At 42.0% G+C, this 115,404-nt stretch overlaps 1 protein-coding gene and 3 long non-coding RNA genes across 5 annotated transcripts; 2 read left to right on the plus strand and 2 right to left on the minus strand.

Annotated features, from left to right (window-relative positions):
• Positions 1-26,982: 26,982 nt before the first annotated feature.
• LOC131699583 (uncharacterized) lies at positions 26,983-34,504 on the minus strand. 2 transcript variants are annotated; one of them, XR_009308198.1, is made up of 3 exons: positions 32,188-34,504; positions 30,209-31,789; positions 26,983-27,199 (listed from the first exon to the last, which is right to left on the minus strand). It is a non-coding gene; the product is annotated as an uncharacterized LOC131699583 (long non-coding RNA). The 2 variants fall into 2 exon arrangements; XR_009308197.1 differs by having other exon boundaries at positions 30,209-34,504.
• A 4,983-nt stretch (positions 34,505-39,487) lies between these two features.
• On the minus strand, positions 39,488-82,944 carry LOC117413108 (legumain-like). Its single transcript, XM_058996639.1, has 6 exons — positions 82,782-82,944; positions 69,555-69,697; positions 65,565-65,696; positions 65,234-65,404; positions 63,920-63,987; positions 39,488-40,246 (listed from the first exon to the last, which is right to left on the minus strand). The coding sequence occupies exons 3-6, from the start codon at positions 65,688-65,690 to the stop codon at positions 40,183-40,185; spliced, it is 429 nt and encodes a 142-aa protein (XP_058852622.1). The 5' UTR covers positions 65,691-65,696; positions 69,555-69,697; positions 82,782-82,944; the 3' UTR covers positions 39,488-40,182.
• A 1,276-nt stretch (positions 82,945-84,220) lies between these two features.
• LOC117413112 (uncharacterized) lies at positions 84,221-90,723 on the plus strand. Its single transcript, XR_004661132.2, has 3 exons — positions 84,221-84,454; positions 84,739-85,065; positions 90,370-90,723. It is a non-coding gene; the product is annotated as an uncharacterized LOC117413112 (long non-coding RNA).
• Positions 90,724-91,063: 340 nt separating this feature from the next.
• LOC131699694 (uncharacterized) lies at positions 91,064-93,426 on the plus strand. The gene is made up of 3 exons (XR_009308270.1): positions 91,064-91,115; positions 92,331-92,981; positions 93,117-93,426. It is a non-coding gene; the product is annotated as an uncharacterized LOC131699694 (long non-coding RNA).
• The last annotated feature ends 21,978 nt before the right edge of the window (positions 93,427-115,404 follow it).

Consider the following 115,404-nt stretch of genomic DNA (forward strand, 5'->3'; position numbering starts at 1 on the left):
CAATGGTATTAATTAAGTCTGAGCTGTATAACTAGAATGAAAATACTTTAATTAAAATAATAGTAATACAAATACTCAATAAATTGAAACGAAAAGTTACTTACATGGGTTTTAGGAAATGAAAAGATCCCTTGGCTGCCATGGTCTGATAAGTAGATAAAAATGGTATCATCACATCCACTGTGGTGATAAAGAAAAATATAATAATAATAATAATAATAATAATAATAATAATAATAATAATGTTTGCATTATTACAAAATAATTAAAGGAATAAACAAAAAGGCTGATTTTCAAAAACAAAACCAATCACACCAGCTTATCCTTCAAGACAAAAATCTGTATATATGATGAAAGCCAGGTCCTTACTGGAGAGATTAAGACGATATAATTCATCATTTATCTTATATATATATATATATATATATATATATATATATATATATATATATATATATATATATATATATATATATCCGAGCATTTTGTTGGCCTTCCTTATAGCTTCCCCACATTGTCTAGATGAAGACATTTCTGAGTCAACATAAACTCCTTGATCTTTTTCATAGATTCCATCTACAATTTCATTATCTCCCATATGGTATTTATAATGGACATTTGTATTGTCTGCATGCAGTACCTTATACTTTTCTATATTAAATGTAATTTGCCATGTGTCTGTTGTTTATTTAGCTGACGCCTTTATCCAAGGCGACTTACAAGGGTGTGTGAACTATGCATCAGCTACAGAGTCACTTACAACAACGTCGCACCCAAAAGACGGAGCACAAGGAGGTTGAGTCACTTGCTCAGGGTCACACAGTGAGTGAGTCAGTGAGTGAGCCAGGAACCTCCTGGTTACAAGCCCTTTTCTTTAACCACTGGACCACACAGCCTCCTTACCTCCACATACCTCCTTAGGTATACCCTATAATTCAAGGATTGTATTGATTTTATGTAAACACATATTTTACTGCAGGTGTGCCATACCCACCAGGAATGTACAGTATTTACACAATATGCATGATTATAAATTCAGTCAGATTTCCATTGGCTTCAGACAGACATGACTTACAAAGCATGCTGGGTTCCAGAATACTCAAGTTCCGGATTTATTTCAATAGGGATTGGTCAGGACCACAAAATGATGCCACTACAGAATGCCAGTATGTAGAGGGACTGGATTAGACAAGTCTTAATGTGCAGGTCCTACAATGCTTGAATGAATGTATTTTATACCACGTTAAATTGATACACCCCCTACAGTTGAATTTTTGTTTAATACCAACATTTATCCCAGAATTTAGATTTCATCTACCCCATAGTTAACTCTGACCAATACTTTAAGAGCAGTACAGATACCAGGACCAGAGGAAGCACAGCTGGGAATTAAGTGGAAATAGACTTTGATAGGGAAGGAGACAATTCTTCACACAGAGGGGTGAGGGTATGGAATGGGTTACCTAGTCATGTTGTTGAAGCAGAATAGATGGGCTAAATGGCCTCCTCTCGTTCGTAAGTGCATAATTAGTATGGTGCTAACTACAGGCACTTCACACAGCACTCCACTGAACTGAAATCGTTATAATAGCTACTTTTTAACATGTACTGTACGATTTTGCTTTGCTATATGGTTAACAGTAGTTTGTATATTTATTTTACTAGGTCATATGTACCAAATGTTTTTAATGTTAACATTCAATACCTTTAGTGCATACTTTAATGCAATGACTGACTTCAGAATTTTTAGCATAGCTCCTAAAATGAATAAAACACAACTTTAGAGTCCTGTGACAGAGACGATTGATTCTTGGTGTTAAATCTCCCTCCCGACCTGTGAGGGCGCTGTGTAAAGGGAACAGCGTGCCCTGGACTGGATGGCCAGATAATTCATTCCCAGGGTTAGATGGAAGTCGGCAATCTAGAAAGGGGCGGAGCTACGGTACACTAAATCATCGACCCGGAAGGGAAACAATGTGGCAGCCGCGGATAGGAGGAGCGGTTGCACTCGTTAGCCAAGGGGTAATGATTAATGGTACAAAAGGAGAAGAAGCAAAGTGATCTGTTCCTTTGTATGGTTAAAACCTGAACTGGAAGGAGAACCCATATTGTTATCATGAGTGTTTTGTTTGTTTTTGTCATGTCTAAAGAAGCACTTTGTTTGTTGTTATAGATAGCTAAACACAATCTGGAGCTGTCGCTAAAGGCCAGTAGTTACCTGGACAACACTGCACTATTGTTCACGATTCACTGTATTTGCACCATGAGCACTATAGCACTCACTGTGGACTTGTGATTGTGTTTGTGTTCCATGTGGGTGTTAAAGATCAGGATTAAAATGGAGCAACACACGCCGCTGTATTGCCTGTTGTCATTATTATTATTTACTGTCTTTTGTCATCAGACTTGGGATTGTACAAATAAAACAAATTATTGTACAACTTATTGATCACCGCAGCACCCCTGCACCTGCACACTGTTAACCACATTGCCACAAGCACCTCATTTAAATATCTGAGTAATTTGTTTCTGGTATGGTAACTTTATTTCCAAAAAATGTTAACTATGATTTTTTTTTACTTGGAAAGAACCAGGAAATTCTGTAAAACTCACAATCTCTTTCCTTTAAAGCAGGTGATAATGGGCAGCTCCACAATTCCAGAGGTACATTTCAAACACTTTAAGATGTTGGTAATCATTAGTATAATCATGAAGTGGCTTTTTACTTGGGCATAGTATGTCAATCAGTTAGGACTGTAATTCAGATAGAAGCAATTTGTCCACCTTTCTTGTTAAGGGAGAAATGCTCATAAAATACCATGGTGTTGGACGTATTCAGACTAACTTGACTTTTTCATTCACGCTCGGATAGTATCAAAGCATCTGTGATGTTTGAGGGCTGTTTTCCTTCCTGTACATTACAACTATTGTAGGCTATATTTACAACAATAAAAAAGGTACTGGTACGCTGTTGTAGTATCTTTGTCATCCTCCATCTTTATCATTTTTTTTGGCACAGGGCCAAAAATGTATAGCAAAAGCATTAAAAAAATGTGATGTAAGTTATTGGATTTATGTCTACAGTGACATTGTTTAAGGACATTGCAAAAGTAAACTTGCAAAAGTAAACTTCCAATATTGTTACAGGTGATTATTACACATCCAAATAAAGAAAACATTTCTTTACTTACCGAAAACATTTTAAAAATTATAAATAAACCAAAGGACTTTGAGAAAAAGTAGTCTATCCCGCTGCAGTCACTTTTCTCTGCTACATAATTGAGACATTGAGAAAGTTGTATTCTTTGTCACTGACTGTTTCATAAGAATATAAGAACATTTACGAACGAGAGGAGGCCATCCAGCCCACCTAAACTCAGCTGACTGATCTCAAACCTTAGTCAAGTTGGGTCTTAAAGGATCCAAGTGATTATGCCTCAACTATATGAGAAGGTATCCCATTCCATCCCCTCACCACTTTCTGTGTAAAGAAGTGACTCCTTCACACTGTCCTGGTTTCTGTACTGTGCTTAAAGTAATGGTTTGGGTTAACCATCTCAACTCCTTTGAAGATTTTAAAGACTTAAATCATGTCCCCCTTGTTTCTTCATTGTTCCAAGCTGAATAGATTTGCTTCGCTCAGCCTGTCTTCACAGTTCAGAGTACAACAAGTTTTAAATGCAGTAGAAAAAAAATAGACCTACCTCTCTATAACTTTTTTAGTTCCTGTCTTTGTGACAGCTGATTCATCTCCACGGAGTACTGCTAGAAAATTATCTGCAGACACGTCCTGAAAGATATTACAAATTAGAACTAGCAGGATGTTGTACACCTGCAGCAGCAGCAAAATAAATAAAAATAAAAATAAAAACTGACTGTAGCTAGGTAAGGGATAACACACGACAGGGCGTGGATTGTGTTGCATTAACATATGGCTGTAGTTGGGTGGCAGGCACGGAGTGAAGCTGAGTCAACCAACGAAGCTGTATGTTAATGAAACACAACGCAAAAGCCCTGGAGTGTGTTATCCTGCTTATAAAACAGATACAATAAAAAAATAAAAAATAAAACCTTTTTTTATTATTTCAACGTTTCCATTTATTGTAAAATGTTCTATTGAAAATGGAAAAGGTGACAAATTCATGAAATATCCACTAGGAGGAGCAGTAGAAAGTGTTTCCTCCTCTTTATCCTTGAGTTTTGTGGGAGGACCCACAGATGAAGATGTTGAAATATTGCTTCCAATACAACCTAAAAAACTGAACTCCACTGCTTTCAGTTTTGAGCCGAAGCAGACCAGTAGGTTCTTAAACTGGATTCTGATCTGTGGCCAGTAATCGACATTATTTCTCACGCCTCCAAGCCAGCTTTGTTCAGTAGATGCACAGCAGTGCTTCTAATGCTGTGGTCCGTATAGCGATGAGAGAGCGCTGCTTCCAGCGATAAGTGAGGCATCATTGAAGCCAGGTGATTTACTCCCATTGTTTTTGGAGTATACCAGATAGCTTCATCTGGGATTTTGGCGAGGGTGAAGGAAAAAACTGCCAGCATTAGGGGGCATTTTAACTCAAACTCATTAAAAGTCTTCAACAGCCAATCAGCGTGTAGAATCAGAACATTCTGTTTTATAAGTATGCAATAAGACGAGACAGGGTGTCCGTATACACCCAACATACGGATGCCTTGGGGCTTTGTGAGACTCGAGGCGAAGCCAAGGGCCTCCAACCCCAGAGAAGTTATGTCGAGATCATAAGATCATTTATCTCATGATCTTGTTTCATGAGATAATTTATCTCAGAATTTCAGTACAAGTTGTTTTGTCGAGATCACGAGATAAATTATAATAGCTAAAGTGCAGTGACTTGACAAACAAGAACATGACAGAGACAACTTGCTCTTAAGTGTACTGTCATTCTTGATATGTATTTTTGTATACAACTGTAAGTCGTCCTGGGTAAGGACGTCTGCTAAGAAATAAAATAAATAAATAATAATAATGTATTCAGTTATATTGTGATAAAGGCTTAACACAGCTGGAAACTGTTTCATGTCTGTTAGTAATTCATGGATACCACATCAGTGTACGCCATCTTAGACGTATGCTTGCAAGGCTTGGTCTTTTCAGACGCATATAATTGAGTAAACACCACCCAAGTCTTTGCCGTGTTGCTTGCACCTGTGTGCAGGTCAACAGTCAATGATCTTCTCGTGATGTCGAAAAAAACGGTAGTCATTACTTAGGTTTTCTCGAGATATTGAGATAAATGACCTAACATCACATAACAAACATAACGAAGATTTTTTATTTTCTTCCCCATGGCTTCAACTAGCTGGCATAGACTGTAATTGCATTATACATGCAAATAATTTAAAAAACACAGCTTAACACACACTGATGATAAACTAATTTGGGTGCAGCTTGATGTTGTTGGACAGTGGATTTTGCTTAGAAATAGTTGATGTTGTGCTTTAGTCTTTCTAACACTTTGAATTCACTGTCAATTTGGGGATGATGTCTTGTGTAAAGGCGTGATGTACTGTCGTTGAGGTTCGACTCTCAGGTGTTTACAGTGAACCAAGACATGGCATTAGGTATGTTAAATATCCCTTCTGGTAATGTCACCCTCCACTTCTTATAAAACCGTTATATACTTAGTTACAGCAATTACCCCCCCCCCCCCCCCCCCCGGGAATAGAGGGGGATTAAAAATAGAAGTGGTGAATCCTTTTTACCAGGGTTGGCAAGCAGATCCATTGTAAAAGTATATTGGTTGAGGCAGCAAACCAGTTGAATATCCAGGTAATGTCCATCTTTTTTTTTTTTTCCTTTGTAGCCAAAATGTTATGTTATTGATAAACTACTGATACAGCCTAGATCGTTGTGCCTATTTATGCTTTGAATTGATGTTAAAAGGTGTTGCATGGACTGTGATCCTTTACAAAAGAGAAACTATAGTCCTTAGAAAATAAGCTAACCATACACACTAGACACTACAAATTCAGTGAATACCCAGTTCAGACTGTTTTGTCAAAAATTAAATACCAGTTTTTTGCCTTTTTCTGTTTAGTTAAAGGCATAACTTTAAAACACCATGATCACAAGGGGGGGTTAGTGTCTCAAACCACTCAAACCCATCTTGCTACGGTCAAGAAATAAATTATATACAAAGTTAAATAGGAGTAGCCATTGTAAGAGAGGGTACAAATTTAATTCAGATATCCGCAAACTCTTTAACACCTCTCCCTTCCCCGCACCCCCCCTGCTCCAACCCCTACACCCACTGCATCCCCTACTAACTCACCCTCCTTCTCCACCTTCTCGCCCCTCTCAGACTTTGACCTCTCCTCCCTGCTCCAGGGTCACAAACCCACCACGTGTGCCCTGGACCCCCTCCCCACTCACCTCTTTCAAGCTGCTGCTCTTGCTCTACTTCCCTTCATCTCCTCCCTTCTCAACACCTCTCTCCTTTCTGGTCTCTTTCCCTCTGCCTTCAAACAAGCCTCTATCACTCCCCTCCTCAAGAAACCTACCTTTGACCCCACCTCCCTCCAGAGGTACCGTCCTGTCTCTCTCCTACCCTTCCTCTCCAAAACCCTCGAGTGGGCTGTACACCGCCAGCACTCTGCTTTCCTGTCCAACCACTCTCTGCTCGACCTCTCCAATCTGGCTTCCGCTCTGCACACTCCACTGAAACCGCCCTCCTGTCTGTCACCAACTCACTAAAGACTGCCCGAGCTGCCTCTCTCTCCTCTGTCCTAATTCTCCTCGACCTCTCTTCTGCCTTTGACACTGTCGATTACTCTATCCTACTATCCTCTCTCGCTGACCTGGGAATCTCTGGCACTGCTCTGGCCTGGTTCTCCTCCTACCTCTCCAACCGCACTTACCAGGTAACCTGGCGTGGAGCAACCTCCACACCTCGCCCTCTCTCAACAGGAGTCCCCCAAGGGTCAGTCTTAGGTCCTCTCCTGTTCTCTCTCTACACCCGCTCCCTGAGCCCCCTCATCGCATCCTATGGTTTCTCATACCATTTCTATGCTGATGATGCTCAGATTTTCCTCTCCTTCCCCACCTCTGACTCCACCATCCCCTTCAGTATCTCTACCTGTCTGTCTGCTATCTCCCCCTGGATGCACTCGCATCACCTCAAACTCAACCTCTCTAAATCTGACCTCCTTTTCTTTCCCTCCTCCTCCTCCCCCTCCTCTGATCTCTCTATCTCTGTTCCTCTGGAATCTATTACACTCTCTCCCTCTTCCTCTGCTAAGAACCTCAGAGTCACCCTGGGCCCCTGCCTCTCTTATTCCCAGCACATCTCCACTCTGGCACGCACTTGCCGATTCTTCCTGAGCAACATCCGAAGGCCTTGGTACTCTCCCGCCTAGACTACTGCAACTCCCTCCTGGCTGGCCTCCCTGCGTCCACCACCCGTCCGCTCCAGCTCATCCAGAACTCCGCTGCCCGCCTGGTGTTCTCTCTGCCTCGCTTCTCCCACGCAACTCCACTACTCCGCTCGCTCCACTGGCTCCCGATCACCGCTCGCATCCAGTTCAAGACTCTTGTACTAGCCTACAGATGCCTTGACCAGACTGCACCCAGCTACCTCCAGACCCTCATCTCTCCCTACACCCCCTCCCGACCTCTCCGCTCCTCCTGCACTAGAAGACTGGCTCTACCTCCTCTACGCTCCCCTGCCTCCAGAGCCCGCTCCTTCTCCACCCTCGCCCCGCAGTGGTGGAATGACCTTCCTACAGATGTCAGGACTGCCCAGTCCCTGACCACATTCCGGCACCTCCTCAAGACTCATCTCTTCAGAAAGCACTCCTCTGTTTTTCCCCTGAGACACTTATCGCCCTTCCTTAAATGCGCTTTACTTGCTCTTATCTGCCCCCTATTTTACTGTATTTAATCCTGTACTTCAGAGTACTGTAATCTGCCAAGTGTTTAATCTGTAGTATTTTGTATTTAATTATATCCTGATGTAACTATCACTGACACTGTTATCTGCTGTATTATTGAATCTTATTTTGTCACACTTGTACTTGCTTGAACCAAGTCATTGTATTTATCTTGCTCTTAATTGTATTATTACTTGTACTGTGATATTTGAATTGTATTTGCTTACGATTGTAAGTCGCCCTGGATAAGGGCGTCTGCTAAGAAATAAATAATAATAATAATAATAATAATAATAATAATAATAATAATTGTAGCTTACATCTCCAGTGTAATTCTTAGGAACTCCCTGGTAAACATTTTCCCCACGAGGTACATTAATGACAACACCTTTACAAGGATTGCTGTTGGGGAAAGAAAGTTTCAAAACATTAATTTATTAATACACCTAACTAAATTATTAGTTTATTAATTTACAGTATAAACAGAATTTTACCTGGCTTGATTTATGCTACGGAGAATTGAAAAATACTACTAATATAATACAATAATAATACAATTTAATCTTCAAGGCTTACAGTTTACAACTTAAACTGCCACATTCAGGTCCCTATCATAGAGGAAGATGTACATGTATTATTGTTATTATTATTACTGTTGTTGTTGTTAGACACAGTGGAAATGTTGAATCACACATTTGGTTGTCAGTAACTGTAGCAGTGTGGCAGGGTGAAAGCATGGGTGTGTGTGTGTGTGTGTCAGTGTCTGTGCGTGTGTGTGTGTGTGTGTGTGCGTGTGTGGAATATTCGGTTGGCAGGGAGGGGAGTAAATTTCTCCCTGTCAAAACACGTGGGAATGCGGCTGGAGCCGTCAGTATGAATACATGATTAAATGAGTATGCTAGCCACAGGTGTATGATCACAATCACATTCCGTGCTGTGATTACGTCCGTGTCCATGTCCGTGTCCGTGTCTGTGTCCGTGCCAGTGTCAGTGTCCGTGTCAGTGTTTGTGTTTGTTTAGTTGAGTTTTTGTGTTTGTTTGTTGAGTTTTTGTATAGCCTGTTATTTTGGCCCGTGTGTCGTTTTGTTTGTTTATGTGTTTTGTTCTGTTAATGTTTAGTGTTTCCTTATTTTTATTTGTTTATTAAATGTGCGCACCAGCGCTTAAACCTGCATGCTCTGCCTTCCTGGTCAAAACAGCCTTGCCAGTGACATCATCCTTGCCACAGTAACATAAGCATTGTATGTAAAAAAGGATTTTCCAAGGTTCCGTACCAAATTTCCTTGAGATGGACCAGAGAGCCAATGGACTAACGTTGACTAGGCTCGAACCACTACATCCCTTAATGTAACATTCTTTGAAATTACATTGATCTCCAGTTACTTCTGTATTGTATAATGCAAGCAGCAATGCACAATAGGGTTATAGATGCACAATATGTGCTTACATAAACATTGGAATTTACATGATAGTAGTGTTTTTCCTTGTGTTTTGTTTATGACAGCACAAAACCAAACCAGTTTTAACATTAACATTACTGTTTATAACTTCCACTAGCAATTATGAGAACTTTTGAATACTTACTCTTCATGATAGGCAATGTCGTCATACATCATAACCACTATCTGCTCATCTGGAATTCCATTTTTTCGTGCAATGTGATATGCATGGCAAACATCAGCCTATGGTAGAAGATTTAGTCAATTAATACGAATTAAAAATATAATCCCAGCCAGTGTTCTCCTCCATCAAAGGTAATGCTCCAACTTCTTTACCACGTTCAGTACTTTTACCTAATACAAATGAATTAAGGGATAACCTGGCCTGGGCCTAATGGTTAAGTCCGTTATACTAGTAGTAGTACAGTATTTATTTAATAATGCAGTTCATACTGGAATACAAACTGCTGCTTACATTTCTGTGTCGACTGCTATCCACAGAGCAGTTTGTGTCTCAATGTTATAATGTTATATGTAGCTTGTTTGTTTAACCTAACAAAGCTGTGGGTATACAGTTCACAAATCAAATCTGCAAAGGATGAGTGTCAATTAGGACCCAATTTGACCCATGCATTTACTGGAAAATAGAATGTTCCCTACAAGGAGTTGTTCTTTTGTGCAAGATCAGCGTGGGTTGTAGTGCACAGTGTTATAGCATTTACGATTCAGGAATAACCTTATTTGTGTTTGTTTATGTTTCTTAAATTGAAGGAACACAGATTAAGAACATCTGTCCGGATGAAATGATTGCTAAAATCATTGATTTTTATACTGGTCAGACATTGTATTGTGCTTTATGTTTTTATATAGCCTACACCTTATGCTAGAAAAATAATTATCAATATTTGTTCAAATAGTGTATTATAAACCTGGTGTATCATCTCAGCCAATCAGGTACCTACAGGTAGATGCGCTTTAAAGCTAACAGGAGTTTAGAATCTTGAAACTCGCTTTAAAAGACTACATATATTTCAAGCAGTCTAAGCAATCCAGTCCAAAATATTACTTAAAACACATTTTAAAAATGTCCTCGAGACACTTACATGTTGCCACTGTAAATTTTCAAGCAGGTGCTTATTATACTTATTTATTTGTTAAGTAGCTACCTGTAGAAGGCTATATTTCATTAGATATTTGGAAGATGTACTTATTTATTTCTGAGTCGTACAATAATATAGCATCCTATTTACCCACACGTTGTTCCAGCTGTGTCCGTTTAGTTACTTACCTGTTTCATGTCATTGTTTACATTCTGGTACAAGTGCTCTTTATCAAGAGACTTTGGAAGATGCCTATCTCATCTACTGCTTGTGGTGCAGTACATGGGTTTATGTCACATTTTTAATATTAAACTGACAATAATGTAAACAGATTGAAACATTATTAAATATTGAGCATACTTCTCCACAGCCACACGATATGTGTTTTCGAATTAAATGGCTTTTACACAAACATAAACGTATATATCCTCTAACACAGTGCTGACCAATACAGTACATCAAGTAATTCAGTCTATTTTTGTGGATCTCAAACTTTGGGCCCCATTATCCACCATCAATAAAGTCAACAGTAGCTTTAAGTAAATAATAATAATATATTTAAAATAAAACCAGAGGCAGAAGAAAAGCATCCATGCAAAATGGCACGGAGGCTCCACTACTTCACATCAGTAAACAGGCCTACATACTTCTTATTGTATTATGCAAGCACTATTCAAAACTATTTAGGTTTATGGTGGGTATTTTTGTTCATTAAAAAAAAAAAAATGTTCAGATTTGCCCAAAGATCTCCCAGAAATCACTCATATCCACACATGATTTAACACATAATTGCAGGTATAAATTGTTTCCCAACATGTTACATGTTGTTCACAATAAAAAAATCCGTTTGGGACACGACTACATTACAGAAGCTAATTGTAAAGGCAGTATTGAAAGAGTTCAATGAAATATATTATTCTCTTACCCAAGGTTTCTAATTCTTGTCTTGTTTCTGTTTTTGATCACAACATTTATTTAAAAAAAGTTTATATCTCAAATATTTTTCTTGTATATGTGCATTGTTCTTGTATTAAAAATTTCAAAGATGGCATTGTGCACATGTTGCTGTGAAACCCACCATTCAAACACGACACTCTAGTGACATCTTAGGCAAAGTTACACATATATACTATACAAATACGGACTGGAGTTGAGGTTCATGGTGGAAAGCAATTGTCCCAGAGGGGGATATAGTGTCCTCAAGGGAATTATATTGTCCAAAGTCTAAGGCTGAGGGCTGTATTGTCCCCTGGAGGACACTATATTGTAGGCACAATTGCCTGGAACTAATAACTATTTTTGATATAAGTACATAGCTGGACTAATCTTTTGGATTCACTCTAGAGCACACAGTATGCAGGGCAGCATGTGAACTATGGACTGGAGCACCCAACACAAAGGAGGGGGTAGTGAGCCTTTGACCAGTGGACTTTAACTGAACCTGACACAAAGGAGGGGGTAATGAGCCTTTGACCAGTGGACTTTAACTGAACCCGACACAAAGGAGGGGGTAGTGAGCTCTCTGACCAGTGGACTTTAGAAGGAAGTCATAATTAGATCATTTATTCATCCCATGTAGGGTGAGGCAATCCATTGTCCAAAACAATGGAAGACAGTTGTAGGGGTAATGTATCGGTCTTTACGTGAAAGTCCTATAACAACTGTTAACTTGCAGCAAGAACTTTGAATTCGTTTCCGATTTGGTTCCCGAATTGGTTTCTGTGTCTAACATGGCTTCATAAGAGAAGATAGCATTAAGCTTTATACCTCTTGACTGCAAGAAGATTCTGTACCCTGCAATAAATGAATGTCCAAGAAAGCTCTGTGTTCAGAACTCCTGCTGATAGGAAAAAGAGACATCTGCGAGTCTGTTTATCTACGCATCAAGAGAATCATTCCTGGCTCGGATACAAGCTTCTGTTTTCAGTCGTAACCACAGCATATTGAAACTTGTCTGTCTTTGTGGCGAAGGATCCAAGGAAAGAAGGAACACACGGGAGGTGTGTGAAACCCCAACTTGGGTTTGAAGATAAAGGAGCCCCAACTTGGGTCTGAAGATTTGTTGCAACAAAGTGAAAACTGAACTACAATAGAAGATTTATTCTACAGACTTTTTGGTCTTCATCAAGGAACCGTTGAGTATAAAATTCATTACCTTTCCCTTGTGGAATTAAAGTAATTAATGGTAATTGCAAACACATAAAAGTGTTTGTAAACATAAAATAGTTATCTTAATTTGCGCTTTTAATGCTCGTATGAAAAGCCTCAGAGTTTGAACCTTGCTAAAAAGTAACTAAGCTGCTTAACTCATATTTTCATATGAAGTGCTTGTTTGAAGGTATATTTGTGTAATTGATATTAAACAATTGTAGTCACAGCCTTAGCTGTGATATGTTATTAGAGGACTTAACCAAGGTTTGTTTGCATGTAAGTGATAGATGCATTGTGTTTAACTAGGGTTACACTGCCTGTAAGCGGTAGACGCAGGGAGACACTGTCTGTGTAATTCAGCTGGGGGTGACGTCATCACATGCTGACAGGTCCGCGCAGCCTGGACTGAGATTGAGACAGAAGAGTTAGTGCATTGTGTTAGAATGAAATGTGGAACCTATACTTAATCCTACACATAATTTACAATATATATATATATATATATATATATATATATATATATATATATATATATAATATAATAATAATATATATATATATATAACTTCTTGTGCTGTGCGCTTCTGTAAAATGTTTTCTTCTATGTTTATTTATCTACGTTGTTCAGTTGCTTTTGCTCATCTGATAATAAACCGACTTCTGTTGAAAAGTTAAAAAATGTATTGTTATCGTTTCAGTTTTATAAATGTGTCTGTTCAGATGTTTATTTATTTACATTTTCTTGTTTAGATTTGTAAATTAAATGTTCATATATATATATATATATATATATATATATATATATATATATATATATATATATATATATATATAATATTTAATATGCTTCGGTTATTCACATGTTTATGTAACATACTCAAAAAAATAACTAATTACATTCGACTGTTTTCCCTTTCGTTATACTATTTATAGTCATAAAGACTGCTACGGGGCTTCTAGGTATGAGTATATCTCCGGGTCTTCTAGTATTAAAGGCAGAGTGCTATATTGTCCAGAAGGGAAGAGTTGAGTTCTACAGGTGTTGTCTGAAGAGGTGTGTCTTGGGGATGCGCCGGAAGGTGGTCAGGGACAGGGCAGTCCTGACATCCGTAGGAAGGTCATTCTACCGCTGCGAGGCGAGGGTGGAGAAGAAGCGGGCTCGGGAGGCAGGGGAGTGTAGAGGAGGTACATCCAGTCTTCTAGTGCAGGAGGAGCGGAGAGGTCGGGAGGGGGTGTAGGGAGAGATGAGGGTCTGGAGGTAGCTGGGTGCAGTCTGGTCAAGGCATCTGTAGGCGAGTATAAGAGTCTTGAACTGGATGCGAGCGGTGATTGGGAGCCAGTGGAGTGAGCGGTGCAATTGAGTAGCGTGGGAGAAGCGAGGCAGAGAGAACACCAGGCGAGCAGCAGGGTTCTGGATGAGCTGGATTGGACAGGTGGCGGACGCAGGGAGGCCGGCCAGGAGGGAGTTGCAGTAGTCTAGGCGGGAGAGTACCAGGGCCTGGACGAGGAGCTGCATGGAGTAGTTGGTGAGGAACGGTCGGATTCTTCGTATATTGCTCAGGAAGAAACGGCAGGTGCGTGCTAGAGTGGAGATGTGCTGGGAGTAGGAGAGTCAGGGGTCCAGGGTTACACCAGGTTCTTGGCTGAGGAGGAGGGAGAGAATGTGATTCCAGAGGAATGGCGATAGAGGGATCAATGGAGGTGGAAGATGAGGAGGGGGATAAGAGGAGGTCACATTTAGAGAGTTTGAGGTGATGCGAGTGCATCCAGGAGGTGATAGCAGACAGACAGATAGAGATATGGGAAGGGATGGTGGGGTCAGAGGGGGGGAAGGAGAGGAAGGTCTGAGCATCATCAGCATAGAAATGGTATGAGAAACCATAGGATGCGATGAAGGGGCCCAGGGAGCGGGTGTAGAGAGAGAACAGGAGAGGACCCAAGACATTGAAGGAATCTGGCAGAGTGGGTGGGGTTGGAGAGATGGATATTGAAATCACCTAACAGGACAGTTGGGGTAGACAGAGAGGGGAGGGAGGAGATAGTAAAAGTCATGAGAAAGTGAGTGAGAGGTCCAGGGGGACAGTACAGTACAATTAGCAGGAGTTAACAGGGAGAGGTTAGTTGGACAGTGAAATTCATAGGTGTTAACAGAGAGAGAGAGGAGAGGTCAGAGGGGACAGAAAAGAGTAAGGAGTGAGAGAGGAGAAGACCAGTCCCACCTCCCCGTCCAGTGAGACGTGGAATATGGGACAGGACGTAGAGAGAGGACAGGGCAGCAGGAGTTACAGTGTTATCAGAAGAGAGCCAGGTTTCAATGAGAGCAAGGAATTTGAGAGAGAGGTGGGAGGTAAAGGTAGAGATGAAATAAGCTTTATTAGCAGAGGAGTGACAGTTCCAGAGAGAGTGCAGGAGGGGAGAGAGTGGGAGGGGGGGAGAGGCAGAGGGGTTAGGGGAGCAGCGGCGGAGAGAGGACAGAGGACGGGCGCGAGAGGACAGAATAACAAGAATGTGAGAGACAGTCATAGCAGGACAGGTGAGACAGATAGGTACAGTAGTAGTGGGAGCAGGAGCTGTGGGGGGGAGGGGTACAGACCTGTCTAGTAGTTGGCATCTTCCAGAGCGCTGTTAGGTTCGGATTTTCTCCAAGAGCCTATCCTCGTACTCTCACTTTGCAAGGGAACTGTTTAACAGCTGCTAAACTGTGCTAAAGACAATACTTAAGCAATACAATAGTTTCAATGCACTTCAATGGGATCACACAACTACAAAAAGCTGTGTGGAAACCAATCAAATTGCAAATCAACCTCTATTCAATTTAATCACACTCACAACAGTAGAGCACCTAATTAAAACACCACCTTAATAATGTTACTTAAATATAGCTAATGTAAAGAGTTGGAATGAGGCCTCTAGTAGCCACTGGGAGAGATTTGGAAAAGGTCCTCACTCTACCTGTCCTCGCTCTGACTGCCACAGCTCAGACTGCCCTTGGACGTGTGGCCCTTCAATGGCTGGCGCTTAGAACGGCTGGCATTCTAAGACACTGTCAATTTATACTGTCCTACAGGTCTAGAGCTGGTCCATTTTCCACGCTATCTAAATTCACTTCAATCAACCACAGCTCTGAATACTTTCGAAAATTAATTCCTTCAACCAGCTAATGTAGTTTCATCAGCAACAAGGATTCAATTGTACTTACCAAAATCATTATTTTCTGCCTGTCTACTGCAAACAGCTAAACACAATCCAAGCAGGTCGGTCGCTAAAGACAACAAAATCGCTATTTTCTCAAATGAGGGCGGGTGGACGATGCTCTGTTTGCCCTGTTCACCAGTGTCACAAGCATTTATTGTGCAGGGTGGGGGGTGCTGGTAGTTCTTTTTACCATTACCATACTAATGGTTCTGTGGCGTGGGATCTTGGGATTGGGGGGATGGACGAAGGGGTTTGGTGGCGACCTCTGGGGGGCGGGGGTGTTGAGAGGGATCTCGATGAAACCACTGCTGTGTTTTCTGGTGTAACCTGATTGACCTATTCCCAGTTGTTAGGATCTTGCATGACATTGTTTTTTTTCTCTGACCCTATGACAGAAAGGTGGTAAATTTCCCTCCCGACCTGTGAGGGCGCTAAGTAATGGGAACAGAGTACCTGGACTGCTTGGCCTGACACTTCGTTCCTAGAGTTAAAAGGAAGTCGGTCATTTAGAAAAGGGGCGGAGCTTCTTTACATTAACTCATCAACCCGGAAGGGAAATGATGTCGCAGTTGCGGATTGGAGAAGTGGCTGCAATCGTTTACCAAGGGGTCATGAGTGACGGTATAAGTAGGGGACGAAGTGATGTAATCTGTTCCTTCGTTTTAGTTAATGAAAAGTGAAAAGAACCTGGAAGGACCTGTGTGTTATGTATCCATATCGTGAGTGTTTGTTTGTTTGTCTCTGATTGTGTCTTGTTATTAGTAGACGGCTAACACGTTCCGGAGCTGTCGCCAAAGGCCAGCACTGAACCTGGAACAGCACTGCACTTGTATCACAAATAACTGTATTTGCACCATGAGCACTAATTCACTCACTAATGGAATTGTGTATGTGTTTTGTGTTTCGTGTGGGTGTATAAAGAACGGGACTGTTATTTCGGGACAAACCCGGGGATTACAAATTAAGTAATACACGCCGCTATATTACTTAGCATCATTTATTGTTTACTCTTTGTTTTGCCGTCAGGTACTGGACATACAAACCCATTAAACAACTTTGCACCTGGATTATAATTGTTTGTCTGTTCAATGATCACCTGCACCTGCACACTGTTAACCACTTTGCAACAGACCCATTATTTATTCTTTACTTTCTTGCAGATCGATCTCTGATTTCTGAATTTGTTTTTGATACTCATGACTCATTGTGGCAAAGTGGCTAGTGAAGGGGAACAGGTGTAGCGGTGATGCGATGCAGGAGTGACAGGCAGACAACAGTATCCAGTGAAAAGGTGCTTTATTTATAATCCAGGTCTGGCGACCGTCAAATAATAAATCCCCGGCTATACACACCAATGTGTAAAGCACGGGGATAACAAAAACAGGGCACAGTCCCGAACAAAAATGAACACACGGTCACCAGTCCTGGGTGAGTGCAGTCGTGCTGGTGCTGAGTGCAAACACAAGTATTTTTTGTGACGGTAGTGCAGTGGTGCTCCGGATTGTGCTAACCCTCGGCGACAGCTCCGGAGGTGTGCTTTAACTGTCTGGTGATGTAAAAACACAAACAATTACAACACAGACAAACACAACACAAAAACACGTAACACGTCTTTCTCTTTTTCTTTTTCTTTTATTATTGAGAGCTCCTCTCTCAGTCCTTCTCTCTACCGAGCTTTACCCGAACGAAGGAAAAGAACAGCGTTACCCTGGCCCCTATATGTAATCCCGCATGATATCTAGGTAAACGGTTGCAGCTGCCTTATTACTTTCAGCTGCCCCTCGTTTACCTGTCAAATCAATACGGTCTTACAACAGAGTCTCGCTTCTTTCCAGGCTGACCCACTTCCCGGTCCCGGAAACGAACTGTCAGGCCAGCCCTTCCAGATACTTCTCCTCCCGTTCTTTAGCGCCCTCACAGGTCGGGAGGAAGATTTATCACCAGAACTCATTGTATTTCTGTCACACTCATATAAAGGTGTTGTCTTGGAATGTGTGGGAGCTTAATTCTCCCAACAAACGGGTTTGCTGTCTTGATCTCTTGCGTAGAAAAAAAATAGATGTTGCCATGATGCAGGGGTCTCACCTTAAATAACAAGACGTTCCTAGATTTGCTAACAGATACTTTTACGTGGCCGCTTCCTCTTTTGCAGATAATAAAAGAAAGGGCTCGCTGATTTTATTACGTTGTAGTTTTCAGATCTCTATCTTGGGTACAGGGGGAGATGGGGAGGGACGAATAATAAAAAATTGCTTTTGTTTCAGTCTACGCCCCAACGATGTTTGATCCAGACTTTTTAAATTAATTGACTAAATTACTATTAGAGCTGTCTGACTTTAGTTTAATTATTGGTGCTGATATGAATTCTGTGATGCACTTGGCTCTTGATAGATCAAGAGTATGCAGACTTTGGCATCCTCCACACTGCAGAGTTTTACATATAATTTCAGTCTAGTTGATGCTTGGTGGGCTTTCAATCCATCAGTTAAGGAATTCACTTTTCTTTCAGCAAGACATAAATCCTTCTCTAGGATTGATTTCATTTTTGTATCAAAATCTCTCTTTTCCAAAATCCATAACGTTGATATTCTACCGATGACTGTGTCAGATCACAACGCTATGTACTGTAAGCTAGTACTTGATGACATTCGAGCCACACGATGGCGCATCAATACTACTTTATTACAGAACGAATCATTTTGTATTTCATTCCAATCTAATCTGGATGAGTTTCTTGATTTTAATCGTGCTTCAGTGAGTGATCCTCGTATCTTAAGGGATGCAATAAAGGGCTTTATTAGAGACTCATTGTTTGCCTGTAATCTCAATAATTACTGGTTGAGCAAAATTAAAGAGCTGGAAGCCAAATGAGCTCTTTTAGAATATGCTCTACAGAGCTCTTTTTCTGAAAGCATTACACTCGCATTCATAGGGCTAGAGCTGGGATACTGTTTGGGATAATCTATGCTGTGCTTCCAAAAACCCTAATCACCAGCTGATCCATTTTAATTTTATTCACAGAATATATCTAACCTCTCGGATACAATGTGTTTATCGATAAAACATAATAGTTTTTGTCATATTCAATAATATGAATGGCAAATGGCATTACAGCACCACTTACCATTAAATAAAATGTGAAATACAGTGTACACTTGTTAAATTTGACTAAGACTGGGAAATGATCAAGGCTAAAACAGCAATCGAGAAAAAAAGTATCCCTATAAGTTGGAGTTAAGTATTCGCTACAAAAAAAGGAATTTCCTATGAAAGCATGACTTAATAAACTACAGACACATACCTGATGCCTATAGTTATCCCAGCCTTTAGATCCTGCGGCAAGCAGTATCCACTGTTTGCTGCTTGATTGTCCCATTCTCGAAATTGCAGCCACAGCTTTCCAATCCAAATGTAATACACTGCAATACAAAGTAAATGCATTTCAATGTCACTTCCTGGGTTGTCCTGCCCTTGTATTACAGGGGTTGGGGAATTAAACCTGTGTTGATAATTAGCCATGTGTGGTAGTTGACCAGCAGTGTGTGGTGTCAGTGCAGGAAAGCAGGCAGGAGCAGAAGGGATTGGTGCAAACTCAAGGCTTTTCTTTATTAAGAACAAACAAATACTAAGATCAACACTAAGAACTTGTAAACTATTTACAAATAAAATAGTGAAAACAAAATAAAACCTATAGTAGGTTAGAAATGAACCACACCAAATACATATGAGGCTCAGCAAGGGCAATAAGCTGCTATCCACTTTACCTCTCTGAAAAGAGCTCAAGAACTGAGCAAAGGTGCCAGTAGATATACCTTAACCAAGTGAGGGGGGTATTCTATTAAACTATTAAACAATAAGAATAATAAAGAAACATTACATGTTTATATCAATCATAATTGATATAAGCAATTACATATAATAAATACATAAATCATAAACAAATATATGCATAATAGAAATAGTGCTTAAACAAGCAAACTATAACATTGAACAGATACTCAAGATGGCGGCTTTTGCATTTCCTCCCCAAGCAATGGAGTGACAGCCCTACCACACACAAACCTAACCCTAACTCTACCACACACAAACCTAACCCTACCACACACAAACCTAACCCTACCACACACAAACCTAACCCTAACCCTACCACACACAAACGTAACCCTACCACACACAAACCTAACCCTAACCCTACCACACACAAACCTAACCCTAACCCTACCACACACAAACCTAACCCTATCACACACAAACCTAACCCTACCACACACAAACCTAACCCTACCACACACAAACCTAACCCTAATCCTACCACACACAAACCTAACCCTACCACACACAAACCTAACCCTAACCCTACCACACACAAACCTAACCCTACCACACACAAACCTAACCCTAACCCTACCACACACAAACCTAACCCTAACCCTACCACACACAAACCTAACCCTATCACACACAAACCTAACCCTACCACACACAAACCTAACCCTAACCCTACCACATACAAACCTAACCCTAATCCTACCACACACAAACCTAACCCTAACACACACAAACCTAACCTTAACCCTACCACACACAAACCTAACCCTACCACACACAAACCTAACCCTACCACACACAAACCTAACCCTAACCCTACCACACACAAACCTAACACTAACCCTACCGCACACAAACCTAACCCTACCACACACAAACCTAACCCTAACCCTACCACACACAAACCTAACCTTACCAAACACAAACCTAACCCTAATCCTACCACACACAAACCTAACCCTAATCCTACCACACACAAACCTAACCCTAACCCTACCACACACAAACCTAACCCTAATCCTACCACACACAAACCTAACCCTAACCCTACCACACACAAACCTAACCCTACCACACACAAACCTATCCCTACCACACACAAACCTAACCCTACCACACACAAACCTAACCCTACTACACACAAACCTAACCCTAACCCTACCACACACAAACCTAACCCTAACCCTACCACACACAAACCTATCCCTACCACACACAAACCTATCCCTACCACACACAAACCTAACCCTACCACACACAAACCTAACCCTACCACACACAAACCTATCCCTACCACACAAAAACCTAAACCTACCACACAAACCTAACCCTATCCCTACCACACACAAACCTAACCCTACCACACACAAACCTAACCCTACTACACACAAACCTAACCCTAACCCTACCACACAGAAACCTAACCCTACCACACACAAACCTAACCCTAACCCTACCACACACAAACCTATCCCTACCACACACAAACCTATCCCTACCACACACAAACCTATCCCTACCACACACAAACCTAACCCTAACCCTACCACACACAAACCTATCCCTACCACACACAAACCTATCCCTACCACACACATACCTAACACTAACCCTACCACACTCAAACCTAACCCTACCACACACAAACCTATCCCTACCACACACAAACCTAAACCTACCACACACAAACCTAACCCTATCCCTACCACACACAAACCTAACCCTACCACACACAAACATAACCCTAATCCTACCACACACAAACCTAACCCTATCCCTACCACACACAAATCTAACCCTACCACACACAAACATAACCCTAATCCTACCACACACAAACCTAACCCTACTACACTCAAACCTAACCCTACCACACACAAACCTATCCCTACCACACACAAACCTAAACCTACCACACACAAACCTATCCCTACCACACACAAACCTAACCCTATCCCTACCACACACAAACCTAACCCTACCACACACAAACCTAACCCTACCACACACAAACCTAACCCTATCACACACAAACCTAACCCTAATCCTACCACACACAAACCTAACCCTACCACACACAAACCTAACCCTACCACACACAAACCTATCCCTACCACACACAAACCTATCCATACCACACACAAACCTAAGCCTATCCCTACCACACACAAAACTATCCCTACCACACACAAACCTAACCCTACCACACACAAACCTATCCCTACCACACACAAACCTAACCCTACCACACACAAACCTAACCCTACCACACACAAACCTATCCCTACCACACACAAACCTAACCCTAACCCTACCACACACAAACCTATCCCTACCACACACAAACCTAACCCTAACCCTACCACACACAAAACTATCCCTACCACACACAAACCTAACCCTACCACACAGAAACCTATCCCTACCACACACAAACCTAACCCTACCACACACAAACCTAACCCTACCACACACAAACCTATCCCTAACACACACAAATCTAACCCTATCCCTACCACACACAAAACTATCCCTACCACACACAAACCTAACCCTACCACACACAAACCTATCCCTACCACACACAAACCTAACCCTACCACACACAAACCTAACCCTAACCCTACCACACACAAACCTAACCCTACCACACACAAACCTAACCCTAACCCTACCACACACAAACCTATCCCTACCACACACAAACCTAACCCTAACCCTACCACACACAAACCTATCCCTACCACACACAAACCTAACCCTATCCCTACCACACACAAACCTAACCCTACCACACACAAACCTAACCCTAACCCTACCACACACAAACCTAACCCTAACCCTACCACACACAAACCTAACCCTAACCCTACCACACACAAACCTATCCCTACCACACACAAACCTAACCCTAACCCTACCACACACAAACCTAACCCTAACCCTACCACACACAAACCTATCCCTACCACACACAAACCTAAACCTAACCCTACCACACACAAACCTAACCCTACCACACACAAACCGAGCAAAATAAAAGGTTTAAATAAAACAAATCACAAACACAAAATATATAAAACACAGGTCAGGCTGGGCAGACTGCCTTCACTGTTCCTATGTGTTTTTTTAAGTTTTCTCTCTCTCTCTCTCTCTCTCTCTCTCTCTCTCTCTCTCTCCCGATTAGCAACAAATTAAATCACCTAATTAATTCAGGAGATGGCCACCTTCTGCACGAGTTTTCTAAATACTGTGTGGATGGGGCTTCCCATCCACGCTACTAAATAATAACAAACAAACGGCTACGCCGTCACTTCAGTAAACAAAACAATAACAAAATACGCGGCGCTTCGCCGTCATATAAATACACTAACTAAATCATAATGCAACAATAATAATAATAATAATAATAATAATAATAATAATAATAATAATAATAATCAAATTCAAAATAACACAGGGGCGGAGGGGGAAACCCTGTTCTAAAATAAACAAACCCTGTACAGGGCTGCTCGCCCTATTACAGGCATAAACTGACAGTTCCCAGCAGACAGGACATTATTTTAAATCTGCTGCTTGATGTTCATGACCGCCTTACAAAAGTAAATGTAACAGACTTTAATAAATGTAAGTTTGTGATTTGGAATCAAATAAAATGTAATCTGGTTAAATTTCAATTATAAGTCATTTCAGTCTTAATTATACTTTATCATTCATAATTGACAATTATATAATAAATAATAATATGAAGTTACAGAAATATGAAATTAACCACAACCATATATATATATATATATATATATATATATATATATATATATATATATATATTGCATTTAAACACAGATTAAAACATCATTTAAACTCTATTTGTTTTTTATTTTAGATTAATTATTTTTCTGATGCAAACCAAGTGTCCTGCAAAGCTTCTAAGGAAATGTCATTTTTTTGTTTTTGTCTACTTAAAAATCAATAAGGTGGCATCACGGAGGTACATTTCTTAAAGGTGAACTACTGTATCTTTTTTCTTATTTTTAACAGTCTACAGTTACTTTCTTAAACTTTTTCCTTGTCTAAATTTATTATTGTAATTTATTGAATTGTAGAAATTGTCTTCACCTCCGTAGTATATTAAATAATCCAAAACAATGTAATTATACGCCTCTCTGAAATATGATTTCTCTGAAAATAAATCTTTCAATGGTCTCTGAAATTAGGTTTTTTACAATTGGGTATCTTTCTTCACTGTCATCCAAGACATGAAAAGTCATCCCACTTTCCTTATCGTATACATGTAGCAATAACAATGTATATAATAATAATATAATACAAGCAACATATTTCATCTTACCTTCAGTACTTTACTGCTTCTAGAAGAAGAGTTGCATGAACTCAGCCAGGGAATTCAGCTATATAGCCTTTCATTCATTTTCACTTTCATATTTCTAGAAATGATCCTTTAGTAGGGAGTGGCTTCCTGGAACAGTAACTCCAGTAACTGCATTAAAAACCAGGCCATTTTTTTGCAGTTTCAAAATGTAAAATAATATGTATACATTGTTTTCTGTTCTGAACTATTACAAATGTTGTTTAGCAAAGTGCTAAGTGCTGATTCAGATTTGTGCCAGCTTAATGTGTCCCATTGGTCATGGGAATTTTAGCAAAAATGCCAAAAGGGTTCTTTTCTTTGTACTGTATTTTTATTCTTTTATTCAAAGCATTCTGCAGGATAGTTTTACAGTTCTTCTGTACCAATCTAAAATAACAGTGATTATAACTGTGCTTTCTACTGTACAGTATGTGGATGAAGGTGTTGCAAACGTCATTGAAAGACCCCTTTCAAAGAACGTAGTAGTCTGTGTAGTATTAACATTATTACCAAACCTTGAAAGAAAATGCATTAAACAATCTTGTTTCCTTTCCTTAATGTAATTTTGTGTGGTTGGTGATTGTAAGGGTTAGAGCTTCTGCCCCCTTGATGCTCAATAAAGGTTTTAACGAGCAGCTACTTTTTGTCTTTGCTTCGTCTTCCAGCTGGGAGCTGGAAGGCGGTGCTGCCAGGGAAGCCGACCAGGAGGCAAGCGCCGACCTTGGGCTGGAGCAGTTGATGGCTGAGATAGACAAGCTGCAGGTCAAGGTGGGGCAGCAGCTTGGCAACTGCCAGACAGAGGCAGCCCAGCAGTCGACGGGGGACGAACAGAGCCCATGCCGGGCACCCGCTCCAGCAGCCCAGGGAAGATGATGCCTGGACGGAGCACCCACTACTGCTGGCAGACAATGGTGGACAGCCACCAGTCGATCCATGGCAGACAGGCAGCATCATCAAGGCGGGTAGGTATGACTTCACCCTGGGAGGCTTACTTAGCAAAGTTCAACATAGTAGCAGGGGTGAATGGTGGCTTGCCTAAGGAACTGAAAGTGGGAGACTTAGCAGGAACTTTAGAAGGGCCTGCTCTTCAAATACTGCTAGATTTAGACACAGGACATCACAAAGACTTTTTGACAGAGAAAGAATGAATCTTGGTTATAAATCTCCCTGTGAGGGTGTTGTGCAAAGGGAGCAGTGCCCTGGACCGGATGGTCTGACAATTCATTCCAAGGGAGAGGTAGAAGTCAGCCATCTAGAAAGGAGCCGGAGCTATGGTACACCAAGTTATCGCCCCAGAAGGGAAGCGATGTGGCAGGCGCGGATTGGAGGAGTCTCCCTGGAGTAGGCCTTCGCTCATGCTGAGCGATTGAGGATGTGTTTGGGAAGGGAGAGGGCCCTAAGTCACTCACGACACCGGTACAGCTTCTTGCCCCCACGACCAGGCCATCTCAACGGGATGGGAGTGTGCGGATCTGGGAACTCATGGAAGTTCCAAGAAACGGGCTGTTTGTAATGGAGATGGGAACCTAATTCAAACACACCCGTGCTAAAATAAAAAGGGTCTGATGTGGGTGGTGTGACTCTTTGACTATATGTGGCAGTGTGCCCTGCCCCTGTGTGTGTTTTGTGTTTTATGTTGTATGTGGCATGTAAATGTTGTCTGTTATATGTGGATATAGTGGTGCATGGGATATAAATTGTGCTATGTAGCACAAGTGTTGTAATATGTATTTAGTCATGGGGATTGCACAATCACTTCATGTGCAGATAAAATGTGTATTAGTATGTGAGCACGGGAAGTGCACAGATTAGTTGACATGCTGGGATTCAAGTGAATAATTAATTAGCAATTGAATCCCGGCACAATTGTATCTATAGAGGCACGAAGCACTCACTCGGGGTTGTGTGTTCAGGGCGAAAGAACGGGAGAGAGTGAGGAGAATTAAACATAAACAACTGCTATGAGTGCTGGAGGGCCAGCATGATACTTGTTCGTATAGTGTTCATCCCTGTTTGTGAGTGTCTGTCTGTTTTTGCCACAGTGCGGTTTTGTTTTGTGTCAAGTGTTTTTCGTTTGTTCATCTGTTTTATTTTGTGTATTATTAAACAGCGCAGAAACGCATTCACCATATCAACTCGCAGTGCTGTGTTTGTCTTCCGGGTGTGACGTCACCGCTCAGAACACATTGCCACATTATATTAATGGTGATGGAGCCCAATGTGCTGCTAGGGATTGCTGCCAGTTTAGAGCAGTGGTGCACAAACTTTTTATATGGAGCCCCCTTTTCTTAGCATACATTACATTTAATGTAAATAGCATATATTTTCCAAGATTTAAACACAGAAAGTCCAGACTTAGCTAAATACATAAATGTTAACAAACACATTCTTAAAAGTTTTGAAATGTGTACTTTCAGATATAATGTATAAATATTGAAAACGCGTTTCACAAATTCAACATTTAAAATACGTCTTTACATCTTTTTTTTTAGCTGGCGAGTCAACATTTAGCTGACAAGTTAAATCTGGGTTTTGAGCAAATAAATCTGAATTTAAATATTTTTTTTTACACTTAGCGATTCAACATTTAGCTAACAGATAAGTCTGAAAAACATTATTGTTCAGCAATTAAAAGTGCAGTGCGAAAAATGACGGATTGGCAGGAGCACGTTTCGGAGGACGCGTGTTCCAACCGAGTCGGCAGGGGGGTTGTGAGCGGTGAGCAAAGGATATAGATAATAATTGGGGATACAAAATTGGTGAGAAAAACCGGGGTAAAAAATTGGCGATGACTAAATATATGAAAAAAAAAACAAAAAACAAACAGATGGAGTCAGCGAGTTTCGGACTGTCGGAAGACACTTGATATTCAGAACCCTTTGAAGAGGTCGCTTTATCTGTTACAGTCAGACAGTCGTCAAGCGCTCATGCCAAAAGGTTTGAATGGCAGTGTGACAGGATGCGAGTGACGTGGTGCAATAAATACAATGTCCAAACCAGATTCTCCTAAAATGTCCGTGATTTATTTAATAAAGTTTAAGAAACAAAATAACAAAAATAACAAAAGAAAAACACTTCTAATCCACGATCCTCCGTGCACGAAAACTGTGCTCTGTAATTCCAGGGATTGTGGTGAGTGGTTGGTGCCGTGCTCTGAGGGAAGTGCTCCGGGGATTGTGCTGGCTCAGTGGCTGCAGCCCCTCGCTCCTACTCCTCCGCTGTAAAGACAAACACAGACAGCATGTAACACAAAACAAAACGAGAACAGCTCCGACTGGTGGCTCATTTCTCTCAGCGCAAAAGCCCAGGTACTGACGTAGCTGCTTCCCCTTTGTACCCAGCAAACTCCTCCCTGCAGTCAGCGCGTCGCCATGGTTTCTCCAATAGAGGGCTGCCCCGCAGCTGACCGCAATGGAATCGTCCTGAGTACTTGCAGCTACGCACCCCTCCTAATATGGTCACCTTCCGGTTTCCACCTACCACCGAGGTGGCAGATCTAGGAGGCAGCATACCCTCACCTTTACACAGCACCCTTTCTAGTTGGGAGGGAGATTTACAGTATTGATCCTTTCTCTCTTTATCACAGGCAGCCACGAATTGATCTTTTGTTTTAGACTTTGATTGACAACAAGGCTAGTAATGAATAGAGTCAGTATTGTTTAAAATTGTTATAGAGTTAAACAAATATATTTTAAAAAAACGTTTCTGCACTATTAAATCTTGTTTAAAAATACAAGTAAGTTGTTTGTGGTAAAATTCAAATATACACACACACAAAATGTATTTATGATGGCAAATATTTGGACTTTTTTTTTGGTTACTCCGTTCCCGTGCCGAAACCATTCCTCACCCCAACCCCGGGTAAAATAAAATGATTTCTACGGTGTCCGAGAAGTGCAAAGAGGTAGTGAATCTACACAGAGATGCAGCTGCAACCAGGGGACTGAAACTGGGCCACATAAAAAAAGGCAAGAGCATTGTTTAGAAAGTTCAATTTTATGCCAGAAATGACATTAAATGAACTGCATATACATTGCCAGGGCTATTATGACTGTATTATTTTGTAAATACATCAAATAAAGATGTTGTGTCGTTTTTGCTTTTTATTTTTAAGCACCTTGATGGTATTGATGTATCTCTCCATTTCTTTTTGAAACAAAATCAAATGTAGTTTATGTTCTATTTGGTAGTGTTGATGTTCTGTTAACTTTTCAAAAATGTAAAACATGGACCTGGATATTATATAAATAATGTATAGCTGGTTCACTGTGTATCACCAGGGAGTAATACCTTATCTAGGTTTTGGGGACAGTGGAGCCTTGAGAGCGAACCTAGATATGCTGTTACCCCTGGTTATACACACTGAATCAGCTATTATTTTTTGTAATATATGATCAGAGTCTGACAAATATGCGCCTTGCGTTTCGTGGGAGAGCTACATTTTTCGGTCGGGGGAAGGGAGATGCAGATAGTAGGATGCAGCTCTGGGAGCAGGAAGAACTTGGAAAAAAACTGAGTTTGCCAATGATTGTGGCAATAATCATAACATTGTCCAAGGAGTGTGGTAAATTGAGAAACGCTGTGAAACTGCACCCTTATGGAAAAAACATATATATTTTAATATATGGTAGAAAAGTATGATCCTTATATTTTTCATATATAGAAATTGGCCCCTTTTTTATATATTTAAATATATATGGGTGTGGGTATTCACTGACACGGGAGACAGAAGTGTATTTGACAACACTGCACAGGTGCCCAGTTTTATTTATTACTTTTGGGGTTTTTTTCAAGTGCTTTAGTTTAGCCTGCAGAGGGCGCTGTTGTCCGTGGCCTGAATACCAGCGATGGTAGACAGGTCCACAGAAATACCTACAGGTAAACAAACCCGCTGACACACTCACAGGTGCTCTCAAATAATAATAACAAAAGGCAAAATCAAAAAGAGAAAATAAAACACAGTAATCAAAAACTACAAAGAAAAGGTGCTGCATTCGGCAGCGTTACCCCGACCGTCGCTACCCCCATGGCCCGGGTCCCTGTCCTACACTTTACCGCTCCCTCAGCCTGCTTTTTATGCACTTATAGGGTCTGCCCAATGTTTCCCCACTATCAATATTTTTTTTAATTTTCTTCTTTGGGTTTCTTTTTCCCACTGTTCTCGGTCCTGGAACAGAGCTTCCACTAGCTCGTTGTTTCGTCTTACAGGGCCAGCAATCCCCCCAAGGCCTGCCTCTCAGCCACTCAGAGAGAGTGAAAGCCCACACACCCTCTCTCCCACCTCTCTGTGTCACTGCCATGACTGACCAGCAATATTGCAAGGCTGCTGCCCTCCTCCTGCAGCACTATAAACGCACCAGAAGAGTCAGCACAGATCTCCCCCATGTTACAATGGAATATATTTAAAATATATTTTAGTCCATATATTTATTTTATATGTTGAAAATATATGGTACAACATATATTTTCATCAGTCTGTAATCCATATCCGACCCATCGGTGTGGAGGATGAATCTCTTGGTGAAATCTGGTGTGATGAGGGTGGGGGCCTGGCAGAGTGTCTGCTTGATAGTATCAAACGCCCCCTGACATTCTACTGACCATTTAATTGAATTTGGTGCGCTCTTTTTGGTGAGGTCTAAAGGAATTGAACACTGTGGCATACTGGGGGATGAATCTAAGGTAATAACAGGATAACCCCAGCAGAGACCTCACCTGAGCCTTGGTTTTGGGGATTGCCGCGTCCACCAAAGCCTGGACCTTGGTGACGACGGGTTTCACCCTTCCATTCCCCATTACAAATCCCAAATATTGTGTCTCTGTTTTGGCAAATGCATATTTTCTCAAATTAGCAGTCAGCCGGGCTACCCTTAGAGACTGAAGGACGGCCATGATCCTAGCCAAATGCTCTCATCAGGTGGAACTGTAAATAACCACATTGTCAATATACGCTGCCGCATATTAACGATATGGCTGTAAAACCTGGTCCATCAATCTCTGAAAGGCAGCGGGCGCACCATGAAGCCCAAACAGCATGGTTGTGAAATGGAACAGCCCTTCTGGTGTTGAAAATGCAGTTTTCTCTCTAGAACTGCTGGTTAAGGGGATCTGCCAGTATCCCTTCGTCAGAAGAGGTTGGTGCCATCCTTTTTGCCCACTATCATAATTGGACTGCATCACTCGCTCCTGGAAGGCTCAATCACCCCAAGTTCAAGCATCACCCATACCTCTTTGCTAATGCCACTACGTTGACTTTCTGGGATCCGGTAAGGTCTTTCTCATACTGTGACACCTGAGGGAGAGATAATGTCATATTCAACAAGGTTAGTTCTACCGGCAAGACAGAAATAACATCGCTGAACGCAGCTCTCATTGCTGATCTGGAAATAACTGTTCCCCCATCGAAATGTCTTTAGTGCTAGAGGTCTCTAGACCGGGACCTAAATCATCCTCTACTTCGCCTGATGTTATAAATAAGGCCTCCCTTGCCTGCCAGGGTTTTAAAAAATGTACACGATAAATTTCTCGTTCATTACGACGATCGGGCTGTCTAATTTCATAATTCACCTCTCCTATAGCCTGAATCACCTCATATGGCCCCTGCCATTTAGCACATAATTTCGATTCTGATGAAGGAAGAAGCATTACTTTTCCTAGTCGAAAGGTTTGAATTCTTGCGTTTTTATTGTAATGCTGCTGTTGTCGGTGCTGAGCCACTTTGAGATTGTCCTGGGCCAAACGACCAACCAAATCCTGGCGATCTCTCAGTAGGAGCACATGCTGCACTACATTTTTGGACGAGCCTTTGTGCTCTTCCCACCCCTCTCTCAACAGATCGAGGATGCCACGAGGCTGTCGGCCATACAAGAGCTCGAAGGGGAACCTTGTCAAACTCTGCGGCACCTCTCTCACTGCAAAAAGTAGGTAGGGGAGAAGCGATGCCCAATGCTTTTGCTCTTGGTTTACAAATCATCTCAGCATCTGCTTTAAGGTCTGATTGAAAAGCTCCACTAAACCATTTGTCTGTGGATGATAAACAGATGTCCTTATGGGATGTATTTTTAATATTTTGTACACTTGCTGTAACATGTTAGACAGAAACTTAGTTCCATGATCAGTCAGGATTTCCTTGGGGATCCCTACTCTCTCCATAATCTGCAATAATTCTTTGGCAATCGCAGCTGCACTAGTGGACCTCAATGGAACTGCTTCCAGGTAACGCATTGCATAATCTACCACCACTAATATACGTGTATACCCGGAATCAGAAGGTAGCAAAGGGCTTCATCACTTCATTATGAAGCCCTACCCAATAAAATCAAACCAATATCCGTTCCTTCATTTTATCAGATCCGAGGTGCCCCGCAAAAGGGATATCATGCGCCAGCGACCTCAAGCCGACAAAACGGGGGAACTATCAATTGTGTTACAGGCTGTCCTGTGCCTGTGGCTATGTTTACCCTATTCAATAATTGCCCCTTAATAATGAAGTGCGGAAATATTAGCGCCCCAACTCCTTCAACATCCCTACCTTCAATAGAACGGACCTGTCCTCAAGTGTGCACTAGTAAGGGGTCGTTGTGTTGGCCCCACACTATGTCCGTGCTTAAGTGCTACATGTCCGGTATATTGAGAGGGGCTGGAGTAGCATCTGCCCTAGATGGCCCAGTAACCTCGCCCTCTTGGTCTCACTGCGTTCCGACCCCCTTTGACTGGCATTTGTTACCATTGGAGCATTCTTCCACCAGACACCTCGTCTCATTAATGCTCCCTCCCATTTTCTGATCCGTCTCTATTTGTTTGTTTTTCTTGGATGAAAAAGGGGGGAAAACATTTCAGTTTGAAAGGGAAAAACATCACCAATTATTTTCTTCTTTCTTTTCTGCCACGTTTATGTGTGTGTGCGGTCGAGACTGACATTAATTTCACCAATTCATTATAGTTTGGCCAATCTCGGCCCAGAATTACTGGGTGTGGTAGCCTTTCTGCCACCCCAACTACTAGGTGACATTTTATCAGTCCTACCAATAAGTATACTTTGACCGTGGGGTATGTCGCTGTGTCTCCATGGATACAAGAGATAGCCACCTGACACACCACCTAAGAGAGTTGCCTTAATTAAGGTCTGCCCACACCCTGTGTCCATTAATGCGTGGGTTTTCACATTTCCCAAAATCACATTAACAATACAAGGCCCCTCGCTTACCCGCTTCTGATACCCAATTGCACGTCACCATGTCACACACCATCGCAGATGGGCATGACTTGGCTTGGTGTCCTGGCTGGTGGCATATAAAACAGGTAGGGGAAAATAAGGGATCAGAGGTTAACTATCTGTCCCGTTGCTGGTATGGCAACGGAGCAGGGGCAGCAACTCTACCCCAGCTGGGGGTCAACCTTGGCCTCCATTGAGGGGAGGTAAGGTTGCCCATTGGGGTCGGCAGTCTAGGAGGTCTCTGACCCAGTCCCGGTGATGGTGGAGCAGAGAGAAGAGGTGGTACTCGGCTGCTCCGTTGTGCTGGATTGGTGAGTAGGCTGGCCTGGGCAGAAACTAGGGAGTCCTTGAAATCTACAGCGAGTTTCACAGCCTCTTCTAGGTTGTCGGGGTTGTGGTGCCGTATCCACTCCTGTGTTTCAGCGCCAACCACATGGCAGAACTGCTCAACCACGATTGCCTCGCCCATTTCCATACTTGTTTTCTGGGTGGAGTTGAGCCAGTGCACCATGTGATCACACAACTTTTGTGCAACAACCCTGGGGTGTGTATCCGGGGACCTCTTGTACTCGTGAAGCCGTACTCTGTGTGTTTCCCCCGTGATGTTCAGGCGGCACAGAATGGCTTGCTTTACCAGGTCGTAGTGGGCAGCTTCGTCGTCCGTCATGGCCTGGTAGCCTCCTTGATCAGACAGGGTCCCAGCTGGCTTGCCCAGAATTCCTTGGGCCATTACGTGGTGGTAGCCAGCCGCTCAAAAGCGACCAGGTAAGCCTCTGGGTCATCCTCCACCATCATCTTTTGGCTGTGTGGTCCAGTGGTTAAAGAAACGGGCTTGTAACCAGGAGGTCCCCGGTTCAAATCCCACCTCAGCCACTGACTCATTGTGTGACCCTGAGCAAGTCACTTAACCTCCTTGTGCTCCGTCTTTCGGGTGAGACGTAATTGTAAGTGACTCTGCAGCTGATGCATAGTTCACACACCCTAGTCTCTGTAAGTTGCCTTCGATAAAGGCGTCTGCTAAATAAACAAATAATAATAATAATAATAATAATAATAATCTTTTGTGTCCTGGCCTTTGGGGCCATCATCACAGGGCCTGCTGGTGCAGTGAGCTGTATCGTCAGCCCGACCCTCTCAGCGCTGCAAGTGATGCGTGATCCATCCCTTTGTATCTTATTGCAAAGTGGTTAACAGTGTACAGGTGCAGGTAATGCAGTGATTAATGAACGGACAGACAATGATAATCCAGGTGCAATGATGGGCTTGTAACCAGGAGGTCCCCGGTTCAAATCCCACCTCAGCCACTGACTCATTGTGTGACCCTGAGCAAGTCACTTAACCTCCTTGTGCTCCGTCTTTCGGGTGAGACGTAATTGTAAGTGACTCTGCAGCTGATGCATAGTTCACACACCCTAGTCTCTGTAAGTCGCCTTGGATAAAGGCGTCTGCTAAATAAACAAATATAATAATAAATAATAATAATAATAATATTTTTACAATCCAATTGGTCTGATGACCCAAATACAGTGGTAAAGAATAAACAATGATAATGAGAAGCAATACAGCAGCGTGGACTGCTTTATTGTAATCCACAGGTTTGGTCCCGAATTAATAAACAGTCACATTTCCTAAACACCCACACGTAACACAAAACACAAACGCAAGCCCACAGTGAGTGCTAAAGTGCTCATGGTGCAATTACAGTTCTCCGTGACATAGTGTCTGGGTTTAGTGCTGGTCTTTGGCGACAGCTCCGGATTGTGTTAGCCGTCTAAATAACAAACAAGTACAATTTAGAAACGACAAACAAAACAAACAAAACCCTCATGGTTCACAACACAGGTCTCCTGTCGGTTTAGCTTTAACCATTACAAACAAACACTCCATCATGACCCCTTGGTTAATGAGTGCAACAGCTCCTCCAATCCATGGCTGCCACATCGTTTCCCTTCCGGGTCGATGATTTAGTGTACCAGAGCTCCGCCCCCTTTCTGGATGACCAACTTCAGCCTAACAATGGGAATGAATTGTCTGGCCATCCAGTCCAGGGCACTCTGTTCCCTTTACACAGCGCCGTCACAGGTTGGGAGGGACATGTATCGCCAAGAATCATTTTTTCTCTGTCACACACTTTTATCCCAAAGCCTATAGCCAGCATCTAACAAACCTGTCTTAACCCTTAGCGGTCCATTTATTCAGCGCGTCTCAGGCGCGTCAGGTCCAATTTATTTTCACACGCGCAGTTTATTTTAGATGCACTGTTTAAAAGTATTTTTTTCACAGTAAAACAGGTTTAAAAGGCACTGCATATCAACAGGACACTCAGTACTACATCTCCAGCCCTGCCCCGCCCCGCCCCTTGTTCGCTGTATTTTTCACATACCTTTTTGGAATTGGTTTAGCCCCCTTAGCAATATTGATTTCCATCTCTCTCTTGGCCTTTTCTAACTTCCTTTTTGACTTGTGTTTTCAGTTCCAAGTACTCTTTCAGTGTACTTTGTTTTTGGTCCCTTTTAAACGCTTTGTAAAGTGCCTTTTTTCGCTGAACATTTTTTTTAATTGACCTATTTTACCATTTTGGCCATTTTGTTTTAGATTTAGATTTGTCTACTTTTGGGAAGCAATTGTTTTGTGCCTCTAGTACAACATTTCTAAAAAACAGCCATCCTTTTTCTGTGGATGTTTTCTCTATTTTACTCCAGTCTACTTCTGTTAGTCTCTGTTTCATACCTTCATAGTTTGCTTTTCTAAAATTGTAAACCTAAGCATTTCATGAGGTTTTTAACTAGAGGTACCGGCGCTATGACTGCATGCCCAGAGGTTCCCCGGCACAAATTAAGCACTGCATGCACGCCCCTTACCTACCTAAGCTATAGTGGCGTGGCATAAGAACAAAAGAACATAAGAAAGTTTACAAACGAGAGGAGGCCATTCAGCCCATCTTGCTCGTTTGGTTGTTAGTAGCTTATTGATCCCAGAATCTCATCAAGCAGCTTCTTGAAGGATCCCAGGGTGTCAGCTTCAACATTACTGGGGAGTTGGTTCCAGACCCTCACAATTTTCTGTGTAAAAAAGTGCCTCCTATTTTCTGTTTTGAATGCCCCTTTATCTAATCTCCATTTGTGACCCCGGGTCCTTGTTTCTTTCTTCAGGTCAAAAAAGTCTCCTGGGTCGACATTGTCTATACCTTTTAGGATTTTGAATGTTTGAATCAGATCGCCGCGTAGTCTTCTTTGTTCAAGACTGAATAGATTCAATTCTTTTAGCCTGTCTGCATACGACATGCCTTTTAAACCCGGGATAATTCTGGTTGCTCTTCTTTGCACTCTTTCTAGAGCAGCAATATCCTTTTTGTAACAAGGTGACCAGAACTGAACACAATATTCTAGGTGAGGTCTTACTAATGCATTGTAAAGTTTTAACATTACTTCCCTTGATTTTAATTCAACACTTCTCACAATATATCCAAGCATCTTGTTGGCCTTTTTTTATAGCTTCCCCACATTGTCTAGATGAAGACATTTCTGAGTCAACATAAACTCCTAGGTCTTTTTCATAGTTCCCTTCTTCAATTTCAGTATCTCCCATATGATATTTATAATGCACATTTGTATTGCCTGCATGCAGTACCTTACACTTTTCTCTATTAAATGTCATTTGCCATGTGTCTGCCCAGTTCTGAATGCTGTCTACATCATTTTGAATGACCTTTGCTGCTGCAACAGTGTTTGCCACTCCTCCTATTTTTGTGTCATCTGCAAATTTAACAAGTTTGCTTACTATACCAGAATCTAAATCATTAATGTAGATTAGGAATAGCAGAGGACCTAATACTGATCCCTGTGGTACACCACTGGTTACCTCGCTCCATTTTGAGGTTTCTCCTCTAATCAGTACTTTCTGTTTTCTACATGTTAACCACTCCCTAATCCATGTGCATGCATTTCCTTGAATCCCTACTGCATTCAGTTTGAGAATTAATCTTTTATGCGGGACTTTGTCAAAAGCTTTCTGAAAGTCTAAATAAACCATGTCGTATGCTTTGCAATTATCCATTGTCAATGTTGCATCCTCAAAAAAGTCAAGCAGGTTAGTTCGACACGATCTCCCTTTCCTAAAACCATGCTGACTGTCTCCCAGGATATTGTTACTATATAGGTAATTTTCCATTTTAGATCTTATTATAGTTTCCATAAGTTTACATATAATTGAAGTCAGGCTTATTGGTCTGTAGTTACCTGGTTCGGTTTTATCTCCCTTTTTGTGGCTTGGTATTACGTTTGCTATTTTCCAGTCTGCCGGTACAACCCCTGTGTCAAGAGACTTTTGCATGATCTTGGTTAGCGGTTTGTAAATAACTTCTTTCATGTCTTTGAGTACTATTGGGAGGATCTCATCCGGCCCAGGGGATTTGTTTATTTTAAGAGCTCCTAGTCCCTTTAACACTTCTGCCTCTGTTATGCTAAAGTTATTTAAAATTGGATAGGAACAGGTTGACATGTGGGGCATGCTGTCTGTGTCCTCCTCTGTAAAATCCTGTGAAAAGTAATCATTTAATATATTTGCTTTTTTTTAATTCATCTATGATTTTGCCATTTGTGTCTCTTAGACATTTAACCTCCTCTTTGAATGTTCTCTTGCTGTTATAATATTGGAAAAACATCTTGGAATTGGTTTTAGCCCCCTTAGCAATATTGATTTCTATCTCTCTCATGGCCTTTCTAACTTCCTTTTTGACTTGTGTTTGCAGTTCCAAGTACTCTTTCTGTGTACTTGGTTTTTGGTCCCTTTTAAACGCTCTGTAAAATGCCTTTTTTCGCTGAATATTTTTTTTAATTGATCTATTAAACCATTTTGGCCATTTTTTTCAGATTTAGATTTGTCTACTTTTGGGATGTAATTGTTTTGCGCCTCTAGTACATTTTTAAAAAACAGCCATCCTTTTTCTGTGGATGTTTTCTCTATTTTACTCCAATCTACTGCTGTTAGTTGACTTTGAAACCACACTCACTATAGCGCTTCAGTGGCGGTATAGCCTTTCACACAAGCAATTATGATGGTTCTGTGGCGGTATAGGCGATTCACCCTTGCACTTGTTAGTAATTGTCTGTGTGATTTGTACCTGCACTGCACTCACCTGTATCCACTCACCACTTTGCCACACTTGGTTGTCAGAAGAGGGATGGATTACGCAGCACTGTCGGCACTGCTGGAGCAGCTGGACAGCAGATGGGAGGCTGAGGAGAGACGAGAGAGGAGAGGTACACAGCGATGATCCAGAGGGTCGGGCAGCGATACCGCCCACAGTATCAGTGGGACCTACCATGACAACGCCGCTCAATACAACCTGGTAAAGCTGGCCTTTCTCCGCCGTCTCAACATTATGGAGGAAACTCACCGGGTGAGGCTCAGGGAGTACAAGAGATCCCCGAATACACATCCCAGGGTGGTCGCGCAAAAACTCTGTGACCACATGTTACACTGGCTCAACCCTGCTCAGAAAAGAAGCGCCCAGATGGGCGAGACCATAGTGATTGAGCAGTTTTGCCATGTGGTCGGCGCCGAGACTCAAGCATGGATACGGTGCCACAACCCCGACATCCTGGAGCAGGCAGTGAAACTCGCTGAGGACTTCGAGGACTCTCTGGCATCAGCCCAGTCCAGGCTACTCACAGCTCCAACACCGCGGAGCATCTGAGCACCACCCCCTCTCTCTGCACCTCCACCCCCACCACCAGGACCGGCTCAACAACCTTCTATAGTGCCGGCCCCAATGGGCAACCTTGCCTCCCCTCCATGGAGACCAAGGTTGGCCCCCAGCTGGCTGACTTTTTCGACCTAAAAAAAGAAACAAGGACCAGGGGTCACAAATGGAGATTAGATAAAGGTGCATTCAAAACAGAAAATAGGAGGCACTTTTTTACGCAGAGAATTGTGAGAGTCTGGAACCAACTCCCCAGTAATGTTGTTGAAGCGGACACCCTGGGATCCTTCAAGAAGCTGCTTGATGAGATTCTGGGATCAATAAGCTACTAACAACCAAACGAGCAAGATGGGCCGAATGGCCTCCTCTCATTTGTAACCATTCTTATGTTCTTAAGTTCTTATGTCTGATGTGTATTGATTACACCTATAGAATGCACTAATTAGTCAAGTCGGTTGAGGGGTGTGTGTGTGTGTAATAAGCCTGTTAAGGGCTTCGAGGGGTTATGGGACATCATAGGCCTTGAAACCGTAGGTCGAGTGGCCTCTGATGTCCCAAAACAGGTCTGTGAAAGCAGACAACAGCAGAAGTATGTTGTTAAGCAAAAAAGTAAGGGGATTGCCAGACTACTGCTGTTGGCTATAATTCGTAAATGAATAAACCATGTTTCCAGTCACGTAAGCATGTTTGTAAGGGTATAAATACTTAGAGATGATTATCTGAGACACATCTAGACATCCAGCTCCTCTCCGACCATCGTGGAGGTTCGCCTTGGTGAGCTCCCAATATTACACGTACTATGGCCAACTATCTAAATATTGTTTTAAACTACTGACCACATTATACATGCCTAATGTTAATGTTTGCAAATGCATATAATCTTTGAAACTTAGTATTAATAAATGTTCATCTGTATTTAAGTTTTAATTATGAGTCATTCAAGTCTTAATTATACCTTATTTAATACCTAATTTAACCACACATTCCTTACAATATTTTCATTCCTTATTTTCATATGGTTAAAAACACAATGATTGTCAAAGTATATATTCGCCCACCAGTTGGTTCACGAGTATTTTTAGATTAATAATGTGATCGTTTTATTTATTGTGACATTTCGGTTTTGAGACCAGCTGCGTGTCAAATATTTTCCGGGGAATCAGGGTTTTAATTTTGTATTTTAAAGAGGAATCCAATAGTAATATGTGTCATTGTATACTAGCGATTTTAAGTAACTTTCTTTGTGTCCTTCTCGGTGCATTACCGTGAGTTTGCAACCCCTGGTTTAAATGCTGTGTTGCACACTTTATTTATAATGAAACAAATATACCAAAAATATATAAAATTCCTTCATAAACAGACATGTACACTTTGTATCTGAGCTATAAGAGGATGCCATATTGTCCTCTCCCCCTTGCAAGTGGATTGATTCATTGGTAAATTGGCCAACCAATCAGCCCAGTAGAACAGACCAGTAGAAATTATTGCTAACAACTGTTGTGTTATGCCTTGCATTTATGGTCAAATCCATCAAAAAGGGAGCAACTAAAATGAATGGGCTCTGTAAAGGATTCCAAAACACTTCAGTTTAACACAGGTTTGGGTTTTGTCCACACTTTTAATAATGATTTTCTGTTACACAAACATCTTAAGATAGATAATAACTCATACACAGTACACATTTCAAAAACTGCTAAACTATATTGTTTTCAAATCCATTGTAAGATCTTTTCTTCGATTTAACATACATTTGTTCAGCATCAGGGTGGGGATATTTATGATCACAGCAGTTAGATCATTGGAATAGAACATAAGAAAATTAACAAATGAGAATTCAGCCCATCTATGCTCTTTTTTTAACATGTCATATTTTTGCTAAACGTCTAAAGTGGTTCATACTTCGGCTATGCATCTCACATTGTTTGTGGATTTCATTGGTAAAGTCATCTATCAATCAAATGTGGTAGACAAGGCAGCTATTTCAATCAATGGAAACTGTAAATATTGAGAGTAGCCAATGGTTGAATTTACTATGGCATTCTGTTATGTAGGATTCTAATCCATCTCATTACAGCAAAACATGTACATGCATTGGCAATCAAGTGGACTGCATGCCAGCAAGTTTAACAACAACAAGGTGCAATGCATCCATTGTAGGGACAAACAATGTTCCATTTCACTCTGTACAAAGATCATTTCTATATTTAGATGTTCTTATAACCAAAGGAACATTACCTTTATTTGTATTTTTACATTCATTTAAGAGGCTATACATTCCACATTTAACATCCAGCAGCATCTTTTTTCTTCAGATTTTCACTTACGTCATCAATTGCTGTCTTGATGCTGTAGAATACAGTAATAATTCAAATTAGAACAAAATGCTACATAGAAAGCTGTAACATTTTACTGCAGTTTCCTTTAGAATATTTAGTACTGCGACAAGCATGGTATTTCCATGACCGGATATCCGTTCACAATTCAGTCAAGTATTTGAATATTCATACATTTGCAAAATGTTATCAAAGCCATTATATATCCCTGTATTCAAGTAAAAAAAGATCTCAGAAGTAACAGTAATAATAGCTTGTGAATGTCTTGTTTTACCCCACTGAATACACTTTAAAACAAAGTTTTCTTGTGTGTATTTCAGAAAGGAACAGGACATAAAAGGAGACATTTCAATTTCTTTTGTTATTCCGTGCATTGCCGTTTCTTTGCAGTAAACAATGGCCACAGACACAGTTTTTATAAAGTCATAACATCGTAACTGAGGTTTACGTATGCCTTTTTTTTAGCTGAACACGCAAAGAAAAACTGTCAAATTTAACTTCAGTAAAATACATGTAGAAAAACTGATTTTATACATGTTTCTCATTTGTATCGGACACAGACATGGATTTTTGCCTTCAAAGAAATGTTTGTTCAAATATTCGAATATTTGTCCCAGCACTATTTTTTTTTTTTTTTGGCTGAATGAAACCATATATCCGAAATGACCGAGATTCAAGGTAAATTATACGATTCATATTACATAGCAATAAAGCTACTTCAGGTTTTACTAAGTGCATTTCGGCTTGGGTTTATCTAAAATGTCTGATGCTGAGAAGTTAGTACGTGCCTTTGACTCTTCTAGACTTGATCATTGCAATGCTCTGCTTGCTGGTGTCTCTAAGAGGGTTCTTAACAGGCTGCAGTATGTTCAGAATTCGGCTGCTCGTGTTTTAACAAAATCCAAATCTTGTGAACATATTACTCCTGTTCTGGCATCCTTGCATTGGCTGCCTGTCAAGTTTAGGATTGATTTTATAATTTTGCTGTTGATAAAGCCTTAAATACATTGGTTCCATGCTATATTAAAGATTTAGTACACAACTATATTCTAAAATACATTGGTTCCATGCTCTATTAAAGATTTAGTACACAACTATATTCTTTTGTGAGATTTGCGGTCAATGGACTCTGGTCTTCTAAGTATTCCACAGACAAGGTTACATGCAATGGGTGATGCGGGGGGGGGGGGTTCTGCAGTTATGCACCAGCTGTGGAATGCTCTTCCTAAGGATATCAAGGACTCAGACTGTGATTATTTAAACATTTTGTCTTAAAACTTATTTATTTACACTTGCATTCCCCAATGTTTAAATTTTAAACTGCTATGTTTTTGTTTGCTATGTTTTTCAATTGTACAGTACTTTGGGATGCTTGTACATGAATGGCGCTATATAAAATAAAGATTATTATTATTAGGCTTCCAGGCCAGAATGGCCTCTTGTTGTTGTAAGGATTATTATTATTATTATTATTATTATTTTTCCTTCCACAAATGCCTATAACTTTCAAACAGCTGCACCAAAAAGCATGACATTTGGCACGGATGTAGAGAACTATGGGATGTTGTGCCATGGTCAATATGGCGGCCTTTGGTCACATGGTGTGGCTGCCATCTTCGATTTAATGAAAATTTTGGACAATATTCAGAAGTCTTCTTCTCATGAACGGTAAATAGTATAGTCATGTACATGATTGATTCTACTTAAGGAAAAATTGATCAGTCACATGGTGTGGTAGCTATGTTGGATTTTGCGTAAAACGCTAAAACGACAACTCCTCATGAACCCTTTGGCCGATTGACGTGAATCTTGGGTATACGTTATCTTTGTACTGTCCTCTTAAAAAGTTATTCAGGAAAAGTTCTTACATGAACAGACATGGCCGCTATGAGCCAATCAATATGGGTGACATGCAGGCATTACAGAACTGTACAAATACTGACACAAACAAGTATTAAAAAATTACTGTGATCTCGGGCTGTACAAAAATGTTCTGTAAACTGAGATTTTTTTTGTTTTTGAAATGCTGTTGTAGCTGAACAGAAGCCACTCGAAAAAAAAAACAAAAAAACGTAACCCTGGTTCCCTGAAAGAGAAGACGACCACCAAAGACATTACGTATGAGATATGCCTGCCCATTGGATAGGTATCGCTGAGCTCTCTATAACAGAGCTGCCAATAGGCCCCTTCCTGGGATGATGCACTCGGTCCCGCCCACCGAGGGGATAAAACTGCCATCCAAAGGAAGACATTTCTCCTTTTCCATCGAACCTGTGAGGGCGACTGATGCGACCTCACGGTGGGTGGTCGTCTTCTCTTTCAGGGAACCAGGGTTATGGAAGTAACCTAACGTTCCCTTTCAATTTGAAGACGACCACCAAAGACATTATGTATGGGATAATGTATACCAGAGCCGTCGCGAGGGAGAAGGAACGGCAGCATATGAGGGACGCACAAGCACTGTCTAACCCAGAGGTTAGCGGTGTGAACTTACACCCTCAAGGACCCTTGTGCCTACAGAAGGCAAAGCAGGGTCTATCACATTAAGACGGTAGAACCTGGAGAAGGTATGCGGCGTAGCCCAGCTAGCCGCAGTACAAATATCAGACATGGAGGAATCTCTGAAGAGGGCCCAAGATGTAACCAATCCTCTAGCGGAGTGTGCGGTTGTCACAAAGTGACATGCTAAACTGCTGCTGATGTTTTTTTTTAATATATACTGTATGTAGGTAATTATGGTTTGAATTATTGAATATGTGTGTTGTGTAATGAGTGCATTTCATTTTTTTTTCTTTACATATTGTTTTGTTTTATGTTGTAGCACAATGTACTCCGTGTGTTTCACTTGATTAATCCTTTGTTTATTTTCACATGCACAATTTGAGTTCAGCAGCAGCAGCAGCAGCATTGCCATTTGGTGCCAGTAGATTGATGCACACCGGCAGGATATCTACCTTATTAAGGACCCTATTAGAGGGAACGGCAGGAGTGAGAAAGGAGGAGGAAAGAGAAAGAAGGGAATCGGGACAGAGAAACAGGATATAATACGTAGACGGAAGGGTAGCCGGAACAAGGGAGAAGTAGAATGATAGGGAAGTAGATTGGGAGACAACAACAGACTACAACAGAGAGCGAGATAATAACAGAGTACAGACGAGGACAGCGGAGGGGAGTGAGAATTTGGACTGAATGCAGACAACTACAGGCCCGGTAGAAAGGGATGCTGGTAGAGTGTGTGGGTGGAGTTAGAGGAGCTAACGGAGCTCAGCAGGACACTGGATAATGCGCAGGGAGGAGCGGGCCTGCTTAAAACTACCTCTGTGATAATAAGCCAAGTATCACTTGGTTTTACTTGTTTGCTCTGTACTTTTTATTTGTAATTCAACTATTGTATCGCGTATTGTTGCTTTTATACGCTTAGTACTAGATGCACTGGGTGTTAGGATTGTCTTGAATATTACTCGTTTGGTGGTTCACTCTCGCACAATAAATGTTATGGGCCCAGTAGAGTTTTAAAATGTATTACTAGTGTCGTGGTGTCTCCTGATATTTCTTTTTTTATTTATTTATATATTTAATATTACTGTGTGGTTTTTATATTGCTTTGTATACGTGTTGGCTTAGTCTAATGATATTGTATTGTTTTTTTTTTTTACTTTATTGTGCTCGATAGTAAGTCGGGCCGCATTGTATTGTTCGGGTAGTATTATCTATTTAACTACCGGTCTCCCGGGTCTTATATGTGCTTTTCCTACAGTCGCTATGAGCTTCTCCCAGCTGCATACAGAGTGTCAGACGCTAACTTTCTCTTGAATCACTGAAACTAAGTACCAAGATTTCTACCAAGGCTAACTGGACCCAAGATTTGATTCTATTCGGAAGACCTGTTTACTTTGCGAGTGTAGTAATTAGAGCTGGGAGATACAGGGTTTTAGTTGGGTGTGTAACATTTGTATGGGTTGGGAATTAACTGGCTATATTGCCCTACTTGGTTTAAAGTTAAGGACAGTACTAAATTGTGGGAAGCAAGTGTCTGTGCATCCTGGCTGCCTGTGTATCCCAGACGGTGGCACTAAAGATTTGAATAATTTTAACCTAGCTCTGTGATGTGAACTTTCTTTGTTTCTTTTTTTTTTTTTTTTAAAGTGTGAAAGCCCTCCTATTTTATTTCTTGTTTTAACTGTAATAAACGTTTTAATCTCATTGGTTGGTCTGTGCATCCCTATTTTGGCTGGCGGTGGATCTTAGTGGTGTGGCTCCCCTACAGAGATAACGTTGAACCTGTGTAAGCCTATAGTAGGGTTATTCTACCTATGCCTAGAGGTAGCGAAGGTGTTTAATTAGTCAGTTTGTACGGGTGACTCCCATGCTGGCGTAGTCGGTCTACAATTGCACACGCACCTTGCTGTTGCAAACCCCCCCCCCCCCTCTCCTCGCCACATGGCTACCCTACCAGGTGGGGGCAAGCCAGCACTATTATATACAATCGAGAGTGTATCCACAATCCAATGTGATAGACGCTGCTTAGAGAGGGGCTGTCCTAGGGTCCATGTCCCGTGACAGACAAACAGCTGGTCAGATTGATGCAGAGCTCTTGTCCTATGCACGTAGCATCTCAATGCCCGCACTGGGCAGAGGAAATTCAATCTCATCCTCCGTTGAAGCAAACGGAGGTGGATGGAAGGACTCCAATTCCACAGACTGATTAATGTGGAAGGCTGTGATCACCTTGGGGAGGAAAGCAGGGTTGGTGCGCATAGACACCCTGCTGCCATCCTCCCAAATACGCATGCAGGAGCTGTGCACAGACAGTGCCTGCAGCTCACTAACCTGCTTAGTGGAGGTGATAGCCAAGAGGAAAGCTGTCTGCATAGACAGGTACTTCAGCTCTATGGAGTGTATGGGCTCAAACGGGGCCTTCGCGAGAGCCTCCAGTACAATATTAAGGCTCCATTCGGGAAGAACAGTCCTCCTAGGAGGGCGTAATCGCCAAGCGCCTTTAAGGAAATGGGTAGCTAAAAAATGCGCACCCGGAGACATTGAATCTACAAGGGCATGGCAAACAAAGATAGCTGCTAAATACACATTCAAGGTGGAAGGTTACCTACCAGTACCAAGCAGTTCTTGCAGAAACTATAAGATGACTGGCATAGGGCAAGATATGGGGTCATGGCTTCTAGCCAGACACCAACCCTGGAAATACCTCCACTTATAGGTGTACAAGGACCTGGTGGAGTCTGCCCTAGCACTCTAGAATGTACCCACAACCACATCCGATAGCCTTAGGGCTAACCAGCGGTCCCTTTCAGGGGCCAGACCCATAGCCGGAACCTGCCCGGTTCCGGGAGCCAAAGAGAGCCTTTTGGCAGGCTGAGGAGATCCATGCAAAGTGGAATCTCCCAAGGTTGGCCATGCAACAGCTGGCACAGGGTCGAAAACCAGACTCTCCTGGGCCACTTGGGGGCCACTAGGAGAACTGACGCTTTCTCTAACTGGACTTTTTTGAGAAAAGCTGGGAGCAGCGGTATAGGCGGGAAAGCGTACACAAAAACGCTTTGGGCCATTCGTGCGCTAGGGCGTCTATGCAGAGTGGACCGCCTAAGCGATGGAGGGAGTACCATAGGGGGTAATGCGTCGTCTCTGCTGAGGTGAAGCAATCGACCTGCGCCTTCCCGAACCGTTCCCAAATGCGCTCTACTATCTGAGGGTGGAGTCCCACTATGACGAATGCAGGCCACTCCTGGAGAGGAGGTCCGCTGCCCAGCTCACCGCACAGGGAAAGTGCATCGTCCGTAGGGATAGCAAGTTCCTCTGAGCCCATGTCAATAGCCTGAAGGCCATGCGATGCAACCCCGGGGACCGTAGGCCACCCTGGTGGTTGACATACGCCACCACTGCCGTGTTGTCCGTCTGGATCAACACATGCGTACCGCTCAGCACTGGGAGAAAGTGGTGGAGAGCAAAGGATACCACTTGCAGCTACAGCATGTGCAGGGATGTCCAGCGGTCCAGCCAGGATCCGCATACTCTTCTGGCTTCCCAGACCTCTCCCCAATCCAAGTTGGAGGTGTCTGTGGTCACCACTTGGCGATTCAACACTACTCCCATTTGCACACCTTCGCGCAGGTGAGAGGTCTTAGGGCTGCTGAGCACGCATGAGACGCAGTCAGCCAATGGTTTCTGTCGCGTTTGGCATTGAGGTGGAAGGCATTGAGCCATGCTTGTAGTGTGTGCATGCGAAGCAGACCCAGCTGAATGGCCGATATGCCTGCGGCCATCAGACCCAACAGTTTCTGGCACAATAGGAGGGTTAAAACAGGGAGAGGCAACCCTGGATAGCTGCAACTCTGTCGTCCAACAGATATTCGCGCATCATAATGGAGTCCAGCCGGAGCCCTAAGTACAAACTGCACTGCACCAGTGTTAGCCTCGCCAGATGCTCTGTCATGACTGTCGTGTGGGCCACTGCTCTCTCTCGTGACTGGGAACAGATCAACCAGTCGTCGAGATAGTTTATTACTCTGATCCCCTGCAGCCGCAGGGGAACCAGGATAGCGCCCACGCACTTTGAAAACGTACAAGGAGCTAGGGAGAGGTCGAACGGCAGCACAGCAAACTCGTAAACGCTTCCTTGAAAAGAGAAGCGGAGATAATTTCTGTGCTCTGGACAAATGGGAACGTGAAAGTACGTGTCCCGTAAGTCCACGGTGGTGAACCAGTCACCCGACCGGACGGACTGGAGAATGTGACGGTGCGTCAGTATTCTCCCTTCTTTTATGGTCCCAAGCGGAACTGAAGCCAGGAGTCTGAGGTGCAAGCTCGCCAGTACTGCAGCTGTTGTGCCGAAAAGGGGGTCTGAGGACATCAGCCTCCAGGGGCCCTGCTCGGGCTGCCAAGGCTGAGGCGGGGCAGTTTGGGGTGGCTGTTTAGGGTGCTGGCCCTGAAAACGCCTCCTGTGACGCTGGTGTGTGGACTGGCCACGTCATGCGTTCCCTCTGCATGTCGGTTGGGCCTGGTTGCTTGCTGCTGGTGTGCCCTGTAGGCGATGCCTTAGGTCACCCAGCGGAGCCGTGGGGACTGGAACTGTTGTAGTGACAGTCCGCGTCTGAGGAGCTTGCCAGCGGCTCGAACTGCCACACGCGGAGGCGCGGAGAGGGAGCAACGCGGCCACCTGTGTGTCCGGTGGGATCTGTGTAAGACCTCCTCTACGGTTGGCCCAAAGGTATGTCCTGGTCATACAGGCGCGTCAAACAGCGCAGCCTTATCTGCATCAGGAACTCTGGCTTGTGACAGCTACAGCTGTCTACGAGCCACGACCAAACTAGCCAGGCTCCGGCCAAGATCTTGCCCTTGGAGACTGGAGATCTGCAGCAGTGTGCTGGACAGGAGATGTAAGTCCGTGGCCGTCGGCTTGGGGAGCAGGCCCTCGCGCTGTACACAGTCCATGTAAGCAGTAAGCACACTCGCTATATTAGACAGGCAAGTTGCCTGCACCTCTGCTGCATATGCCCGCTTGAGATGCATTTCCGTCACCTTACATTGAGGGTTTGGGCACGCCGGATCTCTAGCCAACCCACCCACCCACCGGCAGGGCCTTAACTAGGGCCACGATGGTGGAGTCCAGGGGGGGAACCCCGCTAGGCCAAGCTTATCCACGCCTTCTAAGGAGGAAAGCAGTGCGGCCTGTTTTAGCACTCTAGAACCCGAGGCTGGATGTTCCCAGGAGGAGCGTACCTCCTCCAAGTCTGGGAAAGCCGGGAACTTCTGAGGGAGAGGAACCATCGCCTGCATCAGGAAAACGGACCAGCGTGGTTCTGCCTCGGGGGATGGATCCTTCTCCCCCTCTGTGGCATTACGAGGGCCGGGGCCCTCGTTGCCGGTAGAGGGGGGACGCCGAGGCGGTCGCTTTGGTTTTTGGGGGCCCTCTTTCGCCCCCCTGGGGACCCCCACCGTGAGGCCGGTACGTGTGCACTTGTGTGCACACGTGGGGAGGCGCGCCAGCGCCTTCCTCTTCCCCCTGAGGCTGCCGGAGGCTGTCCCCTGCCCTGCCACGGCGACGGGGAGCCCACCTCCGGCAGCGCTTCTCTCCTCGCCCTCTGTGGGGATGAGGTGCTTGGTTTTACGGGCGGCTTTGCCGCCCTGCCTCGCGGGGGGTGCCGTCGAGGGAGTCCCTTTCTCTGGGACTCCCCCTGACCCACCGCCAGATGGTGCGGCGGTGGGCTTCGTCTCCTCCCGCTTGGCCTCCCCGGTGGACCTGGCTGCCGCCTTCTTTTTGCGGCGGGCTACGGTGGTCCAATCGGCGGCCTTCTCCCTTCGCGCGCTTTCAAGAGGACCGGAGGGTCCGGCCACCTCGGGGGCTTTCTCTCCCTTTCCCCCCTCAGATGTTCCTGGGAGGGGGACGGGTGCTTTTTTGCCCCCCTCTGTGGGCCTTTTTGAGGGCCCCGGGGGCGAGGTGGACTCGGAGGGGCGCGGGTGGTTTTGCGCCCTGCTGGAGCTTGGGGCACCTCTTTTTCTGGTGCCCCAGCTCCCTGCAGTGGTAGCACCGCACCTCCTCCGAGGAATAAAAGATTACATAATTGGTCCCCTCGAAGGGGACCACAAAGTTGCCCTCCACGGCGTCCCTCCCCGCCAGGTGGATGGTCACCTGGCGTCGGAAGGACAGCACGTGGCGGAGGGGTTGGTCCTTGCACCCTAGGGGGATGGGGTGGATGCCCGTTTTTAACTCCCCTAGGGCCTGAAGATGGGGCTTCAGGAGGTCGTCCTTCAAGAAAGGCGGGACGTTCGAGAGGACGACCCTGCTGCCCAACCCCTCCAAGGGTTCAATGGGGATGTATATCCCCCCGACCGCGAGACCCCTCTCAATAGCCGTGTGCGTGGCGGCCTCAGATTTTAAAAAGAAGACGGCCTTGCCGTACATCTTTGAGGCCGCCACGATGGTCGATGGCCCGACCACCTTGGCCATGGCTTTCACCATGGCCTCTATTGAGAGGGTATCTCGGAGGAGGCACCTGACCCCGTGCCTCCTGGTCAAATTTTTAAAGGGGGCTGCAGCCTCCCCTGCAGCCACCTTTACCCATTTTTGAGGGGCCTGTGGAGCCTGTCCACTCATTTTATTTATTTATTTATTTATTTGTTTGTTTGTTTGTTTGTTTGTTTGTTTGTTTATTTATTTTTTAATTATTATTTTAAATAAATAAAGAAAACAAAATAATACACCCACCCCTGCACTTCAATAGTACAGAGGCAGATAAAAAATTAAAACAAACAAACAAAAATTATTTATTTATTTTTTAAAACAAAGAAATAAAATAAAATACACACAAACACAAACCCCTGCACTCCAATAGCACAGGGGCAAAATAAAAATAAAACAAACAGAAAAGGTTTTTTTTTTTTTTTTTTTTTTTTAAAACAACAAACAAACGTTTTTTTTTATTTATTTTTAATAAATAAATAAATACGAAATCGCACACCCCTGCACTCCAATAGTGCAGGGGTAAAAGAAAAATTCAATAATAAATCAAAGTTTAAAACTAAACAATAGTTTTAAACTAAAAAGAAAATCAAAACACAAACTAAGGGCAAACAAAGGAGCACATGGCCTGTGCTCCTTGCCTGCCCTTCCCCCACTCTGCACAAGGCAGAAGCAGGGGATTAAAACAAAATGATTTTTAAAACAAAAACTAAAACAGTGCAGTGATTTAAAATGATTTTAAAATAAACTAAAGAAAGTGCTCTTAAATAAAAAATCAAAAAGCAAAGAAAAGAAACTAGTTTAAAGGAAGTAAAAATTAAAAGAACAAAACAAACAAAAGAAAAAACAAGCCAAAATGGCCACCCTCCTACACTTGCAAACAAAGCAAGTGTAGGAGAATAAAAGAAAAAAGTGTGTTTTAAAACAATAAATAAAAGTTTTAGTTAACAAAAAAGGTGCCCTGCTGCTTTAGAAATAAGAATAAATAAAAAGATTTGGAAAATAAAAAGTTTAAAGCACTGTTTTGTTGATTTTTAGCAGGAGCTCTCTTTACACAGGTCTGCTCTTGCTCAAGGGTACAGCAGCAGTGTCCCCCACCTGGGATTGAATCCACAACTCTCTGGTCAACAGTCCAGAGCCCTAACCACTACTCCACACTGCTGCCCTTGATTCGTTCTGAATACTTTAAACCCGCCCCAACTACTGAGTGACAGCACATTCCTACATTTCTATTGGAGACTCAGTTTGCGAGACTCAAAATGAGATTACAATCAGGATGGAGGCTTGTTAGCGGGATTTAAAACTGCGTTATAGTTAAGATTCAGAGGATTTAAAACAGAATTGTTGGCAAAATGTGCAAAAATGCCTACACACAAAACCCCCAGAAGAATGTGCCCGTGACCATAGGGATTTCATTGTGGAAGACAGCAAAGGAAAGAAGGTACAACTTAAGTGTGCAAGTACTGTCGAGTTACTACTATACATATTTTGACAGAAAAAAAAAAAAACGTTCAAGCATTTTGAAAAGTAACTGCAAACACTAAATTTCACACAGTACATAAGAACATAAGAAAGTTTACAAACGAGAGGAGGCCATTCGACCCATCTTGCTCATTTGGTTGTTAGTATATCAAAAACGAAAGCCCCGGAAAAAAACGATTTACATAAAACTCGAAAATAGCTAAAAATAAGCACCAAAAAATACAATTAAGAAAACCTGAAAAAAAGAAGCCCTAGTTATCAGCTAGTTCTACTTTTGACCTCAAGGAGCATTTATGGGTTCCCTTTTTTTCATAGTAACCATTAGCCTATCTGCACTCTGTAAGTAGTTATAAGCTAGTTTTGCATTTGACCTTAAGGAGAAGTCAAAGGTCACAGGCAAGGACATTTTTGATAGAGCATATATGGGTTCATATAAGTGTTCAATAGTAACTATGGCACTGTCTGCACTCTCAAAGGAGTTATAAGCTAGTTTTGCATTTGACCTTAAGGAGAGGTCAAAGGTCACGGTCAAGGCAATTTTTGAATAGAGCATATATGGCTTAATTTGTGTATTCTATAGTAACTATGACACTGTCTAAACTCTGAAAGAGTTCTAAACAAGTTTTGCATTTGAGCTTTAGCAAGGTAATATGTGTAAATATGTTCAATTTGACCATAGCTGAAATTTGATTGGCTCACGGCGGCCATGTTTTTTTATGTAGCGAGTTGCTTTGCACAAAATCGGCATAACAGTTTCAGAGAAAAAGACGTTTGAATATTTGACAAATCCAATATGGCTGCCAAACCATGTGACCAATCGACTTGTGTTGAACAAATCTAAATATAGGCCATAAGGGCAGTATGTGCCCCAAGTTTCACCTCTCTACTGTGGAAGGGTGGTGGGCAATTCACTGACACACACAGTAGACAGAAGGTTTTATTTGAAACACTGCACTGGTGCCCAGTTTTATTATTTTCTTTTTAGCCCGCAGAGTGCGGTGTTGTCTGTGGTCTGAATACCGACAACAGTAGTCAGGTCCACAGTAATACCACTACAGGTACAGCAAAGTTTTCGCACTCACAGGTGCTCAAAAGAATAATGAAAACAAAAGGTGAAAGAAAAAGGGAAAATAAAACACAGTAATAAAACTACAAAATAAAGGTGCTGCTTACGCAGTGCCCCCACTGCCGCTAAGCCGGTCAGTATGGGTCTCCGACCTACGCTCAGATATTCTCTATACACTGGGGTGGCCAGAGTTCCCAGTATAACTACACACGTCCCCTCGGGTATGTAATTATTTCTTTTACTTCTTGGTTTATTTTAAGGCAGGCTGTCTCCTTCAGTGGTGCTTGCCTGTTCTTTGTCTACACCGACGTCTTCCGCCAGCGTCACTGGGTATCCTCTCTCTGGCCACCCGAATGCACAACCAAGCGCAGTTCTTATGGGTTGAGCAATCCCCCCAAGGCCTGCCTCTCAGCCACTCAGAGAGAGGGAAAGCCAACACACCCTCTTCCCCACCTCTCTGTGTCATCGCCATTCCTGACAGGCAGATCTTACGAGGCTGCTGCCCTCTTCCTGCAGAATCACGCATGCACCAGACAGTCAGCACAGACCTCCCCCCATTACATGTACCACAAAATGGCTAAAATGGTTTAATAGATCAATTAAAAAAAAAATTCAGCGAAAAAAGGCACTTTTTAGAGCGTTTAAAAGGGACCAAAAACAAAGTACACAGAAAGAGTACTTGGAACTGCAAACACAAGTCAAAAAGGAAGTTAGAAAGGCCAAGAAAGAGATAGAAATCAATATTGCTAAGGGGGCTAAAACCAAATTCCAAAATGTTTTTCCAATATTATAACAGCAAGAGAACATTCAAAGAGGAGGTGAAATGTCTAAGAGACACAAATGGCAAAATCATAGATGAAGAAAAATATATATATATATATTAAATGATTACTTTTCACAGGTTTTTACAAAGGAGGACACGGACAACATGCCCCACACGTCGACCTGTTCCTATCCAATTTTAAATAACTTTAGCATAACAGAGGCAGAAGTGTTAAAGGGACTAGGAGCTCTTAAAATAAACAAATCCCCTGAGCCGGATGACATCCTCCCAATAGTACTCAAAGACATGAAAGAAGTTATTTACAAACTGCTAACCAAGATCATGCAACAGTCTCTTGACACAGGGGTTGTACCAACAAACTGGAAAATTGCAAACGTAATACCGTTGACTCAGAAATGTCTTCATCTAGACAATGTGGGGAAGCTATAAAAAAGGCCAACAAGATGCTCGGATATATTGGGAGAAGTGTTGAATTTAAATCAAGGGAAGTAATGTTAAAACTTTACAATACATTAGTAAGACATAACCTAGAATATTGTGTTCAGTTCTGGTCACCTCGTTACAAAAATGATATTGCTGGTCTAGAAAGAGTGCAAAGAAGAGCAACCAGAATTATCCTGGGTTTAAAAGGCATGTCGTATGCAGACAGGCTAAAAGAATTGAATCTATTCAGTCTTGAACAAAGAAGACTACGCGGCTATCTGATTCAAACATTCAAAATCCTAAAAGGTATAGACAGTGTCGACCCAGGTGGACTTTTTTGACCTGAAAAAAGAAACAAGGACCAGGGGTCACAAATGGAGATTAGATAAAGGAGCATCCAGAACAGAAAATAGGAGGCACTTTTTTACACAGAGAATTGTGAGGGTCTGGAACCAACTCCCCAGTAATGTTGTTGAAGCTGACACCCTGGGATCCTTCAAGAAGCTGCTTAATGAGATTCTGGGATCAATAAGCTACTAACAACCAAACGAGCAAGATGGGCTGAATGGCCTCCTCTCGTTTGTAAACTTTATGTTCTTATAAGAGGTTTTGGAGAAGATTTTGTTAAATTAGCCTATATTTGCAAAAAATCCAACATGGCTGCCAAACCATGTGACCTATGATTTTGTTTTCACTCTGATACAACTTCCCAAAGGCCTCTCCCACCACTCTATGAAGATTCACGCGTCTACAACATTGTACCTTAAATGAATACTGCAATATGTGCAAATATGTGCAAATTGACCGTTTCAGAGAAGACGTTTGAATATTTTTGACAAATCCTATATGGCCGCCAGACCATGTGACCAATCGACTTCTCTTGAACAACCGTAAATCTAGGCCATGAGGGTAGTCTATTGCACCAAGTTTCACAAATCTGCGATAAGCGTTTTTCGGAGATTTTTTAAAATTGTCCATAATTCTCAAAAAATCCAATATAGCCGCCACACCATGTGACCTATGACCCTTTTGCTCTGACACAACTTCCCTTAGGTGCCTACCACCCAACCAAATTTAGTGAGTTTCCATGCAACGGTGTTGATTTTAGAGCCATTTGAAAAAAGGAAGATAAAAATAAAAAATAACTAGAAGTTGCAAGCAACTTTGACGGCTGTCTAAACTCTCAAAGGAGTTCTAAACAAGTTTTGCATTTGAGCTTTAGCAAGGTAATATGTGCAAATATGTGCAATTTCACCATAGCAGAAATTTGATTGGCTCATGACGGCCATGTTTTTTATGTAGCAAGTTGCTTTGCACAAACTTGATAGACAACCTTGCCAAGTCTATGTATGCAAAGTTTCGCTTAAATTGGCATAACGGTTTCAGAGAAAAAGACGTTTGAATATTTTTTGACAAATCCAATATGGCTGCCAGACCATGTGACCATTTGACTTGTATTGAACAAATCTAAATATAGGCCAGAAGGGTAGTATGTGACCCAAGTTTCACATCTGTACCATAAGAGGTTTTGGAGAAGATTTTGTTAAATTGTCCAAATTCTCAAAAAATCCAATATGGCTGTCACACCATGTGACCTATGACCTTCGTTTTTGCTCTGACACAACTTCCCTTAGGTGCCTACCACCCTACCAACTTTCGTGCAATGGTGTTGATTTTAGAGCAATTCCCATTCTGGCTGGGAAGCCTAATAATATCTACATGGGTGAAAGTGTTCCATCTGTAGACGGAATTCTGTCAAAATGGCTTCTCCCAGGTCCATTCCTATGATTCGTGTAGAAATGCCAAAACCATCTGGGGGGGCGGGGGGGTGTATCTATTTATCGTGGAAAACTGTAATGCTTTCGCACATACTTCATTTGTGTGACCTTTTAGTATATTTTTCTCCTGTTGAACTGTAACTTGACTGAGAACACAGGCACCTAGCCCATAGAGCATAGGGGAGGCAAACTATATATTTTTGCCACTCTACTTTTTTTGCTCTGTGTAAACACACTAATATTCTATGTTTTGCTATGGTGATGCAATAAGTCCAATATTAAAAAATACATAAATAAATAAAACCCCACAATAAAACGCACCGTACACAAACACTGTATGGTTTGCTTTGGGGTTTCGAAATAAAATATGGTTTTGGGTTGGGTTGTAAATAATAATGTGTTTAATTTGTTTAATTGGATGGCTGGGCTGGGAGGTTAGACCCCCCTGCTTGCCTAATTCAAATGAATGTGCAGCAGGTGGCCTGGGGGAATTGAACAATTGACAATCAATTAACCCTGCTCACCTGCCTTTAAAAAGAGGCTGAAAAGTTGATTTGTTCTTCTTTTTGTGTGTTTGGTGCTTTGTCTGCACAGCCTGGAGGTGAAGGAGGAGAACCCTCACAACTGCGTGTGGAATCAGGGTGAGCTTCAGCACGATCCCTGCGTGGTTAACCAGGATCGTGGACTTTATGGTAGGGTTTATTTTAGGGGATTTTTAATCCTGCTGCAGTTTATTTAGTTTATGTTAGGAAGAAGGTTCCTGGTGCGGGACCTCCCTGTGTAGCGGGAGAAGCGCATGGCCTGAGCTTGGGCACCTTTTATTTCTTAGCTGTTTTTGAACTGTTTTGTTTTTCCTTTTTGTTATTCTTGTACTGCCAGGTATATATCCTCCAGCCCTAGGGCTACCATTGCTGGAACTGGCCACCAACACTGGAACTGCAACTTCTTAAATAAAATCTGGACGCCTGAGTGGCATTTCAAATATAAACCCTCTGTGCCTCTCTTTTCTCAGCAGATACCCGCAACATTACACCCGTTACAGACCCATAATCCGCTCTGCACTATTTACAACAGTTAACGTTAGCAGCAGTGTGACTGCAACAGAAGATGCTAGGCAGTTTGGAGACTACAGAAAATGATTCATTAAATACAGACTAGGTAATTTGTTGATTTAGTTTGGTTTAATTCTCTATTAAACAAGGACATTAGTAGGTTTGTGTTGCTGTGGGGCCAAGAACGGGTTTACGTTCAACAACAACTCTAAATAAAATGTTACTGCTATTAAGCACTGGTAATAATCTGAAGCCGTGGTATTGCAAAATAACAGAATCCCATTTTTACTTTAGAAATGTTTTTTTTCATTAAAAACTTGTCACTTTATTTATTAATGTTCAGCTTTCATATTGAAGCTTGTTGTGTACTACTCATTCAATCAAACAAAGTAGGAATTTGCTTAACCCTTAGCGGCCCGTTTATTCAGCGCGTCAGCTCCAATTTATTTTCACACACGCAGTTTATTTTAGACGCACTGTTTAAAAGTATTTTTTTTCACAGTAAAACAGGTTTTAAAAGGCATTGCATATCAACAGTACTGCATCTCCAGCCCCGCCCCACCCCTCATTTGCTGTATTTTTCACATACCTCTTGATAGTAGTGCATACCGATAAATCATCTCCTGATCACTCGTTTTATCACCAAACTCCTCAATAATGTGATCCAAGTCATTATTTTATTACTATAACATCTAAAAAAAGCTAAGCAAATGTCTGTGATATTCTTTGAGCGCTGGATGCAGAAGTAGCTATCTTGTTTGTTTATGTCCGTGTGATCCATGTTATGCCGGGGCTCTGTATTCATGAGATACGCCCCCTTTTTTTTTCGGCTTCTCTCGGCTCCTATTGGACTCCTATTGGTCGGCCATTGAATGGTTTTCTCGGCTTTTTCCGGAGAAAAAATGACTGTTGAAAAATGAGACCTGTTTTTTACATCTTTTTGATGATGTCAGACAGGGTCCGACATTGGACCAGAAAGAGAAAATTGCAATGTCGGACAAGGTCCGACATAGGACCGCAAAGGGTTAAGATGTTTTTCAAGTCAAGTAAGCTTATTTGTGTATAAATAATGACAATAGTTTAATCTTACTTTAAAGGCACGCACCTGAAATCGTAAGGTAATTAAACTGTTTGTTTATACTGTTCCCGTCGTTCTGCGCACGGTCAGCCCTGGTTAGATATAAATAATGTACCTGATCTGAAGCAAGTGTAAAACTTGCTTGAATATTTAAAGTAAAAAATATAAAATATTTTAAAACTAGAAAGAAATGACTTGTTGCACTAGCAGCAGTTACGCTATCGTTTTACATTATTGTTTTGCCCTCTAACTCAATGAACCATATTTAGAAGCAAGCACAAAGGCAAAGACACAATTCCTTAGAGTAATAAGACCATTTTAATGGTATAAAGTTAAACTATAAAACAAGAAACAAGTCTTGACTGGTCCTTCATGCAACTACGTTTATACTATTAAATATATACTGTTGAAATTTTGATTTATTTATTGCTGAATAAAACAAGTCTCTGCATTTGCTTCAGAATTAACAGGGTTCTCCCCAGGCCTTCTCAGCCAGGCAGGGCGTCTGGCTAAGTGGCTGTCGCTGCCTGGCTGAAAAACCAAGAGCCGCCCGTCTTGCAGATGCTACTGTGCCTTTAACAATAAAGGACTGATTACGCTGCTAGCAGACTAGATCAGTTGCACATGCTGGGTGAAAAAAAAATCTTGGAACCACATGACAGCTATGTTGCTGTGTTACATCTTGACACTACATTTAACTGATTAGAGTTGAAGGGGTGGGTTTTCAATTTGAGAGGCTGAAACGTTAAAATGACTGCTGAAAAAAATTACCGATTATTTTCAAAGCAAAAATAGTAACAATGAATGTGGAAATGACCAAACCGAAATGGATGATGTAAAAGAAAATGTAGAAAATGAAAAAAAAGAGCAACCCAGTACAGTCAACGAAGAGCAACTTTTAGAAAGAGAATTGGAAGAACCACCAGAGGGGCAGTGCGTACAAAAAAAAAAAAAATATCGGGATAGTGGGTATGATGTTATATGGAGAAAAAATTGGAATTGGATTTTTTACAGAAACACAACAAAGATCGCAAAGGATCAGGGGGTGAAGGGAGCAGTGTAGCCTGTGTAAGAATTAGGGTGGATTACTATTCAATTTATTATTATTATTCAGATTATTTGCCTTATTATATATTTAAGGTAACGTCAGTTTTTTTGTTAAAAGTGATCCTGGCTATAATGCACTGCCACCCAACTATACAGAATTCCTAGGAGAACCCTGATTAAGTCTTTTTTATATAGTAAAACAGTGCTTTTGACATGGCAAGTATTTTGAACTACTTGGGGAATAATTGCTTCAAAAGAACAGTACTTGCTTTTCTTTGTTTGTTTAACACTTTCCTTTAATAAACTACATGTGGGAATTCTTGGTGTAGCTCTGTCCATAGACGCCATTTGGTGCATGTATTGTACATTTTATGCTGAAACACCTGCCCATTTTTGTAGGTTTGCAATTACTGAAACCGTAACTTCACAACAGCAAGGTTGCTTGGTTTCTTAGACCTTCTTAATTGTAAATAAAATCTAGAAGTTAGTTCTTCAGTTTGCCCCCTACTGTTTAACAGTCAGGCACCTATGACTGAGATACAAAATTATTTGACCATTGCTCCTGACATTGATTAAAACACTGAATTGTTGTACTGCTTTTAGGATGAAACACTCACTTGTAGGTACCAAAGGTCACTGGTTCAGAGCTTATCTATAAAATTGAGTATAATTTAGATTTTTGTTATTATACAGATAAATAAACTGTTAATGCAAAAGCTTTTTACAGTTGGTTATTAGTTATCAACATTGAAAATGATGTCAAACTCTTTAAATTAGGTCTTTGAAAATTGTCAAAATGGTCCTTGAAAAGTCCTTGAAATTTGTATTAGAAAAACTGTATGAACCCTGTATTTACGACATCTGATTGAGTTAAGCAGAGATTGTATATTATTTTTGCGGTGAGGTTTTATAAAATTATTATGTGAATTGGGCATACATGTAAAAGGTTTGATCAGTAACATTTAAAAAAAACTTTGGGGTAGATGTACTAAGTGTTGCACCTGTCGCAATAGTCACAAACCAGTTGCAAACGAGTCAGAAGTCTAGGGTGAAATATACTAATGATCACGCGCAATGCTGTTAGCGACTTTTTAGGGAATGCTTTGCAGCAGCAGTTTTTCTTTGCAGTTCAACCTTAGATGAATATGTAGTTATGGGCTTTCCTGCATAAATTCACAAAATGGGGTGGCGATAGTGCAAATGAGGGTTCACAAATATTATAGTGAGGTGTACTAAAGCTGCTCACAATTGTGACACTTACAATTGCATCAATTGTCTAAGAAGGTTTACTGTATTATGCTTTCGCTAACTGTGATGTCAGATGGCAAACCTTAAAAATAAATCTCTAATTTATAGAACGCCACATTGAAAATAATCCAGAATAAAAATATTTTACAATGTTGTCGTAGCAGTCCTAGCTGTCTCTCAGCTAGGACTGCTACGACAACATTGAGGGACTCAGCAGCAGCATGTGAATAAAACTCTAGGATTAAAGTACAGCATAAACGCCGGGTGGGATTTTGTGCAAACAGCAGATGCCTCCAAGAAAATAGTTTGAACACTAATTTGAATAAAGTATAATAATGCGTGTTTTTATTTATTCCACACCTCATTAATGCAGTGGTTTCATCTGCCTGGTAGTTTCTATACTGTCATTTATAAATTCTGTGACGTGTATAAAATACGTTTTAATTCAAGCTGCGTAATTTGTCCCAGTGCTAAACAAAACAATTGTGTTGCGTGTTAGGTTTTGCCAAGATCGTACCGTATTGCTACTGAAGCATAAAGAAAATACAGCTGCATAAGGACCTTTCTACCACAGAATATAGTCTTAAAATCGCGTGAGATAAGTAGTTTATGAACAGTAAGTACACAACTTTATTATTATTATTTAGTAAGCTGCCAAATGTCCTGGGAAAATATAAATCAAATTCTGTTTGTATGTAGCATGTGTAAACTTTATTACTGTAGATACCCTACCCCTCTTTGCAACCTAGTTTTTATTTTGCCTTTTGAAAATCATGCTGAAAGCGCGTTTTCACCACGTTTTTTTTTCTTTACTTGTTTTTAGTGGAATCACTATAATCTTTACGAAGTAGAATATACAGTATGCATTGTGATAAATACCTCTACAAGAGGACATTTAAATTGTGACTTTTCTTTTATGCAGATCTAGACAATGTCTGACTGCCTAATAAACATTGCTGTTTTAAAATGTAAATCTTAATATCTGCAACGTGTCTGCCTTGCTGTTCTGTTTAACTCAGATACTGTAATAAGTATGCAGTCGTGTTGCTGTTAACAGTACACTGACTAGCGAACTTCCTTCTTGTTAAAATAACTTGCTGTACATTAACATTTAATTTATTTACACGTTCAACATTCCATTATGTATGTAGGTGTCTGCAAATTTATTAAAACAACCCCCTGCCTCTGTAATTTGATTTGTTGTACACTGGATAGCACATTTTTCATTTGCAAATGGACCAGACCAGTTCATTAGTGTGGTATAATTAAATACAGACATTCTGCTGTAATATTTTGTTTTTCAAATTGATGGAAACTTTATTTTCTCAAATTTTGTAGCAGAAATTTAATTGCAGCAAATTAACATTAAGATTTGTTTTAAAAAGTTATTTTTAAATATATATATATCTTTTGACGGTTAACATACAGTCAATATTTTATACCGTGACATCCCTTCGCCCTAAGTACCTAATTTTCACTAAAGTCAGTGTGTACTTACAAGCCAAATTTCTATGACATTTCCCAGCCTGCTGGGAGCAATAGACTGCACACATGTGCCGCTAACCCCTCCAGCTCATTCTGAGCATCTCTATAGGACCATGAGCTATTGTGTGTTAATTGTCTAGGCTACTAAGTAGACCAAGTTAAAAATAATAATATAAAAAAAAAATTTAAAATAATCTTTTATTGGCATTGTATACCAATGTGTACAATGCAGCAGCATGATATATTTTGTGTTACTGGTAGAAAGAAAATGTGCTAGGTATTCATTTGATTTTACTATTGTAGCTTACCCAAAACACATTAGTGTTATTTCAGTGCAATGATTTACATTTATCATTTGCATTGAGCACTATACATGTACAGTACTGTGCAAAAGTTTTAGGCAGGTGTGAAAAAATGCTGTAAAGTAAGAATGCGTTCAAAAATAGACATGTTAATAGATTATATTTATCAATTAACTAAATGCAAAGTGAGTGAACAGAAGAAAAATCTAAATCAAATCCATATTTGGTGTGACCACCCTTTGCCTTCAAAACAGCATCAATTCTTCTAGGTACACTTGCACAAAGTCAGGGATTTTGTAGGCATATAGTCAGGTGTATGATTAAACAATTATACCAAACAGGTGCTAATGATCATCAGTTCAATATGTAGGTTGAAACACTATCATTAACTGAAACAGCTGTGTAGGAGGAATAAAACTGGGTGAGGAACAGCCAAACTCAGCTAACAAGGTGAGGTTGCTGAAGACAGTTTACTGTCAAAAGTCATACACCATGGCAAGACTGAGCACAGCAACAAGACACAAGGTAGTTATACTGCATCAGCAAGGTCTCTCCCAGGCAGAAATTTCAAGGCAGACAGGGGTTTCCAGATGTGCTGTCCAAGCTCTTTTGAAGAAGCACAAAGAAACGGGCAACGTTGAGGACCGTAGACCCAGTGGTCGGCCAAGGAAACTTACTGCAGCAGATGAAAGACACATCATGCTTACTTCCCTTCGCAATCGGAAGATGTCCAGCAGTGCCATTAGCTCAGAATTGGCAGAAAACAGTGGGACCCTGGTACACCCATCTACTGTCCGGAGAAGTCTGGTCAGAGGTGGCCTTCATGGAAGACTTGCGGCCAAAAAGCCATACCTCCAACGTGGAAACAACGCCAAGCGACTCAACTATGCACGAAAACACAGGAACTGGGGTGCAGAAAAATGGCAGCAGGTGCTCTGGACTGATGAGTCAATTTGAAATATTTGGCTGTAGCAGAAGGCAGTTTGTTCGCCAAAGGGCTGGACAGCGGTACACGAATGAGTGTCTGCAGGCAACAGTGAAGCATGGTGGAGGTTCCTTGCAAGTTTGGGGCTGCATGTCTGCAAATGGAGTTGGGGATTTGGTCAGAATTAATGGTCTCCTCAATGCTGAGAAGTACAGGCAGATACTTGTCCATCATGCAATACCATCAGGGAGGCATCTGATTGGCCCCAAATTTATTCTGCAGCATGACAACGACCCCAAACATACAGCGAAAGTCATTAAGAACTATCTTCAGCGTAAAGAAGAACAAGGAGTCCTGGAAGTGATGGTATGGCCCCCACAGAGCCCTGATCTCAACATCATCGAGTCTGTCTGGGATTACATGGAGAGAGAAGCAACTGAGGCTGCCTAAATCCACAGAAGAACTGTGGTTAGTTCTCCAAGATGTTTGGGCAAACCTACCTGCCGAGTTCCTTCAAAAACTGTGTGCAAGTGTACCTAGAAGAATTGATGCTGTTTTGAAGGCAAAGGGTGGTCACACCAAATATTGATTTGATGTAGATTTTTCTTCTGTTCACTCACTTTGCATTTTGTTAATTGATAAATATAAACTATTAACATGTCTATTTTTGAAAGCATTCTTACTTTACAGCATTTTTTCACACCTGCCTAAAACTTTTGCACAGTACTGTATGTGTGTGCGATTTTATTGTATTGTTTTTAAACCCGACACCTCTTTATGTCTGACAAACATGTCCGGTTTCGAGAGTGGCTACTGTATGATTATGAAAAGCTTTTTGGGGTTGAAGGTTGGGGTCCCACTATAGAATGGGATTAAACTGCCTTTTTATATAATATATTATATATAAAGAAAAAAGAAAAAAAGAAAAGGATATTTCAGGTACTTAAAAAGGTATAATAATTGATTACAAATCAATTATCAGGACGTTTCGGACTACAAGTCCTTAATCGGCTGAATACAAAAATACAGTGCTTTAAGAAGTTGATAAAAAACAAACAAGTAGTCTTTTAAACAAAATTCCAGAATGTTGATGATGATGATGATGACCTCAGAATAGAATGTTCATTCCAAATGGCTCCAAAGTGCCTAGTTTGAAAATAAGATCACATTGCTTTTGTTTCCTGACAGCATTAGTTCCATAACATTGAACCATCCCACAAATTGTGATGTCTTCTATAGTGTGGTCATTTCTGTTCAAATGTCTGGCGACAGGAAAGGTAGAGGTGTTAATTTGTATACTTCTCAGATGTTCCACGAAGCGATCAGCCAACCGTCATTTTGTTTCACCAATATATAGCTTGTTACATATATTATATATATATATATATATATATATATATATATATATATATATATATATATATATATATAATCAGTATTAAAATAGGTAAAATGAAGACTGAACAGAGTGCATTGTACAGAAGACGTTTAACAAAAACAACATTATTTTGATTCTTGCACCCTTGCATGTGTAGACGTTATCCTTCGGGCACCCTCTGCTGCAGCAAACCACAACTCAACTCTTGCTATTTATTTGAACAATGTCGCACGACGTACAATGCTAGAGAGCTCGCTGGAAAGACGCAACAAATATATTGCGTCTCTTTTCATTAATTTTCTCTTGGTACATACGACAAAACATATACTTTGCGCTGCGACTGGCCCACCTTAGTACATCTACCCCCAAGTTTGTTAACGAGCCTCATGTGAGATTTATCAGGTTGATCTATCTGGTAAAATAACAAGTTGTAAGTTAAGTAATTTCTGAATTTCTTTTTCTACAAAGTCAATTTCAAATTTGCTTCTGAAAATGGTCCAAAATGGCTGAGAATGCATCTGAGAGCATGTACAACCCCAGAGCTTTGGGGGGAGATTGGGTTTGCCCCAGGAGTTTCAGTCAAAATGATCATTGGCCACTTTCACCCATGTATCTATACCACACAGCATAGGGAAGGTTAATAGATAATGGATCAATATATTACCGCTCCACTGGGACTTTTTCCTCACACAGGTTCGCAAACAGATGCAGCTGATGAACAGCATATTCATACTGAAAAAGACAATTAGAAATATTAAGGAAATATAGAAATGATCTAATAAAGGAAAATGTACACTTGCTGCATTTCCATATATTGACCTTCTTAAACATTGAACAACACTGCTATGTAGGAACTGCAGAATTGCTTCCAGCCTAGAAAACAACTGCTATAGTTATATTGGTACTATAAACGTTACTTGATTGTGCTATAGCTGTGATATATTTTGTAATTCAGTCCAGTCCATCAGTAACTTTTCTAGCCTTACAACTCAAAAAGAAATATAAAAACATTCACAGACAAATAGTCAAGTCTGTGCCTGCATGGATGTAGTTTACATGCAAAAAAACTGTCCAAAAATATAGGGATGGTTTAGTGACAGCACAGCGGTAGCACTGCAATGTTGGTGCTGCTGTGTGAATTTCTATGCTGCATAGTTGTTTAACAGATTACTTTGACTAACTTAAGAGTTAGTGGTTGATGGTTTTTTTGTTTTTTTGTGTGCCTTCACTTGCATTTCAAACCTGAATCAAAATGACAAATGATTGAGCCAGTAACTGAACTAAGTAAAGTAAGGGAGCTTCTAGGCATCCAATCAGAGGAATAAATAAATGTACAACTGTAAACACACTGTTCGAAAGTCAGTGTTCTGTGTCACTGATATGGCCAGAGGATAAACAAAATTGGCTGTGAAAAGGTTATTTTCTACTAGACATCACCGTTTCTGGAACTTTGAAAATGTAAGAATACAGCTGTGTAGCCAACAGTAAGGCATTAAGTATACTGTATGTAGTGAAGGGTTCCATTAGATTTTGCCCAAGTTTCCATACCAATGAAAATAGTGTATGAAGCAAGCTGAAAGGGGTTAGGAGTAGGGGTGGCAGGTGCAGATTTGCACATTGATACCTGATTGGGACCTGTGAGAGATTTAGCATAAGCACCAGATTACATGCAACTATTTTTTTTTTTACATTAATGCATAATATAGACAACGTGTGGGGTTGGGGATGAGAGAGAGAGAGAAATAATAACCAACGAATATGGTGCTGCACAATCATTTGTCATTTACTAATTATAAATGATGAAATGCCTTTCAGCAAGTGAAACATCCCCTTCAAGTATTTTCTAATACAGAAATAACATCTTAGAACAGTTATTAGGCAGATATGTTCCTTTTTTGTGGGGGTTCAATAAAATATAATTTTTCTAGAATAAAATACAGGGTAAACAGTACATGTAACAGTAAAATCTATAAAATACCTTGGAGTCATGCCAGTTAAAACATTTCACTTTGTAATACTCTATGACTTCCCGATACATCTTATGGTTGGTTACTTCAGCACAGCCTGTTTGGACTCTCAAGGTTTGTTCTTCAGAGTTGGTGGACTTCTTAATAATCTCCATCACAGATCTCTGAATTACCTCTCTAATCTGTGACATGAGAAAATGTGATTATTAGTGTACACATTCACATTTAATGTACCATTTTTTCCAAACTTGGAAAGTAAAATTTCACAGTATAGTAAAAAAAAATGATATATACAATCTGTCGAGTATGAATGTGATGTGATTTAAATGTCCCTTGATTTACCCGCATCAGCTCATTCAGGTCATCTTTTAGTTTTTCGGCTTCCACTAGAGTTTTTGCAGATTTTATCTTCTTTTGGAGAATCATTATTGGCACATCTGAGCTCACCACAACTTCTTGGTCCCCCATATCAGCCTGAAACATACAAGGGGAATATGCTTAAGATTAAATATGACTGGGCTTTTTGGCAAGAAGAGTAATACTGTACCCCACTGACCCCACTTAAATTCCATATTCATACTATGATGGAAACAATTCCATATCTTTGGGAGTTGATCTGCAAAAGATAATTCTCACAAACCCTTGGAACAGCCATACACAAGAGCCATCTGTTGGAAAGCATTGGTTTTTTTATTAGATTATACTTCAATGGAAATATTCCCTTCACTCTAGTAGTAATAATAATAATAATAATAATAATAAACTATTTGTTGAGCGCCTTTCATACCAAGAGGTTCAAAGCACTTCACACAGATTTACAAAAAGCAGTAATTACAAAACATTGTAAAAAGAATAAGAAAATAAGACAACGTAATATAAAAAGATAAATATAAAAATATAAATGTATATACATATATACTGTACATACACATTTATTTATATATATATATATATATATATATATATATATATATATATATATATATATATATAATACACACACACACACATATACAGTATGCTAAATTATAAAAATAGGTATTAAGCCACTGTGGGTTAACTTCTAACATGATTAGGCAGAGAATTCCACAGTTGTGGAGCCCGAACACAGAAAGCAACCTCTCCTTTCCTTCTAAGCCTAGCCCTTGGAAGGGAGAGAATGCCACTATCAGTTGACCTCAGCACACACCACACTGAGGCTGATAGGGGGACAACAATTCGGACAAGTAATCAGGTGCTAAATCATTCAGTGCTTTAAAGGTGAGCAAAAGAATTTTAAAAATCAATTCTATATATTGCTGGGAGCCAGTGCAAAGAAGCCAGAACTGGAGTTATATGAGCTCTCTTTTTTGTATTGGTGAGGACCCTTGCAGCTGCATTTTGCACAAGCTGTAGTCGTGATACGGCTTGGCATCTAAGTCCAGCAAACAGAGCATTACAATAGTCCAATCTCGAAGAAATAAAGGCATGGACTACTTTCTCTGCATCGCAAATAGACAGAAAAGATCTAATTTTGGCAATATTTCAGAGATGGTAGAAACAAACTTTTTGATGTGTGACTCAATTTAAAGTAGAGTCAAAAATAACACCCAAATTTCTCACTTCAGATTTCAAATTAGGAGTTAGGTAACCCACGTTTATTTTTGACAGGTCAAGTTGTTGCTGGGCACCCACTATCAAAACTTCTGTCTTATCAGAGTTAAGTTGCAGAGAATTTTAGGATAGTCAAGTGATGTTGTCAGCTGATGTTGTAATGATATCACCTGGCTTCACTGAGATGTATAACTGCGTGTCATCTGCATAACAGTGAAAATTTACACCATACTCACGAATAGTCTGGCCTAGAGGTAGCATGTATAAAGAGAATAAAATTGGACCAAGGATAGAACCCTGAGAGACACCACAGTTGATATTTGCTAAAGAAGACATCGACTCCCCCAGTGAAACAAAAAACTGTCTATTAGAGAGGTCGAATCTAAACTAGTTTAGTACATTACCCGCCAGACCCATGGAATGATCCACCGTATCAAAAGCAGCACTAAGGTCCAAAAGAACCAGAATGGAAATAGAATTTGAATCTGCGCTCATCAGTAAATCATGTGTTACTCTAACCAGGGCAGTCTCTGTACTGTGATTAGAATGAAACCCAGATTGAAACTTTAAGAATATTGTTTGAACTCAAGTAAACATTAAGTTGTTTAAGTACTATTTTTTCAAGGCACTTTGCAAAAAACGGGATGTTTGAAATGGGTCTAAAGTTACTCAGAAGTGAACTATCTAAGTTTGTTTTTTTAAGAAGGGGCTTAACCAAGGCAATTTTAAAAGAGAACAAAACTATTCCAATTTCCAGTGAACCATTTATAATCATAAGAATATCATTGCACAGGAAACTAAAGATATCCTTCAGAAATCCTAGTTGGAATTGGATCTGAAGTACTAGTTGCTGATTTCATCTGCATTACAGTCATGTTTAATTCCTCCGCAGTAATCAAAGCAAAAGATTCCAGAACTGTTTCCCCCACTCTGTCTGGGATACTTAAGTCAGGGCCATAAACTGGAATTTGATCCCTAATGGATTTTATTTTATTTTGAAAGTAATAAAGAAATTCTTCACACTTAGTTGAAGACGCTTCATTGTTACTAACAGGTGGTAAAGAAGGGTTTACCAGTTTATCTATTGTTAAAAAGAGCTCCCTGGAATTATTTTTATTTTCCTCAATAAGATTAGAGAAATAAGCACATCTTGCTGATCTTACAGCATTATTATACCTCAATAAATAATCTTTCATAATATCATAATATGTAATTTTGTCTATAGAGCTATAACATTACCATGATCCAAGTAACGGCTTCCTTGTTTTATCAGTACAAATACTTGACGAAATACAATTTTGAGGTGCATTCATTAATCTGTGTTTTCTTTTCACAATAGATATCACTACCTTGCGTACTTCTCCTATTTACCTAGTGAAACGTGTGCTTTAACACAAAATATGATATCAGTGGCGTGCAGTCAGGGCACGCAAGTCATGCACTGCATGGCCAATCCGAAAACTAAGAATGTTGTGATAATACTGGAATATAAAATGTGTGTCTGTCTTTTATATAATCTTTTTTTTTAATGGGTGTTCATTGCGCGGACCGCTCCATTCTTTATGCTATGTTCGAGTCATGCTGCGTTAGCTCTGCATGACTAGTCTGGCACTTAAAACAGTGGAGCTCAATCCATGCTGTATTCAAGTAGCGTAACAGTCTGTAACTGTGCACTGTCGTTAGCAGGCCCATTTTGAACAACGCAGCTTTCTTTGCTTGTTTCTGTGATTTTTTTTGTTGTTGATTTCCAGAGGATTAGATTATGAACAATTAAAAATAAAAACTCCCCAACAGTTTTATTTAATAGAATGTTGTTTATTTGGAATTTTTTGCAATGCACTGTATCTTATTTTCGTACTTTAGGCTACGTTAAAGTAAGTGTTTGTAATTTATTAATTTGTTTATTTTTAAGTTTACTTTAAGTATTGTAATATGGCACGGTGTAGGATAATTGATGGACGTTATGTTGCTTCACCTTTCTTGTTATTTGTGTCCAGCTTTAACGAGCTCAACAAGGGACAGGTGCCACAAATCAGCGCACTGGTATAAAATACGCTCTGACCAGCAATCTGTGTCTGTGTGTAGTGGAGGAGAAAAGACGTGGAGGACGGCGGGCGTAGAGCGAGGGAGAGAGAAAGAAAGGATAAGGAAAACAAACAAAAAGGATTACTTGGCAACGACTTTGGAACGGAATTGGACCCCGATTAGTGGACTGGATTATTGGACTGCATGAGAACCCGAACCCGGTAAAGACGACCCTTTTCTGTACCTGAACCACGAGACTGCCAGTGATTGTTTGTTTTGTTACTTTTTCGTATTGAAGAATTATTACGTTCTGTTTATTTTCTTTTGGATTAAGAAGTATAAACTGTTGCTTTATTGGAAGGCTAAACAACCTGTAAACAATTAAACATACAGACACCATGCTGTTTGAACTCATACGATCTCTCCGTGTCTGGTGTTTTGTATCTTACCACCTGTCTATTGCAATCAATAAGTTTCCCTACCCCGCACCATATTACAGTGGTGGAGAATGCGGGCATAGATTGGGTGGTTTTGAGCAAACACCGATACAAAAAGCACGAGTGAATACATCATAGAGGAACTAATAAAGCAATTGATCACAGCCAACCTGAATTAACAGGAGACAAACCGTCACCAGGCTGAAACCAACAGACTGATGATAGAAGAGCACCGAAATACACAGCAGACAATAAGTGTAGAGATGCAGAGACTTACCACAGAGATGGCTGCAGCACGGACAGCTGGGAAAGCTATTTCGGCTACACGTTTCCTACAGAAAATGACAGAGGAAGACGATGCAGAAGCCTTTCCGAAGAACGGTGCTAAACCTTGCGCACAGTCACCTGCTCGGCGGACACCTGGGCATGGACAAAACAAAAGAGAGAGTGCTCAAATGTTTTTTTTGGCCTGGAGTACATGCGGAGGTAGAAAACTATTGTCGATCATGCCCGGACTGTCAGCAACACGCTCCTCTTCCTTCCTTCCGGAACCCCTTGATTCCACTGCCCATCATCGATACTCCTTTCAAACGTATTGCGATGGACCTAGTGGGACCGCTGCCTAAATTAGCGAAAGGATATCAGTACATACTAGTAGTGATTGACTATGCCACACGATATCCAGAAGCCATACCTCTCCGCACCATGGCCACGAAAGCGATCGCCAAGGAGCTACTCCAGATGTTTTCCCAGGTGGGCATACCCAAAGAGATTCTGACCGACCAGGGCACGCCATTCATGTCACGGATCATGAGAGACCTCTGTCGGCTTCTACAGGTACAACAACTGAAAACTTCAGTTTACCATCCACAGACGGATGGATTAGTGGAGAGATTTAACAAAACGTTAAAAAGCATGCTTAGGAAAACGATGGAAAAGGATGGGCGGAATTGGGATCAACTGCTGCCGTTTTTACTTTTTGCCATTCGGGAAGTACCACAGGCCTCTACAGGTTTTTCACCCTTTGAGTTGTTATACTCTTATGTACCCAGGGGACTGCTGGATATAACGAAGGAGACATGGGAAAAGCAGCCGTGCCCCCACCAGACCGTCATTGAACATGTGGAAACAATGCGCGAGCGTATAAATACAGTGATGCCCATTGTGCGTGAACACCTTCAACAAGCACAAGAAGCGCAAAGGCGGGCGTACAACCGCCCTGTTCCCCCGAGAGAGTTCTTACCTGGTGATTGGGTGTTAGTGTTAGTACCTACCTCAGAGTGCAAGTTTTTGGCAACCTGGAGGGGTCCTTACGAGTGATCGAGAAAATAGGACCGGTTAATTATAAAGTACGCCAGCCGGGGAGGCGAAAGGTAGAACAGATATACCATGTCAACCTCCTGAAGAAATGGGTAAACAGAGAGGTGTTATGGAACCACATCTCCCCCATGCCTGAGGAAGAAAAACCCCAAGACGCAATAACCATTGGGGACTTGGCTCCAGAACAAAAACAGGAGATTAAGGAATTCTTGGAACAAAACACGAACGTACAGTATATTCACCGCTGCCAGGGAGGACCCGTCTCATCGAACATGACATCGTGACCCCACCTGGAAAAAAAATACACCTAAAATCGTACCGAGTACCAGAAGCACGAAGAGTCGCTATTAGAGAGGAAGTGAAAAAGATGCTAGAACTAGGGGTGATAGAAGAATCACATAGTGCCTGGTCTAGCCCGATAGTGCTGGTAGCAAAGCCTGATGGGAGCATCCGCCTTTGCAATGATTTTAGAAGACTCAATGAGGTGTCTAACTTTGATGCATATCCCATGCCACGGGTGGATGAATTAATAGAGCGACTAGGAACGGCTTGGTTCATCAGCACAGAGGCCATAACAGAGGCACTGAGACAGGCAGGATTAACTGCCAACCCAAAGAAATGTACCATGGGGGTAAGTGAAGTGCGATATTTGGGATACACCATTGGGAAAGGGCTCATTAAGCCACAACAAGTTCGGGCTTTCTTGGGAATCACAAGTTATTATCGCAGGTTCATCCAGGACTTCGCTACTATTGCTGCCCCACTAAGCGAGCTGACCCGGAACAGCCAGCCCAACATGGTCATCTGGACACCTGAAGCAGAGCATGCCTTCACAAGCCTGAAGGTGGCACTGTGCTCCATCCCCGTGCTTAATTCGCCAGACTTCAATAAGCCCATGATTGTGCAGACGGATGCGTCAGACACGGGACTGGGAGCGGTGTTATCCCAAGAAATTGAAGGTGAGGAACACCCAGTATTGTTTTTAAGCAGAAAACTTTTGCCGTGGGAGAAAAAGTATGCGACCATTGAAAAGGAATGTCTTGCCATTAAGTGGGCTCTAGACTCCCTAAAATATTATTTACTAGGAAGGAAGTTTACTCTAGTAACAGATCATGCACCCCTTACCTGGATGAGGCAGCATAGCGACGCTAATGCAAGAATAACCAGGTGGTTTTTAAGTCTATAGCCCTACAACTTTCAGATCGAGCACCGCTCGGGAACGCTGATGCCCTATCACGGATCCATTCCTTCTTCTCGTCTGCCGCTCAGCCCGAGGGGGCTCAGCTGAGGGGGAAGGTATGTAATATGGCACGGTGTAGGATAATTGATGGACGTTATGTTGCTTCACCTTTCTTGTTGTTTGTGTCCAGCTTTAACGAGCTCAACAAGGGACAGGTGCCACAAATCAGCGCACTGGTATAAAATACGCTCTGACCAGCAATCTGTGTCTGTGTGTAGTGGAGGAGAAAAGACGTGGAGGACGGCGGGCGTAGAGCGAGGGAGAGAGAAAGGATAAGGAAAACAAACAAAAAGGATTACTTGGCAACGACTTTGGAACGGAATTGGACCCCGATTAGTGGACTGGATTATTGGACTGCATGAGAACCCGAACCCGGTAAAGACGACCCTTTTCTGTACCTGAACCACGAGACTGCCAGTGATTGTTTGTTTTGTTACTTTTTCGTATTGAAGAATTATTACGTTCTGTTTATTTTCTTTTGGATTAAGAAGTATAAACTGTTGCTTTATTGGAAGGCTAAACAACCTGTAAACAATTAAACATACAGACACCATGCTGTTTGAACTCATACGATCTCTCCGTGTCTGGTGTTTTGTATCTTACCACCTGTCTATTGCAATCAATAAGTTTCCCTACCCCACACCATATTACAGTATGGATAATAGACTTTTCTAAAACACACTTTTCTTATACCAATACAGTATTGGTGAGCAATAATCAGTTTGTTTGAAAAGCAGGCTTTAATGACTGGTAATAGGTGCACAGGCGGTGATTCTGTGAGTGCTCCGGGGCTCAAGCATCAATGGGGGAAAATAAGGTCCTGCACAGTGCAAATAACTGTTCTGTCAAATTATAGTGTGGATGCTTCACAAACAGAACTGTTTATTGGAGCATTTAAAAATATAAAATCCATTTATACAAAGTCTCCCAGCTTTCTTGAAAAGACCTGCGTTTCCCTCATTTCTTTTGTATTTCTTATGCTCTCATTAGTATCCATAGTAGATTCAGTATCCGTCAGTTCTGGCAGATTCTACTGTACTTGCTGTAGCGGTTTTCTCCCACTGCTAATTAAAAAAAAAATAGCCACCTTGCTAACAATTTCATCCCGAGGGCTACAGTGAAACGTAGTGTCTTTAAATTGGGACTTTAGTGAAGACCGCATGTGTACGAGAGTACATTAATTATTGTAGATAGTAATTCATATCCAGCCAGCATTTTTGTAAATAGCAACACATGTAATGTGCAATAAAATAAACATTTTATTGGTGTCATCGGAGGTCCAGGCGGAGCGTCATGGTCGGCAGGGTGACACAGCTGAGAGACTTTTTTTCCTCTGTCATCCCGTCTGGTGCTGTCAGTGTCAGTTTCTCAGCACACAGTACAGTAGTCACTCAGTAACGAGGTGATTCCAACTTAGCCACTTCACATAAGGACTAGTAAGTTTACATTAGGACTAGCACATTTCAAAAGGTACTAGTCCTTTGGACCAGTAGCAAAATATTGTTAGTATCTAAACCTGAAAAATTTAACAAGAAAAATAACTTTAAAGTTTTAAAACAAATACAACACACTGGTACTACAGTTCTATCAGGCACTACCTAACTGGAAGTAGTGTTCACTCCAGCTCACACAGGCTCAGCAAAATAATGCTGCTTTTTTATTCCAAATTACTGTGGAGAAACACCAAAATATTAAAATATTAACATTTTCTGGGCTCCGTCTGGAACGATAGGGGTGAGGATGTGACCACTGCAACGGAATATCCTCTGCATCTTTATCAGTTTGGACAGCATCCTATTAGTTAAGAGAAGCAAAGTGTTACCTAGCAATAGCCAATCGAGTGCGTTTTAAGACACGCAGTGCCCGCCCACTGATCTCGCAGCAGAGTGCAAAACTTAATGATGAGAAGACAGCGCCTGCAAATTTTTTTTGTTTTTCATTTGGACTGCATGTTAACAGCTAGAACACAAAGCAAAGAAAAAAAGTTAAGGTGGGTGTGACACCATTGCAAAGTTAAGCGGCATCTAGGGGACTTATTTTATGTTTACAGTGAACTTAAGTATCACCTAAATTAGCTTCTCTTTTGAATGCTACAACTAGGGCCTTAAGAAATACTTTTTTTAATTTTTCTGAATTATGTAGAATCCGCAAGTGTTTCCATACTATCTTAGAAATATTAGGGAAAAGTTTAGAGTAAGTCATTACTAATGGGACTCTTTTGACCTTTTTATCTCTATTTTTAGAATCTAGTATATCATCTCTTTTTATCCACTTTTCTTAACTCCGGCTCTATAATTATTTCTTTGTATCCTCTTGTTTTTAATACATTTCTTTGTTTACATAGTCACTTTCTTTGAGCACAGTCATGGGATGTATCCAATTGCTAAAGTGCTCGAAAATAGAAAGAAAATAAAAAAAACCCAGAGAAAAAATTGACTAAAAAACCAAACAGGAATGGCCATTCAAAAACTGTAAATTCCAATACAAAAGGACAAAAAAATGAAGTTGATCTCACCCAGACTGCTCCAGTAACTACAGGTAATTTGTAAAATCCTTGGATGCAAACAAACTGACAAACAAGGAACCCGTCCAAAAACTTGCAGGGGAATGTGGGTTAGAAATGCAGCCTAAAAATGTTAGATCTGTTGCCGACAAATTACTTTGGTATACTTTTAATGAAATTAGAAAACAAAAAGAAAGAGATAGCAGCCAAAAGATCTAAACAAACAAAGGTGAGCCTAACCTCAAAAATGGCTTCCCCCCCATTACTTCCTTTTTCCTCAAACTGCAGGCAGGAAACAGACACACCCTGAGAAAAGCCCCCTACTGTATACTGTATCTATAACAAAAACATTGTCAATGTAAAAAAAGAGTTAGAAAAACACAACAGCTGTTTAAAGTGGTGATATCAAACACAAAAGCCCAAGTAAGGAGAAGCAATTGGGGCAACCTGGTCAAGCATCAAGCAAATAGGCACAATTGGAAAGGTGCTGGGGCCCAACATTCACACAATTGTTGCTTCTAACTTGGCTTCTTTTTTGATTGCTCCACTTTACATTGAAATGCTCATTCCCTTATCAGCTGGGTTGTAACCAGAATAAAGATGCTGAGACACATGTGCCAAGGAAAGTGCTCAACACAGACTGGAGTGTTCTTGTTTATCCTTACAAGCACTACTACAGAGAGAAAGACAGACAGGGAATGGGAGAGGCGTCATCACAGCGCAGACAAGTATGCTTTGGGAAGACACACGGACAACATGCAGGTAAGGCACAGGTAGATCAGGGCACACATGGACAGACATTTAGCCCATACATACAAGAATACCTCAAAGAGCATGAAGCAGTATATTTCCAACAATGAAGATGAACAAGACCAATAATGGCAACGAGTGCAAGGGATAATGAGAATGCAAGGTAAGTGTATGGGAAGTGACAGTTGATGGGGCAGGCATTGCAGAGCCAGGGCTAGGGTGTTGGAACATTCTTTTTGGTTGTGCATTGTCAATGTTTTTTGTTGCAGATGTGACTTTTGAGCTGATAAGGGAATGGTCACAATGCCCTTGACGTTGTACAAAGAGCACTTCAATGTAAAGTGGAGCGATGAAAAAAAGAAGCCAAGTTAGAAGCAACCATTTTGTGAATGTTGGGCCCCAGCACCTTTCCAATTGTGCCAATTTGCTTGATGCTTGACAAGGTTGCCCCCAATTGCTTCTCCTAACTTGGGCTTTTGTGTTTGATATCACCACTTTAAACGGCTGTTGCGTTTTTCTAACTTGTTTTTTTGTTATAGATATATATTTACATGAAACTTGTACTTTTTATATAGGTATATAAATGTCAATTGATGTGGATAGACGCATTAGCCAAATCAATTAATATGACGTATTTTTCTAGCTTGCTATTTATTTATAATATAAACATGTATTCATTTCTACATTTACTTATTTAAAAATATTTATTTCTAAATGTATTTATTCCTCTATGCATTTGTTTAAATCATTATTAAATTATTCCTTTATTTATTTAATTAAACGAGGAACTACAATTTATCAGAGATCAGAGATTCAGACAAGGAAGCTACATGCCACCCTTGTGTACAGTTCCATTCTATGGTATCTACCAAACAAACAGGACACTGGATATTTTCCAACAGGAAATAGAAAATTTCTAGAATCGAGCAGAACCTTCAGGTTTTCAGCAAAAGGTGGTCATGCAAGGATGTAAGCTTAAAAAATTAACGCAATTCAACAACTGCGCAGCGGGCTAAGGCTGTGTGCTCTTCAAGGATGTCATGTTGCAAGTTCAAACCACGGTATATTTTTTTAAATTATTATTATTTTTTGTGCGATATGTGCCGTTTTAAAACATAAATACATTGTTTAATATTAATGGTTATCAAACTGCTTGCTTTCCCTGGTTTATTTTTACGTTGACCAACATGTGGAATCACATGATTGGTAGATGTCCAGTTATTTAGCTTTTCTATTTGAAAAAAAAAGGAGGAGAATAACAATTTTACCTTAGTTTGACGACTTATATCTCATTGTGTATAAGAGGTATTTACGTTTTTTTTCACATTTAATGTAAGAAAGTTTCAGACTTTTGGTACTGGTACAGATGGTAATTCTAAGTGATTTAGTTTTGCCGCTGCAACATGGTGAAAACAGCAAAACTCTTGGAGCTGTATAGAGACTCTAGTTTCAAACAAGTTTTTCTAACTCGTCGGAAACTGACGAGATTTAGTTATACAACGAGACACTAGCAAACCGTCGCTTGCAGCATCTGTGAAGTTGCGGTTAGAGCACTGTGCTCCTGACTAGAGGGTTGCAAGTTCAATCACAGGTGGGGGGGACACATTGCTGCTTTACCTAGGTTGGACAACAATACACTTGTTTCACGATTCATTTGTATTTACAGCACTCGCTTTGGACAGCTGACCGTGTTTGTATATTGTGTGTGCATTAAATACTGTTTTTATTGTTTCGGGATTGAACCCCTGGGTAAACTGTGTAGTACACATTGTTGTGTACTACCACTCATTATTATTTACAGTTGTCAAGTGACTCTTGGGTTATAAATAAACACCATTGCACTTGGATTTTCGTTGTCTCTGTCTGTTATTGATCATCGCATCACTCCTGCACCTGCGCACTGCAAACCACTTTTCCACAGGGCCCCACTATAGATTTGGATGGGTAAACTGCCTTTCATTTATATATATATATATATATATATATATATATATATATATATATATATATATATATATATATATATATATATATTAGGGCTGTCAGTCGATTAAAAGTTTTAATAAAGGTAATGATCTTTCACATACGTGAAAGCACAGGACAGCTGAGCTGCGTTCACCATTACAGCTACGCACGTGGCTTCCTGTACTTCTCCTTTTTATTGCATCTAGCAAAACCTGAAGAGATTAAGTCGTTCTGAATCTTGTTAGAGGTACCCGAGAATAATGTGGCTATTGACAAGTGATTGCTTAACATGTCGTAGAAAGTAGCAGAGAAAGTAATTCCACATAATTACCTGTTTGAGGAATTGGTGCCTTCATCGTGCCTCTGAAAGCCAGTTCTTGCTTGCATATTGTGATGTATTGTAACGCTTCTGCTTATCCATCAAATTGAACATCAATCCGGGTTTGTCCAAAAGTTTTCAGTGTACAGGGGTGTAGCGAAGAATAGATTTTTACCAAGGAAAAAAGTTTTGGTTTAAAAAAAAAAAAAAAAAAAAAGTACATATCCTGTATATGTTACGAGATGCTACCCCCCTTTTATTTGAGTTTATTCGTGATTATCCGTGTAAACATGTTATTTAAAACTTTGCTACATATTTCTACTTTCGACATGCACAGGAATGTGGTGCTTATTTAGCAGTTTATGTTCATTGGTTTATATTTGATAAACAGCCTGATTTTTAGAGAGAAAATAGAGGTCGTTGTGCATTTGCACTGCAAGTTTTTTTTGCCACCAGTTATACGTCTGGATTTTCAACAGGGGCAGGTTAATTTCTCCTACTCACAACGCCCTTTGCGACTCCTGCTTATGATTCAATTGAAACGACAACTGATTTTCAGGTTCATTAACAAGCCAATTAGTCACATTTCAACAGTCTGGACTTCCATGTAACTGGAAAACAACGAGGCAGCACACATGTAGTCACAACAATTGGAAAAGAGAAATACATTCTTAGCACCCAAGTTGAGTTTTTGATCGATGGTATTTTTGCACATCAAACTTATTTTCGGCAGAAGGTCCGAGATTTAAAATACGGAAGGATATAAAGCTGCAATACTTTTTGATAAATCCATGTTTTTCCTGTGCAATGGCAGCGCCTTCCCCCTCCCCCGATATAAAGATTAATAGTTAGTTTTTAGTACTTTTCATGTATTGTATTTTTGTGCAACAGCCCCGATGCCAAGGGCTAGAAGAAGGCAATTCAATCCATAATAAATTCAGTGTTTGGCGACAGCATTTAATTCTGGGGAGGCAAAGTTGTGTCAACATTGTACATTCTCTGTCCCAAATAGCATCATGAATGAGAAAAAAACATGTAATAACTGGACCAGTTTACAACGAGATAAATTGTGGCAGTGTTCACACTAGACCGCGCCAATGCCCCCCTGAAATAAAAAATGTCCCGCTGAATTTCTATTAACGCCCCCATGTGTCCTCCTTCCTAGACCAGACACAATACCAATACGCAGTATATTAATGCATTTTGTATTAACATGACATATCTGATGACAGGCTAATCTTTTTTACTTGTTTGTTTACACTTGCTTTTTCATAATTAAACTCCCGTGCCATTATTCTCCAGTCCAGTAGAATGGGCTCACACCCTCCCTGGTTAGTCAGTTTCACAGTAAAGCCTGGAAGACAACATCAGGCTTGTTAACAACAATCACTTTATTCTACTATCCTCTCTCGCTGACCTGGGAATCCCTGGCACTGCTCTGGCCTGGTTCTCCTCCTACCTCTCCAACCGCACTTACCAGGTAACCTGGCGTGGAGCAACCTCCACACCTCGCCATCTCTCAACAGGAGTCCCCCAAGGGTCAGTCTTGGGTCCTCTCCTGCTCTCTCACTTTATCACTCTTCCCTGACCACCTTCCGGCGCCTCCTCAAGACTCACCTCTTCAGACAGCACCTGTAGAACTCCTCTTTTCCCTCTGGACACTATCACTCTTCCTTAAATGCGCTTTACTTGCTCTTATCTGCTCCCTATTTTACTGCATTTAATCCTGTACTTTAGAATACTGTAATGTGTCACAAGTGTTATTTAATAATCTGTAGTATTTTGTATTTAATTATATCCTGATGTAACTATCACTGACACTTATCCGCTCCGTTATTGAATCCTATTTTGTCATATACTTGTACTTTCTAGAACCGAAGTCATTGTATTTGTTTACAACTGTAAGTCGCCCTGGATAAGGGCGTCTGCTAAGAAATTAATAATAATAATAATAACAACAACATGGCCCAGCGCAAATATAACCTTGTATCCCTGTTACACCCGACCATTACTTCTGGAAGAATAAGTAATCAGCTTCGGCAGGGACTGTTGAAATGTAGGCTATTATATTTGTGCTTAAAAATACTGTGAAATTCATCCGCTGTAAACTTATCTATTTGCTAGACAAAATATCTGTCTGATGTTTGGAGATATGGAGTGACTTAGCAAGTGAATGGGAGAAATGTGTACTTCTGCGTACTGCAATACAGTTTATAGACTAAGTGCAGTAGATTTGTGAAACGAAAACCGCATCATTGATTTTAAAAATAAAAGTAGCCTACGATAACGTTATAAAATATGTGAAATTTGTCTTTTCTATGACAAAAAGTGCTAAAATTCAGGGCCAAAATTATTCCGTATGTGTTAAGCACCAACTGTCTCTTGGCCATTTCGCCAGTAGGCCTATAACGACATGAAAAAATACATACAGTGTATGTGACTTTATACAGCACTGTATATATGTGCAGTGTGGAGTAGTGGTCAGGGCTCTGGACTTTTGACCCAGGGTCGTGGGTTCAATCCCAGGTGGGGGACACTGCTGCTGTACCCTTGAGCAAGGTACTTTACCTAGATTACTCCGTAAAACCCAACTGTATAAATGGGTAATTGTATGTAAAAATAATGTGATATCTTGTAACAATTGTAAGTCGCCCTGGATAAGGGCATCTGCTAAGAAATAAATAATTATAATAATAATATGCCTACAATACATCTTGCATTGAGAAAACACCACTGGAATCGGAATAAAGGAAATTATTATGTAATACAGTTCATTTTCAAAACCATATCTTTATGTGCAGTATTAAAATATGTTAAAATATAGCAAATCCACAAAACCAACGAAATACATATTGTATATTTGACATTTTATTTTTAATGTTCTGTGTAACACAGGCCATCGTTTAAACTTGAAAAATGCAATACAGTACCTGAAGCAGATACGCGTTTATCATATCAACAACATCAACGTGTGTTGTAAAAATAAAGCAAACATTGCTTTGAAAACTGTTCAAAATATTTACTTGGGGCTAAGAATGAAAAATGTCAAGGAAAAATGGCATTTGATATGGAAATTGTCAAAATAAAGGGGCAGCTGGAAGGTAAGAATTTACCAGTCAGGATAATGGCATTTAAATACTACTATTAAACTGTATCTGTTTGTAATGTGTAGTTGCTAACACCAGACTAATTTACATATTAAATATGTATGTTATAAATAAGCCCTTTTTCAGTTTCATATAAATAGTTGGGCGGTTACTGCAGTCTTTGGGATAAAAATAAATAAATACATATTTTAAAAAACTAAAAGCCTAGTCTTTAACTCATTTTATTTCCTGTGTGCATTTGTGCCTGAAAATCGATATTTATTTTTTTTCAATGACCTGTTTAAAGTTTATTGTAACAAGTACTGTTGGTTCATTTCAAAATACAGAATGTATGGCCAATCAGAAACTGAAGTATTGCCATGCAGTCTAATTTGACAGGGTGTCCTCAGCTCACCGCGCACCAGCGACCCCTGTAGTCTGGCCAGGCGCCTGCGGGCTCGCCTGTAAGCTGCCCGAGAGCTGCGTTGTCCTCCGATGCTGTAGCTCTTGGGTGGCTGCACGGTGAGTCCGCAGTGTGAACATTTGTTTTAGATTGTATTGTCCTGTTGCCATTATCTTTGTAAAGATTCCTTATTGATAATGAATTTTACTCTTCAGAGTAGTTTTAGGTGTTTTTGTTTCTTTTTTTAATGTCACTGTTTAGATCATTCAAATCCACCTCTCTGTATGCCTTGTTGAAGCTTTGATAACATCTTTAACATGTATATTATAATTTATCATATCATATCATCATAATGCAAAATGAGAACATCAATGTATAATAAAAAATAAAAATATGTATCATTTGTTTTTGTTTTCTTTTATAGTAGGATTACAGTTAAAAAGATAACTATAAAGACCAATAGATCCCATAATACGAAGATTATAATATTATAACTTATTTTTAGTTAACTATAGATGAAACATAAATTGATGTTACATGAATCAACATATGTTCCATATACAGTAAGACTGAACTTCGTTATAGGTTAAATATATCAATATATGAAGAATATATGTTACATATGTGAAGTGATATATTAATCATGTACAGGTAGTGGACAAAAAAATTGAAACACCACTTAATAAAGTCACTTAATAGGGCCCTGGGCCACGATGGTATCCTGCTCTGTGGAGTTCTCGGCAGACCGTTTTTGATGAAACTGGCTGCTCGCGCCCCAGGTTGAAATTTGCAGTCAATTGATCTGCAGTTGCTCGCCTGTTTTGCCTTGCACTTCGAATTAATACACAGATATCACAATCCTGGAATATGCGCTTCTGCCCACTGTTGCCCTTTGCTGATGATGGCTTTCCCTCAGAGTTCCATGCCGACATCACCTTAGACACCGTTGCTCGTGAAACATCAGCAAGTTGAGCTGTCTTAGTCACTGAAGCTCCTACCCAACGTGCCCCAACAATCACCCCTCTTTCAAAGTCACCGAGATCTCCTCTTGCAGCCATGCTAGCTATAATTATTGGCAACCAGGCCTGTCCAGCACTTTTATACATGACCCTAAGCATGCTGGGATGTTATTTGCTTAATTAACACATGAGCCACACCAGTGTGGAAGCCCTTGCTTTCAATATACTTGGTGTCCCTCATTTACCCAGGTGTTTCCATTTTTTTGTCCACTACCTGTATCTGTTGACACAGACGATGTGTTAATAGAATCACCGGTACCTGCTGACTTATAGGTTGTGTGATAAGATAATCCACAAGATAAACAGTTATTTTTTGGCATAAATGGAGCACATAATATTTTAAACCAGCAGCAAACATGACTATTCAGGTAAAACTGCTGCAACACTGTAAGTTTAATACTCAGTTGTCTGTGTCTATTTTAACGCTGAATCACTTGAAAGTGTTAACTTTAATAAAGCAGTAGGACATGCAACATTTTTACTGTGCCTATTTCACAATTTAACGACTGTTTTTAGACTGAGCTGCTATTACGATCATTATGGTAAAGTTAAACACACCCTGCAGAATCTATTCTTTGCTTCAGCTCGCCTCTAAATGTATTATCCCGACATCTAAAGCTAAATGTTTGTAAATTTCGCGCGACATTGAAGGTGGACATTCTCCTCTTAAAAAAAAAAAAAAAACAAAAAAAAAAAAAAAAAAAAAAAAAAAAAAAACCCTGATCTCCGTTCTGGATCCCCAATCCTTGATTGTAATTCCAATGCGGTTTCGGATCAACATTTCTTACTCCATTTTAGCACTATATAATCCACTTTAGCATTATAAATATAACTCCCCTTCAAAAACGAACTCAGTACCTGGAGCTCCCACTATTCCACTGGTTTTACTACCGACTTACCTTCTATACCTCTTTGGCACAAGCGTGGAAGTAGAACACCCGTCAACCAGAAAAACAAACAAACAAAAACCCCTTCCAGGATAGTGCGTTTTCTGCTAGTTTGTGTAATGCCTGACGAAAGCCACGACTTACTGCCTACACTTTCTGATGCAGGAAAACGAAAGTGAAAGTTATGATCTCTTTTTTACTCGGTAAGTGCTACCACCTAGTGTTGAACATAAGTAACCACAAGCCTCTAGTCTGTGCAGAGGAATATTTTACAACACAAATAGCTGTCTGTTGTGTAAAAAAGCAAAAACAAAATTAAGGTTACCAGACGTCCCGTTTTAGATGGGACAGTCCCGCGTTTGGAAGACTGGTCCCAGTGTCCCCAGAACCTTTCTTGGGACGCATTTCGTCCCCCAGAGCATCGTCGCGCTGGTAACAGAATATTGTAGTTTCATGCAGGCTGCTGTGTTTCTACCATATCTAACTTATTACAGTACAACACTTGATGTGACTAAAGAAAGTTGAACGACCAGTAGCATTAAAAAACAGCCAACGTTAATATTTGCAACCAGTCAGAGAATTGCAGGTGTGTTTATCTACTTGACTGCTGCTAAAACGTACTGGTGGCTATCTATGGCAAGCCGTTTTAACATTTAATCCTCTATTGCTGATATCAGCAATTTTAATACTGATATCAGTAATGTATTGCTGATATCAGCAATTCTATTTTTGATTTCAACAATTCTCAATATTATTTTTTATATTAAAAATAGAATTGTTGATATCGGAAATACAATTGTGGCTATCAAAAATGTAATTGTGATATCAAATATAGAATTGTTGATATCAAAAATGGTACCTTTTATTTTGATATCAACAATTCTATTTCCGATATCAACAATTCTGTTTCCGAGATCAAAAAGCCATACTAATGAACATCAGGTCTGAATTTTTTATATAAAAAATGCATGCTAATGAACATCCGGATTCAATTTTGGACTTCAAAAACGCATACTAATTAGATGGAGATTTGCGGTCGACACATTTGTAAGCATGTTATCCTGGGTATGCCAAGAATGCCATGGCCGAAAGTGTTTATAATGTTTCGGCTGTATTAAGGCGCGTTTTTATTTAAAATTAAATAATTTAAATTTCCCTTCATTCGCTAAGCTAATTACGATGTGTAAGCAGATGTATTATGCAATAACGAGTAAACATTACAACTTGACCTTCTGTCATGAAGATAGTGTTTTAGTAATGTACCTTAAATGAAAGTTAAGAAGGAAAATATACTGTATTTAAACTCAACAATCCGTTATCACTAATATTCTGATAATGAACATGCAAAACGTATAATAATACTGATGCAAACTGTTTAGTTTAATATTTTGAAGTAGTACAAAACATACTTTTAATTTTCAGGAACTCCTGGACAAGAGCTACCTGGTCCAGATGAAAGATTTAAAACGGCGTCTGTTCTCAAACTTAGCTGGACCATGGAGGAACTTGAGGAATTAATTTGCAGGTGCTATGCAGGAGCACCCTTGAGTCTGATTGGTTTTAAATTTCAGACAAGTCACAGAATATCGCAGGTACAAGCATCTTCTGTTATGGATTTGAAATAGAAGACTGGAAGAAGTCGACTTTATATTATGCCAAGCAGAGACATCCAACTCCCTTTGCAGGTAATGCACATCTGTTAGAGAGGTAACTTTAATAATGCAAATATTTCCATTTAAAGATTCACTTCTGTTTAAAAAAAAATAAATGCATTTCATAATCTATATGGTGATTATTCTGGTAAATATTTTAAAAAATGCATATGCTTAATTAGCACATAAAACTTATTAACCTTAGATAGCATAACTGTTTTTCAATTAAATACCTTTTTAGTTAAGAACCTGATCTGCATGAAGATGTGGTTTGCTGTGTAGTAGAAAGAAGCTTTTGATGCCTCTTATTTTTGCAGAACACCTCTTCTCTTGCATTGCCAAGAGCCCAGCAAGAAGCTAATCCTACCACTTCAGAACAATTTGTTTTTCTACCTCCTTCATCTAATCAAACTCCACTTCCACGACCTGCTGCACCTGTAACGCCACCTGTGGTCCTTGTTCCAAAACCTATTCAGCCTTCAGAAACTTTCATTTGTGTGCCCCAAGTTCTGAGCATAGAGGATGAGAGTGATTCCACAGAAGGTACTGCAGAGCAACATGAACTTCAACTGCCTGTAGAAAACAACTTTCCTGATGCATCTGAACCAGAACCAACACCTTCATCTGATTCTTCTCTCTTGCAGGTAATTAATAAACAACAATCATTTGAGTCTAGAAAAGTGTGTCTAATGGTCCATTACTTTTTACTGTCAAATATATTTTTTTGTATATTTAATATTTCTTTTACTTACTGTACCAGTTTTATATAGAGGTGTGATAAAGAGAGAAAGGATCAATGCTGTAAATCTCCCTCCCGATTAGAAAGGGCGCTGTGTAAGGGGGAAGGTATGCTGACGCCGAGATGTGGACCTAGCGTTGGAACAGAAAAACGATCCTTCGCTGGCACACATCTGGGGACAGGTTCGGTCTATCGAGGGGAAGGATGTAGAGGATAGCCGGCCGCTTACATATCCCCACCACATTATTGTCGGGCACTTGCTATATAGAGTATCCCAAGCCACGAGCACAAGTCAGTCTGTAACACAACTACTCGTTCCCCAGTGAGATCATGCGGTTGGCTCACGATGTCCCCTGTTCGGGCCATTTAGGTATTGATAAGACTCGGGAACTAATATTGGCTCGATTTTATTGGATGGGAGTTTTTAGTGAGGTGGCGCGATATGTAGCGGAATGCCCAGAATGCCAGCAAGTAGCGCCGGGGCGGGTTCCCACTGCCTCTGATCTCAATTCCCTTTGAGCGCATTGCTATGGACATAGTGGGTCCATTGAGCCAGTCTGACTCTGGATATACGCACATTTTGGTAGTGGCCATTGATATCCACTAGTGCCACAGCCATTGCTAAAGAGTTAGTGAATATCATATCTAGAGTAGGGATTCCAAAAGAAATCCTCACTGATCACGGAACGAACTTCATGTCACAATGTTTGAAAGAATTATACAAATTGATGCAAATTAAGTCGATCCGAACCTCCGTTTATCATCCGCAGACGGACGGTTTGGTGGAACGTTTTAATCAGACCTTGTAACAGATGCTGAAGCGGTTTGTCAACCAAGAGCAAAAACACTGGGCTAAACTCCTCCCTTACCTAATGTTTGCAGTGAGAGAGGTGCCTCAGAGTTCGACCGGGTTTTCTCCCTTTTGAGCTGCTGTATGGGAGGCAACCACGAGGTATCCTTGATCTTGTGAAAGAAGGGTGGGAGGAGCAAACAAAAACCTCTAAAAACATAGTCAAATATGTAATTATATTAAGAGACTGCCTAGCATTGGTTGGTCATTTGGCACAGGAGAATCTAAAACTAGCTCAGCATCGCCAGGAGCAACAGTACAATAAACAAGCACGTATTCGGACTTTTCGGCCAGGTGATAAAGTACTGTTGCTACTTCCCACATTGGAATCTAAGTTGTATGCTAATTGGCAGGGGCCATATGAGGTGGTTCGGGAAATTCATAAAGTAAATTATGAAATTAGACAACCCGATCGCCGAAATAAAACCGATATTTATCATATCAATTTGCTTAAACCCTGGAATGAAAGGGAGGCCCTATTTGTAGCTGGTGACAGTTTGGAAGAGGATTTTGGTCCCACTGTCAATCCACCAGCTATAACTCATATTCCGATGGGGGAACAGTTACTTCCGGATCAGAAACGAGAGCTCTACCAGTTAGTGGAAAGGTTTAGTGATGTTTTCTCTGACTTGCCTGGCAGGACTAATGTTATTTCTCATGCCATTATTACTCCACCAGGGGTCAGGGTCCGGGAGAGACCGTACCGGATCCCAGAGAGTCGCAGGGTTCCAGTTCGCAAGGAGGTGGAGAATATGCTCGAGCTTGGAGTCATTGAACCTTCCCGGAGCGAGTGGTGCAGTCCTATTGTGATGGTGGGCAAGAAGGACGGCTCCACTCGGTTCTGTGTGGACTTTCGAAAGGTTAATGCAAGTTCGATGCATACCCAATGCCTCGACCGACTGGGTAAGGCACAGTTGATTTCGACCTTGGACCTGACGAAGGGATACTGGCAGATTCCACTGACTCAGAGCTCGAAAGAGAAAACTGCTTTCTCTACCCCAGATGGCTTGTTCCATTTCCGGACCATGCCCTTCGGGTTGCATGGAGCTCCCGCCACCTTTCAGAGACTGATGGACCAGGTCTTAGCTCCCCATCATCAGTATGCCGCCGCGTACATTGATGATGTGGCGATTTTTAGCTCCACCTGAAAGGAGCAATTTGTTAGAGTTTCAGCCGTCCTCCAGTCTCTGAGGGAGGCGGGGCTAACAGCCAAGCTGGGCAAGTGTGCATTTGGCAAACAGGAGACCCAATATCTTGGCTACATTATGGGTAATGGCCGGGTGAGGCCGATCGCCTCCAAAGTCCAGGCGCTGGTGGAGACGGCGATCCCGCAAACCAAGTCACAGGTGAGATCGCTACTGGGGTTAGCCGGCTATTACCGCCGATTTATCCCTGAGTATGCCATCATAGTTAACCCCCTGGTAGATCTCTCCTCCCTCCTAAACCCTCCCCCCCCTCCTCCTTCTTCCTCTATCTCCCCTGATGACTTTGCCTCCTTCTTCTCTTCTAAAATCTCAGATATCCGCAAACTCTTTAACACCTCTCCCTCCCCCGCACCCCCTCCTGCTCCAACCCCTACACCCACTGCATCCCCTACTAACTCACCCTCCTTCTCCACCTTCTCTCCCCTCTCAGACTCTGACCTCTCCTCCCTGCTCCAGGGTCACAAACCCACCACGTGTGCCCTGGACCCCCTCCCCACTCACCTCTTTCAAGCTGCTGCTCCTGCTCTACTTCCCTTCATCTCCCTCCTTCTCAACACCTCTCTACTTTCTGGTCTCTTTCCCTCTGCCTTCAAAAAAGCCTCTATCACTCCCCTCCTCAAAAAACCTACCCTCGACCCCACCTCCCTCCAGAGCTACCGTCCTGTCTCCCTCCTACCCTTCCTCTCCAAAACCCTCGAGCGGACTGTAAACTGCCAGCTCTCTGCATTCCTGTCCAACCACTCTCTGCTCGACCTTCTCCAATCTGGCTTCCGCTCTGCTCACTCCACTGAAACCGCCCTCCTGTCTGTCACCAACTCACTGAAGTCTGCCCGAGCTGCCTCTCTCTCATGTCCTAATTCTCCTCGACCTCTCTGCTGCCTTTTACACTGTTGATCACTCTATTCTACTATCATCTCTCGCTGACCTGGGAATCTCTGGCACTGCTCGGGCCTGGTTCTCCTCCTACCTCTCCAACCGCACTTACCAGGTAACCTGGCATGGAGCAACCTCCACACCTCACCCTCTCTTAACAGGAGTCCCCCAAGGGTCAGTCTTGGGTCCTCTCCTGTTCTCTCTCTACACCCGCTCCCTGGGCCCCCTCATCGCATCCTATGGTTTCTCATACCATTTCTATGCTGATGATGCTCAGATTTTCCTCTCCTTCCCCACCTCTGACTCCACCATCTCCTCCCGTATCTCTACCTGTCTGTCTGCTATTTCCTCCTGGATGCACTCGCATCACCTCAAACTCAACCTCTCTAAATCTGACCTCCTTTTCTTTCCCTCCTCCACCCCCTCCTCTGATCTCTCTATCTCTGTTCCTCTGGAATCTACCACACTCTCTCCCCCTTCCTCCGCTAAGAACCTCTGAGTCACCCTGGACCCCTGCCTCTCTTATTCCCAGCACATCTCCACTCTGGCACGCACTTGCCGATTCTTCCTGAGCAACATCCGAAGAATCCGACCCTTCCTCACCAACTACGCCACTCAGCTCCTGGTCCAGGCCTTGGTACTCTCCCGCCTAGACTACTGCAACTCCCTCCTGGTTGGCCTCCCTGCGTCTGCCACCCGTCCGCTCCAGCTCATCCAGAACTCCGCTGCCCGCCTGGTGTTCTCGCTGCCTCGCTTCTCCCACGCAACTCCACTACTCCGCTCACTCCACTGGCTCCCGATCACCGCTCGCATCCAGTTCAAGACTCTTGTACTAGCCTACAGATGCCTTGACCAGACTGCACCCAGCTACCTCCAGACCCTCATCTCTCCCTACACCCCCACTCGACCTCTCCGCTCCACCTGCACTAGAAGACTGGCTCTACCTCCTCTACGCTCCCCTGCCTCCAGAGCCCGCTCCTTCTCCACCCTTGCTCCGCAGTGGTGGAATGACCTTCCTACAGATGTCAGGACCGCCCAGTCCCTGACCACATTCCGGCGCCTCCTTAAGACTCACCTCTTCAGACAGCACCTGTAGAACTCCTCTGTTTTTCCCCTGGGACACTATCACCCTTCCTTAAAATGCGCTTTATTTGCTCTTATCTGCCCCCTATTTTACTGCATTTAATCCTGTACTTCAGAGTACTGTAATCTGCCAAGGGTTTAATCTGTAGTATTTTGTAATTAATCATATCCTGATGTAACTATCACTGTCATTGTTATCTGCTGTATTATTCAATTGTATTTTGTCACACTTGTACTTGCTTGAACCGAAGTCATTTTATTTATCTTGCTCTTAATTGTATTATTACTTGTTCTGTGATTCTGAAATGTATTTGCTTACGATTGTAAGTCGCCCTGGATAAGGGCGTCTGTTAAGAAATAAATAATAATAATAATAATCTCACCCGAAAGGCTGCTCCAAAAATAGTTAAATGGACAGGGCAGTGTCAGGAGGCATTTGATTTGATCAAGAAGCAACTCTGTCAAGCTTCCGCTCTGATTTCACCAGATTTCAGCAAAGAGTTCATCCTGCAGACCGATGCCTCCCACATTGGTCTGGAGGTGGTCCTGTCCCAACAAGTTGATGGGGTAGAACACCCTATTATTTACCTGAGCAAAAAAATGGCTCCTAGGGAGATTAACTACTCCGTCACTGAGAAGGAGTGTTTAGCCATCAAATGGGCTACTCACGCTCTTCGCTATTACTTGTTCCTTTAAGGTGGTTACATACGATGGACAATAACGCTCGGATAACTCGGTGGTATCTGGCGCTGCAACCCTTCCACTATACAGTGAAACATCGTGCGGGTAAGGAGCATCAAAATGCAGATTTTTTTTCAAGGGAGGGGGGACCATTGGGGAATGTAGAGTTCGGCATCACTCTGAGAGAAAGGATCGATGCTGTAAATCTCCCTCCCAATTAGAAAGATCTTAGAAAGATCCTAGATCTGCCACCTCGGTGGTATTTGGAAACCGGAAGGTGACCATATTAGGAGGGGCGCGTAGCTGCAAGTACTCAGGACGATTCCATTGCAGTCAGCTGCGGGGCAGCCCTCTATTGGAGAAACGATGGCGACGCGCCGACTGCAGGGAGGAGTTTGCTGGGTACAAAGGGGAAGCAGCTACGTCAAAACCTCCCCTTGCGCTGAGAAAGTAAAACAGCCGGCCGGAGCTCGTGTTTATATATTATTCTGTGTTACGTGTTTGTTTGTGTCTTTAGTAGAGGAGCAGGAGGACGGGAGGCTGTAGCCGGAGAGCCAGCTGAAACCCCAGAGCACGCCCCTCACCACACAGCACAACAACGCACAGCGCACACACCACGATCCCCGGAGGAAAAGAGCACAGTTTCCGTGCACAGAGGATTGTGGCTAACGGCATGTCTTTTTGTTTACTTTTGGACCCTGAACCTTTTTGTTATTTTTACCCAAAATACCATCGTTGGTAGTGGGCTTATTATTGTTTTGCTTTGGATCTCATTGTTAACTTTCTGTTGGATTTATTAAACTTTCATTATTGTTGGGAAACGGCAGTCTGGACATTACACTCTTTTGCACTGCACCAGTCATCCTTACTACAAGAGGTCAATATTTTTTATAAATACTTTTAAAACTTGAATTTCTATTGACAATACTATTGTACTGAGTTGTATGCTAGCCAGTTTATGGTCCTTAACAAAACATTTCCCCTCAAATGCATTTCTGGTACTACATTTAAAACATTTCTGTCTGTAATTTAGCAATGTAAGCAGATCTGCATAGTGACGTCTCGTTATCATAATGGACATATAGGACACCATAAAGACATACTTAATATCAGCTTTATTAACTTGTAGAAGTTCTGGTAATTTCTATATATCATTAATGATTGAAAGTAAATGAAGTATTTTGTTTTGTTTGATTTTGTTGTCTTTCACAGGATACAGATCTTTTAAGTAATGGAGAGTGGATTAATGCAGGAACTCCAGATGTAAGTTTTACTCTTTTTTTCTACCAGTAATTGTTCTGTCATGAGCTAAACACAGTAAGTAGTATAATGATATGTTTGAACTGATTCTAAATGTAAGATGGTGGATTAATTTACTTTGGAGGTTTTTGGTATGTTAGCCTATATGTCAGGGGTGACCAACTCTGGTACCAGAGAGCCAGAATCTAGCAAGTTTTATAGGTCACCCATGAATTTATAAAGAATTGAAACAATTTAATCTTGACCAGTTAACAGGTCATTTGTAAATTATTTAAACATCATTTGGAACCAAACCTGCATCTCTCAATGCTCAGGTGACTTAATTAAACAAACATATTGCTTAATTGATTAATAACTTGGATGTGTTCCAAATAGTTACAAGATAGAACAGGCCATTCAGCTCATCAGAGCTCGTAATTTTCCTATACACTAAGGGAATCTATCACGGTGTCGAGTTTGGTTTTGAAGGATCCCATTGTCTCCACCTCCACAACGTGTCGCGGCAGACTATTCCACGTGTTGATCACTCGTGTGAAAAGTACCTTCTAGTATCAGTTTGAAATGAGCTCTTCGCAAGTTTCCAATTATATCCATGTGTTCTCCCAGAACTTAGTTTGAAATGATTGCTGGGGGTAACCTTATTTATTCCCTTCAGTGAACACCTCAGTTAAATCTCCCCTTAGTCATCTTTTACTAAGACTAAAAAGATAAAGTTCCTTTAGCCTGTCTTCATAACTTATCTCCTTAAGTCCTAGAATGAGTCTTGTAGCTCTTCTCTTGACTTGCTCTAGGGCTTCTATATCTCTTTTGTAATGTGGAGACCAGAACTGTATGCAGTACTCCAGGTGTGATCTAACAAGGGCATTGTACAGTTTCAGCATAACCCCCCTTGACTTGAATTCAGCACTCTTTGCTATGTATCCAAGCATCCTATTTGCCTTTTTAATTGCCTCTGTGCATTGCCTAGATGCTGAAAGTGACGAGTCTATCACAACATCTACATCCATTCTCACATGTTTCTGGCAGGGAGGAATTAACCCCACCCCTGCCAACCACCATCAAACACCAATCAGTGCACATGGGCAGAGCCTTCACTCTGCCACAGGCCCACACTAGGAAGTGATTTAAATCATGGTTATTCATCCCTGGCCTTTTAGAGTGAACTTAATGGCATGTTTTCTATACTTGTGACAGTAAATTTGAATCTATTTTTGATAGGTTTACTTCAGAGTGTGACCAGGACCATCAGAGCAATGTGACAACAATCAGAACCAATGTCTCCAAATAAGTATCCTTTTATAAAAATCTGTATCCGTATATTGCATTTGGATTCACAAATGAAGCAAATTAATGTCCCACAATTGTTTCCTTTGTGTATCATTATAATTAAGGAACTCCAACAATATTGTGCAAATTATTCAGCATCCTCTATAAGAAAGTTACCAACTAAAAGTTTTGTGGTTGGGTAATAAAATAGACAGACAGGATTAGTATCCATTTGTTTTTCCTGGATGTGTAGCTTTCCTTGAAAAGGCTGAACGTGTTGGGCTGCCTTCATACTCTTGAGACACTTCCTTCGTGGTATTTCGTTAGTGTTTATTATATATTTTTAAATAGGACATGGATATCTTATGCAGATCAATTGAATTCAGCATTTTGAGTGAGGAAGAATGAGCACTACTGTCCTTGATGTCATGAACTTTAAACCAGTTAGCTGTACTGTATATACATTTTACATACTTGCAAGCATTATATGTCACTTTTTTTTTGTGAGCATTATTTTTTAGGGAGGATTTTTTAATTAATTGTTCCGAAAGTGACGATGATGACGAAAACCAAAATGTATGTGCCAGTAGTTGTTCTGAAACAGTAAGTTCTTTCTATTTGTGGAACACCACTAATACTGTGAGAGGTCATGCTTTTGTTAGTATGTTATATGCACACGTTTTCATACTAAATTTCAAAGTAAATTACAATGGAGTTTTGTGTTTGTTTGTTTTTTAGAATGAAGCAGATCTACCTTCTTTGTTGAAGGTTTTTCAAATGACGCACACAAACCCTGACGTTGTAACATTTGTGGTTGTAAGAAGGTGGAAACTGCTCCAGAGTGCCCTAAAGGCTATGAACAAACCTGGGTTCTCTTGGCAAAACACACCTCACATTGAATTTGTTGGGGAGGATGCAGACGATTATGGTGGGCCACAACGGGAAGTTTTCAGGTTTGTTAAAATCCAAATGGTCTTTTAACAGAACATGAATACTGTGTAACACAGTACAATGGCAATTAAATCAAGCTACTAACTAGAAAGGGGAGAAAATGGTTGTCAGGCTTGCCTGTGAAATGAAATATTTTAATATTCACATTAGTAGAAACTGCAGAAAACCTGTGTGAAATTTTGTAGGAATTGTGTCATAATTGGAAATGTTTATTACAGATTAATGTACCACTTAATCCAGGGCTTCTCATACTCGGTCCTGGGGACCCCCTGTGTCTGCTGGTTTTCATTCCATCCAAGCTCTCAATTACTTAACTAGACCCTTAATTGAACTAATACTTTGCTTAATTAGACCTTTTTATTTGTTTTGAGCTCTTAAACAGTTGCAGAGTTCACGTTACTTATCAAATGTTATAGCTAACTTGAAATCTGCAACTGTTTAAGAGCTGAAAACAAGTAAAAAGGTCTAATTAAGCAAATTATTCAGTTAAGGGTCTAGTTAAACAATTGAGAGCTCAGTTGGATGATCAGCTGTGATCAGGGAGCTTTAGAGGACAGAAAGTATTTTGCTGCAGGGAAGCTGGTTGCCTGGTCTTTGGTGCATTAGTGGACCAGGAATCAGCGCAATTAATACCACCCTCTATAAGCTGATGAAGCTAAGATATACACTTAGATAGTTTTGACTGCACTGTTCTCCCTGATGCTGAAATACAGCAGAAATTACAACAGGTTAAATATTTCTCAACCGTTGTTGTTGTTGTTTTTTTTTATATATATATATATATATATATATGTGTATGTATGTGTATATATATATATATATATATATATATATATATACAGTATATGTGTGTGTGTGTATATATATATATATATATGTATATATATATATATATATATATATATATATATATATATATATATATATATGTATATGTATATGTATGTAGCATCCCTGATTGACCTGAGATTCATGTGTGAATTACTGAAGCTCATAATGATCTCACTTGAGGACTGCAAGCATGATTTCCCAGTTCATAGATGGGCTCAATGCATGTGGGAACCTGTGGGAATTGGTGAATATGAGAAGACCAATGACCAGAACCACAGAGCTATTGAGTGGAGTGCACAAGGGTTGAACAAGCGTGAAGCAGAGGAGGACACTGTGTATGCTTGGGAGCTGTTTCTGAATATGGTGACTAAATGCCTTTTCATTTTTTAGACTTTAAATATACAGTATTAAAACTTCAAGTAACAGTGTATATGAAAATAGATGACATCACCACTTGCTATTAGTTCCTTGTTTACATTATCAGTTTCCATCCTGTATTTATTATTATTATTGCAGACAATTAGCAGATGCCTTTGTGTAAGACGACTTGCAGGGTTTATCAAACAACAAAATACAATTTACTATAAATAAAACATAACAACCTCAACATCACCAGCTTGTCTAATTTATAATTGATCTGTCTTATGAAATATTTTTACAGTAATATGTCTCATGCTAATACTTTACATGTGTTCTTCCTCTAATTTCCTTTTATAAGGGTTGAGGCCGATTAGTACTGTACTCCTCCATTGCCTCCTATCACCAGCTATTTCTCTTCATTCTCCATCCACTTCCACCCATCTGACGTGGCTCTTTACACAGTCTACCCATCTTAACCGCGGTCTACCCCTCCTCCTCCTGTCTCGCCCCTTCACTGTGTCTGCTCTCTTTGTTAGACGATCTTCTGCCATTTGCACCAAGTGCCCAGCCCACTTCAGCTGCCTTTTTACTAGGGATGTAATAGGTTAAACCAATAAATACATACGTACCGTTAATGTATAATACAAATTGATAAAAATGTGTCCGCTATTTTGTGTTTTAAAAGTAAATATCCAACAAAACATGTGCTCTTTACTCACACCTCTGAACTCTGCAATTCCTCTGCCTGTAAGTTTTTTTTTTTTTATTATTTGCCAACATATTAGTCTAAACTAAAACCTCATCTATCAAACTAGTCTCAAGCTGTCGATTTCTGGTGTTCGTACACGGAGCACAGCAGCTGGCGTCAAAATAGAAAAGGGAGTGTAAAGATGGCTCGGTCAAAACTAAGTTATGTGTCAAAATACCTGCGCAAAAAAAAACACATTTTAGTTTATGAAACAGGTATGTTAATGTATTATTATTATTATTATTATTATTATTATTATTATTACTCAGTTATACTCCCAATGAGTCCCTCACCCTACCTGCCTTTGTCTGAACATTCTGAACTGGTTACCTAGCAACCAACTTGCCATGTCAGCAGGATGCACTTCTGTAGTCTCTGTGAATTTTGTTGTGTAGGGAGTTCAAAAAGTTGCTTTATAAATATCAAATAATTGACCGTTTTCTGAAGAAAAGTGTTGGAAACGGGAGTAATGAAGGCTTATGCTTTTAAAATGGATTCATAGCATTAATTCACAAGAATCTTGAAAAATGAATTGTTGATTGCTACAGTAAGTTGATGGGATGGTCACGTGTTTTTTTTAATGGTGTTTTATGTGAAACCAGTGTCCCCTGTAGTGGATCGAGATCAACTATGAAGGAGATAATAGAAACATAGAAAGGTGTACCGGTACAGATCATCAGTGTGATACAGTCATGATGCAATTAAAGCTGTCTCTTTTTATGTTTGGTAAACAAATGTCAATACATGACAAAGACTAAATATATATGGAAATGGTATTTATTTAAAGGGTATTTACTTAAAGGGTATTTATTTAAAGGGTATTTAGAGTGACGGTGTAACTACTGTTAAACGGTTAACCAATAGAAATGAAATAGTTTAAACCATTTTTTTATTAAACAATATTTACAGCCTGGTTTTTACTAATCTTCCCGTCAAACCCATCTGCACCCCGATCTCCTCCCTCAGTTCATCTATCCTCCTTCTGCCCACCCTCTTAACTCCTGCAATCCTGACCCAGTTGTTATGCTAATATTCTATGGGAGCATAACTGGCAAAGCAAAGAGTGCTGTTATATTAGTATGTTTGTATTTTTCAACAGATGATAAAACAGAAGTAACATTTGAACCAGTGCTGATGCTATTCCTCCTTTGGGATTTTCTAGAACACCTTCCATCAGTTTTTATGAACAGGAAGAAGGCTGCTGCAGAATGCCGTATGCTTCGACTTGCATGATGGGCATCTTTCTTCCAAGAGGTGTCGAAGATGAACTTCAGTTAAAAGACTTGCTGACCAGAGCAGTAAAAGAGTCGATTAGTTTTGGAAAAGTGTGAAGTACAGTGTACCCATAAACCTACATAAGAAATACGACAATGAAAAAGAACTAGAACTGCAAGCAGTTTTAGGATTTACAAGCAAGTACCACTGTTAACTGTGTATCAGGTGGACATCTTGGTTCATGCAGGAACACAGTTTTTGACAATTTGAATTGTAATGACAAGGATGATGCAGGAACACGGTTTTTGACAATTTGAATTGTAATGACAAGGATGATGCAGGAACACGGTTTTTGACAATTTGAATTGTAATGACAAGGATGATGCAGGAACACGGTTTTTGACAATTTGAATTGTAATGACAAGGATGATGCAGGAACACGGTTTTTGACCATTTGAATTGTAATGACAAGGATGATGCAGGAACATGGTTTTTGACAATTTGAATTGTAATGACAAGGATGATGCATATCAACTTAGTTGAATCGCTAGAAACCTTTTTTGTGTGTGTGTGTGTACATTTGAGAATAAAGTGAAGGTCAGGTGGCCACCTTGATTTACAAAGCAACATCAATTTTCCATATTTGAATTCTGTCTTTTGAATTCTGATTTTGCCTTCCAAATGTGGAAGTAGTTGGTTAAACAGTTTTCAAGCAAGCATTTTGACTTTTGGGTTGTGTTTTGAAATATTTTGATTTGGCCATCAGACTGCCATGTTGGTTTGCAGACAAACAGCATTTTTACATATTTGATTTGTATTGTCACCCTACCAAATTTGCAGTTAGTTGCGTGACCAGTTTTAAATCAGAAACAGTTTAACTTTGGGGCTGCGTTTTGATGCAATTTGTGGCAGCCATTTTGATGACAATGATATCTGTCAAGTTTCAAATCAATATCGCTTCTTCGGTTTCTAAGAACACTTTAAAAGGTTTTTTGAAGAAATGTGTCAGGCCACCATCTTGGATGTTCAGACGTTTTGTGTGCTTGTGTGACAATAAATGAAAATAATTATTTGAATCAGTAATGTGTTGTGGGAGTTCTGGGCAGCTGGCTCTTTGAGCTAAAATATATATATATATATATATATATATATATATATATATATATATATATATATATAAATTGTAACAAGACTCGCACCACTCACTGTTCTTTGCCCTTTTTAAAAGCACACCCAGACACAGGAAAATGGATTTTTCACGCGCTGACGCGCTATTTTTAATTCACCAAACAAAAACACAAAATAAACACCTAGCTCTTTAATGAGCACTAACTAAACACAAACGGGAACCTAACTAACCCGCAGGACGGTTAAGCCGTTTACCTGCTAAACACAAAAGCACACTCTCTTCTTTACACTTACTTTCCATCTTTCACGACTGCTTGGAAGCAGAGCACTCCTTCTCCTCAGCAGCCCTGAGCAGACTGACTGTTTCTCTCTTATACCCTGCACCTGGTCCTAATTCACAATTACTATCCAGGTGCAGGGGATAATTAAACAATAAAACAATTAACAAAACTAATTAAACAATAAAACAAACAAAAATGTGCCTGCGCACATGCCTTACGCAGGGAGGATTTTAACCCCCTCCCTGCTATGTTACAATATATATATATATACAAGGCCAGTTAAGTACCGTATTTACTCATTTGTTCAACACTACAGGACTGAGGAAGATTGATTATTTGAAAACAAACAAAAAAAATGTCATCAATGGTAAAGTTTTGTATTATTCATTGTAGAGTGTATTGGTCAATCAAACATTATTTTATATACAGTAGCACCTTTCAGGGTGAGCCACCTTCACAAGGTACTGTTGATAAGCATAAAACAGTACCAAATACAGTTAAACATTAAAAACAGTATAAAAGTAGATTGCAGGGGAACCGCAATTTAAACTAAAAACTATAACAAAAATGCAACATAACGTTAGAGAATTCGAAGCTTTAAGAGAAGTGCAGTGAAAAAAAGGTAGCCTAGCTCTTTAATCTAGACTGAAATAGAGAAAGGGTAGGTAACTATTTCCTGTTTCAGATTACAGTGTAACAGGGCGAGGAGCCCTGTACGTATTGTTTGTTTGTTTATTTATTTTGAGAACAGGGTTTCCCCCTCTGCCCCTGTGTTATTTTGTGTTTGTTTTGTATTATTATTATTATTATTATTATTATTATTATTATTATTATTATTATTATTATCGTTATGTATTTATATGACGGCGTAGCCGTGCATTTTTGTTTTGTTTATTTTAAAACGTGTTCTGGCAGAGGCAAGATTGGTGCTCATCCTCTGCCAGGAATAATTAATAAACTCGTGCAGAAGGTGGCCATCTCCCGAATTAAGTGATTTAATTTGTTGCAAATCGGGAGATGGTCACCTGCATATAAGCCTGCAGCTCTCTGCGCTCTGGGTGAAGTACTGAGGAGTGTTGGGGATGCGAGAGTAAGAGGAGGAAACAAAAGTAAAGGAAAGCGAAACTAAAAAGACATAGGAACAGTGAAGGCAATTTGCCCAGCCTGACCTATTTTAGTGTTCGTGATTTTGTTTTGTTTACATGTTTTATTTTGCTCTGTGTGTTTTCTTTTTGTAAAAACCTTTTATTTTTTGATTTAATAAACACGCACAGCGCCAGCAATAACATCTGCCTGCGTGTTTTCCCTGCATCTCTGGCCTGACGTCAGACGACTCAGCCAGCCAGTAATTTTGACTTAAGTAGCTGGTGGTCCTTTTTTGTAACAACCAAGCTGTCAGTTAATTGGCCACATTACTTGATAAACTAGAAAAATGAATACTGATCAGGCCTAATAATGTTTTACAAATAAAAGTGCATCTTTTAAGTCAATGTGCCAAATAACTTGAAAAATGTCTCTTAAACCTTAAATATTTTCAAACAGCCAATTTATTTGATCAATTAAGACCTGAGGTTGGAATAAAAACCAGGCGACACTGCGGCCCACGAGGCTTGGAGTTGGCCATCGCTTGATCCATCAAGGCAGAAGAGAATTTTTGCAGGGTCTGCAAGTGTAGTCAAACAGGTGAGTTTTGTGGAGGCATTGGAACATGGCAAGACACAATGTAGTCCTGATGCTCACAGGGGGAGGACAGGGTAGTGGAGTCAAGGGAAATGAAAAGGTCTGCAGAGAGTGGAAGAAGAAGGAATATCAGGGGTCTCAAACTCAGTTCCTGGAGGGCCGCAGTGTCTTCTGGAGGGCTCGCACTGAGAGGGCTTGCACGATACTTGTTCGGTTCGTCCGCATTGTTTGTTTGTTTGTCTGTCTATCTATTTGCTTTGGCCAACGCACCATTTTTGTTTGTTCAGTCAGTGTTTTCTGTTTTATTCAACCTTTTTATTTGCAATAACCGGCGCAAGAAAGCGCATTTACCATTTCACTCGCAGTGTTCATTTCCTGGTTCTGACGACACCACTCAGCCAGACTGTCACAATGTCTAACTGAGAAAATTGAGGTTAATTGTTTAATTGAATACTCAAATTGGAACAAAAACCAGAAGACACTGCGGTCCTCCAGGAATTGGGTTTGAGACCCCTGAGGAATATAGAAGAGTTCATATTTTGACAAGTTAAGCTTGAGGTTATAAGAATCCATCCAGGAAGAGATGGCTGAGAGGCAGATGTGAGAACAAATCTGACAATACGTAAATAAATAATCTAAACAGATATTTAAACAAAATTAATTTAATGTTTCTGTGATTATATGTTTTTTTTACACTAGTCCAGGGGAAAGGCTTATAAAGGCTGGAAAAAGGGTATACATCTGAATTTTTGCTCATTTTAAAAGAGACTGAGTTAGGGAACAGATGCCATTGACAACTTGGGCCAGGAGTTCCCAGTGGACAGTGAACAATTGGCTGAGCGCTGACGGAGGTGGGGTGGGTAGAACTGAGATGGTGTTCTGAATAGCCTGTAGTTGCTGGGTACTGCCATTAGTGTGAGGTTGTACGACAGTTAAAGACTGCAAGTGGTCTTCATCCTCAGCTATAACATCAAGCTGGGCAGGAGTAATACCATAATTAGCAAGCAGAGTGTCTAGGGTTGCATCCCTGTATGGATCTTCTCCAAACACATTATTGACAGCAGTGCTGTCTGTCTCAATATTGGGCCCTTCTATCCAAGTTTGCAGTGGTGTTCTGTTGTGTTCTGTCCTGATTTTGTGATTGTTCCACCCTTGTCTCGAAAGTTCCAGTCTCTTCTGAATTTCTTGCAAAAAGACCACATGGAAAGAAAGCTGGACATCTTCTGCAGGATTGAGAATTTGTTCATCTTCAAAAGTGTAAAAAAGATTGTAAAAATACTCAATCACATGAGCACACATCTCTCTATAATCGCTCAATGCGTTGATTATGTACTGATTCCCCAGTAATGTGAGTTGCCCGATGGATGCCTTGAATGAGATTCATAAACAAAGTCACCTTAATGTTTTCACCGCCATGATCAGACCTCACCATTGAAGGTATACCATACTGGCAGGTGGCAATAGGGTGACTGTAAATAGGGGATGAGTCGGGAAAAACCATCCACACATCCATGTGTAACAAATCCCTACCAGAAATAAAAAAAAATAGAATTACACTAAGCACTACTGTATGAAATATATACACTTTATTTTTATTTTTTTTAAATAAAATCAATCTTGGACTACATTTCAGGTCAATGTACATTTCCAGTCAATTACATCTTCTTGTCAAAGCAAGCATTATACTAATAATAAAGTTAATCATGACAGTGAGAAAAATGCCATGTTATCATATCATATTACCATGATAATGAACTAGAGTAAAAAAACAAAGCACCATTTTACCTACTGTAGCGTTCAAGTCGATGACCTAACTTACTGATGGAATAAAACAAAAACCAAGGGAGACAGGCTTACAAGGTGAAATCAGCAATGGCCAAAAAACCTTTGTCTTTATTTTTCTCTGCGCGGCCAAAAACAACACACAGCTTCCACCTCCTCTTACCACCTCATACATAACTTTATTACTCCAGTAGATGGCAGTATAACACCACAAATAGCTAGGGGAATAATTATGTATTCAGTACAGTTTTAGGCGGCTACATAATTCCCCCGCTCTGTTAAGAAACGTCCTCGTTTCTATTATTCATTTTAATCAAAAAGAACGCTAACAAATAAACATTAACTAAACATTGCCAGTGTAAACATGAATTCAGTTACCTTTACACAGTAATTTATCAAATCAGTTATTAACCAAAGCTGTCAGCTAATCCAACAAAATCTGAAGAAAAAAAATGGAAAGAAAACATTAAACCATTACATATGGCAATACAATGCATAAATGCATTAAAAAGTTATGTAACAGTTTACACAAAGAGAACAATCCTTCAGATAGAAAAACAATTAAATCACCAATGAAACACATAGTTTTTGAACCGTGTTGGCAGTCTGACAGTCCTTCCAAAACGTGTGACCCCAGTTATTCTGTTGTCAGGTTGAGGATCGCTAGTGGGCTGAGCAATCTCAGTGTGGTCAGTACTTAAGTCAGACAGTCCATACAGTCCATTTTGCTGCTCAGTCTTCACCGGGTCACTTAAATCAGACTCATTGTCTGAGTGTTCAGCAGGTAAGTATGGATGCACTCTTAAAGGAGATGTCTGAGGAGAGGGAACTTCAGAGCCAGGCGTCTCCAATGTTGAGGAACCGCGGGTAGGTAGTGGCAAAGTGTAGGGGCGCAGCCTGTCATAATGCACAACCTGAGACTGTTCTTCTGGATCTAAAGGATTGCCAAGCCGGTAAGTAACACCCACTTCACCTTCTGTAGAGTCAAAGCGATGCAGAACTTGCAATGGACCCTTCCAGTGAGGTGCTAGTTTAAGCCTGCTCTCTGTGGGATCGTTGAGCCAGACGAGATCCCTCACCTGATAAGGTTTGTGTCTTACTTGAATGTCGTAGTACTGTTTCTGCTTTTCACGTGCAGAAGCACTATTTTGTTGAGTTAAGGTAAAAGCTGATTTCAGTCGGCTTAGCAAAGAAGTCACATACTCAGCCAGTGTTCCTGGCATTGTATTTCCTAGGGCAAAGGAACCGATGAAAACATCTGCTGGTACTCGTGCTTCTCTGCCATGGGTCAAAAGGTAAGGTGTGTATCCTGTACTTGAATGTACACTGGTGTTATAAGCAAAAGCAACTTGACTGAGAAAACTATCCCACTCCCCTTCACACGTCAATAGGATCTTGGCTAGCTGGTTAATCAAGGTCCTATTAAAACGTTCAACCATACCGTCTGATTTAGGATTGTAAGGTGTTGTACGTGTTTTCTTCATTCCCAGCATCTGACACAGCTTCTGTATTAAGTCAGATTCAAATTGACGTCCCTAATCTGTATGTAGGGTCTCAGGAATGCCATGTTCACAAATGTAATGCTCAAACAAGCATTTAGCTACAGTGATAGCTCTTTGATCAGGAATGGCGTACAGGTTAACATATTTTGTAAAGTAGTCTTCAACTACAAGAACATATCGATTACCTTTTGTTGTTTGTGGTAATTCCAAGATGTCAGCTGCTACTCTCTGCAATGGTCGAACAGTGGAAGAGCTTCCCATGGGAGCTCGGTATCTGGGAACTGGAGATCTCCGTCTCTGGCATGCATAGCATTGCTCACACCAGTGTTTAATGTCCTTGTACATGGAGGGCCAATAACATACCTGGCATGCACGAGCAAGAACTCGCTCTACCGAAAGATGAGCAGACAAGGGTCCACCATGGAGGTGCTTTAAGAGTTCTGGAACTAACACTGTGGGCATAACAATCTGAGTAGTCCTGGTCCCGGTGCTAGGGAAGTGCACTACACGACATAAAAGTCCATTAATTAAAGATAAGCGATTATACTCTGCCCATAAACGTGTCAACAGTTGCGAAGCATCTTTAAGTCTCCAACGAGGAGGTCTACGAGTTGTGCCAGCTATCCATGACATAACGGTCCCAATGTCTGTGTCCTCGTACTGTAACTGTCTGAGGTTCTGACCATCGTGAGACAAGGAGTAGATCAAGCTTTGATCGGCAGCTGCATCCGTAGGTGGGCTCACCTCGCTAATATCACCAGTCTGTGTTCCGGTGGAGCTCTGCGAGGACTGGTGGGAGCTACTCAGGTTATGGTCCACCTTTGCAGTTGACTGAGGGTCAATATGGGAATTCTGTAGTGCACAAGCAAGTGGCGTATCGCAGTCACTGACATGCTGACTACTGTTTGCTGAATCTGTGGAGTTGGCTTGAAGTTCACAGTTAAAGGTGGCTGACACTATGGGAGGTCTGCGGGAGAGAGCATCCGCATTAGCGTGTTTGTGACCTACCCTGTGCACTACAACCCAAACATATGGATCTAGTTCTAAGGCCCATCTGCTGCGGCGTCCTGTTCGGTCATTGTCAATAGGAATTCGTCTCAGTCCCAACAAGGGTTTGTGGTCTGTGACTATGGTAAAAGGATGTAAACCAAGATACTGTCTAAATTGACGAACGGCCCACACTACAGCACACAGTTCTCTATCATATCTAGACCATCGTCTTTCTGCTGCTGTAAGGGCATGGCTAGCATATGCCACTACTTTCTCAAGGCCATTTTGCATTTGCGCTAACACAGCACCTACAGCAGTCTGGGACGCATCAGTGTAAACAAGGAATGGCTGGCTGAAGTCTGGCAATGTGATGATAGGTTCTGTAGATAACACATTGCGAAGGTAATTAAAAGCAGATTCACACTCACTTGTCCACTGGAATGGGATGTTCTTCCCTGTGAGGTGATGTAGGGGTGTAGCATGTTGCGCGAAGTCCTTCACGAACCTCCTGTAATACGAACACAAGCCAAGGAAGGCACGCACCTCAGTCGCTGTGCGTGGTGTAGGCCATTCCTTGACCCACTGTGTGTTTCGTGGATCAGGTTGGAGCCCTTGTTGAGAAATGACATGTCCTAAAAACACAACATGGTCACGAGCTATGTGGCACTTTTTAGAGTTAAGCTTCAGTCCACTGCTTTGAATTCTAGAAAAGACTTCGTTGAGGTGGACTAGATGGTCATCAAAGGTCTTGCTGAAAATTAGGATATCATCCAAATAAACCATACACAACTGCCATGGGAGCCCCCGCAGCACCAGCTCCATTAAACGTTGGAAGGTCGCTGGTGCGTTGGTAAGACCCATGGGCATGGCACGAAACTGATAGAGTCCCCTTCCAGTTGTAAATGCTGTTTTTTCACGATCCTCCTCAGCAACCTCCACCTGCCAGTACCCATTTGAAAAATCCAGAGTACTGTACCAGGCAGAGCCTGCCAGGGCATCAAGCGTGTCGTCCACACGAGGAAGAGGATGCGAGTCCTTGACTGTGATGCTATTCAGCTTGCGGTAGTCCACGCAAAATCTCCAGCTGCCGTCCTTCTTCTTAACAAGGACAACAGGGGAAGCCCATGGATTACAGCTTTCCTCAACAACACGGCAGTAATTTGGAAACTTGGTTGTCAATTTCTCGCCGCTTGTCTGGTGATGTGCGATACGCACGCTGTTTAAATGGTGCATGGTTGCCAGTCCTAATGTTGTGTTTGACAAGTCCACACCACCCTGTGTTTTGTGGTGTGGCATCGAAAATGTTGCTATACTTAAGCAGTAAGGCCTCCAGTTGGTCTATCTGCTGCTGTGATAGAAGCAAAGCATCAAGTGAGCTAAAGGGTATTGGAATTGAGGCCGCTACTGTATTACACTCAAGAGTGGACTCAGGGGGGTTAATAACCAAGTCCTCGTCATTGATATGATAGAACTGTCCCAAGTGTGTACCCTGATGAATTTTCAGCATCTGATTGGTTGGGTTTAACAGGCGGGCAGCAACAACTCCCTTTTCAACAGCAGCTATGGTGCGTGCAACGACAAGCTCTGTGTTATCATTAGGGTTTGGCTCCAAATAGCCTACATAATTATCTGGAGGTGTGTCAGCTACACTTGGTGACTCCACACAAGCAGGGACAATAATTTCACTCAGTTGTGGCACAGTCACTGTGGTTAAGATGGACACATTACAGCATTCTGAGACAAAATCTTTGTTCTTTAAGAAAGGAATGGTGAATTCCCACAGTTGAAGTGTACCACGTCTAGTGTCAAGGACAGCATGGTGCTTGGATAAGTAGTCCCACCCTAAAAGTACTGACTGTGTAGCATCACGGACAACATGCACTTCATGTTGATAGGTCTTGCTCCCAAGGCGCATTGTCATCGTTAGTGTGCCCAATGTGTCCAGTAATTGTCCATTTACAGCACGAGCCATCATGTACTGCCTATGAATGGTGCGTTTACGCAAAGCAGGGACGCTCATTCTGAGCTCAGCACTAACTAATGACACACTGGATCCTGTATCAATTAGAATTGTTACTTCAGTCTCTTCAATAATACCTCTAATGTAAGCAGAAGACATGTTTTTACTGTCATTTACAGGAAAGGAGTTCAAATCAGTTTTACTTCCCTTAGCTGACTGGTCCACTCCATCCTGGCCCAAGGAGGTGGAAGCTGATGTCTGGGCCGCAACACCAGCTAATTGTAGTTTCCCGGCTCCCCATGGGCAGAAGTTGGCGAGACACTGCGGCCGTTACGGGCGGGGTAAAGGAATCTCACACCGCGCTTCTGCGAAGCACCATCGTAGGGAGATCGAGGTCCTAGGGCTGGGGCTACGCTGGCCGGTCGTTCTTCCAGGGTAGCTGTGTCTATCATTATATGGGGGGTAACGCTCCCGTCGCTGCTCCGGTGCCCACTCACTGCTCCTATACGCTTGTGGTCGGCACTCAGGTGAACGGCCCCTCAGCTGGTCATCAGTCCCCAGATAACGTGAGGAACAGCATCCCAACTCATTACAGTCACATTTGCAACGTCCCCGCTCTTCAGCTCTGGCATAATGTCCACCAGTAGTGGTGTAGTGTGGCGAAGGACTGCGGCGCCTCCTATCATGGAACGCAGGGGTGTCATATCGTCTGGTATCAGTCCATTGTCTGCTTTCCTTTATATGTCTAACTTCAAACTGTAAACTACTGACTTTAGCACTAAAGTCTTCAACAGCTTTCAAAACTTATTTTCTCTGTCTGAAACAGTGCTGACTGTGGTCATCTGGTCCCTGACACCATAACTGAGACTAAAGGCTGGGGTATGTTAGTCATTGGGCTAGACATCTTAAGAGCCTCTCTAGCACGTTCACAGCGACCAGCAATAGAAAGCGCTTCCTCCAAATCAGTTGCTCTGAGCTCGTGGCATTTTGCCTGCAGTGCAGAATCCAAACCAGCAACGAAGCGTCTGAATTTTTCTCCATTCTGAGCGTTTGTGTCATAATCAGGAAAAGCTTCAAGCACTAGCCTAGTAATTTCAGCTGCATAAACCTCCAAGCTCTCCTTTGCTTGTCGGGAACGAGCAGTTACACATGTTTGAAAATAGGTTATAAACTGTTTGTGTCCAAATGCATCCTTCAGCTTTTCTTTGACCCTGTCATAGTCTGACTGAACAGCAACAGGCAAACTATCCCACAGCAAAAATGCAGCACCATCTAAACGGGTTGGCAAAACGTTTGCTAATGTGCCTTCATAATCCAATACATTGTTTTGTCTCGTAAGAGCACGCACTGCCCCTTCATAGCGTCTTGCCTAACTTAGAAACGTTTGTTCACCATCACCCTTGAATGGCGGGGGTAGTTCAATCCTAACATGCCAAGATTCAGGTTGTGTGTTTAAATAGGAGCTGCACTCATAAGAATCGTCGGTCAACATCTTGAATGGTGGTTATTTGCTGTCACTAGATTCAGTTTTTCAGTCTATATTTATTAATTTTATTTTATTTATTAACTTATTATTATTATTATTATTATTATTATTATTATTATTATTATTTCCGGCCTATCTTGAAACAGCAAATGCTAATAGATTTCCCCTACCGGTCTCCGGTTGATGTCCTCCAGTCAAAGAAGTTTTTTTTTTTTTTTTTTTTTTTTTTTTTAAGTTGCAAAAATGAAGAGGCAACCTTGGAAAACAAAGCACCGCTGCCACCAATGTAGCGTTCGAGACCTAACTTACTGACGGAATAAAACAAAATCCAAGGGAGACAGGCTTACAAGTTGAAATCAGCAATGGCCGAAAAACCTTCGTCTTTACTTTTCTCTGCGTGGCCAAAACAACACACAGCTTCCGCCTCCTCTTACCACCTCATACATAACTTTATTACTCCAGTAGATGGCAGTATAACACCACAAATAGCTAGGGGAATAATTATGTATTCAGTACAGTTTTAGAAGGCTACACTACTATTATATAAAAAGCACCATGGAATTTGGAGAATATCATGCAATATTTTTGGCAGATTTATTTACTCATGCTTGTATTTGAATGTTTGAATCTAGATACATCATAAGTTGATTTACTGTCGCACACACACAAGCTTTATTGCAACTATTTTGTGAGGAAAAACAATTGTACCCTGTGTGGCGGAGTGTCCCGCCCCTATATTTATATGTGCACTGTTTATTATTATTTGTATTATTGTTTGCGGCACAGATAAAAGCGCCGCGTATTTGTTATTGTTTTTAAATATTAAAAACCTTGTCAGGATGCGTGACTGATCAGCTAGTGATTTATTTAGCTGGCTGACAGTCACGCATCCTTATTAAACTCGTGCAGACGGTTACCATCTCCCGAGTTATTTCATTGATTAGTTGTTGCTAATCGGGAGGCAGTCAGTGTATATAAACCTGCAGCTCTATACCCTCAGCGGAGAGCGCACCAAACAACTGCTAAACCTTGTTTGTTTGTTTGTTTGTTTGTTTGGCCAACGCGCCTTTTTGTTTTGTACTGTTTTGGTGTTTGTTTAAATCTTTTGTTTTTGATTCATTATTTAATAAATACGCTGAGCGCAGTAGCGTTCAGCTTCACCACCGCCATTCCATCCGTTCATTGCCTTTGTTTACTTCCTGGTCCGTGACATCACTACTCACACGTCACTGCAACAACAGCTCGGTCACATATGGTGTCCTGCGTAGGACAAACAATGCCTCCAGGAGCCGGACCAGGAAAGAAAATGACGGGTTTTTGTTTTTGTTTTTTTCAAATAGTGCTTTTGTGATTGGGGAGGAAAAAAAAAGAAAATGAGATGGAAGACCGAGAGGTGAAGGACAGGGAGGAAGAGTGTCGCCTAATGGCCAGAAATCCAGGGCGATATAGATATATTACACACTTGAAATAAAGACGACTCAAGCGTGTTGTAGAAAAGAAACCTCTTCGTTTATTTCTGAAAATCATAAAATGCATTGCTTTAGTACAGCGCCATATTATCAGTATCTCTCCTATTACAGGCAGCCTACACTACTGATCGGAGCAGTAGTTGTTACGCAATCCTGTAGCTCCCTCTACTGATGCAGTTGCACTGTCCTCCAGCAAACCACACTCTTATAAAAGCTTTTGCAATTCACCCAACATAACTTGAATGCCTAAATAAATGTACTGTTTTAACAAAAAAATATGGGGGTGGGTATTTTACATACCTCTCACACTGCCTCCTAGATCTGCCACATCGGTGGTAGGTGGAAACCAGAAGGTGACCATATTAGGAGGGGCGCGTAGCTGCAAGTACTCAGGACGATTCCATTGCGGTCAGCTGCGGGGCAGCCCTCTATTGGAGAAACCATGGCGACGCGCTGACTGCAGGGAGGAGTTTGCTGGGTACAAAGGGAAGCAGCTACGTCAAAACCTCCCCTTTCGCCGAGTTAATGAAAACGATAGGTTGCGGATGCAACCCCGGTTCCCTGAAAGAGAAAATAACCATCAAGGTATGGGACATTGTCGTCAGGCAGTAGGGATTGGCTGAGCTTTATGTCAAAGCTGCCGTGTAAGCCCGCCCCCCTGGGAGCTTACTATACGCAACGCGTGGAGAGCCACTTCCTCTTTTGCCCTTCAGGCCGTGAAGGCTTCCAGAGCGACCTCGTGGCTTGATGGTTATTTTCTCTTTCAGGGAACCGGGGTTGCATCCGCAACCTATCGTTCCCTTTCAAGTCGAAAATAACCATCAAGGTATGGGAACAGTGTACCCAAGCCGTCGTGTGGGAGGATTCTCAGCAGTAGGACAGACTTACGTCATAACGCAACTGCGTAGGCAGTACATCTACGCATATGCGGAGCTGCGCCTCAGCGTCTATGCTCGCAATGACACCTGTCCTAAGGTGGAATAGTCACACCATATTGTCAACCACTCTACATGTCCACAACCTGAGGCGTCATAGAGTGTAACACAGATGCTCCAAATGACGGAGCAGAGGATTCCAGTACATTCAACCGGTAGAACCTCGTAAAAGTATGTGGTGTAACCCAACTGGCTGCAGCGCAAATGTCAGACATCGGCACCCCTCTAAAGAGGGCCCAGGATGTTGCCATACCCCTAGTGGAATGTGCCTTCAACTGCCCTGGTGGCGGAAGGCCCATAGAATCATATGCTAACTGAATAGCATCCACTATCCAATGAGAAAGGCGTTGCTTAGGCAATGGCTGACCCAAAGTCTTAGAACCATGGCATATGAACAGCTGTTCTGTTTGCCTCACTGTCCTTGTGCGGTCAATATAACACCTCAATGCCCGCACAGGGCAGAGCATGTGTAACCGCTCTTCCTCTGGGGAAGAAAAAGGAGGAGGATGGAACGCCATCAACTCGACTGGTTGGTTCATATGAAACGGGGATATGACCTTGGGTAAAAAGGCCGGATTTGGACGCATGGAGACCTTAGAACCTGCGAAACGAGTACATGATGAATGCACCGAAAGTGCATGTAACTCGCCCACGCGTTTTGCTGATACCACTGATAGCAAAAACGCAGTCTTTATAGACACGAACTTCATATCCACACTGTGGAGAGGCTCGAACGGTGCCTTGGTAAAGGCTTCTAGCACCACATCAAGGCTCCATGACGGTAAACTGGTCGTCCTTGGAGGCCGCAAGCGTCTTGCGCCTTTTAGGAACTGAGATGCCAGAAAATGGCAACCAGGTGATAACCCGTCAATGCGTACATGGCAAGCCGAAATGGCGGCTAAAAACACTTTAAGTGTAAAGGGAGATTTCCCCTCATCTAGCAGCTTCTGCAGAAACTGTAATATCACTGCCATAGGGCAGGAGACCGGGTCATGGCCCTCAGCCAGACACCAACTCTGAAACAATTGCCACTTATACGCATACTGCGACCTAGTAGAGGGCGCTCTCGCACTTTGAATGGTTGATATAACCACCGTCGAAAGCCCTAAGGCTGACAGGCGCTCCCGCTCAGGGACCAAGCCCATAACTGCATGAGTTTGGGGTTTGGATGCCATAGCCCTCCTTGGGCTTGGGACAACAGGTCCGCTCGCAGAGGGAGCTCCCTCGGGCGACCGTGCAACAACTGCACCAGACTCGGGAACCATATTCTCTGAGGCCACCGAGGAGCGATCAGAATCACTGTCGCTTGCTCTACCCTGACCTTCTCCAAGAAGGCGGGGAGCATCGGAATCGGTGGAAATGCATACAGGAGCCCTGGCGGCCATTCGTGAGCCAGTGCATCGACTCCTAGGGGGCTGTCGAGGTCCTTCACCGAGAACCATAGCGGACAGTGCGTGGTCTCTCGCGAAGCGAAGAGATCGACTTGCGCTGTGCCGAACCATTCCCAAATGCGCTCTACCACCCGAGGGTGAAGACGCCAATCGCCTGCAAGAGGACCTCCTCTGGACAGGAGATCCGCTGCGTAATTGACTCTGCCCGGTAGGTGAACCGCACGCAGAGAGGCCAAACGCGGTTGTGCCCAAAGCAACAGCCGTGTTACCATCTGGTGAAGACCGGGGGACCGCAAGCCGCCCTGGCGGTTGATATACGCCACTACCGTGGTGTTGTCTGACCGCACTAACACATGCTTGCCTAGAAGCACTGGCAAGAAGTGCCGAAGGGCGAGGTCCACCGCTCTGAGTTCCAGAGCATTGATGTGGGCCGACCTCCAGGGTCCTGACCACACTCCGCGAGTCCCCGACCCGTTCCAGACTGCTCCCCAACCCTGGTTGGAAGCGTCGGTCGTAATAACCTCCCTTCGGAAGATGGGACCCAAGCGTACACCCTGGCGGATGTTCGACGGAACTTTCCACCAGCGCAGTGCTTCCCAGCAGGTTCGGGATACCCTCAACCTGCAGTGTTTGTCTCTCCGCGGATGCAACGCGAAGGCATTGAACCAGGCCTGCAGAGGTCTCTGGTGTAGTAAGCCCAAAGGAAGGGCTTGCGAGGCGGCAGCCATCAACCCCAGCATGCGCTGACACAGCTCCATGCTGACTGTTTCTCTCAACCTGAATAGGGAGAGACACCGCTCCAGCGAGGCAACTCTTTGTGTCGACAGGGTCGCTTCCATGGACACTGAGTCCAGATGCAGACCCAAGAATTCGGTCTGTTGGCTCGGCACGAGGCGGCTCTTTTCTGAATTGACCTTCAGACCTAGCCGCTGAAGATGGTCTGTAACCATCACTGTGTGCTGTGCCAACTGCTCCTTTGACTGCGCGCAGACGAGCCAGTCGTCCAGATAGTTCAGCAGTCGGACGCCTTGAGCCCGCAAGGGAGCTAAAATGGCATCCATACACTTCGAAAAGGTTCGAGGAGCTAGAGACAGGCCGAATGGCAGGACACAAAACTCGTAGACCCTGCTCTGAAATGCGAATCGTAGATACTTCCTGTGACTGGGACAGATGGGAACGTGAAAGTACGCATCTGTCAGGTCTACGGTGGTAAACCAGTCGCCCTGCTGGACAGACTGGACAATGTGCCTGTGCGTAAGCATCTTGAACGACAACACCCGTAGGTATTTGTTCAGTACTCGCAGATCTAAAATAGGGCGGAGCCCGCCGCCCTTTTTTGGCACTAGGAAGTACTTGGAGTAGAACCCCTGGTCGGTCAGAGCAGGGTCTACTAGTTGAATTGCACGCTTCTTGAGCAATGCCTGTATTTCCACATTCAGAGCTGAGGACTGAACCGAGTCCTTCACTGCAGTTACCACCACTCCCCTGAAGGGGGGGGGGGGGTTTTAACCGGAACTGAAGGGTGTACCCGGTGAATATAGTTTTGCGCACCCAGATGTCGTCGGTGCATTGTTGCCAGAACAGAAGCTGTGGAACAGTGTAGGGGTGGGTTAACGGCTGCCTGGGTTTCTCAGGGCTGCTTAGGCTGCGCTCGCTCACGAGGGGCCTGGCCAGAGCCACGAGGACGCAGTCTGCCACCTCCTCTAGGGCGCCACCCTCCGCGCTGCGGTCTTGCAAACGCGGGTTGGCTGCATGCTGATACACCCAAAGGGGCGGTTTTACTGCCCTGTGGTTGCGCCTGCTACTGCGGCGGTGCCCTGCGCCACTGGCGCTCCTGTGGCCGCCTTGGCTGGAAGGGTTTGCTTGGCCACATTTTTGCCAACTGCTGCGACGCCTCACGCGCCTTGACAGAGCGTTGCAGCATCTCCTCAACCGCTGGGCCAAACGTGTGCCCCGGTGATATCGGAGCATCTAGCAATGGGCCTTATCAGGCTCCTGTACCCTCGCCTGTGAGAGCCAGAGCTGCCTTCTTGCCACCACAAGAGAAGCAATGCTCCTGCCCTGTGCTCGCGCATTCAGTTGAGCCAGCTTAACTAATAGCTGCGCAACTGCACCCAGCTCGGTCCTAAGGGCAACAGATGGGCACTCAGGCAGATCACGGATGAGCGCCGCCTGGTAGACCGTCAGGAGGCTGGCCACGTTAGACAGCCTAACTGCCTCTGTAGCCGCGGTGTACCCCTTTTTTAGGTGGGCCTCCGTAATCCTACACTGCCTGTTAGGGCAGGAGGGGTCCTTAGCCAGCCCCGATAATGTTGGCGCCTTTACCAGCGCGGCGAACGCAGCGCCCACTGGTGGAAAGGACGCTAACCCAGCTTCGCTCGCCCCGTGTATGGTGAAGGCCGAAGCCTTGCGAGAAGTTGCAGGGGCGGAGGCCGGGGCCCCCCAGGTGGACTGCACCTCCTTAATAAAATCAGGGAATGCCGGTAGCATCCTGGACTGAAGGGGCGGAGCTGACGGCGACTCAAATAAAGAGCGTCGAGTTGGCTCTAATGCAGGGTAGTCCACGCCTAAGTGACGGGCTGCCCTCTCCACCACTGACCACATAGGGTCATTAGTATCCAGCACTTCAGGGTCATCCTGTCCAGAGTGCTGGGATGCCACCTCAGGCTCCGTGCCCTCTTCAAATAGTGGATCTGCGTCGGACGCGTCCCTTGAGACAGCATCGACGTCCCACTCTACTTCCTGGGGTTGGCCATGAGGCACTGGTGGAGGAACCACCGGCTGACTAGCGATGGGCCCGGTTGTTAGCTCTGGAGCCCGAGGCGCCACATTCGCTAGGGTCATGAGGAGGGATTGCTGTCCCATCATGACCTCCATGAACTGTGACATTTTGGAGGTGAGCTCAGCCACTCTAAATATGTCCTGATATTGCCTGCCCCTTCGAGGGGAGCGAGAGTGCCTTCTACGGCGAGGCGATCGAGATCTCGATCTAGACTCCCGACGGGGACGTGCCCCGCGAGAGGAGGGACTGCGGGAACGTTCCCGAGCACGCCTGGCTGGGGACCTCTGACCAGCTGTAAGCTGGGAGGATGGGCTCCGGGGGAGCTGTGACGTCACCGGCGGCGTCAAAACAGATGACGGTGGGGCCGAGACGGTATGGGACGACCCCGAGGATGGGGAACGACCCCCAACCGCCTTCCTAGCTCTCTGGCGTAGGGTGCGTGTCTGGAACCCCGCACATAGATGGCAGTATGCCCTATCTGCCAGGGCAGATGCGGCATGGTCCGGCCCCAAACATGCGACGCAGTCCTCGTGTGGGTCGCTGGCAGGCAACTTGGCCTGGCAGGTCACGCATCGGTGGAAGCCAGACATCGTGTCTAGCACTCGCAAGCACTGACGAGCAGTAGCGAAGCGAGGAGCACCGATGTGCGTGCGTCGAACGCCGAAGCGTCAAGCACCGAAGTGCGTGCGTCAAACGCCGAAGCGTCGAGCACCGACGTCGAGCACCGAAGTGCGTGCGTCGAGCACCGCCGCGTCAAGCGCCGAGGTGCATGCGTCGAGCGCCGAGCACCGAAGTGCGTGCTTCAAACGCCGAAGCGTCGGGCACCAAGCGTCGAGCACCTGAAGTGCGTGCGTTGAGCGCCGCCGCGTCAAGCGTCGAGGTGCGTGCGTCGAGCGCCGAGCACCGAAGTGCGTGCGTCGAGCACCGAAGTGCGTGCGTCGAGCGTCGATGCGTCAAGCACCGACGCGTCGAGCGTCGAGCACCGAGCGTCGAGCGCCGAAGCGTCGAGCACCGAGCGTCGAGCGTCAAGCGCCGAAGCGTCGAGCACCGAGCGTCGTCGATGGAACGTGCACCGAGCGTCGAGCACCGAGCACTGAGCGCCGAAGCGTCGAGCGTCGAGCCCCAAGCGCTGCACCAAGCGCAGAAGCGCTGACACCAAAAGCGCCGGAGCGCGAGCGCCGAAGCGCAGGTACCGAGCGTGGAACGCTAGCACAGACGCCTATGCGTCAGCTGACCCGCCAAGCGGAGACGCTAAGTGCTGGTACGGTGTCTGATGCTGTGCAATACTTACCTGAAGGTGCTGGGGATTTTGCACGTTGGTGGTTGTCTTCCTCTGTATAGTGAAAGGGAATTTTTTTTTTTTTTTTTGGACGCTGCAGCAATATACAGAATAATATATAAGCAAGAGGGTGTAGTATACAATTACCACGTGGCGGGTAGAACGCGCCGTGGTGGGGAAGGAAGACTGCAGAGCAGACTACATGCACACACACGGTCTAGCCTAAGCGAGGCCGAGGATGCAGATATGCGCGTGG

This window comes from Acipenser ruthenus, chromosome 23 (genome assembly GCF_902713425.1).
Source record: "Acipenser ruthenus chromosome 23, fAciRut3.2 maternal haplotype, whole genome shotgun sequence".
Lineage (NCBI taxonomy): Eukaryota > Metazoa > Chordata > Actinopteri > Acipenseriformes > Acipenseridae > Acipenser > Acipenser ruthenus.

Coding starts and splice junctions, on each gene's coding strand:
- LOC117413108 (XM_058996639.1), bottom strand. CDS start 65,690: ATGGGGGACCAAGAAGTTGTGGTGAGCTCAGATGTGCCAATAATGATT. Junction 65,405..65,564: donor ACCTGAATGAGCTGATGCGG/GTAAATCAAGGG, acceptor CTCATGTCACAG/ATTAGAGAGGTAATTCAGAG. Junction 40,247..63,919: donor GAAAAAGTCCCAGTGGAGCG/GTAATATATTGA, acceptor TGTATTCTACAG/CATCAAGACAGCAATTGATG.